The following is a 142480-nucleotide window of genomic DNA, read 5'->3' as shown; positions in this document are numbered from 1 at the left end:
ATTGCAGAAAGTCTTAGGTGAAACACCCTGTATACACGCACACACCTGAGCAGGTTGCCCACAGCCCGATGGGCTGGTGCGCAGCCTGCCACAAAACAGGCTTCAGACATACAGACGCGCAGACAGACAAACAGAAAAACACACAACGATTAAGTGCACACAGTGACCACTAAAAGTGCTAGCGCACTAAAAACAAAACCCACACTTAATGAGCTCAGGAGCACTAAAACACCCCGACAAGCCACCCTAATCTGAACGCCGAGGGTGTGTCGGTAATGAGAAAACCCATGTCCATTCCTTAAAGGTACAAATTTGTTAAAATAATTCTGTCGCACACCGTTGGAGTGTGAGGATGTTTTCAGGCTTTCTGAACAAGCAGCAATAATGAATTGACGAAATCGAAACTATAGGACACCGTAGTTACGGGCGTTTCAGTCTCCCCTACACCTAATTTGGTACGCGCATAGGTGCGAGTTACACACACACGAAAACGCCATTTTATGCGCGAATTCCTTGAAGCGCGCATTGAATAAGTCGGCCACGTAACACGCAGTCCGCAGGAACAGAAAAACGGGCGTTCACCGTACGGCACCGTGCTCCACGTCCGACCCAGAGACATAACACTCTCGCCACGCGGCCGTGGGAAGTGACGAGGTGTGAAATGGCTGGGCCCGTGTTGTTGTCGTCGCCGGCGCCATGCATCGCGTGCAGCACGACGCTCGCGGAGCGCGTGCATTATTTCTCTCGAGCGTCGCCGCGCGGCCCGGCCGTCAGTTTCGCCATACAGCCGAGGAAGCCACGGTCGTGACGGAAGGTGACCGGACCGATCGGAATGACCCCCGTGACACTGAAGAGGAGCCGGTCAGGCTGTGTTAAAAAGAAAAAAAAAACGGAAAGGGAAAAACGAGCGGCGTCGACCGGCTCGCAGTCCCGAAGTGCGCTGCCTTGCATGCAGCCCGACACCCCGTGTAACGGGGCTCCGTTGAGTGCTGTAACGCGCCAAGGACGGCGCTTGCCCGCTTGGCCCGCCTCCGCGTCAAAAGAAACACGCTGCTTCCCTTTCGTGTTCCGCGCGCGTGAAAAGCGAGCGCTGTGAAGGGGCCAGCGAGCGTGGCTTGTTGCGCTGCTTTCGCCATAGGAGCATGCGGAACGCGCCAGTGACTGCACGGCGTCGCGGCGAAGCCCACGAGGTCGTGGGTTCAGTGCCCGAGCATGCAAACCGGATATGTGCGATGACAAGATGGTACACCTTGACTTCTGATGACGCGCACAGGCCGAATACATATGAAATATGAAAAAGCCCTATTGCAACCACGTACTTCGGGACCTCAAGCTGCCCCTTACCTTCTCTGTCGAATCAAATTTTAATGAATGAATGAATGAATGAATGAATGAATGAATGAATGAATGAATGAATGAATGAATGAATGAATGAATGAATGAATGCTAACGTGTTCTCAATGATTATTCTTGAAGTATGAGTGAGAAGAATGCCTTCTTAATTCTTCGCTTTACTTTTCGTTTTAAGCACATAAACCGAATAATTCCTCCGCAAGTTCGACGTACAAATATGAAACACAGTTCCTGAAGGCTAACAACGCGTTTCCTTCAATACTGTGCATACCTCTGCGTCGACTCGAGTCGGCTTTTCAGACAAGCGGATGGTTTCAGAGCCATCAGCCAGGCAGTGTCGTGCCAAGGAGTGCTGCTAATGCTGTGAGTCTTTTAAAACTCTGGAAGAGTGTAACGAAAGATAACAGTGGCAGCGTGTGCGACCAGATAGACTGTAAAAGTAATTGGTGAACTCCACAATAGGGAATTTCCAAAAACACATTGCAGAAACATCGCTCCCATTCGAAACTGTTCACCATTTCCGTCTCGCACTGCTTCTCTTTACCCGCCAATGGAAATGTCATTCACTAAAGTCTCTGGCGCTTTGAGGCAGTGGTTGCACCTGCAATTTTTATCCACTGCGTATTTTTGAATAAATTTTATAGAGAAAACAGCTACAGAGATAAAGCGGGAAATCTTTACTGTGAAGAAATGTGGAGGGTCAGAGTATCAGAGTAATACATATCTAGCCTGTAACTGCACACTAGTGGAGAGGACGAAGAGACAAGGCAGCGATAGCGAGAGAGTTGAAATGAGAGGTGCATAATGTCAGCATACAGTGAGCGGTACACGCGATGCCGAAAGCCGTATACACAGAGCCTTCATGTTTTCAGGATGGGCGTCCCTTCAGTGACGACTGTCCAGGCCGGTCTTGCACAAAAGCTGCAGCAGCGCTCTCGCTACCCGCCGGACTTGTCCAGTTTCCTCACACGAGAGTCAAAAAACCCGTGGTAACGGATGTTTCATGAGAGCTGCATTTTTTAAAGTTGATGTTACCAAAAAAATTGCTGCCTAAACTAGGCTACGGCTTAGTGACATGAGGCGAGAGCCGTCAGCGTCCTCCATTTCCTCTTCCTTCTCTTTCATAGCTTTTCTTCTCTCTTTTCCTTTACTCTTCTTAGCCTTGTTTCGTCTCTTCTCCTTTTCTTTTCTCTTGGCTTGGCTCGACTGGATTACGGATTTTATATAACGCCTCGAGTTGGGTTCGCATTAATGGCTCTCACCTTAAAAAGAAAAGTGCAGTTTTCCTTTGCAGCAGGTATAGCTTCCTGTTTTGAAATCTACTCTGCCTTTAACTGCTCCATCGAATTCACATACAGCAAAAAAAAATTTAAAAAAAATATGGCACGTGCGCGCGCGCATGTATGGGTGTGTGTGTGTGGGGGGGGGGGGGGGGGGGTTGCGTGCTTGTGTGCACGCATGCGCCACTGTCCTGCAGTGGTAGGTGCTGCCACTGGTGGGGCTTGTGCGAAGTAGGTTGCTCTTGCGGAGCGGCCAATCATTTACTCCCACCTGCCACGGTGGACAGTTTGCTCACAATCCTTTGGGCAGGTTCTGATGACGCCACTAGGTCACGTGACCTAGTGGCGTCATCACTAGGTCACGTGACCGAGGTGGCCGACCTAGGTTTCTTCGGGGATATTTCGCTCACAACGCCGACAACGAAAATATTTCTGCAGAAAGGAAGCCTTAAGGCTCTCGCGTTAAAATTACTAGTGTTAATTAAAGAAGTTGGGACATTGAACGCACATGAAAATGACGCAGCCTATCACATAGGCCCGACTCCGCCAAGAAACGCATCAGTGACTGGCAGGCTTTCAAAGCCGACAGTCGCTGCCAGCCACCAACCGACAACTTTCATTTTCGTCAGCGGGCGTCAATACAGGGCGTGGCTACCTCGCGGTATTATACGCAAGGCGTGCAAAGGCTAGTGACACTGGCAAGGCAACGTGACTCTTGTCAAGGCTACGGACTCTGAGGAGGAGACACTTTCCCCGGGTCCCCAAAGAGATGGGTGATTAGCAAAACCGTGAAATAGAGACCAGTTTTCAGTATGCGCAGTTTTCAGTATGAATTCCTACCAACTAGCCCAGTTTACCGTTCTTATTAAATAGAGACCGGCGCTGATCGCTCTTTGCACAGGCGCAAGCGCTATACAACGTTTGAGTGACGCCTGTATAGGATTTCACTCCGAGTTGTGAGACATACAGGAACGTACAGGTGCACCAAAAGTAAAACGGAGCACGCGAGCGGTGGCCGAACTGCGAAAAACAGCAGATGCGCAGCAAAGAGCGAGGGTGCGTCGGAACGTCCGGCTGATCCATCTCGATGATCTGATGCTCTTCTTATCGCCGGCATCAGCGAAGCCACGCTGCTATCATCACTGCTCGCCAGAAGCGCTTGCAGTGCTTCAAGCAAGGGTTTACCCGCATCATGCAGGAAAGCTTGCCTTCGGCGGCGTGCGCTTTCTGCTTCGTCAGGAATGCTACCATTTTCAGTCTGCGTGACCGCCGGCGTTCGCGCTTCACTCGGTGGCGAGTTGGTTGCGCTATAAAGTATAAACGCTTCTGCATCGATTTCGCAAGTGCGGTACTAAAGACTAGCACGCATATGTTGGCTCCATTGTCTTCATGATATGAATGCTCAACAGCACAGCAAGTGAGGTAATTGAAGACCATTTGCTTCAGCACAGATTGGCTTTCTTACACTTTAGAAAACGAGGTTAAACAAATCCCCTTAGAAAATAAGGTTGTCTCTCCTTGAGTCGTCCTCGATCGATTATATTTTGACCATGTATTTATATCACGTATACAACGCAGCCATACATTCTTTTTTTCTTGCGTTCCCTGGAGCCAAGCGAAATTTCAATCGCACTTGCCAAACAAACTCGCCGCGAAGTGAAGCACAAACCACGGCGGTCATGCAGACTGCAAACGTTGGCATCGCTGACGAAGCAGAAAGCGCACGCCGCCGAAGACAGTAAACCCTTGCTTGAAGCATTGCAAGCGCTTCTGGCGAGCAGTGATGATAGCAGCATGGCTTCGTTGATGCCGGTGATAAAGAGAGCATCAGATCATCGCGATGGGTCAGCCGGATGTGCCGACGCACCCTCGCTCTTTGCTGCGCATCTCATGATAGAGCGCGCTGGAATGCAGTTTTTCCTAGTTCGGCCACCGTTCGTGTGCTCCGTTGTACCAAAGTCCTATATGGTTGTACTTTTGGTGCACCTGTACAGAGATCAAAACGCTTGCCTAGAACACGTTCTGGGCGTGTTTCAGGCTGAACACGCGATATCTAGCGATAATATTTGGTTAAAAATTGTCTGTGTGTAAGCCTGTGCAGTTAAACTCATAAGATTTCGTCATATTTTGCCTTCCTGCTCGCAGCGCCTTTGGGAACTGCGGAACATGCAGTTAGATCGTTCTAGACACGCGTTTTGCCCTCTATACATACACCGGCAGGCCCAGCCCAACCAAGAGATCATCTCTCAGGCTTTCGGACAGATCATTCAGAAACGATTGAGTTCAGGGTACCGGCGCGTTTATCCCACCCGTCCCCGGCGGTTAGAACGCATCAGGCGAGACCAGTTGCAATCGCGAGCCAAGGGAGTGGCCGCGGTGCAGCCTTGACCAGATGCCAGCGCCGGGCCGGGCAGCTGCAGCGTCCCTTCCCCCATTCACGACAGATCAGTGCTCATTGCCGGCCGGACACTGATTCAGAGGCGGACTTCGTGATCGGCGTGCTTCGGCTGAGGTCGCTTACTCAAGGGAACGGCCGATCGGTGCGAAGAAATGAGCTCGCTCGTCGAACGTGCCGGCGAGGGCGGGGCCAAACGCGCGTCTGCGAGTTATGCGCTGCAGCCGGAAGTCGACCACAGTGCGAGTTATAGATTTTCCGTCCTAGCCTAGCCTGCTGAAACACAGGCAGCACGCAGAAAGTCGCCGAGTGTCTGAGAACAGGAAACTGTGCATTTGCACTGGGAAACGAACAAATGAGGCCGGCATATGGGCCGAAATTGAAGCAACTGGCGCTCTTTCCTTTTCGTTTTGCGCGTTTCCTATGTTGTCCAGGACATTTTGTTTTGCTACAATGAGCGCCAGCGCAAATTATTGGTTGATAAGTGTGTCGCTACATGCCTCTTTGCGTGTTATTAAATTTTGCGACAGAATTAGTGGCTGCTGTTCCGAAGTGTTCTATTTTATAATGCCGTTTCGCCTTCGAAATGGTCACGCTTTAGAAGGGCTGCGACCACAATGCTAGAAGTGTGCCTCGACACCCTGAGGAAAAACGAGTGCTGAACGGTTACTGCCGCTTAAAACTCCCTTTTTGTGTTGTCAACACCATCCCACGCGTGGAAATGCTTCGAGCGTATCCCACCACCTTACCTTAACTTGGGAGAGAGAGAGGAACGTCTCCTGATCTGATACGGCCGCGGGTAAATGACTGCACAACTGATGGGGAACGACACTTGCTTGCTTGCTTTTTCGCTGTCTCGCTTGCTTTGGCAAAATAATTCCATCGGTCGGACAACACTGTGCAGTTTCATTACTTTTCCCACGTACTGACTGGCGAGCTGCCGTGCGTTTAGTCAATCAAATTTGTCGTTGTTGTCTGAATGTCGATGTTTAACTGATTCCTGAAAAAGAGGCAGCTTTAATTAAAAGCACACGCTAAAAAATACGGTAATCTCAGTTGGGAGTGAACTACGTCTTTCAATGCGAGAGCTTAATAATAATGACAATACGTTTCATGTCACCACCCGCAATGTACATGGTGGCAGGGTGTCCATAGTAAAAGCTGCCTCTTGAACAGCTTGACTCGGCCGCTAACTTTGGCAGCAAAACAGTGAGTGACACAAAGAAATTAAAATGCATACGTGGTATACAATATTACACAGGATCGCGACAGGTACGTCCTGTAATAAAAATAAAGTGGCATACATGATGCAACCAAAACGCAATGCAGTGTCAGTCAGTAAAATTCCAACAAGTTCTTATACAAACTGGTTTCTAAGGCAATATTATTGAAAAAAGGGCATTTAGCAGACGCGAGGGCGTGTTTTCAAGTGTTGGGCCGCTATATGCTGTCCTGTATCTTTTAATATGCCACTGACCGACGTTTCTGCTGTTGCATACTTTATAGCTTGGCTCAGTGTTAGCGAGTTCTCGGATGAAAGGACGTATTATGATTAATATCACGTTTTAAAGCGTGGCATAAACGAAAATTGTACAGTTTGGTGATCGGAACTATGCTATATTAAGAAAAAATGCTTGCTTGCGAAATGTTCTACAAACAATTTCAATTGCTCTTAACAAGGTTTTCTGCAAGATGCGCAACTTTTTGTTTTACTCTGATGTTTTCGCCTGTACTAAATTACTCTAGTTGAGGCGAGAACTAAACAACGAAAGATATGTCAATATTGTTTTTGGCTTCAACAGCTGACGATATGCACAAATTAAACCAACTTTTGCGAGTTTGGTGAAAATAAATATTCAGGGGCATAGAGGCGTAGAGGCGAAAGCCTTTCCCGCACCACTTTGTCTGCCTCTGTTGCTGATTGCATACTGTTTGTGAATGAAAGACGAAGCGACTCTAACTCAGTGACGTCATGAATGACACTTTGTGACGTCACCACTGGGCTATACCACACCTAATTAATGACTAATCAGTGACTAATGACTAATTAATGATTAATTGTTAATACTGACTAATTGCTGATTAATAACTAATTATTAGACATCAGTAATCGATTACTAATGACTACGCATTGTACTTAATGGCAAAGGCATGAGTATTGATGGCTACGACATACTAGACCACCGATGACGTCATCAGTTACATTGACAGCTATAGTGTGACAGAATTTCGGCCGGCAGTATGAGTCATTAAAGGCTTCCGCCTTAAAATAGATATGATCGTCCTAGGTCATTTTTTCATTGTATACAACACCCAGTGCATTAAATGTAAGTATTATATTGAATGACCACTACTGAAGCAATTGTCCTTTGTTCATGTAACTCTTATTTTTTTGCTCTTAAATGAGCGATTTTGTTTTCGCGACATTAACCTGTAAGCAATTCTTTGTAACTATTCATATAAATTAAACAGTGCATAATTCATTGTATCCGCTAAATTATTTACGTCAGGTCCGGAGTTGATGTGCATCGTTTATCTAAAAAATTCAGAAATGAGCTTCATACGTACATTAATTGAGCATCCGACAGCTTGAAGAGGAACTGTTCAACTACAGGCGTGCTGATATTCCAAACAAAGTTCGTCACTGGTCTAATTTGTTATTCGTCTTAGCAAAGACCCAGCACCAAAGAAAAGGCGAACATTGAGCTATGGGGAGGACACCGGGAAGGCCCAGAACCGCTGCGGCCTGCATGCATATTTTTTGACTAAAATTCACGTAATCCTCCGGCGCAAGAGATCACCGCGAGGTTCCCGCAGATGACAATCGCACCCAGCGAGCGCAGGAAGGGCGCACGTCCGAGCGGCAGCGGCGAGAGGAGGAGATTCACACCAGGGCAGCACCCGCTTTCTCCCACCCCTCTCTCTTTCCTCCTTTCCCCTCGGACAGAGTTGCAAGCGGTGTCGGCGAGGCGGTGCGCCGGAACTGGGTCACTGGACGCGGCCCGCGCACCCGGCTTCGGCTACGAGAGTGAAAGCGCGGTGTGATGGGAGTGGGAAGGGCTGCGCCGTATATAAGCGGCGATTAGAGGGAAAGCTCGCCGATTACGCTCTGTCCGCACTCCGTCTGTCCACCTCGACGACAACAGCGCACTCCGGGGTGTGAGACCAGCGCAGCGTCACCGCTCCGAGTCGATACTGTGCTTTGCCGCATAGCGCCTCGTCGCGCCGGTAGACGGGATTACACACGTGCTGTGGTGCTTGGTGGTGCGAACTTCGAGGGCCCCGTCTTCTTTCTTCCGCTCTCTCTCGCTCGTCCGGGAGGGCCCGTGAAAACTGCGATAGCCATGCGGATAGTGGTACGTAGTACGTGCTGCGGCCGATCGCAGCGTTTTTCTCTCCAATGCACTTTGCTTGTATTTCCTCGAATGGCTTGTTCCCGCGCCTGGAAAAAGATAACACGAGGAAACATGATGTTCCGCGTGGGTTCGTCTGCGCCACTAAGATCTATCGAAGCCGATTAACGACGTTACTCACAGTTAAGACAATGGGTTGCCCATGCCAGGAACGGGCCCTGCGAGCACATTTGTCGGTGACGGCAGCGAAGGGTTCAAATGCTTTAGAAGAACAATTTAGCTCCAAGAGGACAAAGCGAGCTTTATGCGGCATGCCTACCGTTTATGTACTTGTCCATATACCTATACAATTTGTTCTCGCTAGAAGCTTAAGTATTGCAGGTTCTGTGTGGAAGGCATTACAGTTCCATAGTTAGGAAAACCAGTAGTGATTTGCTCTGGAAAGCTCAGCACAGGAATTTCAATCACTGCAGGAGGAGGACAATAATTTATTTCTTCGGCCTCTGGAGCCGGTTTAGGTGGTGTTGAGCCGGTGCTAGATGGCTGGAAGCCCTTAGTCCTCGGTGACCTTGAAAGCCCGCTAAAAAAGTCTTTTTCGTCCGCATAAAACTGTTTACAAATCATCTTCCCAGCTGTGGTAACCCTCACTTCATTGTAGCGAATATGAGTTCGAGTTCGTAATCAACCGGTCGTGACGACAGAGAAGTTTCGCTGCTGATCACAATATCGCATGTCAGGAAGCTCTCAGAATCAAAGATCGAGTTTACGTTAAAACGAAATGCACAAGGCTGCCTGGAGGCGGATTAACTCTAACAGCGGCGAACGTTTAACTCGAACTCCGACGTTCACGTCGTAGCATCTCCGCGGCAATAGAGCTTCTTTTCTACCTTTTTGACCCACTTAGTTCATACCTCACTATTGCGCCCAATTACTTAGCGTGTGGACATTTTGTTTTTTTAGTACTACTAGTTCGTTGCCAACTAAAGTAACTGACTTCTCTCCGATTTTTTTTTTAAGTGTAAAAAAAAAAGAAAACGACTCTCATTGAGCAAAAGAAACTATATATCTATTGCAGCATCGACGCTGCTAGCACGAATGAATGCAGCATGAAGAATAGCCGAATGGATTTCTTTTTTAAAAATATATGGGAGTAGAAAGCTGCGGGAGCTAGGCAACGCTAAAATCATCGCTCTTACGTAAAATCATCGCTAAAATCATCGCTCTTGCAGTTTCATCAGTGAAGATCTTCAGCCAAATGCTCTCTGCATCAACAGAATGATCGTGGCAGTGAGAGTATTATGCCCATACGCTTTGTGCATTAATGCCTTGTCTCCTTAGTAGTGCTTAAACGAAAAAAGAAAAAGTGTGTGTGTGTGTGGGGGGGGGGGGGGGGAGACAAGAAGCTCTGGATTCCCGTTTAGTCGTTCGGTATCGAATGCCTCCATTTAGCGACATGCCAGAAGCATATGCGTGGCTCTTCGTTACATTCTGTGCTAGCACCGACTGATGTGGTCGCATCTCTCAAATGCATGAAAAAAAAAAAAACACTTTACGTCAATTGTTGCTGTGCCTCAAGAACTGGCCGTCCACTTCCCCCCCCAAACTCCCTTGCCATCATCAGATTTTTTTTTTCCTCTTAAAAATAATTTCCGTGCTTTAGGGCTAATGCTGCCTCGTCCTCGTATTGTAAGTTAGGATTCTGTATACAAAGAGGCAAAGCGCGGAATAGAGTTAAGGATCTCCTCGCGACTATATATATTCATGACTATGTTCATGCTGCATATCACAGCCTAATTCGATGAGGAATCGCCGCATGTGGAGCAGCTTTCATACAAGGGCGTCGTTTACGGAATGAAATTTACGTGATCAGGGTTATGCAGCCACAACTCGAAGCGATGTGCTTTCCCCCAATGTTTCGGTAGTCGAAGAAAAATCTGTCTAGTTTTGAACGAAAAATTAGCATAGCGCTGCGTCAGGCAGCGAAGCATAAATCGACACAGACTGCAGATGTGGCGTTGGCTATAGGCGTCACTTTTGCTGTCTTTGGAATAATTAGAGCCAGACTTCAGACGACTTCCGCCCACATTTTCCTATATAACCGTCTGCAGGCTGGACGGCGCCGAGTAATATGCAGAAGGAAAGTATTTGAGTGGTCAGCTTATATTTGCTTTTATATTTGCGCTCATAGCAAATATAAAAAGACCATGCACACACAGGCATAGGACTACAACAAAGAAACAAGCCACTCGCTTGTCCATGACTGCGCACAAAAAGCCAGCTGTCTTTGAAAGCAAGTAAATCATCCGAAAACAGTAGTATTTTTTAAAATTATGTAAAATATTGTTGTTGTTTTTACTTGCTTAAGCTGAATGCCGCTTTCACCTGCCGCGGTGGCTCAATGGCTTTGGCGTCCGGCTGCTGTTCCCGTGGTCGCGCGTTTGATCCCGGCCGCGGCGGCGGCATTTCGATAAAGGCGAAATACAAGCGCCCTTGTGATGTGCGATGACAGCACAAATTAAAGAGCCCCAGCTGGTCTAAATTAATCTGGAGCCTTCCACTAGAGCACCCCTCATAGCCCATGCGTATCTTTAGTACGTCAAAGCTCACAATTCACAATTTGAAAGCACCTTTCCATCCATATCCTCCGTTTGCCATTGTACTTGACCACGCAGGCCAAAAAAGTATGCAAACTTCAGGGAACCAACCAGAAACAAAATCTCAAGCGAATTGCGAGAACGGAAATTCATTCATTCATTCAGTTAAAGGTATTTATTTCCGCAACCCAGCACCAACAGCTGACAAAGGCGCCTTTAGCCGCTAGGTCTCGTTGAATGTTTGAACAAAATGTCGTTTAGCCACCCACTCACTTCCCCATTTAAGTTAGTGTATCATATCACGGTCTCCAGGACAATTTTGTTTCAGCCGGTCCTCATTCGTTTGACCTCCGGCAAACTCCTGCGTTTCCTTTGACGGACAGCGACTCTTCGTCCTGCCTTGGCGGGCCCCCCGAAGTTGAACGCGGCAATCGGCGAACTGCGGAACCGCAGAGAAGTGTCTCTGCGCAGCCGCTCATGCGTGAAGCAAATTGGCCGCACGTGCTTACACACGCGGCGACCAAAAGGCGAACTGCCCACGGTTGGCCGGTGCTCCGTACGGAGCCGGCTTGGCCGTCCGTCCAGGAGGCCTTGCGCAAACCGCGCTACAACAGGAGCAGCCTTCGGCACTGCAGCGATGTCTCGGAGAGCGAGCTTGTTTGCTCCTTTCTGCGCCGTTCTCACTTCGGTCGAGCGGCGCTGCGTTTAACGACGCTCACGGGGGCTCTGGGTGGGAGGGTGGCGAGTCCGAGAAATGCGGGAAAGGGAGCGACTCAACGCGGACCGAAATGCGTGACTGATCCCCTGCCCGATATCCCGGTTGCGAGACTGGACACCGCCGCGGCCCACGAGGCGACGCACGCGGGGAAAAACGCCGGTTCCTGTCCGCTGGCTTCTGTGCAATCGCGTCGCTCACAGCGCTCTGGTACGGCCGTGGCTCGGAACGCCGCGTCCGTGGACCGCGCGACTTCGCCGTGGGCGGTTTTGGAGGGAGAGGTATACCAAGCGGAGGGCTTCAACGGTTGTCTGCTCTTAAGCAAGACTCCGGGCTGGGTCAGTCGGTGTAATGACAGCCCTCAAACAGAGCGAAGAACTGCGCTGTTAAAGGGCCACGAAAGCTGCGCTTTCGCGTGTTTAGGTCGTGTCCCGCCCCACGTGTACTTAGCCTTGTTTCTCGTTGTGACTAACGTAGTTCATCGTTGTTTTCCACTGGTGGTCGCCGAGAGTAACCGCTCCATATTCGCCAGCCCCCGACCGCGGCGTTTCGCGTCCAAAATGAAATTAACAAAAGAAAGTGCAGTGTGTCTAAAAAGGCGCGTAAACGCGGCAGTACGTAAAACTGTGGAGGGACAGCAAGAAATACAGCATGACTGGAACCTCCGAGGTCCACTACGTGAAGAACATACAGAGTCTGTTTCGGAGATTCTCCACGTACGTCGACACGCTTCTTGGAGGAATTGTCGTACGGCCGTGTGATGCAGCTTTGAGTCCTCTCAATCTGAAGGCTCTTGGCAGCATATGACACCCTCTTTCTTAAGCCACAGCTGTGCAGAACCAGCTTTAACCATATACACGCGTTAAAGCTAGGAACCTTACACAAACAGTGGACACGGACAAAAATGATGCGCACTTATAAAATTGAAGCACCACTGGATTCATTTACAAGCTATGTAAACAGGAAGAAATGCATAGAAAAAGCCTACAGGTGAACAAGCAACAAGAACAACAAGTGCGTCAAGTCGTTACAGTGTTCGCCGTCATCTATGTTTTTTGAGACCGTCTCTGCGACTGGATTCGCTGCAATCTTAAGCAAACTTATTTCTCAGGATAAATCCACCGACCATTTCACGAACCTCCGAGTAAAATTCGGAGACGCAGGTTTTTACAATTTTCAACGCTGAATTCCTCAAGATAATTAAGAGAAATCCTTGCTCTATGCATACTTTTACCTTGAGTGTTACCTTTTAATTCCTCCTACATCCGGCCCACTGCTTTCATCTATCCCCCCATACAGCTGTTCTTATTAACATAACAGATTAGCATCCCTAGACCACTCGGACTGCCCCTGTTTTCACCCTGTTCCTTTCTGCAAAAAAAAAAGGGGGGGAAGGGGGGGGGGGGGGGGCAGGAAAATCATATAACTTCGCAATTATTCTGACATCCTCATGACGACAGCGTCAAATCTTGAGGTTAATAACAACAAATAATTAACAAATCTGTTTGTATTTTCTCTTTACTGAGCGCAAAAATACTCTTGAGATGCTCTATTTTTAAGTTAAGAAAATTGCTTCTAGCTGTAGCGGCTGCAATCCTTTCAATGAAGAATTAACAACATGTTAGTTATCCCTGCAGGAACAGGATGCGTCTGAACGAGCTTGCTCATGATGTGGAAAACGAAACAGCGCAGGATGAACAAGACCATAGAATAAAGAGCGGCACAGAAAAAAAAAAAAACATGGACACCTAATTACATTATGTGTTGGCACTGCGACAGCATCCGAAGCTGTTCACGCCAGAGAAGGAGCTCCAGCAAGCCTCTGTTATGCATAGATTCCTCTTCTGGAGGTTCTCTATTTTGCACGTAGGCCTGTTGTTGTTTGAGCATATTTTCTTGGTCATTAGTCTACATCACCTCACTACCTGCCACGGTTGACAGGTGGGGGCTTCACGCAGACAACCCGTGCAGACCGCCGTTCTGGCGACATAACGTCCCTCCAGCCAATAGGATTTTTTCAGCCTGACGACGTCATAGGTAACATCACTTCTAGCCAGCCAGTCAGCGAATTTTATCACGACGACGCCGGATGCCGCCGGGTTTTTTACTCCAATTAGGCTTTTAATGCTATTGCTTTAAAACTTCTGGCACTCCTTAACACAGGGGGTAATACACGTGTTGCACTCGTATACGTCTGTGTGTGAGGCGCTGCAATGTGTGGCCTCCCTTTCATGTCCTATAGTTTTGCGCCGTATTCTTATTTCTTCTCTGAGAGGAACATGATCACGAACATCACTTTTCTGTCTTGTTCCCGGTGTACAGTGGGCGGCAAAAATTACGCGACGAGAGTGACAGGAAGAAAACAATATATTTTGGCGACGACATGCAAGCCATTTTTTTAAAATGCTCGAAAATATGAGGGGACTTGCATGCTACATCCATTGGCATGAATCCGACCGCACGCATCCTGCAAGACTTTTGTCTACTATCCGTAAATATTATCTTGACCATGGTCTGCTTTTCATTTAAAAAGACTCCGCCAGCTTTTCTTAAATTTTTGCGCCACATTCGTGTTGCTGATTCGATTCACATATCTCAATATATACACTGAAAATTGCCCGTTGCAGCTGTTAAATAAAAGAGTAAATAAATAAAATAGAAAATACGCTGCTGTCCTTGCGTGACTAGGTGTTCGGTGTACCACCAAGAACATGCGCCCCGTGCTTTATTATTTCATGTATTTGACGCCAACAAGTCCTCGAGAAGTTTTTTTTTTTTTTTTTCTACGCATGTTTCTCCTGTTTGCTCACTGTGTTATGCTCTCCGGCAGGAAAACGTTGTTACTTTGAGATGCTGAGTTCCTTCTTCAGCAAGCAGCACGAACGAAGACCGTGCTTTCGCATGCGTCAATGAAAAGGTATACCGGCCTTTGGGAGTCCTAAACCCATCATATGTCCGAAGTACTAGAACTGCCTTGCCGTCCGCAATTTTGGGTGGCGAAGAGACATATTCTCTAACACAAAGGGCCATTATCTCAGAGAGCAGAACGAGCATGACCAGGGCGTCCGCAGAGACAAGTCAGAACCTCAGAGCGTCCTTCACTAAGACTTCAATAAGAGTCGGCGGCTAAACCAACTGGTGGTGGACCACTGCTCCGTCAAGAATGTGCAGGACTAATAGAATGAACTGACAACATGCGACCGTCGGGCCTACACTAATTGCCAAAGTTCGTTGACTCTAGTTGGGTGCTACCATTTCGACCGCAAGGCGGTTAATACGTAAGGTAACTTATCCCATTGATCAACAAGCAGTGTTTCGAACCCATCACAAAAGGACCACAGAAATAAAGAAACAGGGCGAACTCTCCGCATTTGATCTTTGTTGCAAGTATGTTTCAAGGTTGCACTGCAGAATGCACCCGAATGCAAGAGAAACATAAGATTAGTGTCAGCAGTCCAGCGTTCAAGATGACGACGTTAAGAGGGTTTCGGCAAATCGTCTTACACATGACGTCATATAGACTAACTCATTTCTTCTTCTGCTTGCGGTGCAGTTCGTGTTGGCGCTGATGGTCGGCGCCGCGCTCGCTGGCGACGACAAGGACAGCTTCTCGATTGGTCTGGGCGTCCTTTCCCCGTCGTACAGTCAGAAGATCGGACCCGACGGCAACACCAAGGTCGACTTCAACCAGGAGAAGGACGGCTTCTCCTTCTCGGTCAGCAGCGGCGAGCCGAACGCTAAGACTGCGTCGGGCGGTGTCAAACCTTACTCGCACATAACCTTCAGCCAGCAGTTCCAGGATCCCGCGGCCGCCAAGAAGCAGGCTGCAGCTGGCGGCGCCGAACTGCAGCAGGTCGCCCAGCACCAACCTGCTCAGTACGCAGGCCAACAGGGTGCCTATGGTACGTAGTCACTTCTTTCCTTTTCCTCTGCTTACTGGGACGAGTTTTGTCTGTACCACGTCGTAGAGACGAAGACGAGCCGGTGAGAGGGTCTGGACATTATACCTTACAGATTAGGGAAAGGTACGAAATACGGACATTGTCTAACAAGCCATTCATACTAAGTACACAGCGGCCAAAAATTGTCTGTGCGAGTTAGAGGGTTCACAGAAGGGTGAGAAGCGCTTCCGAAGCACTCAATTTCACAGGATCCAGGATGACCATAGGGGCTTTGTTTCGCACTGCATGCGCTGTCTTAAAGCTTATGTCCGCCGTCTGCACGCTTGGGAGATGACACGTTCGGCTCAACAGCCCCTAAGGGAAAGTCATAGGGCCTGTTGTGGGCTCAGGTGCAGGTCCTGCAGGAGGACAGGCTGGCGGTTCTGCTTTCAGCCCACCCTACAATCCCGGACAACAGGATGCCAGGCTACAGCAGTTCGTGCCTTCCGCCTTCCCTGCAGGAGCGCCACAGGCTGGAGGCGCGTCTCAGTACGCCGGAGGAGCACCGCAGTACGCCGGAGGAGCCGCTCAGTACGCCGGAGGAGCCCCTCAGTACGGCGGAGGAGCAGCTCAGTACGGCGGAGGAGCAGCTCAGTACGCCGGAGGAGCAGCTCAGTACGCCGGAGGAGCAGCTCAGTACGCCGGTGGCGCACCTCAGTACGCCGGTGGCGCACCTCAGTACGCCGGTGGAGCTCCCCAGTATGCCGGAGACGGCGGCCTGGCACAGTACGGAGGCGGACCCGCCCAGGGAGTGCAGTACGCACCTGCGCCGCAAGCCGCCGTCGCTGGTGGGTACGGCGGCGGCAACTCTCTGGCAGCTTTCGGCGGCGCCGGGTACGGCGCTGGCGCCCAACAGGCCGGCTACGGTGGTGGCCTGAACAACGACCAGAATGCCGCCTTGGCCGCCGTGCAGCAAGTGCTCAACGCCCAGCGGCAGCAGGCACAACCGCTTCCCCAGGCCCAGGCATATACGGCCCCTCAGGCCCAGGCATATACGGCCCCTCAGGCCCAGGCATACGCAGCTCCCCAGGCCCAGACATACGCAGCCCCCCAGGCCCAGGCCTACGGTGCTCCGCAGCAGCAAGCTTTCTCTCTTCCCCAGCACCTATTCGCTGCTCCGCAGCAGGCCTACGGTGCAGCGCAGCAGCCGTACGAAGCTCAGCAGCAGCCCGCATTCAGCGCCGGAACTCACGGTAGTGGACAGGCCCTGGCTCTTGCCTACGGGGCCGGAGGCGCGGGAGGTGCCCAGGGTGCAGGTTACGCTGGAGGTTTCCAGCCGTCCGCTGGATACGGCGCACCCGCGGCCGCCGACACAGGCATTGCTCCCAGGTACGGGGCGAATATCTACGGTCCCGCCCAGGCCTTCGTTCCAGCGCCCGGGGCTGGCCAGGGCTACGGTGCCGGAGCCAGCGCGGCCGCCCATCAAGGAGGTTACGGAGGCGCAGCAGCAGGAGGTTACGGAGGTGCAGCTGGAGGAGGCTACGCAGGCGCAGCAGGCGGTGGCCAGGGCGTCGCCCTCCAGACGGGCCACGGAGGAGCCGTCATCGGCGCTGCGCTCCAAGGCTACGGGACCTCCGCTGGAGCAGCAGCGGCTGGTGTGCAGAACTACGGCGGAGGTCCCCTCGCCGGAGTAGCCTTCCAGGGCTACGGCCAGGGAGCTGGCGCGGCCCTTCAGGGCTACGCCGGAGGAGCTTCTGGAGCGCAGGGCGTGTCGTACAGTCCCGCCGCCGCCTACGGAGGTACCCAGCTTGCGGGGCAGGGAGCCCCGGGTGTCCACTATGCCTCGGGCTCGACGCTCAGGCTACAGGCGGCCCCATATGCGGCTGCCCTGACTGCTGGCGGCCAGGGAGCTGGCGGACCTGGTGGACATGGCGGACCTGGCGGATACGGCGCAGCTTCCTCCGCACAGCTCCACGCGTACAGGCCTCGGGCCCAGGCTGGCTACAAGGACAAAAAGTGAATGGGGTAGACCAGTATGACAAGGTTTTTCTTAACGGAAGCTATTGGAGGACTGCAGCGGTACGATTTGAACTGCCGCTCTTTAAACCCGCCGTCGGGGCCAAAGCAGATTCTGTATTTATTCTATCCGTCACGTGCTGCTTGTCGGCGGCTATTTAATTGCGGCAGTTTGACTCGTTCTTACTCGCAAGCGATGCAGACCGCTTATGAGTCTTAGTCAGCGCTTTACGATGCATAAAAGGGTTTTCGTGACGTTTAGTTTTAGCTTGAGAAGAAAAAAAAATGTATAGAAAACCGTCCTGTTAAGTACTACTCCAAAACTACGCGATGCATTTTACAAGACCTTGCCAACCCCTTGTCTTGTTTTATTCTGAAACATTCTTCAGAAATGTCTACAAAAATTTTACGAATAAGGAATTCACTACCCATGACAGCGCTGCAAACTATGGTTCCCTCAAGAAAATATTTCGCGCTATCGTACAATTCATTCACCATATTCCCTTGTCTTTGAATGTGACTGATGAGCATTTGACGTTTGCTCACATTAACGAGCGGAACAGGATTTCCGCTTTGCCAACGTTAAGGAATGCCATTTCTCCCCAAGACATATATGCGCATGCATACGCTCTGAAATGCAGTCCTTCAACACATCGATCGATAAGTCGTACGTAATGCGAGTCTGTAACTTTTGGAGCACTCCCTGTTTATCCGGGACATTGCCTTCGGGCGGTGCTAATTCGCTCCAAGGCAAATCAACAGCGCTTCCCCAAGCTACACGTGTGCCATCGCGTTCACGCCCTCTGGTCTCAGCCAATCAGCGCACGCTGAAGGGAGGACCAGTTCCGAAAGGGACAGACTCGCAGCATGGCCCCCTGTATTAATGTCTCTGTCCAGCTCCGCTGCTACGCGCAGTAGCTTTTGTCATTTACAGTTCACCCTGTTAGCTGCCACACTATACTGCGTGACTTGTAAATACGAAACCATCCCGGTGTGTGAAGAGGTGCGAGCGCCTGAGGGTGAGGGAGCGAAATGGAAAGTTAGGCCAGGCTGGTGCGTCATGGTTCTGTAGGGAACCAACGCACGGAGCACAGGACTGATCAGAATATGACGGAAGCGTCGACCGGGCCGTACTAAACACGAGCTGCTCTCATAACGTCTGGACGTCTGTGCGCAGTCAGTCCAAAATATGTGTTGGAAGAAAACAGAAAAACAAATCTAATCTTAAATAGGAGAACAGAAGAGTTTCTCGAACAAACTGTATAAAGCGTGGAACTCAAAATTATCAATGATCACTGGTATTTGCCTATGTTGCAAGTAGAGATGTAAAATTTCAAGAAATTTTGAATGGCATGAAAAAAACCATTCTTTTCAGGGTTTTTTTCATGAAAAATTGGAAATTTTGCAAAACGTGTCAAAAACAGATTTATTTGCAACAGCACAACGATCAATAATAATGCTCCGAAGTAAAGTCGAATATGCAGTTATAGATGACATATTGTGAAACGAACTTGTTCTATTGCACCGAGAAGATAAATAATGATTTGCACTTCAGGCGAATATGGAGATCTAAATATCATATTTGTGGAACGAACTTCTTGTTCTATTGCACCGAGAAAGAAAACATGAAAACTGATCTATAAGTCACTCCATATCGGACTCATAGTCACTGTCGCTGGATGCGGCACTACGCGCAGCAGCATGGATTGAAGTTGTGTCCACAGCTAGGTTCGACTGCACATACACGAGCTTTCGTACGCGTTCCCCTGAAAGCCTGTTGCGAGTCCTTGTTCGCACGTTTCCGAAACGTGACCAGTTTCGTTCGCAGCTGGCGGTTGATGGTGGCATCTGCAGCAGTCGGCAAGCCAGACGAGTTAGCGGCTGGTTGGTGCAAAGGCCTTGCCACCAGGTAGATGGGGCCACGTGCTTCGCTGAGTCCCAGACCCCTGTCCTGGATCAAATTCCTGCGGATGTCCTGTACTCTGCTACGTTGGAAATCAAGAAGCTAGGCTTGTATTTGGCTAAAACCGCTTACGTGCACAGCAGCCTATGTTATTTATGCTGTGTGTGTCGCGCTGTAAAATTTGCAGCCATTTTGTTCTACTTCAGCCGTGAGTTCAAGTATTAGTGTGTTTTTAAATTAAGCCTGGATTTTACATGTGACCTGGCCTTCAACCCGCGTACTCGCAGCACGAACATTTTAAAAGCACTACCTGGCACCGGCGATGACCACTGCTCTCCAATCGTTCAACGATGCACACTGTAATGGTTATCAAAGGAAAAACAAAAACCTAAACTGAAAGCAAGCAATCATAAGACCTTGAAATTGCATTGTGAAATTTTCGATGTTTCTTTCCATTTTTGCTCGTCTGAAAAAAACGAAAAAAACCGTTTTTTTTCCAAAATTGCACTGTTTTTTTCAGGCCTTCACATCTCTAGTTGCAAGGTGACAAAGGACACTAGCCTTTTGGAACAGCGGTAGAGAAGTAATCACGTGAGTCAGGCGGAGAAATAGCCGACAGGCCACTGTAAGGCTAATTCCGCTTGTACACTTACGCCACCGCCACCACCACCACCATAAGCGCCATAAACGTAAATTGACATCTTTTAGAATGAGTACTGCTTCAGTTATTAGATCACGTTATCCTACATTTGTTCCACTAAATGGTAAGTATCAGTACAATATGTTTTGGCGACTAATGATTCGACCAAATGCCAAATCATTTCACTGATTTAACGTGAGTATCAGTAAAGGAACCTCTCGCCCCGAATGTGCAACGTAGCATGATGTCTCATGCGGAGGCTCTGGAATCATTGTGCAGACCGTTCCACTCGGTCTACTGAAGCATCGTTTCGTGCGAAACACCTCGGCTGACATTAACTTCATAAAATTCTCACTGAAATTCTGGTAGACGTTCTACTGCAACTTGCCAATCCCTTCCATACGTAGAAACTGAACTGTTCCGTTTCTGGCCCAGCTGTGCCTTTGACGCTCCCTCACCTGGCGATTCTGCATGCTGCGCCTTTTTATATGTGAGTGACTGACAGATGCGCCCACCCTTCCCGTGTCCCTCCAGTTTCTTTCGTCTTTCTATTGTTTTCTATCTTGTTTTTGTTACCTTTACTGTTTTGTTTGTTGCATTTTATAGGTTTACTATATAGCTTTCAACTGTAGCTCAATCCGCGCGATTGTGGTGTTCAGTGCGTTTGAATAAAAGGCACGATCGTGCCGTTGTCATGTTTTGCTTTCTTTTTCTCGCATCGATGCCTCCTTGCTCATCCCTCGTAACTGAAGCATGGAGCTGACACCCTGCCTAGATGTGCCAAAAAGTGGCGCTTTCAAAAGGACAACCTACAGAACAGACATACAGCCTTTGTCAAAAGTTTGGAGCCCAGGGGGTTTGCTTCTGAGCCACACTGTGTGGTTCGTAATGCATCTCTAGCGTTCCAAATTTCTTGAAGGTAAAAAGATTTCTGGTCCTGTCTTCTCCAATGGGTAGGGCTGCCACGAATGCTTCAGGAGTCCCCCTACAAAGCTTGGAAGCAAACCCCCTGGGCTCTAAACTTTCGACAAAGACTATACTTATGTCGTCATATCGTCATAGCTATTTCTCATAAGCGTAGTTCATTTTGGTTATCATAGATTTCCTTCTTTGTTTTTGTCCTTCCCTACGAGCGCTTTAAAGATTTCCGAGGCGTCCTCGACGCTTTATGCAACGCCCCTCTATGACCTGTTTCATTTCAGGTAACCCAGAGAATGCAGGCCGCAGTCCCCATACTAATGGGGTCTAGTCCTCTCTCGGTATGCGCCCCGTATCTCGCCAACACGTCGGGTAGATTTTGCGAAGCAGGCGGCGGCCCCGAGAGGAATCTGAGTCGCTCGTTCGTTGCGGAAATCCGTCGGCCCACGCGCTCCAACTCCTCCAGCGCGCTGCGCAGTCGGAGGCAATTTCAAGATTATCGCCCGAGCGTCTACCGAACTAGACCACGACGGCTCGGCGCAGTCCAGCGATCCTATAGCCTCTGCGGCCCCCCGTTTCCGAACAATGACAGCGAAGAAGGAAAAACAAGAGAGCAAGAAACGTGGCCAGTTACTCAGCTGCCGGAAGCACTGTGTATGTAGCTGAGGTCAGCGGAGGGGATATGCAAGCCTGTTCGAAGTCACCGTCACAACTATTCACTGATCTCTTCCGTTATCCTATTCTAAGAAGGAAGTAATAGTAAGAGAACGCACAGGCTTCGTGTTTGTAGTCGGCCCGATGCTTCAGCGATAACCTTCGAATAGCTGCTGGCGGCACGCGTCCGAAACGGGCGGCAAGGGGAAAGCTAGTGGCGACACCAGCGGGACACTTGGAGAACTCGGCGCGTGCAGTGGTTACGCCCCAGCGCCGCAAAACGGCTCGGAGTTTTTTGGGGAGATGGCAGCCGGCGATAAAGGCTTCGCGCGCACTGGGACGGAGTAACTTTCTTTTCTACTTTTGCAATTTTAGCGCGGTACGTATTATAGGAGGAACCGTTATATCCGGAAGGGGCTTTCTGGACGCTTCTCGTTGAGCGTGCGTCGTGAGCACGTGTCCCCGGGCGCTCTTCGCCCCGGTTACGCCCGCCTTCCTTCCGCGGGAGGAGGTCCGGCAGCGAGCCACTTCGCAGTGCCGGCGCCGCACTTTACGGGCGCACGCGGCAGCGTATGTGCGTACCATACTTTACGGGATGTAGTCCGCGCGCTATGCGTCATGGGAGACCAAAATTTCTCGTTGCTGTTTTAAATAGCTCTAAGGGCTCTTCCCTGAGTCTTCTTGTCAACAGCTTTCGAGCGGAAGCTTTGCCAAAAGTGCTTGCATTTTGAGCCCCCACACTAGGTGAAAGAAATGCACCTAGGGAAGGTAATAATTGATAACTTCGTATAAATGCAATCCTATCGATTTCTAAAGTGATAAAATATAAGTTGCTAATTACACTTAGATTTCCTGTACGGGCTAATTAACACAAGAGGCAAGGACGAAATGCATCTTTCAAGGTCATTTCCAAAATTAGTCATCTCTAATTATTTGATGACTATTCACATCAGTATCACCATCAACGACAAGGATCACCATAGCTAGCGGCTTGCCTGAACGAAATGCATTCCGCAACAGACAGGATCAGCAAGCTCGAATGGGACCGCTGGCCGAACAGCGCCCTAAAATAGGGATAGCATAGACGCTACGCTGACTTGTAACTGAGGACTGCGTGCCAGTGGTAGAGGTCCTCCGTTCTGAGTCCAGACTTTCTTTGTGACCTCTTAGTACGCTTTCCATTCTTCACCGAATAACGCAGCAACAAACCCAATAATTCAGGCTCCCCCTGGAAAATTTCTGCGGCTGCACACTAAAGAAACACGGTGGCATATACTGATGTTTATTGCAGCGATTGCCAAAAACGCGCTTTTCTCAACAGTGTGGGCATCAGAAGAAAAGCATCCGTACTTTTCGCCCGCTCATCATTGGTACGAGGTGACAGTAGCAGCTTTGCGGCTCATTGTACCATTGGGTTACGAGGGCCCTCAAGCTTATTGCAGCTCTTACCCTAAGCCTCATCCGTTTCTTGTGGCGGAGCGCCGGCACCACAACACGACATGACACGACAAAACACACACACGCACGCACGCACACACACACACATAATACAATATGGACCCTGGAAGGTGCGGGCAGCAGTCCAGAAAATACAGTATCTTGTACTCTCTCCCTTGACGAAGCCCGGGCGCAACAGTTGCAAAGCGCAGCGTCACAGGGGCCCGTGACTCGCGTGCTTCCTCCTGCGGCGGCGACGACGCCCATGTGGGCACAGACAATCAGCCACGCTCCGCCGATTTCCACGCTCTCTCGGCAGCGCCACACGTCCCGGTGGCTTGTTTCCGCGACCGTCTCTTCCGTACACAGAGCACACAGCAAGCACGAGCGCCAGATGGTCACGTTCTGCCCGGAATTCCCGCTGTGCGTGTGTGTATGTCTCAGTTAAGCTGTCTCTTCCCATGGATATCTCGCTCACTCTGTGCTCCTGGTTCGGCCACAGCGGGGCGTGGCGGTTCTTTGGTGCAGGGCACCGGTCCGTGTCCGAGCTATGCGTGCGTTATGCGCATGGTCGCCCTGCGAGGAAGGGTATATACGCGCCGCTTCTGTGTTTGACCGTGACAAACAATGGACACAGGATGTACTCTGTGGGGTCGTTGAATGGAAATCACGGACTCTACACAGCGCACAGGCTATAGCACGCTGATGCGGCACACTTGTGGCATGCGTACACGTGTCCGGTCGCACTGTGCGAGACAGGGTAAGCATATATACCGGTTCCGTGTATGGCCATGACAAAAGTTAGACATTGAATGGAATGTCTCGCGTCTCTGGATTGGAACGATGGACTGTACGGAGGACACAGCTAGATAGAAAGAAGGAATTAGCTTTTGCTAATTCTGCAGTTCTCTGCAACTATACACACTGAGTCTATCGAGCAGAGGCTGCGTAAGCCTTCCGTTATATGTACGAAATTAAACAATTGTTTTACCTAGCGAGCAGACGGAAGAGTACAAGTTGGTCGCGTCGTCGCTGATCTTGCACTTACCTGTAGCAACAAAAATAGATGCACCAGCGAAATGATACAGCGTGATTTGTTGAGCACTGCGCACCTGCACTTGAAAGCATGCTCAAGGGGGACAGAACAAATATTCAAGTTAATTGATCAATATAAAGAAACATAAAGCATTCCTTCCAGAAGTAGTAGGTTCTTATCTTGTATTCACTGCATAAATTCTAATGAACAGCAACTATTTATCCATGGTCATTGCACCCGCAAGTAATTTTGGCGCCTCTGTTAAGCAAAGACGTTCTATTTCACGGAATGCATTGGATCAAGGATCGAATCATTTTTAACGGACAGTGCAATATCTTGCGCCACGAAGGTTAATTGCAGCCACTGAAACCGTTCGTGAGACACTGGTCACTGGACCAGATCTCGTGCACCGTGCCTGTATGAAAACTTTGCATGTATAGAACGTGAGAAGAAATGCAAGTTCTTTGTTAATAGCGAAGAAATCGGCGTTCTTGTAATCATAATAAGTTGTACAGACTTGAATAACACATCAAGGGCTAGTTGGTTCATTACAAGGCAGAACAGCGCAAGCTACACACGGACAAGAAAGTAGACGAGACACACACAGACTTATTAGGATGAAGGGAAACGTTTAAACTGAACAACACATTGATCACTTAACCCCTGAATATAAGCTGATGGTAAAACAAGATCCGGAGAAGTAGTCAGTATCGGGTTTAATAGATTAGCGGTATTTTCTGAACACCGGGTAGGCCGATCGAGGAAGTCGTGCGAGATTTTAAATTCATACAAGGCTGGAAGAACAAGGAACACTCAGATGAACTTCCAACCCCACCAGGGTGGTCCGCCTACCAGTTGATTGCAGAGAAATTGCATTCGCCTATAGAGAACAAGAGAGGTGAATGTAATTATACTATTCATAGCATCACGCTGATCAAAGTAAAAACTATTACATGATGACAGTGACCTATCACAAACACAGAAAATAAAGCTTTGGTGACCAACTTTTACACATGTTCAAATGAATTTCAGGGAAGTGTCCAACGTCGCTACGCCAGGTGCAAATGAATATTTACGCAGTACAAAGAGGATATCGCCGCTCCGCGCATGCCAGGGTCATATCGACGAAGTGTGAAAACGTTTTCTCACTTCAGAAATTTCATGATCAGAATATTTATATCGGGAAGGATTAATGTTTCAGCGGAGCAAGTATCGATAATAGAAGATAACGCGTTGAGCTTGCTGCAAACACTGCGCTCATTAGTGTAAACGACAGACAGGCTTTTGCGAGATTGCGTGTATGATTTCTGCGGAGAAAAAGGTGGCGAATCACTTCTCTTGGAGTCGCATACGATGATGCTGTTAGCCGTCTCACTGGTCTGCATGTTTTCGGCCTCGCACACGAGGTTGGTAACAAAGCAAATTGAGTAATATTTTAGTGCGGAAGCACTATTCCGAAGGGTCAACGCCGAGCAAGATGTTGGGATGTTTGTATGCTTGCAATATTTGTGGGTTTTTGCCAAGTGAAAGCAATAAATAAAAAGAAATAAAATAAATATCCACGACTGGCAGTGGAACCGCGGCGGCGCGAACAGATAAGCTTCGCAGGCCGCTGTGCGAGAGCGCTAGGCTACCGCCGCTTTTTTTCATTCATGGTATTTATTCTACATGGTTATGTACAGAAAGTGTGTGTGTGTGTGAGAGAGAGAGAGAGAGAGAGTGTGTGCGTGTGTGAGAGAGAGAGTGTGTGTGAGAGAGAGAGAGAGCGTCTGTGTGTGTGAGAGAAAGAGATAGAGAGAGAGTGTGTGTGCGTGTGTGTGTGCGTGTGTGTGAGAGAGAGAGAGAGAGTGTGTGTGTGTGAGAGAGAGAGTGTGTCTGTGTGTGTGAGAGAGAGAAGGAGAGAGAGAGAGTGTGTGTGTGTGTGTGTGTGTGAGAGAGAGTGTGTGTCTCTGTGCGTGTGTGTGAGAGAGAGAGTGTGTGTGTGTGTGTGAGAGAGAGAGTGTGTGTGTGTGAGAGAGAGAGAGTGTGTGTGTGTGAGTGTGAGAGAGAGTGTCTGTGTGTGTGAGAGAAAGAGATAGAGAGAGAGTGTGTGTGCATGTGTGTGTGAGAGAGAGAGTGTGTGTGTGTGTTAGTGTGTGTGTGTGTGTGAGAGAGAGAGAGTGTCTGTGTGTGTGAGAGAGAGAAAGAGAGAGAGAGTTTGTTTGTGTGTGTGTGTGTGAGAGAGAGAGAGAGATAGAGTGTGTGTCTGTGTGCGTGTGTGAGAAGAGAGTGTGTGTGTGTGTGAGAGAGATAGAGTGTGTGTGTGTGTGTGTGAGAGAGAGAGAGTGTGTGTGTGTGTGTGAGAGAGAGAGAGTGTCTGTGTGTGTGAGAGAGAGAAAGAGATAGAGAGAGAGTGTGTGTGTGAGAGTGTGAGAGAGAGAGTGTCTGTGTGTGTGAGAGAGAAAGAGATAGAGAGAGTGTGTGTGTGCGTGTGCGTGTGTGTGTGAGAGAGAGAGTGTGTGTGTGTGTGAGAGAGAGAGAGTGTGTGTTAGTGTGTGTGTGAGAGAGAGAGAGAGAGTGTGTGTCTGTGTGAGAGAGAAAGAGAGAGAGAGTGTGTGCGTGAGAGAGATAGAGTGTGTGCGTGTGTGTGTGTGAGAGAGAGAGAGTGTGTCTGTGTGTGTGTGAGAGAGAAAGAGAGAGAGAGAGAGAGAGTGAGTGATAGAGTGTGTGTGTGCGTGAGAGAGAGAGAGTGTGTGTGTGTGTGTGTGTGCGCGTGCGTGTGTGCGCTCGCGCGCGCGCACAAAAACAAAAACTATTTACAGAGCACCTAGGTAGGCGCTTCATTTTGTCGACCACGCCTCAGTTAAACTGCCGCACTCTCGCGCTGTGCATTGTACATCGTCTTCTTCATCCAATAATATTACTATCAAACCAATATTCGCGCTTTGGGCTATGTGGCGTTAGTGAGTGACAGAGAGATGTGCGTGGCATGCGTTGGCGTGGACAACGTTGTGGCAGAAAGACAGCACTAGAACAATACGCGCTTTCGTTGACAACATTGCTGCAGAAACGCGGCACTGCTGAGCGTAGGCCGCCGGCGTACTGACATTCTTTGTTTACCGAAAACTTCCACTGAAAAAAGCTGATCTCAGAGCCTTTTATCACTAACGCTGGCTCCGCCTTTTTTTTATGTAGAAGGCTTCCAAAAGTTCACTCGCACTCTTTTGTGGCTCCCGCCAAGAGTCTCAATCTCGCTGCCCTTTATTGGCTCCCACGTGTTGGTTCTGCAATGCGCAGGCAAATGTGCACCACTACACCTCTTCAGCGAAGTATAACATGCATGTCGCACAAGTTGTACTAGTTTTATTTTCTTTTTTTCTTTTTCTTCTTGTCGTGAGGGTGTGAAGGACTGTGTACGGGAGGCCTAGGCATGGCCCAAAAGAACTCTCTCCATCGACCAACACCAGAGACACTGTGTCTGGCTCAAAATTATCGCCCTGTCCCGTCAGCGGAGGCGGTTGTGTAGAATGCAGCGGGCGCGACGCAGAGACGTGCGAAATAGCCAGAGGGCAAAAGAGGAGAGGCCGCGCGGGGCGCCCAGCGCGACCACACGCATCCCTGCGGCCCGTTTTGCAGCGCGTCCCCCCCCCCCCCCCCCCCCCCTTTGGCACAGAGACAGGCACGTTTGTGCGTTTGTGTGTGCGCGCATGCACGCCTGCAGACGGCCTTGTTGCGAGGGACGGTCTGTGGACTCGGAGAAGGCTAGGAGTTGGGTCTTTATTAAGGGAAGTTAACCAAAAAGAAAAGAGGGCCCCAGTTCCTTGGAAAGTACAGACTGGCTCCCCGAGCAGCTGCTCTCTTCCGCTGCTAGAGGAGGAATCTCTTTGTCCGTTGACGGCCAAGTTTTCGAATGCCGTGGTCGCGTGTCCAAGCCGCGGTTCTTGGAAGAGACCACCCCGGGTTCCGATGCGAGAAGAGAGAGGACAGCCGTGACCCTCATAAATATGTCAACTTCGAGAGGAGTGCGTCTTCGGCTGAACATGAGACCCGCGTTCGCGAAGAGGCCGGCACCCTGCGGCGCAGAGGGTAGGCCGGGACGCTCGCGGCAAAGAGAGTTTCCCGGAGTTCGCGGGCCCACAGGCCAGCAGTGTCTTGAAACGCAACGGCCTTACTAATGGCTCGAGGTGGCGAGGGAGGCCGGCAAGTTAGCACCAAGAGGGCTCCCAGCAGAGGAGGCGAGGAGGACACCGAAGAAAAAAGAAAGAGAGTCCTCAGAGAGACGCGTTGGGGACAGAAGGGACAGAGGACAGAAGGAGAGGACGGGCAGAGACGGGCGAGGTGGACGGAAGCAGATCGCGCTGGTCTGGAGTCGGTGAGGCCGGACCCGAGGGCATCCGCTGCAAACTGACCGCCAGCCGAGACGCCCAAGAAGCCGGACGCCACAACCCGTCAGAGTACCGCCAGCCGAGACGCCCAAGAAGCCTGACGCCACAACCCGTCACAGTCACCGAAACGTGGGACCGCCACCAGGCTGAGCGCCACCCCCGCCAGAGCAGCCGAGAGCGAGGCAGCGGTGACAGCGATGAGCGGAAGACAGCGGTGAGCGGAACTCCCAGTTTCACCTTCAGGCAGAGTGAGAATAAATTAGGTTGATTCGGAGGCGTTGTGTGTGGCTCATTTCTCCTCGCTTCAGCAGAACCCGTAGATAGCAACAAACAACTGTGTTGCATTGTGACTGACCCCCGACAGGCGGGAACGTCACAAGTGGTGGCAGCGGTGGGATTTTGCTGAAGTTTTGGTGCGAGACATTCACCCTCGTACCGAGGAGAAGGGAGCCAACATGTCGCTACAGGAATCACCGAGTCTTCACGAAGGGTTGATAGGTGCAAATCAGATGCTGTTGGGAGCTGTGATTCCCTTATTCACGGGGGGTGAGAACGGTCCCAAAATAAGGGACTTTCTGGAAATTTTAGAGCAGGTCGGTAATCTGGGCGGATGGCAGGAGAAACAGTTAGTCGGGATGGCGAGATGTAAGATGGTCGGGGCTGCTCTGGACTTTGCGTGGTTGGATGAAGAGGTGGCAGGCGTGACTTCGCATAAATCGTTTAAAGCGCTCGCGCTGAAACGATATGATACTGAGCCGGCGTGCAGGAAGTTTGAGAAGTTTCTAAGCGCGAAGCAGAACACTGATGAGAATGTACGCTCGTTTGCGAGCCGCTTGCGTAGGCTCGGAACGGAGGCTTTTGAGGACGTCGATGGCGATGACACGTCGAAGAGAGAAGCGAGGCGCGAAATCCTTAGGGAGCAGCTGACCTCTATTTTTCTGAATGGGCTCCGCGATCCGGTAAGGAGATTTGCTCTGTCACACGATCCCAAGACATTCGAAGAGGCAGTAGAGGTAGCGTCTAAAGAAGAGCAAATAGAGGAAGTGACGCGCACGAGCACCGCGACTGTCCGACGTGTAGAAAGCAGAGAGGAGAATGGTGATTTTAGTGAACGTCTGGATCGGCTGGAGAAGCTGCTCGAAGAGGTCCTTCGGATACGTGAGGGCCCTCCATCTGGGCAGGCGCGAGAATTGAATCGACGCGTCAAATCAATCGCCTGCTTCTCGTGCGGCAGGTTAGGGCACATCTCACGTTTTTGTCGTCTGCGTCGGGTATCGCACGGGCACATTTCAGGGCGCTTGGACCGCACCGAGCAGCGTAAGAAGGAAGGCGAGGGGAGCCCTGAAGGTATCAAGGAGCTAGATAAAACATCTACTGAGAGCCGTGCAGAGCGAGGGTGTTCAGAAGCGGCAGTGAGCCTATGCACGGACAAAGCAGAAGGAGTTCGCGAGCCAAGGGAGACCAATCACCATTCAGACGCGCTCAGCAGCGCGGCGGACGCAAGGCTAACCGAGGTTCCCCCTGTGATTGAGCAAACCCGCCTGTACGAGGAGCAAAGGAAAGATTTGTCTGTGCTAAAATTGATAAACGAGTGCGAAAGCTCAGAACGAAAAGAGTCAAGATTGTATCATTTGGATTCTTGTGGTTTGCTGCGTTTCAGAGACAAAGCGCACAGTGCCTCAAGCCGAGTAGTTGTCCCTTTGCTAATGAGGAGTGAAGTTGTCAGGTTATGCCACGATATGGAAGGCGGAGGACATTTAGGATTTCAAAAGACCCGCCGGGCGGTTAGCAAAGGCTATTTCTGGCATGGACTGAGACAAGATGTTGCAGAACACTGCAGAACTTGCCGGTGGAGAAAGAAACCGAGGGTGAGCGAATTGCATGGACCACCTCCTGATCTTAGTGTGACTTAGGGGAAGTCTGGGAGTTGCCACGACCATTGAACGGTGCTCATGAGTTCTGCGGTTTCGTGTTTTACATATAGAGGGCGCAGTTGTCTGCCATGTGAAATTTACTCCTCTGCCTGGGGGGACTGAGGGTCCGCCCACATTGTGCCGTGTTGTGAAAGCAGTGCTTGTGCGCGACGACGATGTTTGGCAGTTTTGTCGTACTCGAAATATGAATGCTGCCATAAGATTGAGTTGCGAACTTTGCGACGTACTGTTGGTTGTGAAAGTGCGGTGATCACAAAATTTTCATAGAAAATTTCTTTATAAGAAGAGGGGGTTGTGAAGGACTGTGTACGGGAGGCCTAGGCATGGCCCAAAAGAACTCTCTCCATCGACCAACACCAGAGACACTGTGTCTGGCTCAAAATTATCGCCCTGTCCCGTCAGCGGAGGCGGTTGTGTAGAATGCAGCGGGCGCGACGCAGAGACGTGCGAAATAGCCAGAGGGCAAAAGAGGAGAGGCCGCGCGGGGCGCCCAGCGCGACCACACGCATCCCTGCGGCCCGTTTTGCAGCGCGTCCCCAACTCCCCCCCCCCCCCCCCCCCCTTTGGCACAGAGACAGGCACGTTTGTGCGTTTGTGTGTGCGCGCATGCACGCCTGCAGACGGCCTTGTTGCGAGGGACGGTCTGTGGACTCGGAGAAGGCTAGGAGTTGGGTCTTTATTAAGGGAAGTTAACCAAAAAGAAAAGAGGGCCCCAGTTCCTTGGAAAGTACAGACTGGCTCCCCGAGCAGCTGCTCTCTTCCGCTGCTAGAGGAGGAATCTCTTTGTCCGTTGACGGCCAAGTTTTCGAATGCCGTGGTCGCGTGTCCAAGCCGCGGTTCTTGGAAGAGACCACCCCGGGTTCCGATGCGAGAAGAGAGAGGACAGCCGTGACCCTCATAAATATGTCAACTTCGAGAGGAGTGCGTCTTCGGCTGAACATGAGACCCGCGTTCGCGAAGAGGCCGGCACCCTGCGGCGCAGAGGGTAGGCCGGGACGCTCGCGGCAAAGAGAGTTTCCCGGAGTTCGCGGGCCCACAGGCCAGCAGTGTCTTGAAACGCAACGGCCTTACTAATGGCTCGAGGTGGCGAGGGAGGCCGGCAAGTTAGCACCAAGAGGGCTCCCAGCAGAGGAGGCGAGGAGGACACCGAAGAAAAAAGAAAGAGAGTCCTCAGAGAGACGCGTTGGGGACAGAAGGGACAGAGGACAGAAGGAGAGGACGGGCAGAGACGGGCGAGGTGGACGGAAGCAGATCGCGCTGGTCTGGAGTCGGTGAGGCCGGACCCGAGGGCATCCGCTGCAAACTGACCGCCAGCCGAGACGCCCAAGAAGCCGGACGCCACAACCCGTCAGAGTACCGCCAGCCGAGACGCCCAAGAAGCCTGACGCCACAACCCGTCACAGTCACCGAAACGTGGGACCGCCACCAGGCTGAGCGCCACCCCCGCCAGAGCAGCCGAGAGCGAGGCAGCGGTGACAGCGATGAGCGGAAGACAGCGGTGAGCGGAACTCCCAGTTTCACCTTCAGGCAGAGTGAGAATAAATTAGGTTGATTCGGAGGCGTTGTGTGTGGCTCATTTCTCCTCGCTTCAGCAGAACCCGTAGATAGCAACAAACAACTGTGTTGCATTGTGACTGACCCCCGACAGGCGGGAACGTCACAAGGGTGTGCGCGGCCGGCATGCAGAGACCGCGCAGTGTCGCTTGTCTTCCGCCCCGACTACAGGAGCAACGTTCCGGAATCCCGAGAGGAAACCGGAGAAACCGAGCCCAGTTTTCCGCTCCGCACCAGCCGCGGATCTGTGGAGCCGAGCTGTGCTACGCCCCGACGAGGAAACGCCCGAAGCAGGTGGGGCGCTGAGCCGCCGGGTTCGATGGCGTGCCAGCCGCGCGGAAGTATCCCGCTTCTCTCATCTGGAAGTGACGAGCTGCGCTGACAGATGCGGGCGCGGCACTACGCCTGTCCCTCGCGGTGTTGTGAAATAAATTTTTAAAAAATCTCTGCCTCTCCCGTAACCGAGAGTAGAGTAAGCATGAAATGTTTACGGGCCTAATGTCATCTCGGTGGACACCCGAACCGCACCGTACAGGAAGGGAGGAACGCCACCACCCGTTCAGCGCGATGCCTTGCCATTTGAACGCAAGTTTTTTTTAGGAAAGGAAATGGCGCAGTAATTCTCTGCCATCTCGGTGGACACCCGAACCGCACCGTAAAGGAAGGGAGGAACGCCATCACCCGTTCGGCGCGATGCCTTGCCCTTTGAACGCAGCGCTTCTCCCCCGGGCCCCTGTGCGCCTGCGCGGCTTTGCTTCGATGCGCGAAGCCCCTAAGAGATCACGTATGACAACGAAGTGTATCGTGGAATTTATGGCTTTTTGCACGCGTTATTAGAAATCGGAAATTATAATTCCGTGCATTATCAAACGCACAGCGACTGATATCTTGATAAACATTGAGAAGGCACTGGCAGCAGTTATTTTTTGTGACTCCTTTGGAGACCAACCGGGGCTTGCATGCCGGTCGCGTAGGAGGGCTTAGAGAATCTCGTTAAGTCTCGGTAAGTCTCGTACGATGCCCGGATGTTCTCGTTTCTGTGCCCGGATGATGGCTCTCTGTCTCGGCGTGACGTCACCACACTGCCGACAACGGGGGCTAAAAGCATTTCATGCTTAAAAAGCTGCGTATTTTCACGACTGGAAGAAGTAACCGCTAAATGGCAATGAATGGGACTGCACCATCGACTGAGCCTATGACTGCATGCTCAACACCACAATGGCAGTCTTCGCCACTGCAAGCTCCAAGCAATAGGTTGTCCTTCAAGCTGGTCCAGAAGACCTCTAGAGAGAAAGCATTTAATTTAAGAAAGGATGGCCCAGCGTCGTTTTGCGGAAATAGGGGATATTCAAAATTCCGCAAGTGCGCTTTCTCGCATAACAATGTTGCCCGAAACAAGATGGCTGACCATGCGCTTCCAGCTGAAACAAAGCAACAAAGACTGGTTTTTTGTTTGATTCTTCCAAAATACGTTTCTTACACTCTATCCACACATTTAGCGACTGCCCTGTAGCCCCCGTAGTTCCTTTATAGCGAAGTCGGCCATGTTGCTTGTGGCAACATAGTTATGTGGAAAAGCGCACTTGCGGAATTTTGAATGTCTACTATTGAGGTGTTTATTATTATTTATTTATTTTTTTTGGGGGGGGGGGAGGGTTATAATATCCCAGGATATCAGTTCCTGCGAAGAGTAGAGGACCGTAGGTTCCTGGAAAAGGTCTAGTCGTGCTATAGGTGCTGACTGCGTCGTCTTGTACGCCTTCAGAGATCCGCCTGGGTAGGTGTTTGGTGTCGATGGTGTTAATATCACGTTTTGGATATCTTATGTTTGTTCCTTCCGCTCCTTACTGGTGAGGTTGAGGGTTGAGTGGAAGGCCCTGCGCTATTAGTTCCTCCCGCCGCAGCACGATCTGCGGTTGTTCTCGACTGCCAGGCTGACAAAAACAACTGGCAAGCGGGTCATATGACTGGGCGCTCCGTATTTGGAACGATGGAAAACCGTGTTCGTTTTTAAGCGGGAAGTATGAGACACAGCTTCGCTGTAGTGGCATGAAGGTAATACACTTGGTGTTCCAGAAAAAGGGTACGGATACTGTAGTTCTGAATGGAGCATGAATGGAAGAAATATACTTGGCTGCAAACTTTCTGAGCGCGAGGAGAGTGACGCAAAAAGAGAGCAGAAGAAAAAAGGAAGTCACCGTCGTAGCTCGACAACCGTCTGTTGCTCTACGGATGTCCTCTGCCCGATATATGGTTCCTTGTTTCGTTACTTCCGTTCATTTCTCTTATACCGTTCTATTTCTCGCGAACCCATATCTCGTTTCTCCTTTTTCGATTATTGTTTTCCTCTTCCTGATATTACTCGTTATAGTTGCCCCTTCAGGGCGCAAGAGGGGACTTGCAAAGCGCCGTTTACGGGAATGTGGAGTTTGGTCTTAACGGCCGGGAACGATGTTCGGTGCTTTTTTTTTTTTTTTTACCGCACAGTCCTCTTCTATGCTTTTCGTTGTACTGTTGTGAGCAATATTTTGCAAATAAAAATCTTCGTGAAACCATTTTTTTTTTTAGTCAGCAAGCTCTTGAAGCAGGCATTTTTCTATGAATGCGCATCACAGTTGAAATCTGACATTTCATCTTCCAAGAAATACAAACTAAATCTGTGTTCGTAAACCGTACTAAGCCTTTCTTCTATAGCCGGATATGAGCAAGGCAACGCCCCTTCGAGAACAGCAAAAAGAAAAACCTGTCTACATCTATATTAAAAACTTTGTACGATACAACATGCTCTTTTTCTGAATTTTTGTTTCAAAACGAACAGTACGCATAGACACGTTCACGCACGCACACACACATGCAAACACAAAACTTAAGGGCCAACCGATGAAATTATTCGGTCCGTGGTCAAACACATTCGGCAGCAAACTAAATATCAATTAACGTCATTACGCACGTAGACAAAATGTACAGAGTGAGGAAAAAATGTTGATTCATTAAAACACGTCCTTTATTAAAAGCCTTCACGTGCACATTGCTCTAGGCACCTGTGCGGACATGTGGTCCCACAGCTGTCGCGGCGGGTGCTGATTCGGTCGTCGCCGATTTGCTCGCTTGGTTCTTGGGCCTTCTGCCGCAAATTCCCCGAGCGTCGCCCAAATCAGAGCAATGCCCGTTTTGTCATTCACTACTCGAAGAACAGGAAACTGGGCGAGTTGGGGTAGACTCATATTTTAGCAGCTCGAAAACATAAAGACAGGAGCAAAAAAGAAAGTCATAAAGAGCTCCTGTGTTGTTTTACGACCTTGCTTTTCTTTCTTTCTTTTTTTGCGCGCTGCTGATTTATGAATCTAATGGAAGAACGCAGTCGCTGTACGCGGCCGGGCGGATAGAAATAGGAAGTTCTTCTTTCTGCGAAGCTCCCAATATTCATGGTATTTCCAGACGACGTGGGTAGAGGTCGCCGGGCTCCGGCAGCGACGGCGCATCGGAGTTTGCTCAGTGTTGGTTGTGAAGTGGCGGAGTGTAGAGTTTGCGTGCTCCTCATTTGTTCCTTCGGCATAGGCAGGAAAGACTTTTATTGCTCTAGAAAGGTGCTAGTAGCAGACGAGAAAGAAGAGATCCATCTTCCTTCTTCTCACAGGGTCGGTGCCCCTATTCCAGGGCTCCGCTGAGCTGGTTCGAATCCCGCGCGAGGCCATACGCATGGCGTTTTTTTTTTTCGTTCGCATAAGTGCTCTAATTTTACGCATAAAAAGAATTGTGTGATATGGCTACGCGAAGTTAGTGTTTTTTTATTATTATTAAAGCCAGTGGCGCAGTAACTCTCACTTCTCAGTGGAGACCTCAACCGCGCCTCGAGGGAATAGAAGAAAGTGGGAGTGAAAGAGGAAAGAGAGAAAGAGGCGCCGTAGTGGAGGGCTTCGGAATAATTTCTACCGCCCGGGTACGCGAATGTCACGCTTTTGTAAGCCTCCCGGAAAGCGTGCTTCGCCATAGCGCTCTTATGCGGTGAAGGCAACCTCTTCGCGAAGTGTGGTTACTTGGCGCCATCGTGCTCATGGGCGCGTATAGTGGGACGAAAATGTGACACCGCAATTGCATTTCTTACATTCAAAGTTTGCTTTTGTGGCGACAATCGTATGAGACCCGCATGAGGCCGGGCAGTGGGCGCTCCAGAGAAAGTGGTATCGGTGCAGGCGAACGTCGGAGTGGGTGTATTCGTGGGGCAACTCGGTGAAGTGCGGCTACTCTATCGCGGTTATCTCTTCTCTGCGATGGAGGGCAACCGTGTGGGAGGTATTACTCTCCTCTTTCTTGGTAATGCCTATTTGTTCGGAACAAAGAACCACTCCTAATCGTGGATCTTGTGTCGTGGTTTTCATCAGCACAGGTTGGCTCACTGGCACAGCACCTGCCTTCAATTTGATTTTGTATCCACAAATAACATCTGTTTGATGCCGTCACTAGGCCCCAAGTATTTTCAGAATGAATGCGCTAAAGATTTTATGACCTTGATGCGTAAATGGCAGCCGCGACATTCAGCCCCTTTTTTCACGCTGTCATATCTATTTAAACAGGAAATAAAGGCGAATAGTTTCGCCACCGGCCGGCACAGCGCTCATGGACTTGCTTCTCGTTGTCCGCTTTTCTCAAACTGCTGATATCACGACAAACCATTTTATTTAGGTGGTTGTTGAGGCATACGGCCTTCCATATGGACAGAATCAGGCTCGTGTAACCTTCTTGAAACAATTTTATTGACAATCGTGGACAATGACAAGTAAGATTCGCCCGGCATAGAGTCAATGCAGGCATATCTGTTACAAGCTGCGTAGATGTAGCTCGCTTTGTTGAAGGAGACCAGCATGAAACCAGAAGCAAAGCTCTCCAGGAGGTTTCCTAGAGAGCCTGCGCTTTTTTCATTGCGAAGCAAACTAACCTATATCTAACTTAAAAGGTCGACATTGAAGTTTTTTTAAAATAAGGTAACTTTGAGTCACTTAAAATAACAAGTGCCGGTCATCTGTGTAATGAAACAGACCAGATTACAGTCGGTACCAGGGAAATGCAGGTGCAGAAGGCGGTGGAGATGAGGGGATGACGTTCTGTGGTAAGGGAACAGTTTCGGGGCGGGCTGCTCAGTAGTGTCCGTAGCCTCCGCCGTGGCCTCCGCCGTACGACTTGCCGACGTGGTGCCTGGCGCCCCACTTGAAATTACCGTCGTAGTCGGTCCTCACGTAGGTGTGCACAGGGCCCACCACGCCGTAGCCGCCCCTCCTGACTCGCCGATGAGACTCGGCCACCACGGGCGCTAGCACGGGCCCTAAAACGAACGAAGAACCACGCTGAAACCCACAGAAAGGCAATTCGGTGGGCCGAAATGAGGTAAAGGGGCAGTGGCTCCTCTGGGTAATTAGCGACGACCGAGTCGAAATTAATTCATTTTATTTTTAACCTATTTATACGTCTCAAGCAACGGCTGCGAGGCACGCCGTAGTGGAAGGTTCCGGGTAACTTTTACCACACAGTTTGAAGTGTACTGAAATCCTTACACCCTGAGGTTTTTGTATTTCATATTTATCGAAATTCTGGCGCAGAAGGCCGGGTTCGAACCCTTCACCTCGTGCTCAGCAACACAGCTCCATATAGGCACTGAGCCATTACAAAGAATCTTACTGCCTTTACGTGGGCGGGTATCTGCTGTGAGACTTTCGATCAATTGTGCGTTCGTAGCTTTCAGAGCCTGATGCCGATTCGAACCAATCATCATACCTTTCATCTCCGCATTAGGCACTGATTTCCGCCACCTCATCTAAGCGCTAACGAAACATGCACTGAACCGAAATAGCTTTCTTTGCCAACATAACTACCTCCACCGAAGGGACCCCTTGTCATTTCTTAGCACTCTTGAGTTTCTCAATTCTGATATGTTTACGGGCGCGCAACTGACCCGCGGGGCCATTTATTCGCGTTAGTTCAGAAAACGTTTCCTTTCCTGTGCATAAGTACAAGACTGTGGCTGCACGTTGAGCATACTTTCTGCCTTTCATGTAACCTCATTTAACCATGCACGGAGTCATACGCAGACGCATGGCGGGTGCTTAACTCAACAGAGGAATCTGGCGCACACACGCTGCGCTCCCTGACTATAATAGGCAGGCCTAAGCCCTTCCGAAACTTCAGACTTGCACGAATAAAGAGGTTCTATGAACGCGCGTACATCAGTTCTCGCTCTCCTCATGGTGAATAATATATTGCATAGAGTCAGGGATCTACATCTCGTTCATCGTCTGGCCGCCAAGGCTACTTCAATAACCTCGTCGTCCACGTGTGGTCGTGCCATCATCAGTCGGTGTTCGACTATGATCTGCGCAGTTACTTTGTTCGAGCATCCTACATGCACATTATTAAAGCAATTAAAGAGCACAGTTTCCGCGACACTAAAACCGTCCCAGGTATACGTACTGATCGTTCTTACAGCGTTACACACCGGAGGCGGCGGAGCGCCTCCTCCTGTTCAGCACCACGGCGGGGCCCGTGATGGACTCGGGCGCCGCCGCGTACACGGGCTGCACGGCCGTGCCGTCGAAGCCGCCGTCGAAGCCTCCGTCACCGCCGCCGCCACCCACGAAGCTACCGCCGTCGTCACCGCCACCAAACCCTCCGCCGAAGCCTCCGCCGTCGCCACCGTCGAAGCCGCCGAAGCTTCCGCCGTCGAAGTCACCGCCGTCTTGGGCCCACACCACCACCAACGCGACGTGCATCAGCACTGCGACCTGTACGCGAGAGCACGTCACAGGAGTTCGGCTTACGCGTCCGCGATGGCCGGTGGAAGCAGGACTCAGCATCGTAAACAAATGACTGCCAGTATGCACGACAGTAGTGATAGAGAGACTACTGTTACGAGCAAGTAACCGCTTTGCGCCAAATACGTCGCGATGGGTTCTACCAAAGTTTTGGTTTGAGCTTTGGTACGACCTGTAGTTGACAGTTCGTAATGAATATACAGAGAAGCAGCGTGAGGGGCGAAGCGCAGAACTTTTCTGAGTATTCATCATAACTGGCTTTCACTGCGACAGCAGTGAGGTCGTGCCTTCCCGCGTGGCCCTTGCGCATGCGTTGCTTGTAAGCTCCGCACAAAGCTTATGCTTATCTGCCGTATAAGAGGGTAACCTGATGCACCGCAATTTCTACACGCGCACACACAAAGTGAGGAAAGAGATAAATGCGCTCAACTGATGAATGGCTGAAGTGCTTCAGTTATGAGGAGGTGGCGTTGGAGGAACTGACCAGACAGCCTGTTGTCGCCTACTCCGTAGTGTTATGAACATTTTTCGGGAATAAATCACTACCTGAGCACACACCTCGGCGCTTCATTTTGAACACCCTTCTCTGATTACGATCACCTTTGGTAGGCAGGCTTTTAACTGCACTGTGTTGCACATCTGTACTGTAGAACTATGCAGCTGTACGAGAGGTGTCCTTACCTTCCAAAGCAATGCCATGGCGAACTGTACGAATGCCCCAGCTGGGTCTTCTGCTCACTGCATGCCTACTCTGGGACACCTCTCGTATATATAGTCGCCCCGGCGTACCAGGAGTGGGAGGCGGGCACTCTTTACAGACCCCATTTTTTTCCTCGCTCCTCTTATTCTCCTTTCCTGCTTAAGCCGCGGACCCGGCGGGTCCTGGGCACCGGGCTCATTAAGGATTTGTCACTTTTCGAGCTCTTGTTTCCTGCTTGCAGCCATGTGCCCACGAAAGGCCGGAGAAAGGAAAACAAAGGCTCCATTTTCAACGCTTCGAGAACGAGCCGTCTCCTCGTTCTTTTCTTTTTTTTCTCTCGCTTTTACTCTCCGGTGTGCTGCCCCGAGCAGAGCAGCAGCAATAGGCCAGCTGTAGAGAGGTTACGCTTCACTGCAAAGAAGAGCGACCCCTTCGTTTCTTGGATACTGGCGACACGCGGTGCCTCTGAACTGCCCTCATGCGCGAGTCGATCCGATCACGTCGCAAACGAATGCCGAGTTCTGCATATGCCACGGGAAAGCTTGGCCACTTTCTCCGCTTGCAAAGCTGGAAAGCTTTTGTTTCCGTATCAAAGGCCGCACGCCACAGACTGCAGGAGTTACGCATTTTATTTGGCACTGTAAGGACCATTGCAACTGGTTATGTGATTAGAAAAGAGTTATTGCATCTAATGATTTAAAGAAAACTTGATCGAAGGTAGTCGGGAGTCAGATGGAATGACGATGCTTCGGAAATTTGATAGAACGATATCACCGGGGTCGCCGCAAAGCAGGAGAAACTCGGGGGGGGGGGGGGTTAAGGATAAAGGCTCGTGTCGTGCAGTAGGTTCAACTCTGCATAAATGGCGGTTATGGTGATGATGAAAACACTAGAAAGGCCAAAGAAAAGCCGGAATGGGAAAGGAAACTAAGTTTGGACAGAAACTAACGAAACCCACTGCATGGTTTTCTGGAGCGGGTAATCATGAAAATGAAAGGAGGACAGAAAATAAGGCGAGCGAGAAAATAGTGGTCTTTGTTTACTTTCATAAATAAATTACCAAATATAAAAAGCATTTCGTAGTTGAAAGAAATAGCCGACCTTCATAATGTGCAGGTGCTGAAAAGAAACACGGAGAAGCTGACCCGAGAGATCTTAGAAGCCTGGGACACCCGCGATTCTTGTGAGCAATGTGCAGCACGATATCTGTAGCCCTATAGAAGAAGGAAGCGAATTTCTTGTGCGACGACGAAGGCAGATAAAAACAAACAAATTAATTGAAAAAAGTACGGGATTCTAGGGTATAGATATGAGGGTGTTTCAAATAAACTTCGCTAGACAGTGCAGCATCGTCCTTGTCTGTGTGTTCCTTCGTTGGCGTTTTTTCTTCTCTGCTGCAGTTCAATAATGTACTAAATAGTTCGGCAATTCTATTGTTGACGTTTAGAAGAAAGCGTTCCGAGAGAGATCGAGAAAACAAAGCCAAACTAAAATATGCGCCAGTTGGCTCTCCGTTTCGGTTTACATCGCGGTACTGCACACCAATACAAACGATGAGACAAAGAAACAGAGTACATACGAGGCGCGAACTCACAACTGTTTATTACATATGTAACACCTGGTTGTTTGGCCGTAATGATAAGCTGTTAACCCTCCCCCCCCCCCCCATTTCCTTAATGTTTTTCATTAATGTTTTTCTATATTTCTGTTAAAGCAATCGAAGGGTCATTGACACACTTTTCAGGATATGCTTCGAAGATTGTTTATGCCTCCCTAGTCTCTCTTTCTATCCTTAAATTTGCATATCCTATTACGTCTTACCAAACAATTAACGTATTTCAAACTTCTGTTTCTGTACTTGTCTGCCGCTTTGTCTCATCTTTTGCAGTGCCCTGTAATAGCGCGCAGTGAATCAAGATCGAGGGAAAGCAAATGCGATCCAAACATGAGTCATCTGGCCACAGCATATTGCATAGAGTGAGCACTCAAAAAAGGAATAAAAGTAATATTGCCGAGCAAGAAAGAAGAACAGAGCTACAGAATACTAACAGAATTATTACAGGAAAGGATTGTGCATCACGGTGGCCGCTCGATTGAGCCCGCTTTTGAGCCCGCGATTTTTTTTTTTTTTTGCGGGGGGAGGGTGGGGGGCGATGACTGAGCACTCGCTGTTATCAGTAAGCGCACACAAAGAGTGTATATGTGATGGGTACGACATGGCTGCTCGGTAGCGACGGAAACAAGAAAAGTCGAACACCACGGATGGGGCCCACTCGCATATCCCAGCGCACTGTCTTCGCGGCAGTGGTGCAGTATACGCACTTCGGGTCGTCATGCCTTTGAGAGCATGTAGTACGACCTTTGAAACGCCGCTCTCAAGTATGAACAGCCGTGTCGCAGCTATGGGAGTGTCGAGTGTTGATTGTCACTGGCGCGTCCTTCCAGTGACGTGGGCGTGGAACCGGCATGGCTGAAGCACTGCCGCTCACGTTTTTCCTGTTGCTTTTGCAGACACATGACGTCTCAGCTTTGAAGGAATGTTGCGGTTGTGCCGTTTCGTGTTCATCGCCTTCGAGTTCTCCCTTTTCGTCTGGGATATGCGCCGACGGATCAAGGAACGCAACTTCGTCTGCTGCTGCCAGGGACGATTCGACGTGCGTCGCCGCTGATTTCGACAGATGTGCCGTACCGGTCTATGAACACTGGTGCAGTGATTCCCTTATCGACAGCCTACAAATACCGAGATCTGGCAGTCAACCAGGGGGGCGTGGAACCGGCATGGCTGAAGCACTGCCGCTCACGTTTTTCCTGTTGCTTTTGCAGACACATGACGTCTCAGCTTTGAAGGAATGTTGCGGTTGTGCCGTTTCGTGTTCATCGCCTTCGAGTTCTCCCTTTTCGTCTGGGATATGCGCCGACGGATCAAGGAACGCAACTTCGTCTGCTGCTGCCAGGGACGATTCGACGTGCGTCGCCGCTGATTTCGACAGATGTGCCGTACCGGTCTATGAACACTGGTGCAGTGATTCCCTTATCGACAGCCTACAAATACCGAGATCTGGCAGTCAACCAGGGGGGCGTGGAACCGGCATGGCTGAAGCACTGCCGCTCACGTTTTTCCTTTTGCTTTTGCAGGTTAGTAACACAAACTTGCACTGTTTTCGCGCGCATTTCGTTTTGCCGGTTCCACCCCATGTGTTATTTGCTTGCCTCAGAACTCACTCGCAACCGAAAGGTTACTCGCGTCGTCGTTTTCGGATATTGCGTCGTATTTCCTTTTATCTGTTGCTGCTACTTCTATGTGGTGATGTTGAGCCTAACCCAGGTCAGTCTACCGCAGAAACTCTGCAGATGCTCCTAGATGGCCAAGATACGATTAAGGCCAAGTTGAGTGCAATAGAACTGACCCAAGTTGAAAGTAAGAGAGCCATGCATGATCTCGGCAGCCGTATCGCATCGATAGAGTCAAGAATAGCGAGCCTTGATGAAATGAACTGTGCAGTTGATGAATGGAAAAAACGATTTGAAGATCAGCAGCGGATGTTGAGTTCAGTAATGGCAAAGGTTGAGCATCTGGAGAACCAGAGGAGGCGTTGCAATTTGCTTTTCTTTGGTGTCGAGGATACAAAACCAAACGAGTCAAATGAGGACTCAGTAGAATGCGTAATTGACGTGTGTAATTCGAAATTAGGAGTTCAATCCGTAAAACTAGAAATTGCTCACAGGTTAGGCAGATTCAAGTCTGGTAGCAACCGTCCTCTAAAAGCGATTTTCGCCTCATACGCTGACAAGCAGAAGGTTTTAAAGAGGGCTTATAAATTGAAAGGAAGTGATGTCAGTATTTCAGAGGACTTTTCTGAGGAAGTACGTAGAAAGAGAAAGTTTCTATGGCAGTTCGCAAAATCACGTGAACAAAGTGGCGACAAGATCAGCCTCAGGTATGACACTCTTATTATAAACGGCGAGAAGTACTTGTTTGATGATAACACAAATGAGGTCGTACCGATAGTGGGTGATAAGGCCAGTGCTACAAAGGAGGTAGGACCGGTTGAGTGACGGTGTCGGCGTAATGCAACGCTTATTTCCTTTCTCGTAATTAACTGCCGTAGCATTAAAAACAAGGTTGATGAATTTGCAGCTCTAATTGATATGGTGAAGCCGTCCGTTATTCTCGGCACTGAATCATGGTTAGCAAATGAAATTGCAGATGGTGAAGTATTCCCAGATCGTTTTAAATGTTATAGAAAGGACAGACACTTGCATGGAGGAGGTGTATTTATTCTTGTGGATGCTTCAATTTCTTCTTACCAAATAAATGTTGCCGATGAATGTGAAGCTGTATGGTGTAAACTGATGCTTAATAACAACAAAGTTATAACTGTGTGTTCGTTCTACCGCCCGCCTGATTCATCAGTTGATGTGTTTGCGCAGCTGGCGGGGACAGTTGACACAATTCAAACAGATTTTATGGTGATCGGAGGTGATTTCAATCTACCTAGCATTAACTGGACTCATCAACCTCACTTCCAGCCCTTTACGAGTCGCTCCTGCCAAGAACTGATCAACTTGGTTGAACTTTATGCATTGCGTCAAACGGTTCTGGAACCGACACGTGGGGATCACATCCTAGATTTGTTGTTCACAAATCAACCTGAATTCGTCAATTCCACTCAGGTGCTACCTGGAATAAGCGATCACAGTGCTGTGCTTTGTGAAATGAAAGTTGAACATGTAAGGAGCGCTGGTACAGCACATAGGCGAGTATATAACTATGAAAAAGCAAACGTAAGGGAGATAAACGAAGAGTTGAATAAGTACCGAACGATCTTTGAAACGCATGCCGATAACTCTGGAGTGGTTGAACTATGGTCTAGATTTAAGGATAAGATGTTTGAACTGAGGCAGTGCTTTGTTCCGGCATGGATATTAACGAAGAGGAGGAGTAAAAGCAAACCATGGTTTACTCGGGAGCTACGCAGTATTACGCGCAAAAGGCAACGTGTTTACGTTAAATTTAAAGGAAATCCGACGCGTGAGAATTGGTTCAAGCTTCAGGAAATTGCCGGAAGAATGAAAGTTGCTGTGGCAGCTGCAAAGAATTCGTTTGGCATTTCAATGGAGACGAAATTAAAAGAAAATCCAAAGGAATTTTGGAAACATGTAAAGAGAAATGGAAAAGACTCTGTAACTATACCACCTCTTGTTTCTGGTGACACCTTTGTTGACGATGATGCACAAAAAGCTGAGTTCTTTAATAAATATTTCGGCTCTGTTTTCAGCTCTGAAATCGAACATGCCGATATGAATACCCCGAGTTTCCAGCCAGTGGCGAGTGTTATGGATGATGTTGTGATCAGCATCAACGGTATACAGTCTCTGTTGCAGAATCTGAAGATTGCTAAGGCTGGTTGTCCTGATGACTTGCCAAACAAATTCTACAAACTGTGTGCTGAGTCGGTTGCACCCTACTTAAAGATAATTTTTGAAAAATCGCTTGAAGAATCCTGCCTTCCAGATGACTGGAAAATTGCAAGTGTTGTGCCAATCTACAAATCTGGCCCTCGCAACACTGTATCAAATTATAGACCGGTATCTCTAACTTCAGTTGCGTGCAAGATACTCGAACATATTTTGTTCACCAGTATAGCAGCACATATGGACGCACATTCATTGTTTAATCCTCGTCAGCATGGTTTTCGAAGGGGCCTATCGTGTACTACGCAGCTGACTGAATTTGCGCACGATTTGGCTGAGGCACTGGACAGGCGACTTAGCGTGGACTGCGTGTTTTTGGACTTTAAAAAGGCCTTTGATACCGTGACGCATTCTTTACTAATTCAAAAAATGTCTTTTTACAATATTAGCCCTCAAGTGATATCATGGGTAAACGATTACCTATGTTTACGGCAGCAGTTCGTGGTTATGAATGGCGCCGAGTCTCAAAGAGTGCAGGTTGTGTCTGGTGTTCCCCAGGGCTCCGTGTTAGGACCACTATTGTTCCTGCTCTACGTGAATGACATTGGTGACGGAATAGTATCTCAAATGCGGTTATTTGCGGATGACTGCGTTCTTTATAGTGTTGTCACTAGTGATCGAGATGCGGAAATGTTCCAAGAAGATTTGAACAGAATCTCAGAGTGGTGCGTTAAATGGAATATGAATTTGAATTTGTCCAAGACTGTCCATATGAAGTTTACAAGAAAGAAAAACCCTGATGTGTATTCATATGTTATTAGGAACACAATGTTAGAACAGGTATTCGAATTTAAATATCTAGGCGTTTATTTTACTCCTGATTTGAGCTGGCGCCGTCACGTCGATTATATCTCTGCTAAAGCATGCAGAAACTTGGGATTTCTTCGCCGAAATGCAAGCACTTTTCCACTGTCATGTCGTGACATTTTATTCAAGACTTATGTCAGGTCGGTTCTGGACTACGCGTGCACTGTCTGGGACCCGCCTACTGCTAGAGATAAAGATAAGTTGGAGAGGGTGCAGAACATTACCTCTCGTTTCGTGTCTGGCACACGCGGGGCTCGTTACAGTGCATCGCGTACGAAGGATGCACTCAACTGGGAATTGCTTGACACGCGCCGACAGAAGTTGCGTCTGAAGCTGTTTCATGCTGTTTATTATTCAACTGTTCGGGTTGAACGCGAAAGGTATGTGCAGGAGCCTTTTTATAGATCCAACCGTGTTGACCATGTTTTTAAAGTCCGCGAATTCGCGGCAAAAACTGAATTGTTTAAAATGTCTTTCTTTCCGAAAACCATTAGAGAATGGAACAGACTACCGAGCGATGTTGTGAGTGTGACATCAAATGATGCGTTCTTTCGTTCTTTAATGATGTGATGCGATTGTGATGTTTTCTTTTGAAGTGAGATGTACATGGTGAAAGTTTTATGCTTGTAACTCTGCCTGCGAGCGGAGGTGTCATGTGTGCTTCTTTGTTGTACATTGCACCCCCCCCCCCCCCCCCCCCCCCCCCCCCACTGTAATGCCACGGCGCTGTGGGTTCCTTACTAAATAAATAAATAAATACCAAGCACAGGATTACGAGTTCGACACCAGCAGGCATGCGGCAGCTGTTTGGTCCCGGTGGCATGCTAGCAGCCCGAGGGCAGAGTACGAAGCCACGCTCACGCAATAAGTCTCCGGAGAAAGGCAGAAAACGCCATGAATGCACCTTATTTTTTGCGCACGGTGTTGGGTACGTACGTGTTCCTGAAGCAACAACGTTCTTCGGTCGGCTGGGTTCATCAGTCATGACTTATCCAAGTTTACATAGGCTTCCCCTGTTATCCAAAACAATGAAAAACTTGGACGACGTTTAACCTAACCTTAAGGGTACAATACGATGGCATTTGAGATTCCTCGCGCGCAACTGTCCCTTCGCTTTCGTAGATTCATAGACCGCGGGGAGTCCTCGTACCACTCTTGGTGATGTGGTGCAGCGGTTAAGCTATGCGCCGCTGCTCCGGAAGGTGGCTGTTTCTAACACTGCTACAGGTGGGGCTTGTGATACCCAGGCTGCTGTTCCCAAGCTCCCTTAAGGCTCAGTTGTGCTCAGACAGTTCATCAGGAGGCTGTCTATCTCTCGACTAACGAGTGGCAACTGGAATGCGCCTCTGCACGTAAAGCGTGATTGAATCTGTGAAAGGCGAACGGGAAGGGAAAGACACACAGATAACCGGCAAAAAGGATAAAAGCTGTCCTGGCTTCCACGCTTTAGGTGAAAACCCCGAAGAGCCACTTTAACTTTCACAGGCATGCATCGTCTTCAAAGGTATCTATTTTTAAGCACCACTTTAGAGCGGCCACCTGAGCGTTCGGGCGTCCCTCCGGAGACAGCCGGTGAAAACACTTCTGCGAGTCCCAGGCGCCACAAGTACGGAGGTCCGAGCCTTTCGAGTTTCTTAGATGTGTAGAGAGATAGACGCTGTACAGGGCGCTTTGTTTGTCCCTTCGCCGTTCGCTGTATTCAGAAGCGGGTACGCAGCCATAGAACCGACAACCATTGTGACTGTGCAGTTCGTTGAGTGCTCCTCCGGCGTCGGTGACCTCGCCACAGCGGCGAGTGCGCACAAACGATGACGACCGTTTCTTCCATCGCGGTGCACGGAGCTTACAAGGGCAGCCGACATGGTCACGTGTTTTCGAGCACGAACATCTCAGCGCAGTGGAAAACACTTTGGCTGGAATCCCTGTTGCGATCGCCTCCGACCGGATGACGAACAAGGTGCCGCACAAGCCAGATTTTTTTTTTTTTTTGTGTGTGTGTGTGTGTGTGGGGGGGGGTGGGGGGGGGGGGGGGCAGGCGTAGGCCTGCAGAGGCCTTACAATATCCTCCCGAGATGTCCACGGAGACTCTCATCGAAAACGTTGCAGCTTGTTATCCTTTTGGAAAGTGCAGGCAGTATGTCTTTCTTTGTGACGCGTTCTCTGTTGAGCTCGTATCTTCCCTCGCACGTGCTCTTTACCCCGCTCGCACGTGCGCTTAGTGTCCGCATTTCTTCTCTTTTTGTGTCATAGCTTTTGTGTGTTTGGTTGGTTCGTCGCATACATAAAATGCGTGTAAATATGCCTGTGCCAACGATAGACACCGTTCCTGGCATCTGTCGGACCGATCTCACTTGGAACGCGTGACAGAAAATCCGGCGGCGTCGGAGCCGGCGTCTTGAGCGGAAAATCTACGCATCGCTTAACCGCTGCACCAGTGCACCAGGAATGGTATGAGGACTTCCAGGGATATATGAAGGTCGAGAATGACGATTCACGCATATATGGGCATTAAACCATTAACGCTGTCGCATCATGCCCATGAGGTGGTGCTTCAGTGTCCCATCTACTTTTTTTTTAATTAAATGAAATCGAAAATAAATACTCGCACCGAGATGCCGATAACAGGCGAGGAATCTAGGTACACATTTCCTACACGCTACGTCCCCGCTGCTGCCTGTGGATGCTTACAAGTGACGTAACCAGAAGAGTGCAAAAAGGTTTCTTCAGTGACAACCTTCCTTGTATTGTTATACGAGATCTAAACATTAAACAGCATGCATGCATTCCTGCAGTGGGGTAATCTAAGCGTACCATGGATTTGACTAAGTTTTTTGCTACAGTTCTGGGGATAACAAAGCTTTTATTTGAATCCTGCACACACGCTCTGCGATCGATTACGTGGCACGGAGATGTCGTCGTCACAGGCCTTGGTACGCACTTTGCTGCTGTTTCTGTATTATTTCAGCATAAATAGGTAAGCGTGGAGTCCGAAGTTTTCTTATTAATCGTGTGTTTAGAAACAACACCTATAGACAAAACAAAAGTGCAATACACGTGGACTACAAAACTACCATATCGAAGTGCAGTCCGATTTTACCAGCTTATTAAAAGTATGTGTGGCTATGAACGCATACGATAAGAAATAAAAAGTCATTAAAAAAGAACAGCCAAGGTTCCTGCGACATTTCACGCGTGTCTGCATTTGCAAATCAAGTTTAAAAAAAAAGAGTATTTCATCCCATATTATGGGGATAAAAAAAAACAGCCAGCAGACTATGGATATGTGTAATGAACTTTATTCTTGCAGCTTCTGATGTAGCCGCGTTGGCACCAAGAAAGAGGAACTTCACCAACCATTACGAGGAACATTGGAACGGTCCGCCCTTGAGCAAATGTACCGCGCACAATGTGAACTTGTACTGAGATTGCAGAGCCAAATGCGTAGAGTGGAGATCTAAAATGCGTGGCAAAGACAGACGCATCTGCTCTGATGAACTCTTGCACCAGAAGAAAGAAGTACAATGAGAATATCACGTCTTCAGTACGTACAGTCATTCTTCCAACTCAAGTCCTTTGTCCACTTCAGTGTCAGGTAAAAAAAAAAAACGGACGGGTTAGGCTAACACCAATAGCATCCGTGTCTGACTGCGCTCTTAACCAAACAATAAGACACGGCTGCTGCTATTTTTCACGACAGTGAGTCTCCGCTGACGTCGTTAAGAAGGCGTGCGAAGCTCGTTGTCAGAGAGGTCCATGATTGGTGGGTATCCGAAACACAATCTCGCCCCAGAGAGGCCGGATGGCCAAAGTCGCCGGGAAAATGGCACTGCGCTTCGTGGCGGTAGCTTTCCTCGACGAAAGCGAAGCCAGGAAGCGGTATCTGAGCCAGGAGCGAGCGCGTGCGCCTTCTGGAATGCGTCGGCGCATCCGCTACAGCTCTTTCCGGCACGGTTCTAGGGAAACTTCGTCTGTGGCGAGAAACGATTGCACTCGCAGGAGGCCTGTGGACATAATACATTGTCTTCGCGCCCCTAGAACGGGAATGGCACGACCGGCGACAGGAAAGGCGCGTGGTACGGCCACTTGAGCTGGCCGAAGGGGAAGCCCGGGAAGGCGGCCGGAGGCAGCGAGTGGCCCAGGTGCGCCGAGTGGAAGAAGGGCGACGCCAGAGCGGGGTTCGCGTAGAAGGCCGGGTGGAACAGAGGCTGGCGGGGCGCGTACGAAAACTGCGGCACTCGGGGAAAGTACGACGACCCAAACGAGGCGGCCGGTTGCGAGAACGCTGGGTGAGGGAAGGGTCTCGCGGCAGAAGACACTCTGAACGGGAAGCCACCGTGGAAGGCCACTTGGAATCCTCCCGGTCTCCTGTGGTAAGAAGGCACCGAGATCGGGTGGAAGCCAGTAGGTCCGATGATGTGGACGTCCGCTCCGCTTACGTAGAACGGGTATCTGGGCAGGTGGACGGAGGTGTGCTTGGGAGGCGCGACACTACCGGCACCGGGCACCTTTGCAGCAGGAGGGGCAGACTCCCCACTGCCGTTGGCATCGTCCGCCGGAGGTGCTGAGCTCGCTGGCAAGGGTCCAGGTGTGCTCACGGGTGGGAAGACGGAAGGCCTGGGCTTGGGACGGCGAGGCGGAGGCTTCTTGGTGACATCCTCGCCGGCGGAGAGAATTTCTGGCGGTGCAACGTCGCCTCCCGTTTGGGCGACGGGAATGGTTTCCTCGGCCTCGTGACTGGCAGGCTTCCCCTCTGTCTCGGTAGGCGCAGCGCTCGTCGACGGAGGCGCTACTGTCGAAACACTGGGTGTCGCCCTCGACGTAGAGACAGGAACCTCAGGAACTTCTGGAGTCCCGCTTACTTCGACAACTGGAGAAGTGGGTTCCGTCGCGGGAGCGGCGGTCTGGTCGTCACAGTCGCAAGGCTCCTCCTCAGTGGCACCAGACTGGTCACCCGTGTGGTCTACGGTGAAGGCTACTGATGGCACAGGGCCGACGGGGGGCGAACGGCTTATGGTGGCGCCGGCAGGGTCCTTCATGGGTTGGACTCCTGGCTCGTTTGTTCGCACGTCGGCACGAAATCCTTGCGCGTCAGCCACATAGTTGACAACACGCACTCGGCCATCGATGTCTCGCAGTCCGTAAGATCCCACCTTGACCCCGTTGGTGCTCTGTTCCTTGTGAAAACTGCTGCCCGATGAATGGACAACGTCGTAGCCAAACCTGTAGTTTCCGTTGCTCTGTAACGAATAATACGGGAAGAAAATGCTACACACCACAAGAAATTAATAAAAAAAATGACTACTATATCTCATGTATAACTAGGGGTAAGAGTACGATAGTTTTTGTTTTTGTTATAAGCCAGCGTCGTGCACGGTTTTCACGGTGCAAAAACACGGATTTAGCTGTTAACGAAAAACGTGCTCTAAATGCACGCGCTCAGTGAACATCGTCATGCTTTAGGGGACATTTTTAATGAAAGCCCAGGATCTTGCTGACGCTGTGAACACACTATCAGCAATGGTCAGCAAGAGTAATCACACTTCGCCATTGTCTTTTGCAAGTTACACTAGTGAAAAGAAGGCAATCAAGCTATAGCAATTTGGACAAACTGCTTTGCTTAGAGCAAGAGCATGGGCAAGACCGGTGAAGAACGCACTCACGTCCTGTGTCTTGAAGTGCGTGCTCGTGCCGGTGCGGGTCGCAACCCTCTGCTGGTTGACTGCACCGCCACTCGCAAATGCGAGCACAGACGCCAGCACTAGGACACGCTGCAAGCAAGGAAGTCAGGTATTAGGTCTTGCACAACAAATATTGCTTGTGCTATGAGCACCGATGACGCCAATCCGGAAGTAGTCCTTTTAAGACTACAGCAGTTACTTGAGCAGCAGTGTAGTGATAATAAAGGGTAGGTCGGTAATTATATGCATGCGGAAATAACTTTCCATGGGTGTGTTCAGGAAGCTACAAGCGCGAGGCAACGGTAACTCATACATACACCAGCAAAACACACGTCTGGAAGCCGTCGCCTCGTGCTCGCGGTTCATGCTGAGTAGACAAAAAATTCCACGAGTCTAGAGACAATACACCCTCGTTTTGAAACGCCAAATGGGAAAATTCGACGACGTTATAAATTTCCTACGAGTACGTCAATTCCCAGATAATTTATTTTTAGGCTTGCGCAACCACACGCTTTGCTGCTTGCAAAGCGAAAAACAGCAACATGCGTTCCTCACCTGCATGGCTCTCAGCTCCGGGACCACCGCGACGCGCGCGCACCGTCCTTTTCCTGGTTGTGAGAAGTCGAAGAATCCGCCACGGTCTCTCGCATTAAGCCCCCGAGCGAGAAATGGACATCCGGAGGGGGAACGACTTCCCTTTATAAAAGCAACGCCCCGGTGTCTAACACAAGCAGCAACCGGCGGGTCACGTGACTGCCCCGCTCCCGTGTAAACGGCCCGGACAGCGTCATCACCTCGCCTTCCCGAGGGAAGGAAGCGCCGTTTCAAGTTCATCCTCCCTGCCTCCTCGCCGCTTTCGCTGCTGCCCCGGCAGGTACGAAAACAAACGGCGGCCGAAGGGGGGGAGGCTCCGCTGCCGTCACAACCGGACAGGCCCCGCCAGAGGACGTGAACCCGCGCCAGCAGCGGTCACTGCGACCGGCAGACGCGGCGAGGGCGCTCCATTAGGCAGCGCGCCCGCCCATTACCCGTCACGAATGTCCGATGCCTGCAGAGCGGGGACGGCCCGCAGCTCGAAGCCCTTCCAGGCCCGCGGCCGTCCAGTGTGCAGTGGAGCGGCCCTTCCTCGTGCGGCGTCTGGGATGACTACCCCTTCGCGGATGTCGTCGCACGGGCGCGCCGATAAGGCCGATGGCTCATTGCCCCGCTCGGAGACAGGAAGAAAACAAACAAGGGCGCGGAGGCAGTTTTGCGATGATCCCTGCCTGATGACAAATAGGCTGCCCCGCAGTGTTCGTCTTATTCCGAGAAGGAAAGGAGGCAGCAGTGATGTATAGAGGCGGGATAATAGAATCAAACGCAAGAAGGATTGCCGGGGCTTTAACTCAAAGCTCAGAGGCTCAGCCGGAGTGATGAGGTCTGGCGGAAAGCTTGTTGGGATGGGGTTGCCGCGCCCGGCGCTTACAGGGGAACCAGTGATGACTGGGAGCGGCTTTGCATCTAGAATGAACGCAAACTGGCTCTAGCTGATGATGATAGTTAATTAGCAAGTTACCGTGCTGAGCCACACATACTCGACGAATTAGCCTCAAGGTGTGCACTAATACGGAAGAAGATTTCCAGGATGCATTAGCCGAGAGAGGGGCGAGTAGTATTTGCAATACCTTCTGGCGCAAGTGTGGTTTCATGATTAGAAAAGGCGACAACCACATTCTACTTCAAGCCCCACGTAGCGCGTTCGCGAGACACCAGTTATTAGAACAGTAATATGCGCCTCAACATCACCTTGTGCGTATTGCACATTTTTGTCTGCGATGGGACAGCTATGGACTCATCTGCGCGATGACAACGCGGTGCTGATGCGCGTTCCTTACTTTCGCCACCGTCAAACCCTGTTTTTCAAAAGAAAGACTGCACAAATAAACAATAAAAGTTGATCCTATTTAGAATTCGCTGAGTCCCTGTGTTTTGCATACTGCTGCTTACTTTCGTGGGCGCTTTATTTCGCTTCTCCACGCAAAAAAAAAAAAAAAAAAATCATCTGCAGTCTGCCCGCGCAATGAATGTAGCATGTAAACGCAGCGTTTTCTTTACGGACGACACTCCTCTAGGCCGGTCAAGACTAAAATAAGTGGCTCCCAGCCATAACTAAACGAAAGCAAAGTTCGGAAACGAAGCAAAAGTGGCTGGGGCCAGCACGTGGTCAGCTAATGCGAGCTGACGTCGTCGCCCGCGTAAACGCTGCGATCGGCTCCCAGCAGCAAAAGCCAGCGGCCTCTCCATCTTCGAGGTGACGGAAGGGAGCAATCGGCGTCGGCGCAACGAGCCGAGCAGCGCACGCGCTCGGAAGCCAGTCTCTCCCTGCTCCCCGTAGCCGCGGCGCGCTCAGCAGGACGGAGTATCGCTTCCCCTCAAAGCTGTACGCCGGCCTTGAATCAATAGGCTCTGCATGCGGTGCCCAGTTGGGCGCGCGCGATGCCAACGAACTGTCTTTCGGAGAAGGTTGGGTGGCCCCCGCTCGGGGGTACGTTGCGGCCGCCGTGATTATGGTAATGCGTGGAGGCCAACGCGGCTAAACACGGGCAGGCATCGCCCATTCCTGTGCAGCGGGAGCCGCGCCTGACATCTCGGGGAGCGTAGAAGAAGGCGCCAGCCAGCGGTGCCCATCCTTCCTCGGGCCTGTCCCTCGCGTATGCGAGCCTCCGCTTGAAGCGCCTCGAAGCGGCTGTCCGGTCACCAACCTCACGAAGACGCGCGGAGCGCACGTGATTGTCCCACGCGTGTGTTGTCCCCTCGGCAAAGGCATCGGTCCTCCGAAGACACGGGAGAGTGACACTCGAAGGGCAGGGTGGTGTGCTCCGTTGTGGACGTACGTACTGTTTATGTATATTTGCAATGCAGAAATGCATCATTCTAGAGCGGCTTGCAGGCAAGATTTTGAGGCCCCACTTTAACCTCCGTAGACCCAACATCGTATCCAAACTGCAAAATTGCCCGCACAACAATACAGGTACAAGCTCAGCTTCAAAACAATAAAAAACGCCCTGCCCTGAAGAGCTCATATTGTACACACGGCCGCGTAGGTAGTAACATATCGGTTACCCTTGTCATCAAGGTGATCTCAGAAAAAGATGAACACAGAGAAGAGGAAGTAGGAAGTAGTGTAAACGGTACCGTAAATTTAAGTATACAACCGGTAAGCTATACATGATTAAAAGTTAAAATTTTGGGTTTTGTGGAATATGGACTATACAACATTGGCTTTTTTTTATATATATATCATCCATTACAGCATGAAATACCCAGTGGGATTATATGCACGAAGTGCGCCAGAAGTGAGCCAGAAAGTCAGGGCTAAGCCCTGCTCGGTGTATACGCCAAGTATAGACTGTACTCCAGAAATTGCGGGTGAACACGAAGAATACAGCATGGACTTCTGTGCGCAATCGAAGGGAATGTATTCAAGCAGCTGTTGCACCCCGTGCTTCAGGTGTTTGACACCGTTTTTTTCTTTCTCTACTAAACATCACAATTTATTGTAACACCTTCCTTCGGTTCAATGACGATCGCGACAACAATGACGACGGAATCGCGACTGCCTCTGTAAGCAGTCTATATGACGCAACGGCTTCCTCGTGTCCACTAGCCGAAGAGTAAAAACATGAACAGAGCGAAGGACGGGGCGGAAAAAAGATGGAGAACACCAGCGCTGACGAGAAGCGTTGCGTACAAGTTGGATTGTGAATAGCACGAGAAACAAACGATGCGAAAGAAAGCTGTCCGCGTTTTTTCAAGAATTAACTTAAGCCAACAAGCCAACCAAACGAACAGCGATAAACTCGCCAGATTCACCACCCTTCTGCCGCATTTAGTTTTGTTTTTTCGTTGTCTCGCAAGAACCATGAAACTGGTTTTCTTTTTCGAGGTTTGGGCGCTTCAGGGCAATGTGAACTGCCCAGGTGAACTGTCGATTCTTGTTGTCCAGCCGCGCCCGTAGCTTGTCCAGAGAGTCACGTGATCTGCGTTTATGGCGCAATTAAAAGCCAGTCACAGCATGGTATTGCCGCTGAAGGTCAGACTGGCTTCACTCCTGTGCCACTGAGAGCTGTGGGATTTGAAGGGTCACAGATCACGGAGGACAGTAACCCTTCGCTGGCACGGTGAATGAAGCAAAAGAAGAGATAGAGGGGAAGGGGGGGGGGGGGGGGGGGGGGTGCTATTTAATATTTCGGGTATGTTATAGACCCTAAACTTTCCCACTGCCTGATGAACCAAAATGTGTGACCGCATAGAAAGTGCTGGGAGCATGTGTGCAAGGGAGATGCCGAAACAGTGTCCACCTCTGAAGGACGTAAAGTTCGGCGAATTTGTTCGTACCTGACACGATTACAATAGCCCGAAAGACGATGACAGGGCAAGACCATAGAGTTTCTTACTATTACCTAGAGGGAAAGCTGGCAAGCCGTCTATGGGAGTTTGCATGGAGACCCCACGTGACCACCTCAGCCACCATGGGCGCTCAAAGCATCATGGGGCGGTGAGCTACTTGTTGCGGAACTGCAACTTTTGGCCAATAAATAATAGAAAAATTAAGCTGTTTGATAACTACAAACGTCCTAACATTCAATATCTTGTCTAATGATTGCAACAAACGAGCAGAAAAGTATTTAAGTGCAAAGTTTGCCTAAAATAAGAGATGTCTATAGCTTTCCTATTGGCCAAGTGATGAACACTAAAAAAACTAATATTTCGTAGTTAACAGGCGCACTTTTAAAAGTAAATATGTTTTCAAAAAAGATGTTGTTGTTCAGATACTTTAAGAGGTTTTTTAATGGCATTTCGGAAGAGTAAAACCTTTTATTGGCGTCGTGTGTCGTCGAGTTTTCACTACTATGGCTTTTGCACACTGCGCTCGCGCGAAAGTCGTCTGCGCACACACAAACAGCGTTTTCGGAATGAAACATCTCAGTAAAGCCACTCCGTGTTCCCAAAAAAATACAACTGTTCTGCAACAAGTAGCTCACCGCCCCATGATGCTTTGGGCGTCCATGGCGGCTGAAGTGCAGCGCCGCCAGCTTTCCCTCTAGGTAATAGTAAGAAACTCTATGGGCAAGACAGAGCTCTTTCTTCTCTGTCCGTCGTCTTTTCCGCTCTTATAGCCACTGTCCACCTGTTCATCAAGCGTGCATATAATACGTATGTCATGAACTGATTTGAGCTTTCTGTTAAAGGAGCAAGGACACTAAATTTTGGTTGTGCGTTCTTTCTTTGGCATGGCGCGCAAGACAAATAAGTATAACCACGTGGAAATCTCTTAAGCACCCCAAAAGATCTATAATTGCGTTTTTTTTTTCTTTCGTGGTGCATCGATTTCAACAGCCGAACTGTGACTATGACGTCACAGATTAGTTGAGACAATGGTGAAATCACGTGAGGCATACAAATCCAATGATGCGATAGCTGCCTGTTCACTTATTGTCCTGCCAGCTCTTGGGGCAGGCTGATGAGTTGGAGTAAATTGAAAGGACTAATCAGCGGTTACTTCGCAGTTTTTGAATGCCTCAGGTGACACTAACGTTGTTTCAACTTAACTCTGACGTCATAGCCATCATTCAGCTATTTCAACCGAAACAACTTCAGGATAAAAATGTAGTTATAAACTATTTAACGGAAATGGGCGAATTCAACGTGATGATCTATTATGCTAGTGTCTTGCGCACCATTCCGAATTTTAAAAAAAAGACACTCAATGAGAAATTTAGTGTTTCACATCCTTTAAAGTATACTTGCAGCTTGATTTGTACCGCTGCGGTTACGATTTGCGCCCATAAAAATTAGTAAATTCCCCCGGCCCAACACGTAGAAGGAGAGGGGTCTTGGATGAAATGGTACATAAACGTGAAGAAGGCAAGTGTGTTTGGAAAGTATACATGGCGCATTGCTGTCCTAGCTTGCGGTTGAGTTCCATGACCTCATAAGTTTCATTTGTCAGGTGATGCTCCATTCGGGTTTCTTCCCTTTTTCACGGAATTTTAGCAATAACATAAGGTAAAAAGGAAACTTCCATGATTTTTCGGCGAATTATAAGGGCCGAATTTATTTTTTTTATATATATATAGCTGGCTTTTACAAACTGCAGCAGTGAAGGGCCAGAAACAGGAATTTTGGCGTTTAATTAAAGTTATTCTGGTTCATGCATGCGTCGACTAACATTACAATCCGCTATCACCCACGTAGAGGTCGTTAGTCTCTTTTGGAAAACTTCTTGTTGATTGAGTTTATTTCTCGATAAAGCGAGGGGAGACTGGAACTATAGGCCCACCACTCATTCTGTAAAAGCTAGCGCTGTTCACCCCCCCCCCCCCCCCCCTCCCCCCCCTTTCCCCCGCCAAGACGCCATACAGCAATTTAGCCCATACTACCTCCCCTCTAGAAGACGCTCCTCTCCCGAAAGCGGAGTAGCTGACGAAAGCAAAACAACTCCGGAAGCAACGACAAAGAAAAAAAAGGACGAAACGACCCAAGGCACTTCTCAAGAGAAGGAAAGTAGCGACCCCGCTGCCCTGGAGCAGCGGAGGAGGACACGGCTTTGTGCTCCGGAGTGAAGAAACACTAGCTAATGGTCCTTTTTCCAGTAGCGAAGTAGGCTCCCTCCCATTTTTCTGCGAAAATTCATTTCCAACGGTGAGGTGGGTTTATTTTTCGCCTAGCCGGAGCAGATAGGCGTGAGTTATCCGTGAACTAACGCTCCGCGCCCTTCGCGCTGCATTGACCCCTTTGATCCGTGACTGAAGGACGCTGGCGAAACTGGCCGCGCCTTTTTCGCTTGAGGCCGGCGCGTGCGAGGACCACGCGTGCTTCTGCGAGGACCCAGAAGATGCTAGCACTGCAATTACTGTCCCGCAGTTGATCGAGGAAACGTTTTTCGCGGAAGAACACATGCAGTATCTCCTCTTCATTTTCACCTAACATAGTCGGTAAAAAAGGCGGAGGAAGAGGTTTGGCGTATGCGCAAAACGTTTCTGCATAAAGGTCCATTGGCCGAGATCGTCCACCGCAACAGTCACGCATTCAAACATGCTATTGGCTGCTAACGATTAAAATAATCATTAGTATTTGGTGTATGTGCTTTCGCACCCATGATAGGATATCATATTAAAGAAAAAAGTATCAAGTCGGCAAAAACCCACGGCATGATGGGCGCTGTGTTACTCAGTTGACCAATCGTAGCTCTGAACGAAATCAACATTTTAACGCTCCACGCTAACAAGCATGTCGGAGGCGTGAAAGTTATTTCAGTTAGAATTTTGTCTTGTGATTAACCTTTTGCTAAAGCAGTAATAAAAGCTTTAAAACGAATCATTTTGCTTCACTGCCGGCGTAAGGGATAATTAGCGTAGTTCTTAATTTTATAATAGCGTAAAATAAACACGAAGGCACTTAGTTCCACCTGCGAAATTCCGAAACACGTGTACTGCTTTTCGAGGGGACCCTCGTTATAGCACGTGTGGCTTGAGCAAATAAAGCGACATATATAGTGTTACCCGAAATCAACACTACGCTCTTTCACGAGACACTCATGAGACAAGTGCCAACTCGTACCTTCTACCTGTCAAGAATGCCCTAAATAGTGCGTTGCTCGTTACAGTGGCTTATCAGCAACGCCAGACGCGTAACGAAGAGGATTCAGGTTACATGCATACGTTATAAATCAAAATCTGACGAACGAGCGAGACTGTTACGCAGTAATTTTGTATTAACTGAATATGTATTTTAACGAAACGCAAATCCCAAAAAATTGCACTCACATATTTTTGCTTCATTTCAACAAAAACGAGATCTTCACCGTAACAACTTTCATAATATCAAGTGCCCGCTACAATTTTCCAACCGAAAATCCTTGTTCACAAACGGCAAACTCGCATTCTTGCTCTAAATGGGAGTGTGGAGATGTCCCTTTATCCGTGTGAGAGGGAAGTTGTTGAAAGAACACAATAGACAACGAAAGCGAGGAGCGGGTCGAGACAGGTACTCGCCTAGGAAATGTACCTTTCCACAACTTCCCTTTACACTCTATCTCGAAATCTGGTGGTGACCGTCGGGGCTTCAGGTTCACGCCGCTTTATGGAAGGTTCTTGTAAATGATGGTGTTGGCAAGTTTCGCAGCGCAGCATTTGGGGTCCGCCCGCTGCGGTGGCTTAGTGGTTAGAACGGTCGGCTATTGTGCTGGGGTACCCGGGCTCGAACCTGACTGCGGCAGAAATTGGTTTTAATTGTCTCATCTCGGTGGACACCCAAACCGCGCCGTAAGGGAAGGGAGGTGGTGTGAAAGAAGAATGCGTCGCCGTAGTGGAGAGCTCCGGAATAATTTCGAACATCTGGGGATCTTTAACGCGCACTGACATATTGCAGCACACGGGCGCCTTTAGCGTTTCGTCTTAAAAGGCGCCCGTGAGCTTTCATCTTTTCCGTCGACGGGATAGTGTGAACGGCGGGAGTGAAAGCCGCCGGTTTCTGTTGAGGAAAGGAACGGCGCAGAAACTGTCGCTTCACGATGGACACGTCAACCTAAAAAGCTTACTCCTAACGCGTTACGGCTACCGTTGTAACCCCGAAATGAAATATGTAAAGCTAATACAGCTTTCGGTGTAGAGAAACGTGCCGTGACATGCATGCTTGCCAACCAACAACTACAACAAGCGTCTTAAACAGCGACTTTGCGTTCAATGCGGCTTGAACCTAGAAATACGCGCTCGCCCGAGATATCTGCTACCGGACAAACGCAGAAAGGCTCGACAACGTAGAACCCGGGGAGAGGCTAAACACAAACAACGACGTCTGCGGATATTACAGGCTTAGCAGGAAAATATTCCCAGCACCACAAAAACAACTAAACAACGGAGAGACGATAAGCCTGCGAAGGCTGCAGGCTGGAAACTACCCCAACCCCGTATGAATACATCACCTAAAAACAGATGTCAGATTACATGATAAATGTAAAGGTTGTGGACAGCGAGTCACAATAGACCACATCATATGGCAATGCCCCTTCTCAACTGGGGCTATGGCCAACATCCTAGACTTAAAGCTTGGGAATACCTCCTTCAAAGCGCAAACCCTGAAGAACAAAAAGAAGCCATCCGCCTGGCGGCTGAGGCCGTAAGAATCAATGTATTCTCGCGCGCTTTTAGTTGCAGAGACCCGGACCCCTGCTCGGGCCTGCGTCTCTGAGTAGGGGAGCCTCCTATATTGGTAGAAATTAAGTTTTCAATCAATCAATTGAGCGGTGGGCTTTCAAATGCTCGGGGCTTTCCGCTATAGGTCCCGCTACATGCGCAAGACATTGCTAAAACGAGGTTAGAAAATGTTGTTTCCCATTTAATCTGTGTGTCCGTTCACGATATATCCAAAGTTAAACTACGCATAACTATAATGTCACTTATAGTTGACACTGCGAAGGCGGGTACATGGAAAACAACTAATGCCGACTGCAACACTGGGAACGTCAGTCGGAGTTATCCATGAAGTTTTCAAAAGACACCAACAGTGCCATGATGGAAAAGATCCAGAACGGACAGAAAGAAGGAAGAGAGAAATAGTTTTCCTTCCTCCGTGGGTATTCTCGTACCAGTATAGTGGAGGCCTCCGCACACAAGCCGAGGCACCTTCATTCCCGCCTTCCTGCTTCCAACCAGCAGCCAAGCCGCGGTAAGCTTAGCTCAACTAATTTTCTTGTTGTACGGGCCCGTGTGCGTTTTGAGTTTGTTGTGCTCAGCGATTACATCATCGTGTATGCTCCACCGCTGTGTGTCGCTGCAGGGAGTGAGCGACGTCTTCTCATTGTGGGCGCCAAATTTCAACTGTACATGTAAGTGACCTTTTCGTTTCTTCAGGCATGTTTTCCGCCTTCTATCAAACTACTGTGTATTCAGTAGCTATGGTTTATCATGAATTGTGTGCCCGAGCCGCTACCTGTTGCTATTATTAATTCTTGTTCTTAGTCGGTTGCGTAGCGCAATTTTTTCCCGAGAAGCCAGCGTGCTTGTGGTTATCTGGCACACGGGTGATTAAGTAGCTGTTATTCGGGACATGTTTTGCTTTTGCACCTTCGTCGCCTCGACGCGGTCCTGCAGGCTAGAAAGTCCTCTGGCCTTACACTTTAAAGCCGAAAAATGTCATTTTGCTTACGAGGAGCTGAAGTTCTTAGGCCACATAGTCAACCGAGACGGCGTCCTTTCCGGATCCAGAGAAAACCATTGCCATTGCGAATTTCCCGGCGCCGCGCGGCCTGAAAGAAGTTCGCCGCTTCCTCGGCTTATGTGCTTATGACCGCCAGTTCGTCAAAAACTCCTCGAAAATTTCCGCACCGCTTACCTGCTAGACCAAGGCTGTAGTGCCGTTCACGTGAGGCATCCCACAGGAGCAGGCTTTTCAGGAACTCCAACGACGCATTCAGACACAACCCGTACTGGCGCATTTTGACGAAAATGCCGACCCAGAGGTGCACACCGATGCGAGCAGTGTTGTTTTGGGCGCTATTCTGGTTCAGCTGCAGAAGGGACAACAACGTGTGATCGCCTACAAGTTGGGCTTTGTCCAAGACTGAGGCCAACTACTCTGCACCGAAAAAGAGTGCCTCGCCATCGTATGGGCTATTTCGAAGTTTCGTCCGTACCTCTACGGGAGACCTTTCAAAGTCGTCACAGACCATCACGCGCTTTGTTGGAGCCAGCCTCCGGGATCCCTCAGCGCGCCTCGCAAGATGGAGCCTACGTTTTCAGGTATTGATATTACTGTGACATACATGTCCGGCCGTAAACATTTAGACGCGGCTACCTTTCCCATGCTCCGGAAGACCATATTGCCGACGACGCCTTTGTGTAAGCCCTCAGTCCCACCGACTTCGCCGACCAACAGCGCACTGACCCGGATATCCTAGCCGTACTTGATTTCCTTCAAGGTAAACGCGCCACGCTCCCTAAGGCCTTCAACTGTGCTTTTTCTCCCTGCCTCCGCGACGGCGTTCTTGTCAAGAATTTTGCCCCGAACAGTCGCCAGTACTTGTCGTTCCAGCAAGCCTACACGACGAAATTTTGCACGCCTCTCACGACGAACCCTTGCCAGAATTCAGGAAAGGTACTTTTGGCCTGGTCTATCCGCCGCTGTGACGCATTATGTACGAACTTGCCGGGACTGCCAGCGACGCAGCGTACCACCTCTCAAGTCTGCTGGTTTTCTCAAGCCCATTCCACTCCTGTCCAGTTCATTCCGATAAATTGGTATGGACTTGCTTGGACCCTTCCCTGCATTCACCTCTGGAAGCAGAGTAATCATAGTAGCTACTGACTACCTGACGCGCTACACGGAAACGGCAGCTCTCCCCAGTGGCACTGCCATTGAGATCACCAAATTCTTCGTTCATCAAATTGTGTTGCGGCACGGCGCACCAAAGGTTTTGATTACAGACCGAGGCCCTGCCTTCTCGGCTTAATGCAGCACATTCTAGTTCCGAGTTGCACTCAGCACTGCCGAACGACCGCCTACCACCCCCAGAGAAATGGACTAACGGAACGTCTCTACAAGACACTTGCTGACATGTACGTGGACGTAGGGCATAGAAAATGGGACGACGTCTTAAGTCACGTTCGCGTACAATACCGCCGTCCAGGAAACTACCAACATAACACCATTAGTTTACGGACGCACGGTAGCGACAACGCTCGACGCCATGCTTCCCCATTTAGACGACCCCATAAGTGACGACATCACTACTTTTCTCTAACGCGCCGAAGATGCTCGCCAGCTTGCCCGGATGCATATTCTAGGGCAGCATGACCGGGATGCACGCCGCTACAACCTGCGCTGTTATTTCGGTCCCTATAGAGTCCTCTGTCGTGTCGGCGAGCTGAACTACGAGGTTGTCCCTCACGAGACGCCCGAACACCAACGACGCAAGTGCTCCGAGGTGGTCCACGTGGTCCGCCTCAAACCTTACCACGCTAGGACGCACTGACCTTGTGTCATGTCGAGTGTGGAAAGCATCGGGTCGATGCTTCCCGAACAGTGGCGCTAATGTCCTCAGCGCTAAAGAGGACTTTTTGAGGAAGAGGAGGATTTCGGAGGAAGAAGTGTACGGCTCGTGCTCTCTCCTCGGCCGTTCTTGCTGTCCGCTGCGGTGCTCAAGTCTTCGTCATTGATCCTCCAGCAAGGCTACTTACCTGTGACAATATATTGCCACGCGCCTAACGCGCCGCGCGGCCTCCGCGCTGAGTCGAAGACGACGACGAAGCGGCGGTGGGCTCTCGTGGCGCGCGGCTCTGTTCTGTGTTGTGGAAGCTGGCTCCATAATTAAAAGAAGGCTCCCGGTCTTGGGTTCTTCCCGACGTCTACCTTCACGGCTCCTCTCGTCGTGACAATATTTTCAGTGATTCTGGTTCTCATTAAGTCAGAAGCCTGCACTTACGGCATTGTTTCCATGCGTCTTCCTATCCCTGCCTTTTGTGCAGTTTACATTTTTATACATGGACTATCCCTGCCTTTTGTGCAGTTTACATTTTTATACATGGACTAGCCCATGACCATGTTGTACCGAGCTTTGTGTTTAGAAAATTAATTCCGTGTTTTCTTGTCTGTGCAGGTTAAATACATGGTGCATCTCTGCCCCAAACTGTATGGAGAAGATTGCACGGGCCATTGCTATAATATGGCATAGCATACAGCGCAATACCACGGTATGTTTCGTTCTATTTGATGAATCCTTTATGCGCACTCTGCAGTAGAACCTGCGCCTGAAAACATTGATACAGCCCATCTCACATGAAACATTTGTCACAAAATTTCAAAATTGCCTCCCCTTCCAGAAAGACGTCTTGCACCATATAGGTAAACTTGAGTCCCGCCCTCAGAGGGCAGGTTTCCACTACAGAAGGGCAATAGTACTCTTGTGTGGACAGCATATGTATACCACTGGACAGTACATAGATACCCTTTACTACCTTGTACCAGTAGGAGGGTAACATTATCCATCTTCTGAGGATATAAGCTTGCACTACAGGGGCGCAGACTTCGCTTTATGACAGTACAAGTTTAGTCTTTGACAAAGTAACTTTGCAGTTCTTGATATAGCTTAAATTTAACCGCTCAAGGTGCAAACGTGCACCGTTCATGCTAGGATATGTTTATGCCACGCTGAGACTAAAACTTGCCTCTTAGAACTTTGTCTCTAAGAAAACAGTGCAACCTTACCCCAAAAAGATGTCAGCTCAGTGACAAGTGAGTTACTACCCAAAAAGACTAAGATCGCATCTTTCCTTTTTTTCTTTACCGTGAGGAGAGGGTTCTTAGCTCGCGCTAAGCTCCAAACTGCCAGGACCTACCATTACAGAACCCATGTGGGTTTAACTCCATAAGCACGAACTTCCCGGTGGAAGACTTCTGAAGTCCCTTTTGCAGAGAAAAGTGCAGAGCAAGCAGCATTAGCATCAGAATGCGACATATGTTCGATGCGACTTCAAAGACATGCAGCGGCAACCACAGTGCCTATGAACTAGATATGTCTGATGAATCATTCGACAAAAAAAAAAAATTGCACAGGCTTCTTTTCTGGCCATTCGAACTATTTTTATAGGCAGTTGGGACCTGTACTATTGAATATGCTTGGACTATGAAGTTTCCACACTAAAGTCCCGAATTTGTAAAATAAGTGTGTTTTGCCGCGCATTTGGATGTAAATTTCGTACTGATGTTTTTGAATTAAAGATAGATTGTCCCTTTGATAGTCAACTGTCGTGGTAGGCACCTCATTAAGGGAATACCAATTAGGACCTCACCACTACATTAAAAAAAAAGCCCAGAAAATAATGTGAACCAAACTGCAAAATTATGAAAAATGTAGCTGTTGAATGAGGCACACAGACATTTACTGACAACCCACATTATAAAAATGTCGATTCGCATTTCTTAGCACAAGGTCTAAGCAGTTCCTCTTATAGTGCTCGCAAAATTCAGTCAGCACTTGCGTTGTCCTCAGCGCACCAATGGCAAAAGTAGCCGTATCTCTTCCTAGTCGTTTTTGGATGCTTTGCCTCCTTGTGCCAATGAAGGGCGGGAAAGCCACCAATCTGCCGCCGCTAAGTGTCGCCACAATTTAGCTCATATGTAAATATATCACTAGAGTTCTCAGATGTCACACACTTTTGCACATAAAACACTGTGAAGCCGCCACTACCTTTTGTATGTTGCATACCCTCAGGAACAACCTACTTGTTTGCGAGCATTTTTCTTTTTTGAGCTTGTGTGTGTGCGCATGCTTCATCCCCTTGCAGCTAGGCACTGCAGAGAAGTCATAATGGCAGGTGACTGCCGTTGCGTTCTATATTTTCATGTCATGTGTCTCCAGGTTTGGCCCACTCGTACTTTTGCACATGTGGAGTAAGTCGGAAAACATAATAGTAAATGACAAGAGTGTGTCGAAATTTGCAACGCAGCAGCCAGGAAGCAGAATGTATTAACCAGAAGAAAAATATCTCTTGCTAGTCGTTTTTGGATGCTCTGCCTCCTCGAGCCAATGTAGGCTGGAAAGCCGCTATGGCCATTGACTGTCACCAGGCAAGCACATCACTAAGATAGTGCTGACTAACATGCACAGCCCATGCACTGCAGCAGTTCTAATGTGCCAGCGCCTTATATTCTTTCAATGCCAGCTGCATGGCTCACTTCAAACGAGACCCTTTTGATCGCATCAGTTCAGTTGCTCCGATACAGCACTAGCCAGGTGTAGTGACTCTAGAATCGGCGGATTGTACAGGTCTCTGATGCTGCATGCAACTGCTTGCGGCTGCTTCAGTTCATCCACATTCCGCTGCAGAGCACCACTATTACAGTACTTTCCCCCGCAGCCACTGAGCAGGAAAGAAAGCTAGACCGATGGAGGAGAGGACCTTGATCAGTCGGGTCAGTTGTACCTGGCTGGCATTGAAAAAATAGTTACTGAACGTGCAAAGGCTCTCGGCAATGGCTGCTTGGGTTGTGGCAATAACAGGACAGCATTCCAGACAAGTGGCGTATGCAATTCACCTATCCCAGTTCGATGTGCTGTGCAATACCCATCACGAAGGTGCATAAAACAGGGTTTGTGGGGGTTTACCTATATGCCATTTTTAAAAACTCTAAATTTTAGAAGTTCTGACCATTTCATGACCAGTCTCTCTCCTTAATATCTACCGTATTTACACGATTGTAGGTCGACCTGTTTTTAGTTATTTGCAAATCCGAAGTAAGGGGGTCGACTTACAATCGAACCAAAGCATGCCACCATAAATAGAGGAGAGACAAACGAGATGTCAGGCATGCTACAGCGTGGTTGCATTTCTGCTGTGGGGCTCTGCTGCATCCTTCTTGGTGCTGGCCCTGAGCAGTTGCTCTGTTAACGCACAGAACCAGCACCTTGTCCCTGCGCGCGGCGCCCGATGGCGGGTGTCGATAAGCGGCAAACTTGCACCCCCCGCCCACCCCGCACATGGCTGCGGATTGCGGAAATTGATCATCGCTCTGTAGACTGCAAGACGCAACAAACACATGCAAAACCACACAAGCCGATCAAACATAAGATCATCTCGGTACCGGGGCACACAGGGGTGGCAGGAAACCAAGAGGCAGACAGGATAGCTCGAGGATGTACTAACTACCGAGCATCCAACGTCAACGACCTTGAGGAATCCCTGCCAGTACCTCAGGAATACTCGGCCATACTAAGCAACTACAAAGGCAGCAGGATGCGGTACCCACCACCGCACAAATCCTTAAACAAAGAAGAGGCTGTCACATGGAGACAACTTCAAACGGGGTCATATCCAAATCTAAACACACTAAGTAAAATTCGCCCCACACTTTACGCACACAATTGTCCGTGGTGCCATGAAAAACCTACACTGTATCACATCACATGGGCATGTCAAAAAGTCGACATCGTCCCAGTTATACAAAACCCAAGTGTGGAGCAATGGGAGGGTCTGCTCTCCAGCGACTGCCGCGATGACCAGATCGGTTTGATACGGCGAGCTCAGCTGACGGCAGCATCCAGCGGAGCCCTGGAATAGGGGCAACCGACCGTTGCGGATGGACTCATCTGACCACATAAAAAAACCTTGTGCTAGAGCCGAATAAAGTTATCCTATCCTATCGGCGGCACAATAACGCCATTGCGTTCTACTCTTAAAAGACAATGCCACAACGCTCAAGTGTCCTCCAAGATATTTTTTTTTGTTTTACTTTCAACTGCGCACTCTGCACTCAAGGGAGTGTCAATAGTTGGTGAAAGGGTCGCTGTTCCAATCGCGGCGCCACCACCCCCACTGCACCGCCACTTGGAACGGCATCAGTGTCGGTCACTGACGGAAGAGCCGACACCGCTCACGTGGTTTCTCTTGGGTTTTGACACATTTGAAGACTTCCCGCCACATTTCACCCGTTTTAAATGTAGTGCTTTGTCAGTCGTTATTTGTGCTCCGGGTCCGGTAAGCGTTCGGCGCTCGTTCATGACAACATTCAAGATGGCTGTCATTCTTTACGCTGAAGAAACGAACTGTGCACCGGGCCGCAAGTTCGACGTCTCGGAGCGGGCGATAAAGGTGTGGCGGCTGCGGCGAGGCAAAATTTTCAGCTGTTCCATGTGATTTCGTGATGTGGCTGTTTGCAATTTTACTAGACGACGTTAGAACGATGCGCTGTGGGACCGCAGCAGCGATCACGGCGACAGCACTAGAGAGGACGATGGCGTAGGTGTGGACGAGTAGTCCAGGGACCAATACATTTTAGTTTAGGAATGTGCCCACGGGCATGCCCATGCACGGCAGCTGGTAGCGCCAGAAGATAAGCGGCGGTGGCCAGATAATGCTATCGCATTCTGCTATTAAGGGGAGACACTGGTCTCAGACCTATTTTCCTTATTTTTAGTCCAATCCTAATGAAACTGCACTACCTTGCTCAGTTTTTTTATACTGATTTCAAAAATGAAATTACCTTTCTCAAAAATTAGTCTTTTCTCAAAATAAGTAATTATAATTTGTCATTCATTAGTACCCCGGTGCAGAAAAAAGTGCTCAGTATAAAATAATTTTTAATCCATGGCTACATAGTATGGTGAGTAAAGAGTGCAATAATCAAAACCATTTTTTCATTTTATCCTTATTAGTAATTTTACAGCACTTGGAATATCAGTATTCAAGGTGTGAATGTAATGCATCTATAAACTTTGCGAGATTATAAATTTTTGAAGTGCAATTGAACAAATCTGCTTCGATTATTGCACACATTATGCTTTCGGCTTCTCTTAGCAAACAATATGACATCTCTGTCTGTGCTAGATGTTGATATATCGACATACTAAGAGAGCCAGATGTGCAAAATTTCTATGCCATTAAATTGTCTGCTCCTGCATAAATTCAGCCCACATGTTGATCTGAATTTAATATTACAGTCAAAATGCTGATTTCTTGAAGGAAAAAGTTGGTACAGTTAGAAAATAATTGCTGTAAATTCCACAAATGTCATTTTTTCAAAATTGGTTTTTGGTCATTTTTTTGGTCTGAAAGACCAGTGTCCCCCCTTAAAAGGGGGATCTTAAAGGACTTCCAAGTTTTTTTTTCCCTGATACATGAGATATGGGGGGTCGACTTCAAGTAGACTTACAATCGTGTAAATACCTCCTTTCAATTAGAACAAATTTTTGGTCTCGGATTAGGAGTAGACTGTATACCTGCTTGAAAAAAAATACTACACAGCTCCAATTTTTTGGCGATATTATGGTCAAGAGAGTTGTGAAAGACTACAGTGGTGAAACAGATGAGATTATGAGTGTGTGCACAGTGTGTATGCCAGCAGCGGCATCACCTACTCGGCTATGCTGCTCCCGTGACAAGGCCCCCTGCTCACCTGCTCATGCTGCAGTGTCTTATTATGTCAAGGTTCATCAGGCCACACAAGCCAACATAGAAACTGCCACAGAATGCATGTGCATACATTTCTTTTCGAACTGACCCACACGCTCATCACTGAGCACTAAACATTTGTTTCACCAGCCACATACTCTACACACCACAGTAAACGTTTACACCAAATAATAAATAACTTTTATAAGGAATCAAAGCAAGGATGCTTCAGGCAGTCATCGTTTTTGTATTCACTCTACTCATCAACACTGTTAGCAACATCACTGGGCAAAAAGGTTCCAGTGTAATTTGGAACGCCTCTCCAGGTGCCAGGTCCCAAGTCTGAACAAGAACCTCAAGCTATGTTCAGACTGCCTGCTTCAAGAGCCCAGTGTATGTCTTGACCTTGGTCGCAATGGACATATCAACAAACTTGTCACCTATGCTGACAAGCATGCCACCCATGATGCTGGGATCCACCTGCAAAAGAGCATGTCGCAGACATCAGCTACCAAATGCACCACTGCTTCAACGAGTACAGCTGCTTATAAAAAAATCAAGTTGTCTAAACACTGAACTGCATGGGCACAACACAATGGCCCGAAAGACGCAAAACTTAAGTACCGTAAAAGCCAGAATATAGGTCAACCCCCCAACTAACCAATTCTAAAAATGAAAAAAATCTTTTTCAACGGCAAAAGTACCGAAAGACATTCTTACCTTGAAACAAATGCGACTCAACCGGCTGCACAATGGTGACAGTATTTATTTTTATTTAGATGCTGCTCGTATGTACACCCGGCCAATTCATTAACGCTATCGCACAACCATCGACCCGCGTGCTTATCAACGCCATATTAACGGCGCTGAGCGGCGAAACAAGCGAGATATGAACATGTGTACACATGCGCTTACTCTCGCCTCATTCGCCGCTCCGTGACTAGGTGCTGACAAACACACGAGGTAATGGTCGCGCGATACTGTTAAAAGAATTGGCAAGGTGTACAGTACAGAGAAGGGCACGAAGTGCGCAAGCGTTACTCCGAGTCACCAGAGTCGTCCGAACTCGAGTCGGATGAGAATTGATTCTCGCTGCCCACCTCCCATAGAGCATCATCCTCTCTGCCGCCTAGCGCATTGCTTATGCTGCATTTTCTAAAAGACATGCGCACCATCTCTGAGGGGTCAGATTTCCACGCCGACAACACCCAGCCACAAACCAAAATAACTTTGTGACAATGGAAACGCAAATTGGCATTGCCACAACATCGCCATACCGTGCTGCTGCTGCTGATGGCGATGGAGACTGTTGACTTCAGCCGCCCATTGTTGCAAGACTTCCGTAGTTTTTCCACCAATGACTGGTATATGAGACGGGGGTCGACTTTTTGCCATAGTTTTTTTTTAAAAAGTTCAACCTATATTCCGTTTTTTACGGTAACCTAAGGGTCAAATGAACTCCTGAAATCATGGCCTGCCTCTCCACCATCCTGCATCAGCATTTACTTGTTAATTACAATTAAATACCAGGTGTAGCACAACCTACAACACACAATATATGAATGGCAGATCATTTCAGAATGTTAATGGTTTATGAGGGTTTTACGTCCCAAAAGCGACTCAGGCTATGAGGGACGCCGTAGTGAAGGGCTCCGGAAATTTCGACCAGCTGGGGTTCTTTAACGTGCACTGACATCACACAGTACACGGGCCTCTAACATTTTGCTTCCATGAAAATTCGACTGCTGCAGCCGGGACTGAACCCATCTTTAGGGTCAGCAGCCAAGCACCAAAACCACTTAGCCACCGCGGTGGCTACAAATCATAAGAGCAGGCATGAACTTCAAAGCCTCTTAAGATTTAGCTACAGAGGCTGCAATCAAAGCAAAACTATAGATTTACAAAGTGCCACCGCACTAGATGTGAAATGTCTATGGGGTGAAATGGACACTGGCGAGTGAGCAGCCAGCAGCCTTGGAAACCACAGACGCTGGAAGCATTCAATTTCGCACACTATTCTGAATTCCAAACTCCTCAGTGATGGTGAATGGAATCGGTTTATGTAGTGTGCCCAACCAGCTCTCTCTATATTCCTTCACACATGTTACTAGGGTGGCATGTACTGCAAGATACACGAGAACTCAAGTCTACAGTTGAGAATATCCCTGCATTCAAATCACCAAGCTTTATGATATGCTTCCTTGAGTAGGATCCCGCAGTAGAATGCACGCCGTAAGGTGCCCCTTCACTGCTTTCCTATTTCACTTGAGGTGCGATACCAATCCCTTGAATGATGTCGCATGGGCATTGCAGTGAGTAAGCAGACTGCCATGCACATGGCAAAGGATGCAGGGTTACCTTCTTGGTGAGCAGGAGCACTTCTCCCTTCTTGAGGAATGCCTTCAGTGCTGTTTCAAGCTCCTTCTCCATGGCAGCATCCAGGGGCTGAAACAACAAAACCACACAACCATCCAAATTCAGAGGTCACTCGGTGTACGCACAAGCACTGGCATTCAGGCAAGTAAGTCGAGATAACCAGTTGTTTTAACATTTAGCCTGCAGCATTATTCCATGTGATTGCTGCCCGCAATGGTGGGCATGGCAGATGCCAGAGGACGTTAATCGGAAATTTTAAGCACATCTAACAAAAGGTGTTTCAAGAACACAGAACACTGCAACAGGACTGCTTATATTGTTTGAATGATTTGTTTCCATAATGTGGTTCAGTGGCGAGCCGCCAGGAGCGTTTGACCATTTTGAAAATGATCTTGGCCCAACAGCTAACCTCTGGGCGCAACATTAAAAGATGAATTCATTAGACTACGTGCACTTCCACGCTCTGTATGAGCTACACTGCGCTAGCGCTCGACCTAGCACTGGCGCACTGCAGCTCATACTGAGCGCGATAGCACCTCCTTTACCTAAATTTTATTTGATTTGATGGGGTTTAACATATCTAAGTGACTCAGGCTAAGAGGGGTGTCGTAGAGGAGGGCTGCGCACAATTTCGACCACCTGTGGTTCTTTCAATTGCACTGACATCACACAGCAAACGAGCCTTTAGAATTTGGCCTCCATCAAAATGCGACCACCGCAGCCAGGATCGAATCTGCATCTTTGAGGTCAGCAGCCGAGCACCATCCACTAAGCCACCACGGCGGGTCCTTGACCTAAATTGGTCATCTTTCTGACAAGTTGCATTATGAACACCACCATCATGTAACCGCTTCAACTTCACTGCACCAAAATCTATGCCTTGCCTCTCTCTCTTACAAAGTCACTAACTTACTTCGCTTTCATTTGCCTAAAGTCAGCATGTCCATATATGGTGTATAATAAGACTAATCATTCAGAAATGCTAGTAGAAGCACAGAATGGGAATATACACTCATTCCTACTGCTGTAACAACTCTGTTATACAACTGAATGACAGTCCAATGTGGCTACACGGCACTTGGCATAGAACTTTGTTCAACCTCTGGATCATGTGATCACACCATGTGCGGCTCAATGGTAAATAAAAATGTTTTGCATTTGTTCTTTTTCACAAATTCTTTTCATACATTATTACCCCACTGTGCTATAATTTCTGCACAAGCTTTGTGCCCCGTATATGCCATGGCAGAGCTGCCCCACGCTTTTTGCGATGCTACCACTTCAAGTGATTGTGTGTTTAGTGCCGACTCTGCCAATATAACAGCTTCGTCGACTGCCATCTTGTCAGCTGGAACCTCGGTCTCTGTTGAATGGTAGTTCATGCTATCCTGTAACACCCCTTAACTTCCAATCAGTTGGACTGCTTATCATCTGAACAGCCATCAAAAATACCTATGTAATGGAAGAATTACCATACTAGGCTCTATGAGGTCCTGGAGTAATATTCCCACCTTTTTTGCCTTGCAGCACGATTTAAAAGCAGCAACAGGCTTGCCAGAGTAGCAAGCTGAGCACTGTCTGCGAGGTGAAATGGACACTGGCCAGACTGAGCAGCCAGCGGCCTTGGAAACCGCAGATGCCAGGGGCATTTCATTTTGCACACCATTCTGAATTCCAAACTCCGCATTGGTGGTGAATGGAATCGGTTTATGTAGTGTGCCCAGTCGGCTCTCTCTCAAGATTCCTTCCAACTACAGTCAAGCCCACTTATAACAATATTCAAGTGCCATGGAAATACCATTGTTATAACCAATAATTGTTATAACAGGGTTGTGCCGAAAAAAAAGAAAGGATGACAAACTTCAGAGCATTTATTGTCAGTAAATACCCAGAGGGGTTTGATTGTTCTAATGCCTGTAAAAGCTCGTTAAATCGAACTTCAGGGAACCGGAACAATGTTCACCAATTACCAAAGCACCGCCATCACTGCGCCACCGGGAGCTTCGCGCACCTCCACGTCACAGGAATCAAGCCGGCTTTTTGGAAGCTATTCTTATGGGAAATTCAAGAAGCATGCAGAACCAAGGGTGCGGTGACAGCTGACAAGAGAAAAACCGCGCTGGCTGCATGCACGCGCGCTGCACTGACTGATTAGGGGTACGCATGGCGCGCATAGCCAATACAGCAATGCAGCAGCTCTCCTGACGCGATGACACCTGCCTCTTTTGCTTTCGTGGCGTTGCTGCGCCAGCTTAGTCCATTGGTCGGCCCCACACATGCACGCTTTTGTGTTGTAAGCATGGTTTTGCTGGCGTGGTTGTAGCATTTCTTTTCTTTTTCTGTAATGGTTGACACTCAATTACCAGATTTAATTGTTATAACCAATAATGTGCCTTGACAGCATTGCTATAAGCAGTTTGTTTTACCATAGAACACATGGCAAAGCTGATGGTGCCATGACTGACCATTGTTATATCCGATATATTGTTATAACCAGTATTGTTATAAGTGGACTTGACTGTAGTTACTCCTTGGGTGACATACACCCCCCCCCACACACACACACACGAAAAAAATTTTATCAGCACCTTTTCTCTTTCGTTTTTGCTCATTCACTTGTCAAACAGTTCTCATTTTCCCACACTTGGTTTACTATCACTGCTTTGGACATGCCTTGCGTGACCCTGAACCACAGCATTGACACAAACAAACAGAACAGAACATATCCCTAACAGACGGTGCTTCGGGTGTTCCACAGTGGTTTGCTCACCTTGGCAGTGACCACCTCACAGGCCACCTCTCCTCGCACGGCACCCATGATGCGTGAAAAGGCACCAATCACCGGCAACACATAGCGGGACCGGCCATTCTCAGCAAGAGCTCCTGCATTGCAAGCCAGCAGCACGGCACGAATTAGGCGCAGCATGTGGTGTTCCAACACAAAAGAAGCTGCATTGGGACTACAAAGGGCAACGTAGTGAAAGGCTCTCGATTAATTCTCATCACCTGGGATTCTTTAAACACGCCCCGACATTACACTACACAAGGCATTTTTGCAGTGCACTCCCATCAAAATGTAACTTTCACAGCCAGGATTCAGAACCACAACCATGCATCCAGCAGCCAAATGACACAGCCACTGAGCTACAACAGCAGGTAAGTTGATCCGCAACCTTGAATAACTTTTGAAGAGGAAATGCTGCTCTTAAAATAAAAAATTTTTATTATTAGAGACATTGTAATCACATTTCGTGGGTACATGTATTTCTTCCTACTGTTTTCAAAAGTATACCGTATTTACTTGCGTAATTTGTGCAGCCTGGATTTCGATAAACAAAAAATTTTTGCTCGCATAATATGCGCGGCTTGCTGCGCAAGCACAACATCTACAAGCGGATGCACGCAGGGCAGGCTGTGGAAGGTCGGCACGAACGCAAAAGGTGAGGTGACTGTGAAAGGTGTCAAAAAGTCAGTAATATATTTGTAAATCAGTTCCGGCAAAGAAAAGTCAATTAATTGCGCGCCTCTACTAAGCTGAGCCACATTTGAGGACGCCATTTTATTGCTTTGTATCTCCATTTGCCCCTGACTGATGGCTTTGAGACTTTGTATCAATCTGCGTTTATTGCTTTGAGCTGAGCATACAGCTCATGTGTCCATTTATATTTAGGATCTTATGGGGTTTAACGTCCCAACACAATCACCTATGAGCGATGCTTTAGTGGAGGGCTCTGCGAATTTAAGCACCTGGGGTTCTTTACCATACCCTGACATCGCATAGTACACGAGTCTCGAGCATCGTGCCTCCATCAAAATGTGACCACCACGGCCGGGATCGAACACGTCTTCTGGGTCCGCAGCCAAGAATCATCACCACTGAGCCATTTAGAGTAAACTTTCTTTTACCCAGAGAGGGGCCAGAGTTATGGGGTCGACTTATATGCAGCAATATATCGTAAACATTGCAAGTTGCTACCTTCTTAGTTTTTTAGGATATGTTCGAACTTTTAGGGGGAAAAAAAAGTGTGCAAGTTGCACGACTTAAATACATTAGATAATTTCAGCATATCTCAATTAGTTCTCATATTATCGAAAAATAACTGAAGCCAGATTAGGTAATTTCTTACGGGTCGTTAAAACACTTTCCTCCAATATGTTTTGGTTCCGATTGAAATGGTGCCGTAGCTGACGACCTCACATGCGGAGCTATGCTATTTATATTGTTTACATTTATATCTATAGTGTCAAATATAGCGGAGTCCGCAAAAAACCCAAGCATCGAACGCCAGTTAGTTTAGTTTCCCAGCACAGCACCGACAACATGAAACAGTGGCAGGTTAAGTTCTAGCTGGGATGGCTTCGCCACATTACAGCCCTATCGCATGGAAACTGGTACATCAAAGCAAATGCTATCATGGTTTTCACCACATCCATGACAGCCAACATGATTGCAGGATGGTTATTACGAGGCTACAACAGTCCACACCGCTGCTTCCAGGGCGCTGTCGACGGGTGTGAGAAGCTCAAACACATGCTGACCCCTTGGCTATCAACCCTCCACGCCACTCTCTTCTGTGGCGCTGTTGGTAAGTACAAGGTGAAAGTGCAAACCTCAGCACAAATGCATGCCGCACCATCACTAACCACTTGTGTCATGCAGTGAAGCCTACCTCCTGCAAACCTAGTGGAAACCATTGGCGGCAGGGGATAAGACACATCCACTTTATGGCGAACTGAATTCAATATATAAGGTAAAATTGCATGCATTTGCAAAAAAAATAGAAGCAGTTTGATATAGCCAATAAATCGTTACATCCGTGCTCGTTATACCAAGGTTCAAATTTGCTGTCTTGTCAAAGGCACAAGCACCTGCATGCAGGGATTATGGCAATACAGTTTTACTGTGCAGACGATGCTCTAGAAACACACTGATCAAGAAAGAAAAACAAAATGTTTGTGGGCTGAAATGGTCACCAAGCACATTCACGCAGGCAACCTTGGATATCCCACTGCAAGCACGCTTGTTATATAGCACACACATCTGAACTCAGCCCATGAACAGCACAGCAGGCTGAATTGGTTTCCGTGTGCAGCCAGTCATTTTCGAATATTCCCGAGATGACCTCTGGCATTTAAAAGGAAGCTGAAACTCTTTCTTGGGAGTTTGACGATATGCAAGGATTTGAATGTATGCAGCCTGTAGGTTAAGCATACCAAGTTGTTTTACACTAGCATTATAAACGATGACATAATCGCTGATTAAAGTTCTGACGATTTGCAGCTTCTCCTCACAGCATTGGAGGAGCGCAGAGAAACTAGACGTGTCAGATTTCTGCTGTCTAAAGTAATGGTTCAGAAGGAGGCATGCTCTCCGTACCAATCAGGTTTACGGTCAGACTGCTGAACTGCAACTTCTTCAGGGCCTCCTGGAGGGCATCTGGGAAAAAATAATAAAGAAATAAATAACAAAAATAGCAACATCTATTTTTAACCAGCAACCCACCAGCTTAACTTTAACCTCAACTGCACCAATCCAAGCGCAAGATTAGTTTGTCAGGCACTTGGTCACGATACAAGGAGATAAGTACAGCACAGGTATAACACCAACACTTGAAACTCGTAATAAAACCGTACAAAATCAGTTCTGAGCTATGTAAACACAAGCCCAACAGTCCTAGCAAGCAAAATAGAATATGGTACATGGTACATTGTACACCAAAACTTCCCTTTTTTGAAACTGATTAAAATTTACAACCTTAGTTCTCTTGTAGGCACAAAACAAACAGGAATAGTGCAGTCAGCAGCAAAAGTTTACAGGATGCACGTCCCCCTGATGCCTGCACGAATTTAAGGTGATTGGTTTGTGCAAATGCCTCCCTCCAATAAAATTTTTTTCAGCACACTTGCATCCCACTTTTTTGCAGCTGACTGCATATATATATATTTTTTTTGCAGTTTCATGAGACATGACGCGTGACCTAATGAATATTTAATGTTACATCGACCCAAGTTCGACACTTTCCCAGACTCGGGGAATTTCAGCAGCAAATCATAATAAGGTGCCACACAACTGCTATACGAATCACGCTTTGCAGACTGTCACAATCTTTTCAGTACCTCACCGTCATCATCAGCCTAACTACGCCCACTGCAGGACGAAGGCATCTTCCTTATCTCTCCAATTAACGGAAATAATCCAATTTTCATATCTAGTGCAGTCTATTGCCTTGGTACCTGGCAACTTCAACCGATATTCAGAAATCTGAAATTGCTTTTGAAACGCACCTCTCTTGACGAGCTTGTTGACCAGAGGGTTTTGAACGAACTGGGAAAGCTTGGCGTCTTGCTCCATCATGCCCTACAAAGAAAAACAAAGCAACCATTCAGCTGCCTCTAATGTTTTCTTCTCCAGGCACAAATGATACAACTGGCCTCTTTAATTTATAAACTCTGATGCTCTCACTATGTCTGCGCACACACTATTGCACCAACACAAATTTTCTACCCTCAACAAAAAATTATGATCACTGTGGCGTCCGGGAAAGTATCCGGCACTTTATACAAGCAGAACAAGCAGCAATGCTCATCACAATGCCATCCTAGAATAACATACTGTAATTTGTGCCAATGTGCGTCCGCAAGTCAAACTGGATCACATGTGTCTGGCAGGCACATAAACTTGGAACAGAGGGTCACACCGGAACAAAACTCATGATATGCTTTGTGCTATGACTGCAAAAGCCTTATTTAGCATGACATTTGGAAAAACAAAGATGAGGAGGCATAAAACATTACTGCAAAGTAAGAGACAGACAGACTTTTATCAAAGTTGATGAATGGACACTAAGTGCATGGTGAAGCAGACAAAATGGCTAGCCAAGATGGGCTATGCTCATTTCATGGATGAACGATTAAGAAGAAATAAGTGCCCTGCCCCCTTGAAAGAAGTGATAGCAAACAACAAGACTATCTTTGTGAGCCAATATTCACTCGGTACTGCGCGTGTGCACTTGACCCTATGCAGCCTGGCATCTGATTTTACACGCAACTTTTGATCTTTTTTTTTCGTAGAGTCTAGAGGTGTTTTCACAAGGCCAGTGAAGCTGGCCACATTTTATACCCCTGCTGGACAGAATGGTAGGCCTAGAGTAAAGGATAGATTTTCAAAAACGCGAAATAGAGATGGTCGCCCCAAAGTTTTACAGTGTAAGTGCTATCTGGTGCTGCAATTTTTTTGTCTCTTATGCAGTGAAATGTTTTACTAAAGGAACCTGCAGCAGAGTTTTGCAGAGTTTTCATTGCAAAAGCAGCTTCACATGATGGAGAAAATAATTCATTGCCACAAATGTCTTTTAGTGCTGCAGTTCCATCAGTGTCGAAGTTTTTTTGAACCATCCATGTTATTTTTGTGAAATAGGGGGCTCCAAATACAATAATTTTCTGATTTTTCTCTATATGAGAACATAATATGCGTCTGAAAGGGTCACAGACATTACTAGCGTATGCTAGCATAAGACAACATCTAATGAAAAATAAACGTGGCAAGATATAAGAGACTCTTATCATGTCACAGCCAATTCCACTTGCTGTCCACATACCAGTTTGAGTATGTACTACGGCCTCAAAACAGGGGGCAAATTGCATCCTGGTGCACTCCAGCAGAAGATGCACGTGCATACAGCGAGGGTGATGGCAGCAGATATGGCTGAACACCGCTATATTTTTGATGTTCACCTTATCGGCACCTCAGATGAAGCAGTGCTGCTTGTGTCTGGGGCATGAGAAAAATCCCTGCTAAGTGTTGTGAGAACTGTGCCACGTATTTAAAGCACCAGTCTGAAAGTAACTGCATTCTTGTCAAGGCAGGCTTCCTGTGCAACAGCATGTGGACGTAGCAGACAAATTATCGGAAAGATGAATGCCAATAATAAATCTGCACACAAAACATCAAAAGTGTCCCTGACGCCCACCGCTGAAAGCAGCATTGCTTCACACACACTGCAGATAAGGTTAACAATGAAAGTACAACATTCGCCTGCCAGATGTACCACCTGCACCCTTGCTGTATCTGTACACTTGTGGACTGGCTTGTCTGTGTATTGCGTACAGTACAGGATGTCAGTGTTCTCTACCCTGCGTGTATGTTGCGTGATCCTCCTGAATATACAGACCCCTCAGTTATTGTTAACAGGCTTGGTTTCTGTTTTTTATGTAGGCCACAGAGCCTCACCAGCTCAAACCTGCCTCGGGTCAATACTACACAAAGTAACATCAGGCATATGAGAAAAAGATGTTTCCACACTCATAACCACGTTTAGTCTGAGGGCAATAAGCATGCACACACTGTATGACCGCTGCTAACCACTGTAACAGCACTTACCTTAAACCTGAGAAGCTCCTTCTCGACTGCATCCAGCTTCTTCTCCTTGGAGGCAGCAGAGTAGAGTGCCGTCGCATATCGGCCCTCAATGCCAAATATTGCTAAAGGGGGCTGCGAAAATGCAAACAAGCACTTTACTCCAAAAAACATCCGTAGGAATATTTTCAAAACAAACTAGCCTCGAGTAGCGAATTATCCTGACGGATAAAGCTGTTTTTTCCTTGATAGACGAGACTACACATTTAGTTTCAACAGCACGAATGGCCTATCATGAAATGTGCTGAGCGCATTGGCCTCTATACACACAAGAGAACCGCAAGTATGCACTTATGTAAAGCCGTCTTTCTCCCGCTACACGTTGCAATCACAATGGTCTCCAGAATTTCCTAAACACGGATGGCCACATTTATGAGGAACACCGAAGATGCCGAGCGCTATGCACAGCCCTGAACAGGCCCCACATGCGCCACTCACCTTGACCAGACCGGCGTTGACCGCACCGGTCGTGGAGAACTGGCGAGTCTGCAAAGATGCCCCATCGACGCAAGAACAGACAAAAGTTAGATTACTTAGTCAAGAATGGAATTTTATCTGCACTTATTACCATTTTACCTCGAACGTGTACGATTAAAATTATTTTCAGAAAGCACGAGAAAACACGGGTAGAGGCATAACCGATTCAAATATTACTATCATATTCGACAAAACAACCAAGACTTTTGATGCTCTAAGCAATAATTTGCATTGCACACTTGATATTTAGCTCTCCGGTTGCTTCATACCAGAACGCAGCAACTCGAGGAAACAAAAATGTGGAGCTCACCAAAGTCAGCACACGACCGCAACCCGCCATGTTGTGAAGGTCAAAGCGATGTGGAAGCTAGCAGCCCTGGCGGTGGTAATTGTGGTAACGTGGTTACCGGACTTTTTTTTGTAATAAACTGTAAAACGAAATCAATTAAGTAATTAACTAATACATATTTTTGTTTTTTAAATATAACCACGATCACGGGAATTTATTAATTTTTGTAAACGCAGATCTGAGAGATGTCTCGTTTCTGCGTTATCCCCCACATGTACTCGCAAGGTCTTGCTCGCTTCCCGCATGCCGCAGCACCAACAGAGCGCCTGATTTTGCGGCGTGTGCCTTGCACGCCTGAGTAACTGCCAGCATGCCAGCGTACGAAATGACTATGATTTTACGTACTCTGACGAAAGTAAGTCCGTCAAATCTATGCGATGAGAGAAACAAGGCCATACGCGCATAGTGTTGTGGTTAACATTCGTGGGCTAATGAACATTTCCTTTCCGTTTCTGCTTTCAGCCGGAGCTTGCAAGTGCTCTCAAACGCACGGGCGAATACTTACTGAAAAATGGAGCAATCCTCCGTTACATCCAAAATCTGGGCACGAAGGAGCTTCCGCTTAAGATGAGCAAACATGGTCATAGGAACTGGCACGGCAGGTTTGTCACTAATCTCGTCTCGTCGCTAATCTCGTCTCGTCCCTTCATAACTGTTAAACTGATAATGTATCATGCTCTCAGTTAAGCTGCATTTTAACTGGACCATTAGGCAGTTGCATGCTATGCATGTGCTGATCGTCATTCCCAGCAATCTATTTACACTGATTGGTAAGCAATTTTTTCAGCTTAGGTTTGATATCTAGGGCATGTAATGTGTAAACGGACTGTTAGGACAGATATTGGTCGAACACACTGTAGGTTCTTTTCGTTAGGTCAAACTACCCAACGGTTAAGATCTGTGCTGTCTATCATTTGAGAACCTTGCACCCATTTGAATGTATGGAGTCGTCTTGTGGCCTGTGTGTTTTATGTCACACTGTAATTAGCTCACTGCATTCAGGATGCTTCACGAAAATCTTTAATGGCATAATGGACTTATTTTTCTGCTGCCAGATTTGTTTTCAGTAGCAGGTTGCACATGACATCATGAGTATCGTGATGGGGGCATTCCACATTGCTCTCGAAGTGCAAGTCCGAGCAGCCGGTGATAAGCAGATTATGCAAATGTGCAGACTTTCTCCATTCTTGTCTCCAGCACGGCAGTCACTGTGACATTAGTGCAAGCCATTTGTTTGCAGTTCCCAATGCTGCTCTGTTTTCATAAATTACTTTGCACACCTACATTTCCTTCTGAGCTGAACCCTACCAAGACTGCTAATTTTGTCATGTGAGTTAAGCACTAAAAACTAACTCAAAAGGTGTGTTGAGGATTTGCGGGGTCGCAGCGGAGCACCAGCAAGAGACGACCAGCGTGGCAGGCTTCTAGTTCCGGACTGCGCGTGCCGGGCGTGCGCTCCGAGCACGCGCTGTCGTTCTTTAATTTCTTCTGTCGCGGGAACGCCGATCGCAGCGCCTGCGCTTTATAGCGTCGCCGGGCGCTACAGGTGTAAACCATGTGAGTGTATTATCTATTATTTTCATGGCACACCCTTTCTCACATTTCAGTAATCTTGCCATGAAGTAAGATAGGAGCACTGATTGCCGTATATTACGGATTGCCCTAACGTGAAAAGCATCAACTCTTCGCACGCACGCACACACGCTCTTTTAGCTGCATTCCCGGGTGCACAAACGTCGTGTTTTGTGATCACCACATCTCATCACATTGAGCATTGGGGTTTAACGCCTCCGTCTAGCCCCGTCGAAACCGCAGTCGTGTCATCGTGGTAGAGGAACCGCCTCGGCTTCGGGAGGTTGTGGGTTCGACTCCCACTGCCGCCGCTTACCCACCGGTTTCCTGGAGTGGGTACAAGCCATTCCCTGGCATGGTGCTCGGCTTCCTAGGGGGCATGACTTGGAAAAGGAGCCCGCGCCTACTGACTTGAGCACTTGAATCAGGCCAATGATGCCATGTTGATGTGAGATCTCACTCACTCAGCATTTCTTTGTGCTTTCTCTGAGCATTCCCCTTCGCACATCAATGTGCTTTTGTACACACCATCTGCCCTTCACAGCACTGCTCGTAATCCTGATTAAGTTGACCCACTGCGAAACACATCAATGTGCCTTTGTACACACACCATCTGCCCTTCACAGCACTGCTCGTAATCCTGATTAAGTTGACCCACTGCGAAACAAGCACCATCATGCACCATCACCGATCATTAGCAGTTGTGCAGGCGTTACATGAGTAGAGTATAGGAGGTGCATATGTAGAGGTGCTGGAAAATATATATGTAAGGAGGCAGCACGGTAGATTTGGACCTCCAGAGGAAAGTGAAAAAAATCCAAATCAGGAAGGATGTCAGGCAGGGAGACACAATCGTGCCACTACTAGTGACTGTGTGCTTACAGCAAATGGTATTCGGGGGATTGGATTGGGAAAAGCTGGAGATAAAAGTTAATGGAGATTACATTAATTCCCAGTCTGTTGATGTGATTGCCATGTTAATTAACTGAGGGTACAAATTACACAGCATGATTGGGGCCTTAAACAGACAAACCAGAACGGAGGATCTAAGAATTCACTCAATGAGAATGAAGAAAGTATTCTGGAAAATGTAGTTTTTGTGTACATTGATAATTATAGCTCCACTTCTGTAACATAAATGTGGCTTTCTTCACCGCAGACTTTTTTGTAACTGCTACTTATGTGCATTATTTGTGTCATGTTTCAATCGTGTAGCTTTATTTATACCATTGCTACTGAATATTTTATTACTCCCTCTAAAGTAACCCTACCTTAACTCTCATTATTATGGGAAAAATGAGTTCTTGATAGGTCTTGGACATAATTTTTTCCTGCAAAGTATGTGAGATGTAAAAAAATTCAACATGCATGTGCTTTCTGTAGGCATTTATTTGAACACAAATACTTGTTGTGAATATTGAGAAAGAAATCGACATACGCACAAGAAAAACCTATATTGACAAGACAATATTTTTTGGAGACAAATATTAAAACATTCTGGAATGTAAAAAAATGTTTCTAATTTGTTTTTCAACTAGCCATTAAAAGTTTGAAATTATAACTGAAAATCTTTTTGAGCTAGAAACTTTTTCTGGTGCGTGAAAAAAAGCCGTTTTCAGAATGTCCTTGATATAAATTTTTCACTCCGAGAAAAAAATTTTCCGAGTAAAATGTAATGTTTCAGAACAGCTTGATGAATGCATTTTTTGACGTTATTTGTTTAAGCTAACAGCGTTTTTGAAGAAGCCAAAAAATTGCGGAAGCACAAAGTTTATCCACCGTATAATTATTGCTTATGCACTCACATGAAAATAAAAAAGGTAATACAGTGAAACCTCGTTATAGTCAATAGGTAAAAAATTGCAAAATAGTTTGATACAGCCGAAGTTTGTAATATAAATTTTTGTCAAAAACTCTTGCATGAGAAGCAAAATTTAATCAGAGAAGGAATAGCAATTGGGAGAAACCTTTTCCATATTTTTAGCACAGTTTCGAAGCCACTCACGGCAATTGCAGAGGTCGCAAAAAACCAAGCAGCAAACACCAGTTAGGCTGACTTCCCAGCAAAGCACCGCAGTACTTGACGGTGGCAGGTAAAACACCAGCTAAGGTGGCTTTCTCACATTACAGCGGTGTCATGTAAAAACTCACACTAGGAGGAAATCTGTCGCCGTTTTCACCACCTTCGCTCCATGACAGTCAATGTCAGCAGAGCACGGCTGCTGGAAAGCTGCAACTACTATCCATGTCGCTGGTTCCGAGGCACCATCTACGGGTGCAAGAGGCACAAACGGTGCCCGACCTCATGGCTACCAGCCGTTCTCACCGTTGTATTTTCTGTTGGCAAATGCAACATATAGAGTGAACCGTGGTGCTAACGCTTGCTACACCACCACTAGTCATCCGTGTAGCGAGACAAAGCTTGCCGCCTGCCATCCGAGTGGGCACAGCTTGGCGCTCGACAGTTCGATATATCCGTATTTGGGCAAACCACGTTCGACATATAAAGCAAGAAATGCATTTGTGTGTTGAAAATATTTAGGAACGGTTTGATGCAGCCAATTATTCTTAGTATTCACATTCTTTATTACGAGGTTTGACAGCAGATTGCTTGAAAATGCTTTAAATGCGTTAGTTTCATAAGAAACTATTTCGGAAGACATTTCAAACGATTTAGTAACAGTCGGAAGACATTCACTGCTTTGGGCTTTTACTGAGTGTCAATCCATGGTCAGTGCCCTGTTCTACTGGGCCTGAAGTCTATTCGTTTTTTGGGCAGATAGAAGTAAACCTTGCTCGCGTGATGTCTAGACACTACAGAAACCAGAAATACCATTCTTGATATCAGTGCGGTGCGTAAACCGGCTGCAGGAACGAAAAAACAGACCAGAAGCGGAAAATGAAACTATGGGCAAACAGCTTCCCAGTTTTGTGCTGTTGCACAGTTTATTTTTCAGAATCAAAATCCAATGATGCAGTATCATTGTAAAGACTCACTGTTGTTTGGTGCATTGAAAAAATCTTCTGTAGATACCGCAGAACAGCACTAAGTGGGGTTTTCCTCGTCAATGTTTATGTGCATCTCTGTTGTTGTGTACGCGGTCAGGGTTACACTGTTGTTGTCCTTTTTGGTTCTTTGTTTTGATGGGGATATTAAGCTCACCTTAAGCCTGATGTTTGCGAAACACACTGCTGTCGTATTCATGGGGCACTGGGTGCTATTTCAAGTTGCATTATGCAGCTTTTTGATCAGTGTTCCCTTTTTCCACTGTAATGTGTGTGGAGAAAATTAACTTTCAATTTCAATCACTTGCAAATTTTGTGTTCATAAGGAAAAAAGCATGGTACAGTTGTCTTATTCATCTTCACTACCATCTTCAGTCTAGCAGTTCGTTGTTGCTTATGACTCTTGCGACTGCTTTATGCTTATCAACCCAATACTAGTCAAGTAGCAATCAATGCAGTACAGGGTTCCTTTTTTTTTTCCCCTTTCAGCTACTTTCTCTACCGGTTCGACGGCCCACCAGATCTTGCAATATCAGTGCGAGGAGAGATCAAGCGAGATGTGGATGTCATTCGTGCCACCACCATCATGCTGTCTCCTCCAAAGACTATCGAGTGCACCCTTGAGGAAGAGCTGCAGCCCCCTGCCTACCGACCGAGTGTGCAGGCGCTCATGGCACAGAGCAAGGTGAAGCAGAAGCAGACTTTCGAGAAGCACACAGATGGTCCCGTCTGAAGAGGCAGTGGCTGTGTGCGCGGTGTGTTTCTCTTTGTAGAATAGTACTTATTTTGTACAGTTCCAGTCTTGCCAGCAATTGCTTGGCTCAATTAACTTGTGCCCCGTGATTAATAAAGTCACGCAGGAATCAAAACTTTGGCTAGCTGTAATTGGTTCCAGATTGTACAGCAACACCCTGTACTGTTCACAGCAAGGAAGAGGCAGCTGTAAGGTACATTTTGCTCGGTAAGTATTTTCACACGACAGCGTTAAGGCTCCCGTTCTGCAGAAAATCTAGCGGCGGCGACGTTGTGCCTGAATAATTTCCGGAGAAGCAACCTAGGTGAACCACATATGTCGCATGACTTTGTGGCATCATCACAACCTGTCCACTGGATTGTGAGCAAACTCACCACAGTGGCAGGTGGCAGTTAAAATAATGATTGGTCGCGAGAAGATGCTTGGGAAAAGCAACCTGGGTCGGACAAGCCGCACCACTGGCAGCACCTGCCATCGGAGAGCTGTGGCCCATTGCTTAGCCGCTGCACCACTGTGCAGTTTCAACCTCAGTTTCTTGGATTTTGGAGGAACCGTCACCACGAGAACTCTAAGCAATTTGACTTGCCCAAAAGCTCAACTGTTTGCAGCAACGCGAACCCGGATGCTGTACATGTGCATACAAGGACCGCACACAGAGATCTCGCACCTGGGGTCATTACAGGACATGATGAGTGTTCATATTTTAAGGCGAACGCCTTTGATGGCTCATTCTCCTGTCCGTCCGTCCGTCCGGCGTTACATCTAGGAGACTCGTCGATGAGCGCAGCTGCCAAAAGGTGGCGTCATCTTCGTCGACCAATGGAGCTGTCGGCGTGGTGGCGTCAAGCGCTGCTCCATCGTCAGTCTGTGTGTGGTTGCTAGTGGAGGAGGATGGCTCCCAAGCGGTGCAGCTGTAACAGTCATTGGCAGTCGAAGTAGGGCGACAAAGGCTTTTGCCTAGCGCACTTTAAGCTGCCAAAGTGCCCCCATAGTTTTTGTACAATTTGTGTGCCCATCAGAAGTATTGCCTTGGTGAAATGTCTTTGGGCCACATGGTTTCCTGTTCAGCTGTATGGTAGGGAGCCTATGGCACTCCTGTCGCTCTGCTCATCAGCAGGGCGACAAGAACCCTCGTATGCTCCTTTTACACCTCCCTTCAACAAGGGATGCTGTAAGCGCTACGCTATAGGGCTCTAAAACGAAACTTCGCCTGACAACATTTTGCCAAGACTGGAGATTGGGGAGTGGAAAAACAGCAAAAATTCCCGCTTTAAGACTTTTTTCCTAGCTTTTGCAGGCTTGAGCCACGCTCACCCTTTTCTCTGCTTCCATTATCATCCACAATCAGCAGAACACGCTTCATGGTCACTATACAGGCCACAGAGGTTTCCAGAAATCACAGTAGTCTGTCTCTTGTTGCATGCAGATGCATTTCAGGTGGCATGCCAATAGATTGAGCTCTATGGGAAGCAAATTGGTGGCCACAAAATGGCACATTATAAGCAATCCTGCTGTGTAAGCAGTTGCATTATAAATGGTCTGAGCAGTATTTTAAGATTGTAATTTGGAGAAAACTAGAGAGACTGTGCGAACATGGTAGTTATCATGGCTAACTGTTGCTTCTCGCTGCAAAATCCGACTTATAAAATGTTTCCCGCACTTACGCCAACTATTTGCGATGGACATAGAAAATGTAACGAACATTCAGAATTTCTGCAATGATTTTTAGTCTTCAGTGCCACACAGTCATAGTGGCAGCTGTGCACACTAGAAACATTTGTCCAAATTTCCTGGGCTTGTTTACCCTTACTGCACTTCTTAATGTCAAAAGAAACCATTGGCATGCATTTTAGCAAGTTCTTTGCAGAATCATTTCTTAATACATCCATCGACAAACATGTTACATAATGTATTACAGAAATGCATAATAACTTCTTTTGCATAAAACTAAATGACATACATGTATGGAATGTATTTGGAATACAAATGTACATGTTCCTTGAAAATTTCATAATTGTGACTTCATTAATTAAAAAATTTTAAAGGCCTTCTTCCAGTTAAGTGCAAGAACACTAGGTTGGTTGCACATTTGCTACTTGTGCACAGTCTCCTTGTTTATATCACTTTGACTTTTGACAAAAGGAAAGGCAGGTTATCGGAAGCTTGCACCATCTGTGGAGTACCTACAGGTTGTGAAGAGCTAGGCATTCAAACCACTTAAACCCACTCATTGCAGTAAAATCCAGGCACAAAACCACTCTACCTCAGGGTCAAACTGGCCAATTTCACCCATTCACCTTCTCTGCACACACCAGGAAGCTCTAGTTAGCATTAGAGCTGTCCTGGGTTCTTAAAGGGACACTGAGGACTACTCCATCTGGTTTTGTTAGTGAAAACGGATTCTATGCTTCTTTCTTGGTATAGTTGTGTTTGTAGAGCAGCAAAAGATGTATTTACTACTGAGAAAACTTCATTCAAAAATTTTTGAGCAGCACAATCAGGACTGAAGCGTAGAAGAATTCACTGTTTCCATCCTTCTTCATGCTGCTTTTTTCAAACTATGAATCTGTACCAACATGCCCAACTCATGGTCCTGATTCAAACTCGTGCCATACACATCATAGAAGACTCTCCGATTGCCATTTTGAAATGCATGGCAGTGTAACCTAGTTTCTGAAATCTGCGTCCAAAAAACTGCGTTGATGCACTGCAGTTTAAATGTGAAATCTGCCAGTGATGGTGATACTTTTTTTTGTTTTTCCTCAGTGTTCCTTTAATGCACGACCTCGTGTTTCAAAAGGTGTTCCATCTCAGTCTCTGCCTCCACAGACTTCTAAGGTGGCTTAGTAGTGTCTAACCACCATCAGGCCCAAAGGCAAGAAGCTCCCAAGATTACCTCATATACTAGTGCTGCTGCACAAGCACTTTCAATCCCATTTAAATTTTTGTGCACACCAGACATGCTACGCTGCTACACATTCACGTTTGATTTCTAATTGACTCACCTGGTGGCCAACAAATTTCTAAGCAATTAAAAGGAAACAAAACCACTCCACTAAGAAAACAATTCTGTGGCTATGGTGCACTTTTCAGCTGGTTCCATCACCAGCACATACAAAACAGTGTACTCCTGGCCCAAGCACATGGGGCCTGCATTTTTCCTCTTGCACATTTATTCACTGCCACTGCTGTTGCCAACGCAGGTGTGTGGCATTCAGTGTGTTAGCACAGATTTGAAAACCTAGCTGCACTGAATAAAATAGCAAGTTATCAAAATTTTACACCTTTTATAGCACATGTTTTAGTATGTTTAATTATTCATTTGCACTTGAATATTCCCCATGCACGAGGACCGCTGTCCTCGTCCTCATTAAAGGTTGAACATGCTGATAGCACCTCCAGAATCGGCTTTGGGTCGACCAGCATCAGGCTCAATCGCAAACTGGCTGTGCAGCAACGCTGGATCTGCACTGAGCCGATAGACTTCAACAGGAACGGAAGTGCCCTCGCGGTAGCAGCATTATAATACTTACATGAATGAACTGTGACTTTCAAATTCCTCGAGTATCAATAAAAAACCTGACAGAGCAAGTGTTGGAGCACCAGCTAGGCTAGTGCTGCTTGATCCATAACACCGATCTCTTAGTTGGCGAAAATGAAATGAAGATAAGAGATTAAAACTGTAGTACTTTATTCAGTACGAAAATAACAGTTTAAAATGCGAATATCCTTACGCAGGTAACAGGCTGCTGCGTTCACGCCAAAAGCCTATGAAAACAATGCATACACGCCAGGCTGTAAAGCATCAAAATTTGGCTTCAGAACAGTGGGCAACCTTTAAAGACGTAGGTATGGACATGTGGCACTTTGTGTAAGCAAATGAGGAAGAGTGGTTTCAATACTTGCATAACAGTTGCACTAACCCCGCTGTCACGGTTCTATGCATAAACAACTCTGCATTGTTGCCCATTTCCGTAGTAACATGAGGATGACTAATTTCAGCATTCACGATGCACATCTGCAAGAAAGCTCCATAAATTTGGTCTGGAACACGGTCTATCTTGGCAAGGAATGCCTGGAGCCTCATCTAAGATGCGTGCAAATGATCGCTCTTGGAATGTACAGCAGGGTACTCCCGATCAACAAAGTACTTAAACTTACAGTATGTTACCCTCTCCCCCTGCTGACAGTAGCGAATGGTTTTGTTCTCCACCTGTTCGTTGCTTGAACAGTACAGCAGTGTTTGTTCGCACCAGTTGTGTCCCTACATGTGGCGTGTGTTGCCAAAGTTGATTCCACTTTGAGTGGCACCCTTGTTGGATCCGTACTGGAGGCTGATCACATTCTGGCCGGCCTTGAGCTGTTCCTCGCTGAAGTTGCGGACGTTAGCTTCAGCTTCCTTTGGTCCCATGCCCTTGACACCAAACTTCGGGGCCTGCAAGCATTAATCAGCAGTTGAGGATATGTACTTTAAATTGTGGAGAAAGATTTCTGACAGAGGGAGCACGATATATCAATGTTACAGAAGATGATTTTAGGGTCCGATGACAAACCATTCCAAAAGCAACTAAAGCAAACGTAAAGGCAGAAGCCATTGCAGCTGGGAAAAGTTTGTTTGTTTGTTTGTTTGTTTGTTTGTTTGTTTGTTTGTTTATTGTTGTTTAACGTCCCAAAGCGACTGAGGCTATGAGAGATGCCGTAGTGAAGGGCTCCGGAAATTTCGACCACCTGGAGGAGGAGGAGGATATAGAAGAGGAAAGGCAGGGAGGTTAACCGAAAGAATAATCGGTTTGCTACCCTACACGGGGGAAAGTGGTAAGGGGATAAAAAAAAATGAAAGAGAAAGGAGAGTAACAGAAAATTGAAGTCACTCTAAAACGTCACTGTTCCTTAAAGTCACAGCCTATCGTGCAGGCCAGAAGTTCTCAAGAAGCGGAGCAGTGCCTTGCAGGCCTTCTCCGCTGACGACCGCCGCGGCCAGTGGCCGAGAATCATCATTTCCGTGAAAGGGCGTGTATCTAGGCGCTCCAGCGACCACCTGGGGTTCTTTAACGTGCACTGACATCGCACAGCACACGGGCCTCTAGAATTTCGCCTTCAAAAAATTCAGCCGCCGCGGCCAGTATCGAACCCGCGTCTTTCAGGTCAGCAGCCGAGCACCGTAACCACTGAGCCACCGCGGCGGGGCGCAGCTAGGAAAAGTGGACAAGATCCACAAAGCACAAGTGCAACTGCCAGTAAGAGTGAAAATATAATGAGGTATCAAGTTGAAATAAGAAACTTATGTGCAAGTGAGATTAAGCAAGCCGTGGTAAACAATGCATTCAAATAAGGATGCCAAAGCAGAACACATCAAGGCCACAAATGCCTGAATAGGTTTTAAGAAAGCATAAGGTGTTCAGACTTCTTATTCATTTTTGTGACAAGGAACTAAGGGAGAATGACAACTTGGTTTGAACAGCATCTAGAGGTGGTGCCCTAAAGCGACTTGTTCATATTAGCAGTATCCAATTCCAGGCAAGTGGCTAGCCCTGAGCACAAAGAGAAGAAGTGCACTGAAATGAAATATTTTCCATTGCTTTTAGATGTCCCTCACTCTGCTGTGGCTTAAATGGGGCATAAGCCTAATCGGGACTCTCAAGAACAGCTTGTCTTTCATGTAATTCAGCGACATTTGATTAAACCGACCTCAAACTTTTTAATTAGCATCCAATTTAAAAACGGCAATAAACCACAGGTTCTACTGGCACAAGTGCCTCTTCGTTGCGCAGCGAAACATAAACGTACACTTGGCATCGAAAGTTCATGGGGCATGCAAGTTGCAAAAAAATTTTAATTTTGTGGAAGCGACTGGAGCTCTGACATGAAAACCTGTAGCCTGTGCCTTAGGGAGACAGCTCTGCACAGCCTCTGTCATTATCTGGCTATATGCGCAGGCTACGATAAAATAGTGCTTTTCGCCGGCACTCATGGGCCAAAAACATTAGACGCCAGGTGTACACAGAGCTCCCACACCAGACTACAGCAGTAGCAGTTGTAGGGCAAAGCTTTTGTGCGACCTACCTTCCTGGCCAGGGACTGCAAACAGATGGAGACTGAGAGCAGATTCTGCTTCTCCCAAAGATCGACTGTCTGGAAGGTCTCCTGGGCAGGGACACCCATCTGTCGTGCATGCTCCAGGAACAGGTTGATGTTCTCCATGCACTTGAAGGCCATCTTGGAGTTGTTAATCTTCTTGTCGGGGATGCTGCCTGGCTTGATTGAGTTCACCAGGCTGTGCAAGAATAAGGCACAAGCGGTTTTCAGCCTCCACTTGCTCAAAATGGCTTGGATCAGTGAATACAGTACCTTAAAGGATCACCGAGGACAATTCTGTCCAATTTTTATTCTCAGCAAAAATCAATTGCATGGCTCTTTCTCACTAGATTGACGTTCCTTCTGTAATTGCTGAGAAAACTGGATTTAATAACTGAACATATTTTTTTTCCCGCTACTTGATCCAAACTCGTGATGTCAAGACCAAAAAAGGACTCCATGATAACTGTCTGATATGGAATGACTACGTAGCCTAGCTTCAGAGATTCTTGATGTCACTAGAGTTCGCTTGTGAAAAGGGGCTGTGGCAGCTGTGTTGTTTTTTTCCGATTTTTAGCTTACAAAACCTCTCTTTTCAATGTTTTTAGAATGCAGTAATCTATCAATACAGGCCAACTTTAGTTTGTTCTTAGTGTCTCAGTAAAGTGCACAAGTCATTCACAAGATTGCTAAAGAAATACCACCCCTGCCATCGAGCTCCCTACTCTGCCTGCCTACTGCTCAATTTGTACGTCCTCAATTACTGGTTAAACAAGCAGTATACAAAGAGGTGATAGAACCACAGTTGCATGCACCAATGTACTGTAAGAAAAATCCAACTTTGTCAGCACTTCATGCCATTCATTTGAAAGCGTACGTTAATAACTATCGGCATGCTTTTCTTGCAAAAATTAGGAAGCTTTGTTGGACATGTGAAACACTGTCAGCAGAGCTGTTTAACCTGCCGAAACTGCCACACTCAGCAATGCAGCTGGCCAATAACGCATGGATCAAAATCCATAAGGGCGAGTTTTCGCTCGAGGAGCCAATGCTAACTTCTTTAAACTAATGCTTATACCTTTAGCATTAATGGGCACATATTCAGAGCTAGGGCAGCTAGCAAATTTGGGATAAAAATGGCACAGAGGAGCTTTTTACAACTGTACATTTTTAACTGCTATTGGGAAGAAAGGTAAAAGTATTGAACAAGCCACTGATTGCTCCATTGAATATTAGCTAGTTGACTGTTACTTATAAAATGCATGGAGTGAGTCACAGCCCCAAACAGAACACTACCTCCAACCCAAAAATAGAAATATTCTACTGTCAAATGTTCATGTGAAACCAACCTCTCGGTGTCCTTGCAAAAATTAGATTTCATGCATGGTTTACCCTGTATATTTCACATATCTACTGCAAGCCCAGCAAAGGATGAAACCGATCCACCACTGACTATGGAATTTCTTTGAATTAGTCTAGTAGGTGTTTATGCACATGAAACCATGCATTTCACTGTGGCAACTGCAACTTCAATGAGAACAATCACAGCACAAGAATGCAGACAACAGCTTTGCTGAATTTTGCAGAAAACATATCTGCCATGTTTCGACAACTGGCCTTTGGGCATTGAGACGTGCAACATTAATAGCTAGACGCAAATTAGAGCTTCCCTCCCTCCCTCCCCCTCACCAACAACACAGAGAGAGACAGAAGAAAGAGTCGGGAAGTTTAGTCAGGAGACGCCCAGATAACTTTACATTTGGGAAGGCAGATAAAAGGAGAGAAAAAGAAGAGAGAAGCGGCTGTTGAGTTCAGTTCACAACTTGTAAATGTTGTTCTTAGGTCTGTAAAAATGATGATGATTTTTTTATGGTGCAAAGGCAACTGTGGCCAAACAGCGCCCTGGCACAAGGTTTTTTTCTTCTGCTCAAGGTGGGATCCAAGACCCATTTCTCGAGCATTTCACCCTAAATAAGCCGAGCACCAGACAGGGGAAAGCTTGTACCCATTGTGTAAATGAAGGACGCCTATGTCAGGCTTGAAGCTTGAAGGAGAGCCTATCGGAGGAACAAGCTGGAAAATTTTGCGAGTTTATTCGCTGCGAACGGTTATGTTTCGATATTAAGTCTTGCCTGTTTTCCGCAAGTATGTATGCAAACCGACAGTTGCGAGCCCTGAACTTACTGCTATTCCAGGTGGTGTGTTGCAAGTATTTTGCCCTCACTGTGCAGCTTCACCAAAACACGCTATAGGGGAGAACACACACATCCTGCCTAGTGTACTATGTGCAGATGTGCCACAAAGGGACGTTACTCACTGGCAGAGGAGGACACCATCCTTGAGCGTCTCGTAGAAGTTGTCCATGTCACCCGAGGTGTTGATGTCCTTGCCCGTGACCTCCTTGACCCAGGCGAGCAGCGCACCAGCCAGCTCCGGGTCATACTTGGACTGGATCTGCATCATCATATGCAAAAGGCACGGTGAATTTTGCAGCCCAGACAACTCAGCAAAGATTCATTATGACAAAAGAGGATTAATGTGAAGAAGTAATGCAAGTTGAGAAGCACCGATATTCTTGGAACACTGCGTGACCCTACAGTCATTCTAGACTAAACCTTTAACCTGTTAGCTTCGTTATGAAACAGCATAAGCACGCTCTCAAAGGTGACTAGTGAAATCGGTACATTAATGTATTAATGTTATTAATTCACAACCAATGTTATACAGTATACAAAAAACATTAGTTAAACATTGAAAATAGACATTGTAATGCTGACTTTTAAATGCTATTATAGTGTTAAAAATTAACAAATGTTATCATCATCATCAACAACTGAGTCAAATATAAAACAACATTACAAATATATTCCGAGCACTGTGTCCCAGAACATTTCCCACTATTATTGTTGTAAACATCTTCAATTAGCAGTACTTTGCACCTAAATCTCTTAGATTTTGCCTGCCAGAGAGTTCTGCACAGCTGCATTATTTTGTTAGAAAGCTTTGTTTATCAGTACCCATTCGCCACTATCACTCATGGGCACCCGTCATGATGGCTATGTAAGCTTGATGCCATGGCACAGAGAGGAGTGTATGAGTTGCATGTTGTGCTGTACAGTGGACATGTCAGTCAAAATTAATCCGCAGCCTTCCATTACAACGTCCCTCATAGCCCACGTGCAGCTCCAGGACACCACATACAAAAAAAAAAATCACAGGTAAATGTTCTTTTTTCTATTCTTTTATTAATCTGCCTCACAAACAAGTCATCCTCCTCGCTTGTGCCAACAGACATGCGAACCGATCGAACCACTGGATACTGCGCGTTTCACACGGCGTTGCATATATGTGTCGGTTTTCAGGTACAATCTTTCCTGCCTTCTGTTAGGAAAAAGTGGTCATCATTTGCGGCGCATGTGCGCGCTTCTTTCCCATTTCAGAGACGAAACTTAAAACGAACATTCCCATCCGTTTCCGACCCTTCCACGCACAAGAATGACACGTTTTACGCCGTTGTCGCTTGGAGTAATTTTGTATGAGTGTAAATCGTGTTCCTTTTATTACGCTTAACATTTCGACCCCCCGACACACCCCTGCCAACTCTTGACAGTTTAATTATGCCGGTCATTGCTTCTATCGCCGGACAACGAGATCGACACCTTATGAAGAAAACAACGAAAACGGCCGACCTGAGCAAGCCGACTACGCGCGGGATATCCGTGGACGACGGGGCGCCTTACAACGCCCAGTAGCTCTACGGACGGACGAAGGCGGCGCGTTCAGCGAAAGGGGGAAACAGAAAAGCGACTCTTTGTGCGGCAGGTCAACAAGGAAAAAGAAATTCAGCTAGCGCAGTCATCTGCAGAGGAGCAGATCTGCACACATTCGCGACCACGTGGTTCGCACGCGCGCGCCAAGCAACAACGCCCACCGCGCGTCGGTTGCCCGTCTTTGCACGTATTTTTCCCGCCTCTACTCAGCAGCCTGGACCGCAAAGGGAAAATAAAAACGCGCAGCTGGCGCAGGCGAGTCTATTGGCGTCGCAGCATTCTTGGCTGGATTGCGTGTCCGACGGCGCGACGGGCATCAGGGGGAGAGGGAGAAAAAGGGGGAGCATCTTCTTCCCCGCCTGTTGCCATATAAGGAAACGTCGCCGCGCCGTACCGGCAGCAGTCGATGGCGGCGGCAATGCATCAGGCGCAGCAGCCTGGCTGTGCCGTTCGCGCTTGTTACGACATGCGTTCCGACCACGGCTGACCGCGCCCGCGCGTCGCGTAACTTCGTGCTTGACGCACTTCGTCGCCAAGGGAAGATGGCAGCTAGCTTGTTCCGCATCATCCCTGGCCTCCTACTCGACTTTCCGAAGGAGCTGGGCCAACCGCTTACAACGAAGTCTCTGAGTAAAGCGCCCCGTTACACCAAAATCGCTTCAGCCCGTCGTTGCCAGTGCGGCGCGGCCTGATACGTCGTAGACGCGCGTTTGCACTGCATCCACACCCAAGTGGCACATTTCAGGACCTGTACTAGATAACACTGACTTCACAGTAAGGACGGCCTATAATAATATCGCTCGTAGGGAAAGCCTGTCGATCCCGACAGCAGCCTGATTGTCTCGCGTTCGGATCGTTTACTGCGCGTGCCGCGGCGGAGAGTGAGAGAGCTGTCCATCGTTACGAATGGGGCCTGCGGGTCAAGGCGGACCGTGTCCGAGCGCAAATGGCTCATGGCTATGCTGTGGTAGCTAGGCCAACGACGCAGCCAGCTGCGGCTGCCGCGCGCCGGAATGCGGAGCGGACCCCGCGCGGCAGCTATGCAGTCCGCGAGGCCGGAGAGCGCACCTTTAGAAGCCACAAACGAGGCGCTATACAGGGTGTATCAAGTAGTTTGATCTTGATCTTAATGGGATGCTTCTCGAAGGAATAAAACTGACACGGTATTCGCGACAGGTTAAAAGTACAATGTTGCAGAACGTTTAAAACGGGCGTCACTACAGAGTCACGGAATAGACAAAAATTCGGAGTGTGTCTGGCGTGAAAAGGGGACAGCTCGAAAAATCGACTCTCATACAAATGAAGACCGTCACCATACATCAGCACGACAAAACCGAGCGTTCACTCCATCAGGCAAAACACCCGCGCTTTGCGAAAAGTCCCTTTCATCCGAATCGTATGAACTCCGTCAAGTTTTGCCACAGGTAGTAGTCGGCGGCTTTCTCAGACGTGCCCAACGGTCAAACTCCCACAGCAACCAGCCGCAAGGAAGTCTTGCAGCCAATTCAGGGCCCGCCGCGTGTAGAGGGCGCAGTTACTCCGTACACTGACAGGCTACCTCTATTTGGGTTCCGGGCAGCGAACAGGCTCATTCTTGCATTTTACCTCCATGGAGACGCGGTAGCCCGAGCAGCCAAGAGCCGAACTTAAACTTATATTCGGATTAGGGCTCATTAAGTTTAACTTTAGAGAGATTAAAACAAACAACGTCCTGTCGATCAGCGTCACTGGAAGCTTTTCCTGCAGGGGATTCAATGACGACGACGTCCGCTCCATCGAAGTAGCAACCGGACGCCATATAAATGGCAGCCAGGACTGACGTTTTTTTTTTTTTTTCGTAGAAAGGGAAAAGCTGCAGTTGTAGCGCCCCCACGCCCACAGAACGAGGCCCAGCTGCGGTATTTTAATGCTCCCAAGCCACACGTCTCTCTCCGTCCGGGATCTTTAGTCTACCGTCTCGGCGTACAGCCTGTCAGCTGACCGCCAGAGGAACGCCCCAAGCCGCCGAGACGGGTCGCTGCGACGTGACTTGATCGCTTCCCGCCAAAAACCCCACAGGAAAGGGGCCGTGCTTCTGTCGTGCCGTGCAAAAGGGCTCGATCGCGTAACTTATCTCGGCAAGCGGCGCAAATAAAGAAAGAGCTGGCCCCCAGGGGAAGGCGACAGTTTGCGCCTCCTTGTCCCTCTCTCCCAACCGGCGATGCAGCAAAACAAGCCCAAGGGTAAAGAGAGGGGACGCGGAGGAGGGCTTGTCTCAGCTCCGGCTTCTGGACCATCTCTCCTCTAGTCGCGTCTTCCGGCCGGGATGTCAGCCGCTCCGCTCGGAACCACGTCCTGCGGCGGCTAGCGATAGGACGCCTGCGGACGTGAAAGACGTCTGTACAGACTGTCGATAAAGACATGCGCGCTTCCATTCGTTTCAAAACCGAAGGCACCGGGATAAAAAATAATTAAGGAGGAGCTCGAAAAATCCTGCAGCCTCTCTCGCACAGTTCTATCTGAAATAGGCGGGTTCGATCCCGGCCGCGGCGGCCGAATTTCGATGGAGGCGAAATTCTAGAGGAACGTGTACTGTGCGTGTCAGTGCACGTTAAAGAACCCCAGGTGGTCGAAATTTCTGGAGCCCTTCACTACGGCGTCCCTCCAGCCTGAGTAGCTTTGGGACGTTAAACTAATAATCCAAACCAAGATTTATTACCAACTTGTTCAGCGTACGTCGTGCTTTCTTCAAAGTCAAATGGATGGAAAACTGTATTATGCAAGCGAGTTTGGACCGTGCAAGGTCTCAGGGCCAGCGCACAGCCCTCACATTACGCGCATGTGTCCAGGCCACGTAGGGCCATGGCACTGGCACCCCGGTTCACACAGCGAAGTTGCGTGTCCGAGCCTAGCGACGCAAGGAGGGCCTCCCATTCCTCCCATGTACCGATGGCGGGCTGCCCCTGCAGGGGAGGATCGGCAGGGCAGCCGAAGAGGATGTGGTCCAGGGTGGCGTGCGATTCTCCGCAGAGAGTGCACTCTGGGGAAACAGCCAAAGTCTCGCGACATGAACTCTCGACACATCGGCAGAACTGTGCTTTGTCGGCCACTGGTAACGTTACCACTGTCATGATTTGAAACGTATGAAAGAAATTTTGAACACTGAATTTCTATTTTTGTCTCTAGCTAAAACCTGGAACAGTGAACACCAAAGGTGCTGGCACAGATGGTGTCGGCACAGGTTAGATGAAAGGCTTACCTACCACCCAACGAGTACAGTTTTCTGGTTGTCCAGGCAGTTGTACATCATCGCTAGAAACGGTGCACAGCTTTAGCACTTTTTTAATGCGACTGCATTTACGCGGTCGTCATGCGGTATCCTGGTCCTACGTAACAAAATTCCGTGATTGGTCAATTCCGTGATGACGACGTCAGGGTCAAGTGACTCCAGTTTACCAATCAGAGCACCGCGAAATGTGAAATTACACGATTAGTCGAGAGGGGTCACGCGGCCTTGTGGCATCATCACAGCCTGTCCACCGTTGCCAAATTCAGAGGTGCCACCCGCCCGCAATGCAGCTCGGGAAGTGCAACCTATCAGTTGGGTCTACAAGCACCACCAGTGACTTTGTATGAAACAACCACCTGCCAGTGCAGTGGCGCATCGCTTAACCGCTGCACCACTGCGCCAGTAGAGGCATGAGGACTCCCCGCGATCTATGAATGCGATTGAGAGCGTCCTCCCCCCCCCCCCCCCCCCCAAAAAAAAAAAAATGGGAGTTGTCCCACCTCAGAGATGAATTAATTTTAAGGCGGATTAGTAGATCAGACTAGCTTAATTCCATATTATAATCCAATGGAAAGTACTCGAACATTCTACAAGGGCTCATGCATACTATATAAAAGCAATGGAATTGGTTTCAACAGGAGTTCTGGCGGGAAAATCGCAAGAAGGACATTAGGCACTGATTACTAAATTACTACACTAAATTAGCTGTCGCATTTTCTTTAACGCGTTCCAACGGGGGCCCCTTCGGGGTCGCCATTGACAGATACGTCCCCTGAACGACCCCATCTCGATGGCCTCTGCGTGAGAAAGAACGGCTCTGTCGTCTTCCATCGCACGCTAGAAGCGCGCCATATTTATTTTCGTCGCCACACGCTACAGGCATCTCTTAACACCCTTTGAAAGATGCCTCCCTCCCTGTCTGGCCCGACTGTGCCAGGGAGAGAGAGCGAGCAGACCCAACGGCAGACCTCCACGGAGCAAACGGACGCAGAGAGAGGAAGTGCGACGTCCTTGAGCCAGCGCCTCATTCGCGCATCCAGTTTCCGCCGACGTTCGCTAGTGAAAGGGCTTCTCCTTACCAGGCGCGCTGCACCCGAGGTGGTGGTGGCGGCGAAGCACGTCTGTCGAGCGTCTCCACTCGTACTTGGGCACGCAATGAGTCATACCCCCCCCGCCCCCCCCCCCCCCCCCCCCCCCCCCCCCGAGCTCTCTCTACCCACCTCCTCGATAGCGTGTCATCACCAAGTCCGCACTATCTATACGGCTGGCTGCCTGGAAGGTGTCTACGTTGTTGCAAGCACAGGAAACACATATTTGCAAAACGGATTCAACACGCATTGCTCGTTCTCGTACCGGACGTGCTACACCCTGCGGGTGTCGCAATGTGTGCGGCCGCAGAAAAGTCGGAGGAAAAAAATTCCAGTGACTTCAGGCTGAGGCACGCGGCTTAGCGCGCACGACCTGTTCACCACCCAAATGGGAACAACTCTACCGCGAACGAGAACGCGCAAGACGAAAGCGTAAAGGAAAGAGACGGAGGTCGAAGGGGGCTTTGGCGGCAACGTTCGAGGCCAGCGGCACAATTTTAAACGGCCTCCCCAAAAGGTTTGCATAAAAGGCACTCTTGAGTCACTCGAGCCGAGTGGCGGTTGCTACGTTAAGTGGAGGCGGTCCATCGAGGCGGACAACAAAACAGCTTGCAAGAAGCTTACAAGAACTTCTTGCAGCAAGAGGAGCGCAAGCTTTTAAGACACCTTTCAAAAGCTGCGGGCTACGTTATTTATTGTAGTCGACGGCAGACGTCAATCTCCAGGCGCTACACGTGATACAGATTGGTCCTGCATTTACGTAAACCTAGGTTTTCATTATTTTTTAAGCTTCTTTCCTTTCCCGATGGTGAGAGAGAGAGGGGGAGGGGGGAGAAGCTGCTTCACCGTGACTTTAAGATAATTTTTCTGGCCACAAGACCTTGCTGTGAATGCGCGGGAAACCATGCAGCTAATACAGCAGAATTCCGTAACCGGACCAAAACGGGCGCGATGCGCGCACCAGAAGTCGACACAGCTCGGGAAAGAAGCGGGAACAGCCACCACAGAGAGCACAGCGAGCGGTAAAGTGCCACGCATGATACCAGCTGAGCGGAGATTCGTTGTTGTACAGATAGAGAAAGCAAAACACGTTTAACAATGCGAAGTCCATTGTCTGGCGTGCGATATACCGCTGTTACGGCCATTCGCGATAGCTATACTCCACCACCCAGTGTGCTGCACAGGGATTTAAGTGGCGACGGAAAGGTGCCACGGCTTCTCCACAGATGTTTACTGCGACGGAGACGGCCGAAGCCACGGTGAGTTCCGCTGTAGTACTACGTAGTGTGGTGGTTGCGTGACCATGCACGGCAGTGGATAGTGCTGGGTCGGCGGTGCTGTGCCGTAAAGGGAGGGGGAGGTAGGAGAGCTCGGCGTTGGTACAAGGAGATAAAGGAGTATGCAGCATGAGCTGCCCGTGACGGGATGTTCATGGGACAGCTTGTTTACTTGCCTTTGTTTTTTCCTCAATGCCTGAATTGGGGTGATGCAGCAGATGAGGCGAGGAAGGATCACGCGCGAAAGGGGACCAACGAGCTGGAGAAAATGTTGGGTGTCGCGTGCGCATGCGCGTGCTGCGCGAATCCAGCACTATCAGGACAATGTCGTGTTTTCTTTGTGTGCTATGGCGGATAGACAGTTGAACAACACAGCATAGTACGTCCTGCGAAGCCAACGCCACCTAGATAATAGTCTAAGGGATGTTGGCGAAGTACAGGCAATGACAGCGGTCATCGAACAGTCGTACGTCAATGCGCATTTTTGAAGGCGTATACGGTTGTGAACGCGCGGATCCGCTCGTAAAGGCAAGCTCGACAATGGTGGCAGCTTTGGTTTGGTTTATGGGGTTTTAACGTCCCAAAGCGACTAAGGCTACGAGAGACGCCGTAGTGGAGGGCTCCGGAAATTTCGACCACCTGGGGTTCTTTAACGTGCACTGACATCGCACAGTACACGGGCCTCTGGAATTTCTCCTCCAAAGAAATTCTAGCCGCCGCGGCCGGGATCGAACCCGCGTCTTTTGGGTCAGCAGCCGAGCACCATAACCGCTGAGCCACCGCGGCGGCATGGTGGCAGCTTTGTAGGATGACGTAAGGTGACCTATTCAGACGCAACACAAACCAGGAATGATCCAAGAGCGTCCGAGACATGGGAGCGCGGATACCAAGATGAGCGTATAACAATCTAACGTCTTCGCTGCTCCGATGACCCGCACAACGATCTGCACAATGAAGTACGCAAGACGTCATGCACGGCAGCAAGGCTGGCGGTGCCTACGCGGTCGCTCGCGATCCTAAAAAGCTTTGAGAAGTGACGAGCAAAAAAGAGATGACGAAATCGGAGAAGGGGTGGAGGGAGGTAATTGCGGCAGCAGCAACCTGCGAAAGCCTTTCTTCGCTCGGTCGTTTGGCGGCCGTGCATTCGTGGAAAAGCGTGCCGCAACTCGGCGGCAAGCGGAGTTTCGCCGCAGCTGTGGCCGGTTCCGCAGCTGCGAACCGTGCACGGCGGCGACGACCACCGCCGGTTCCGCAGTTATGAAGCAACGCGCGTGTGCCGCCAATACGGCCTCGCAGGTGGTGTGCCTGGTCTGAGATTCCAGGCACCTCAGGAGACGAGGCTTACCGCTCACAACACCCACCCCTCCATACAGGTCAACAGAAAACTATAGTGGAGCCCGAAAGCTACGGCCGCTGATTGCCAGACGTTCTGTCCGAGGCGAGACACGCACGTCACATCGCACAAGGGCAGGCGTCAACGAGATCTTCAGCAGAGTAGTACGGCCACTACAGTAGCCGCTGTTAGATCCGCACACTACCTCGAGGCGGCGCGTCCGTTTATTCTATTGTTCTATACATTTTTTTTGTACCTTTTGGTCGGACTCTGATAACAGACGTTCTCCCGTTGTAAAGGGTGTGACCACGAGATCATCATCATCATCGCAGTAGGCGCCCGGCAGTATACGTCTCCTGCAGCCACGATAAGAATACCCGCTGGTCTGACAAGCGTGCAACGCGATGATGCCGCAGGCGGTGCTGCAATCAGTTGCCGCGCGTGCGCCTTATGGTCCGCAAACACGCGGAACCTGGTCCCTTTCCCGTCAGTCTTCAGGCCGCGAGCACTCGCTATCATTTGCACCTCTACGACCATCCACACCTTGGCGCCGCCATACTGCTGGATTTTTACACCTGACTCCCACGGAGCGCTTGGTAGAGAAAAGTGAAAAATGTAATCCAGCGAGCAGTATCGCGGCGCTAAGGTTGGAAAGGTTCACCCGTGGATGAGTCGCCGACGCTACAGAGGGACGGTGCGCGCCGGCCGGCTGCGTGCTTCATGCGAGGCTTACTACAGCTTCACTTTAGCGGCGAGGCCGGAGTGTACTTTTTGGAAGTCCGCACCGCTCCTTCCCGCGTGACAAGAACAGTTGAAGGGTCGCGCGCTGCATGGGGCCCCTGCCTGCTGTCCCCACATATTTCCGCGCCAACTGCGAGGACCGCACGGTCCATGGTGGCAGGTGCAAGGGGACTAACCACGGATCAAACGGATTAAACGTCAACGTCATGACAATCTGTCGACGCCACTGTTGAAAGGACTCCTCTGAGGAACGCTTGCCGCTTCGTTCCAACTGTTCAGAGCAGTGATGGAGCGCAAAGTGGCGCGGGAACTTCTGAGAACTGAATGCATCAGACAAACGAGACAGCGACGCGCAGGAGACGAACCGCACGAGCAGCCCGGTACACTCGGCCAATATGATCCATATAGGTAGTTTCTATGTGGTATTGGCTCGATACACTGGTGCACGCTTCCAGGAAAGGCAGACTCTACTCTGCTTCCTTCGTTCATGCTCTTTGTGCCAGTGGCTTTGTACGCATTCATAAAGATCGCAATTGTATTTGGGCTAGAAGAGAAAAATCGCTGGATGGCGAGGAAGTAGACAAACGGCAGTGCGTCGATTCATCTGCTGTGAAGACTCGCACGTGCTGCACAGTGGTGCGAACCTGCGTAGAATACATTATCTGCCGTCATAGCGGACGCAAGCGCTCGGACGCGCAACGTCAGCACGGCCATCAGCCAATAGAAGGCCATGAATCTGCATGTTTTGCAACACCTACGCAAATGATGCCCCAGCATTGCCCAACGTATACCGCATAGAGCGATATACATACAGGGCTGCAGGGAGACAATGGAGCACGAAATTCAGTGCGGAGCGCGCCCAGCAGCTCGACTTTTCGCGCGTGCAGGGCAGCTTGCGCAATCGGGCGCTCTTCTAACAATATGCACGTGGCGCGTCAGGGGATTTCGCGGAAGTCACAGCGTGAGTTCAGTGAGCGCGCAAGAGGCAGCGCCCCACGTATACTCTCCCCTCCTTAATTGTCGGAGCTCGCTTGAGGCATTCTCCACACGCTGAGCAGCTTGAGTGTCAGCCGCAAATTTGGTAGAAGGCAGCACGTCATTACTGTACTCAGCAGTGCTTCAAATCATATTTCAACATCACAACGATACATATGTAATGCTGCGGGTGCAGGCAAAAAAAAAAAAAAAAACCTTCTTGTGGAGTTTGCTTCAACTTATTTGTCGTTCCAGCCTCCAGCAGAATCATTTCGACGCTCGTGTCGATCTCCGGTGCACACTGTTAAAAAACCTGACTAATCTTGAGAGAGAGAGAGAGAGAGAGACTCTTTAATGAAATGCAGAGAATTTAGCCGGCGTTTAAAAATCGCTGGCATGCTACTCTGCGTAGGAAGGGGAATTTGGGAGAAAAAGACAGTAGGAGAGCAGCGTGGAAGAGGTAAAAGAAAAAAAAACGAAGATAAAATGCGACCATGAAATGGGTACTAAGGATGCAATGGCGAGTATTGATGTAACCTATGGAATGATGGAGCGCATAGTCCGACAAATGGGCTGACGAAGTTCACTGCATGAAGAATGCATGAAGGTAACGTGCAAGTGAATTTAGAGCTTATCTAGATGTCCAATGTCTTTTAAATACGAAAAAAGAAAGTTCATTGCAAGTCTCTGTTGCCTGAAGCAGGCTAAGGGACCTAAAACTTTGTCCATTGTTAGGGGCACTGGGCAGAGCTTCTGCATGCAATGTTCATAGTACGCACGCTCGTTAGCATACGCAGGGCACACAAGTAGGATATGTTCCACAGTTTCTACCGCGGCACAATTGTCACAATGCTGACTGTTCGTTTGTCCAAAACGGTATCGCAAGCGGTTTGTATATGCAGAATTCAGACGAAGTTACTCGGGCTTGCCGAAAACGACCACTAACAGTACTGACGAAGTTTCACCCCTTCACCATGAAGCAGTATTTTTATCGAACCCTTCGTTCGAGTTGGCTGGGACGACCCGCCGCACTCTGCACCACACGCGGGGGTGACGGCTGCTCCCACTGTTTCCAGCACAACTCTGCTGAACAGGCGACATGCGCGCAACCTGCACGAGACTGCGTTCAAGCGGAGCGCGCTGCACCCCGGAAATGCGTTCTCCGAGCGGGTGCCCAGAGATGGTCACGCCAACCCGAGGAGGAGAACATACCCTCCCGCCTCTAGCGCGCGCTCAGGCATATCCGATCGCGTAGCGGGAGTGCGCGACACCTCGACATGGGGGTTATTACTCGGAGCCCGCACTCGCGACGCACTCCACTGGCAAGGGAGGCCGGGGGAGGGGCAGGGCTCTGACCGAGCTACGAGGTACAGCGGGCCGCGTGAAAGAGTGGATTGGGGAATGCACGCACTGCTGACGGCAGATGGCAAGTGATCGCGACGAGCGGTTTGTACGTGACGCTGATCACGCGTCAAAGCAAGTAAACGTGCTATTCTTCGCTCCGTGTTCCCGGCCTTTCCAACAAGGCGGCCACTAGAGCGCCGGTGCAAGCTTATCAATATAGCACACGCCGATAAACCAGTCGCAGCACTGATAGCTCACGCACTAACTCGTAACCATCGTTATCGTCTTCGACAGCCAGAATACGCCCACTGCAGAACGAACACCTCTCCTTAAATGCTTCGAATTATCTTTGCCCTTGGCCTGACTCGGCCACTGTCTCAGAACATTTCTTAACCACATCCCCCCTTCTGACTCCCGAGTACGTTCGTCAAACCAACTCTGTTAGGGCCCGTCGGTCGCCTGTTCACCTTACCACATGTCCCGCCGAAGTAAATTCGACCCTTCAATAACTCGAGTTTGAGGTCCTGTCTGTGGCTCAATGTTACCTCCATTATTTCCCGCTACAAGACCCGCCTCGCTGTCCTCAGACTAATTTGAAGACTCCGTTATTCCAGGCACCACAGAATGCGGTGACATATGCCGCAAGCAAACTCGTTTCGCGAGGCAAACATATGAGTCAGGCAGGGCTCCTTTTGTCAGGACACAAGGCAACAGCCAAGCAGCAGCTGTTCCAAGAAGCAACGAGAATGCAAATGACTCCAATCATCTACTTCGAACTTGGCTTCACAGCTGTCATCAAAGTCTTCAAGGGCCCCTACAGGTACCCACTCGTCCGACAATAAGGGAGCTTTCAGAACGCCCATTTCTTTACGAATTACAGGACGACGTCAACGGAAGGAAGACCATCACGTGTAGAGGGAGATGGGGCTGCTCGCTGCGTCTCCCGCGCGCGCCTCCTTTGATGAAGATAAGCAAGAGTACACCCCATTGTCGCCATGCAGCGACGGCCGGTAGATGAAAGCGGCGAACGCGCCGCGAGAAGCGGTCCGCAGCTCAAGAGTGTCGTAGCCTCTTCGCAAAGAGAACGCGTCAGCGGGATGAAGAAACGCAAACGTGGTTGTAAAGATATCCGGCAACTCCAACGGTCCTTTTCCCCCAAGAAAGCCATCTGCAATGGGCACGAAGTACCGCTGACGAGCGAATACTTCTGACGCTGCGACTCTGCGCCGGCTCTGTGAACGGTGACAGTGCGCACGCCGTATAAGCGGGACAATCCATGGCCACCTTGTGAACACGTGCATGCGTTCCACTGAGCGAAGAGGTAGCGAAATTGTAGAAGATGGTGCATTTCTACGTGTCTTAAGAGCTCTGATTAATAAACACGGAGGCTATACAAAATAGCCGAAGGACCATGGAGCTCTGTGTAGTATACTATTCGCAGGTTAGGCTATCACGAAGAAAAGAACGACGCGATTGCCGTCACTCTGGACAGAAACCTAAAAAAAGCTGCGAGGAGAAGAATGCGAAGTGCTGAATGGACTACGCAAAGCGGCTGGGCTGAAGCGAAGTTATACATGTGTTACAGCCTAGCTCACATTTCTTTCTTCCGGTTCTTGCCTTCTCTCAAAGACAGACGTGCTACTCAAACGACTCAGGCCTGAGCACGCGGAGGTATAGGCGTCGCGCACGCCCTAGCGTCGAGCTCAAAATCAAACCGCGCCGCTACAAAGTACAAGACAGGCTTCCAGAAGGAGGTCACAGTGGAATTAATCAGGTCGGCCAGTGAGCTTTTTTTTTGTTCATTAAGTTTTCGCTCTTGCGGGCTTCTCGCGTCTTTTTTGTGTGTGTGTGTGTGTGTGTGTGTGTGTGTGTGTGTGCACTTGCGTCTGTGTGCGTCGAGCAGCTGAACGTGTCCATCGACACGAAAATAAAGCCCGCAACAAGAAATAAAACGACAGCGGCCGGTACGGGTCCAACAACCCTGCGGGGTACCGGTACTACCCGTCCAGACCGCGGAGAAGGAGCGCGTGACGACTTTGACCCGCAGGGGACCGCAAGGCGGAAGCGACCTCCCTCCCTCCTTCTCCCAGGCGACGCCGTCCGACCTGCGCCTCTTGGGGGAAAAAAAAAGGAAAAAAAACGGCACCACGTGCAGTTAGCGCAGCCGCGCGGCGGGCAACGGGCCCAGAAAACCCGTTCGATGAGCGCGGCCGCACCCGCCTCTCGCGCGCGCCCACGTCGGGGAGGCGGACGCAGTGGAGCGGCCAGTTTAGTTTGCTCTTTTTGGTTTTCTTTCTTCTCTGCGGGAAGCACAATTCCATACCGCACCCACCGTGAAAGATACAGCGGCCACACACAACACAGGATGTGCAGGTGAACCGCACCTCCTCCTCTCCCCTCAGGCAAAAACCAGTATCTGTTGCGAAATCTCCGATGCTTGGACGGAGGCGCTGCAATGGGTCTCGAGACGGGACGCTCGTTGGATGAAACCTCTCCGCAAGGGCCGCGTATCGACATCGCAACGGGATGCATCGTCGTCACATCGAGCCCTGGCATATCTTCGGAGATAGAGCGCGCATAAAGGAATTGGCAGAAGAGAAATAGGTTGATGTGCGCTTGGCAGGCGCAACCAAGGCACGGAAGGCTCAAAATGGGGAAAACCCCTTGCATGGGAGAGCGCACAACTGTTGAACATCCTGTCAGATCACGCCTATGAGGCCGAAACATGGAGGCTGAAGAAAAGAGACTGAACGAGGGAAAAGACGACGCAGCGAGCGATGGAAAGGAAGAAGTTAGGCATAAGGCAGTACAGTCTTCTTCTTTCTTCTTATGGTGAAGAAGAAGACTAACACTTAGTTTTTTTGTTTTTTTTCCCGCGCATATACCTCCTTGGTATTCACCACCGTACCTTGGCCAATCTTCCCGCGTGGGTATGTGCCATTTTCATGTGGAGAAGAAGAAGACTGGGAGACAGAACTGAGTACAGCGTAGGTTAAAGGGAAAAAAAAAATCAGTTTGCGCTATTCTCGGTGAAATCAAGATGAAATGAATTGAGCGGGCTTGTGAAAAGCATTGCGTAATAATCGGGGTATTACATAACAGAGACAGCACAGAGTGACGGCAATTTTCTGCTTTAATTTCCGTCAGTGTGCTGATCTCTCAACTGCGATTTTCGGATAGCAGGCTCTGGGTCGGTTATCACCGTGATCAGAATTAACCGAAGTAATTCCAGAGAAAGAAGTCTCGCCCACGATCTGCAAACGCCACGACCCGCCTTACACCGGATACGGTTACCTCATGCAAGCGATTTTCCCGAAAGCTCGTCCCCCCACGCTTTTGTTGGCATCAGCTTTCGCTCGTTCGGTGAAATGACCGCGAGCGCTGCCGAAAGAGATGAAAAACGGGCGAGGCTTCATGTCGTCGACGCACGGGAGTTAAAAAAAAAAGAAAGTTAACCAGTTCGCGCGCGCCACCTTCAATCGCCGGCTAAAACAGCCAACACACGCGCCGACAAGTGACAGGCGTGCCGTCAGCTTGCAACCTTCATTTCACCGTCATCCACAGGGGAGCCAAGCATCGCTCAATAAACAAGGCCGGCAGACAACGCGTACGCAAATCACTATATAAGCTCGATAAGCGTTTATTCCCTGCTTAAGAGGCTCTCGACGCCCTACATGCACGACTGCTGCACACTACATGTAGGATCAAAAGGAGGACGCGACGTAAGGGCTAATTAACTGCCGATAAGATAAGAACGCGCAGAAATGCGGATTTCCGCCGGTCAGCAACGCCTCCCTCGCAATCTGTGCCCGTGACCCAGATATCGACCGAGAGGGTGTGTGCACTCCGCTTTTTTTTTTTTTTTTAACTGAGCCCGCACAAATAACCGAGAGTGTGAGGTATATATAAATGCCCGCTAACGCCGGCAGTACAACGGTAGGCGTGTCCGCGACGACACCCCCCCCCGATCGCTCTGAAATGTCGCCGGCGTAACCGTCGCGCATATGACAGAGGGAACAGTACAGGGAGCAAACGCCGCAGCCAAGGACACCTAAGAACAATGCATAACACGACTGTAATCACCCGTTTGGATGGCGAGAACATGTATATCTGCGACACTTGTGATCGCACAGCATTGCCACGTGCTGCCTACACCGGTCCGCGCATGCACAAAGACCAACCGCGGATAACAACGGCACGCAATTACATCATTTGCGCGGAGTTTGGCAAGCAGTCTGGCTCGGCGGTGCCGAGATACAGGCATGAGCGATTCTGGGCGGCGGAAGAAATATAGTACACATAATCAGAGGCGCACCGCGAGCCAGCAGTGAGCGCGCGCGATTGCAGTTCGCGCCAGTTCTATGCCTCGATGTCGTTCGCCTTCGACGGGGGGCTGGGTATACTGCGCCTTGAGAACCTGTCACTGCGAATGACCGCACAGTAGCTATATTTACGGGGGCTTAGAGCTATTTTTTGAAGCCCCGAGGAAGTGTACGAAGCGACCAGCCACCAACCACCAACCCTCACAGCGCGACAGGTTTTCAACGCGGAAAGCACATCGCTTCAGCCTCGCAGAGATATTTTCCGTCCTTTTCAAACAAAAAGTGGCTTTCGTACGTGGGGTGCCTCCTTCGACTGTTGATCACTAAACTGACCCCGAATATGTTTGATAACAATGAGCACGACAGCTGTAACACGGTCGACCGAGCGGTTGTGGTTATATAAGCATTGTAACAACCTGAATGCATCTTAACACAGTGATGCTCACGCTATGGAAATACGAGAGTGAAAACAGAACTTCGAACATTTTGTCTTTACTAACCGCTACAGTGCCGGTAGATTCATTGGGGGAAAATAATTAGAATTATCATTTAGACCAATTTATGAACGCCTAAAAACTGCACACAAAATAAATTCACCAAAATTCAAATTCATCCCATCTGCCCGATGAAAATTGAGGTTTCGCCAGCAGCGCCATTAGTTTTCGATGAGATTGATCTCGCATCATGACTTTTGCGCCTTCGGCAGCTCGCAGCCTGACCTTTCACTAAGCGGAATGCCGTTTGTGCAATTGTGCGATGATTTTGATATACCTTGCCTGCGAGGATAGATGAAAACGCAACATTTGCAATCTGTAACGAGGGGTGAATTTCTCAGGTCTACTTATGGCCAGAGGAGGGTTATTTACTTCGGATCCTGAACTAAATGCGCCTCCTAACACCTCTGGCGTTGTGGGCCCACGGCCTGCGAGACCACAGGCCTCAAACGGATGCTCGCGCTGTTGTAACGCCCCAGCCAAGCCGTCTCTTCAGACGGCAGTGCAAACCCGTTGCCATGCGCGAACCGGAACTGTCCCGGAAGCGCGGCGGTTCTTTCGTCACGGCCTTGCAATGGCACCGCCGAAGCCGCACAGATACGGAGCTGCCCAGCTTCCGCCAGCAGACATCCGCTACTCAGCGTGTGCCGAGCTGACTGGTAGAAGCGCCCGCAAGCAGCCCCTTCCGTCTTCCTCCTCATCCTCTTGCTCGGCGTTTTGAGTGCGAGAAGACCAGCACGGCAGGACGCATTTCAGGTCTTCCAGCCAAAAAAAAAAAAAAAAAGAAAATGTGCGCGAACGGCTGCAAGCGCGGGAGTGTCCAAGATGTCCGCGCTTTTCAGAGAATACGTCCTTGCGACCATAAAGCCAAGAAGTCAATAATACACATGCGGTTGCCAGCTCTCTATCAATTACATAAAATCAATTCATTCGGCACAGCGGCCTTCTCTGTTCAATAACGAATACATTTCTTTTCTCTTTTTTTTTTTTCAATCAACCGAATAACAGTAAAGAAACACAGTGAAACTACAGCAGAAGGAATGACGTAGAATAACCGCTGGTCCTTAAGGTTAACGGAGTGGATTCCAAGACAAAGCAAGCGTAGCAAGGGGAGGTAGAAAGTTAGGTGGGCGGATGAGATAAAGAAATCTGCGGGGATACGGGGGCCGTATAGCTGGCAAAGGACAGGATTAACTGGAGAGACATGGGAGAGGCTTCTGCCCTGCAGAGGGCGTAGTCAGGCTGGTGATGACATATAAATAACCCAATGCTTGCTCTGTGAATGCGCCGTGAAAGAACATCGCCCGCAGAAAAGCGCGTGCACATAGAAATCAGGCTGTCAGGCGTCCTCGGAGTGCGCTCCCGTCGCTGTGATAAAAGTGCCACGGTCCGCGCGTAAACACAGCAGGTGCAGTTGTGGCTTACGCGCGGCTAGCGTGATGCAACAGTTCTGCTCTACACTGCTCTTCCAGCTAGGGTCCAAAATTTCTAGCCGGTGCCAGACGCTACCTATAAAACAGGCAGAATGTTTCAAATTTCCACCCTATACTTCTGCTACAGGGTGTCATATTCCACTTCATCTGAGACCTCAGATGAAATTCCCACTTATCTCAGCTAGGTGTCGAAATTCCCACCCTTTCCTGCTAGGGTGTTTTCTAAACACCCTGGCTGGGAATTTAATCACCCTTTCCCAGACAGGGTGCCTGAATTTCCTCCCGTTTCCGCGGATGGAAGCAGGATAGAAGCGTCCCCTTTGAAACGCTGTGTTGGCAGTTGACACCATGATTGGTTTTTCGTCTTTATATATTTTTTAAGCAGTCCGTCAAACTTAATTGTGTTATCTATCATTTCTCCATTTTCTTTAAATACGATTTTTAATCCTGCATTTATAACTTAACTCACCTCCCTGCTTTTGAGCCACCAATCTCCCAATCGCTTTTTGCCTATTTCTACCGCAGATTCACCCACATGGCCATTTTTAACCATTTTTAACAAAACAGAAGTTTTGTTAAATTACATGACCATTGTTATCTCTAAACGCTATAGGGCCTCAGGGAGAGCGATTGTGCCTGCATGACATCCGGATGGATACCGCCGCATTCTAGTGCAATATGTTAAATTGTCTCTACAGGTTTACCGCACAATGCACATATGTCATCTTCTTGGTTAAGAGACACCCTGATCTGTCTTTAATGAGGAGGGCATTTCTTGAGGTATCATAGAACGATTCCTTCCTGATCTGCCTTTTCCATTTTCTATATAGTTCTACAGTCTGCTTCTTTTCCCACTGAGTGAGTGAGTGGTGAGCAAACGTTTATTGATTTAAGCCGGTGTTTACCTTCTGCGCTTTTTACCTGCTGCTTAAAGCTCTCTTTCTCCGTCGCTGCTTCGTGCATACTTACCGGTTAGTTTCCTAGTCCTTTTCCATTACTGTGAGTCAACCCCCTTTCTGCATAAGTATTTAAACACCCCAGCTACCCACATTTTATCGTCCAATTTCCTCAGGCGTTCATGATATAAATTTACTCAACTTCAGGTGCTCCGAATGATGCCCAGCCTATATACCCCTTGTACTGCTTCGTTAGTGGTTTTGCCGTGGACATCCAGGGCTAATCTTCCAACAGCTCTCTGATTTATTTCTGGTTCCGACAGAACTTCAGCCCTTAGGCAAAATACCGCATTCCCAAAGGTAAGCCGTGGCGCCATTATTCCTTTCCAAATACCTCTTGCTGTATCCCCATAATGCCGTGTTTCATTATCGTGGCATCTCTTCGCACTTTCGCACCAACAGGTTTAGGTTAGGTTTATTAGGGTTTAACGTCCCAAAGAGACTCAGGCTATGAGGGACGCCGTAGTGAAGGGCTCCGGAAATTTCGACCACCTGGGGTTCTTTAACGTGCACTGACATCGCACAGCACACGGGCTTCTAGAATTTCGCCTTCATCGAAATTCAGCCGCGGCGGCCGGGATCGAACCCGAGTCTTTCGGGCCAGCAGCTGAGCGCCATAACGTTACACTGAGCCACCGCGGCGGGGTCTTTCGCCCCAACAGTCTGTTCGCGCTTTTCCATGTATATCTGTCCTTCGTTGACTCATACCCCAAGGTATTATATCACTCCGGGTATTTCATGCCCTTGTATTGCAGGCACTTGATCAGTAGAATCGCTGAAAATCATCAGACATGACTTAAGTGCGCTACAAGCGAAGCCTTGTATAGAGCGTCTCCTTCGTGCCCGCAAGGATTAAAATCAGCAAATCTTCCCGGCTATCAGCTTAAAGCCAGGCGCTTCTCACTCGCGAATGCCTCACGTCGGCGGGAGGGGGAAGGCGTCGGTAGCCACGAAGCGCGGTGCGAGAAAAAAAAAACAAAGATATGAAACACTATCGCGCGCTGCCACGGGGCCTCCTCCTACGGAGGGAGGCGACAGCGGGAATGCCAGACAAGAAGAATTTATGTCTGAGCGAACTCGTGCTCTCTCCTCTAAACAGGCCTGCAGAAGGAGAAGCACGGACGGCGTTGTTTCGGCCTCGAGTAAAATGAGTTGGCGCGACCACAGGCGCTGCCGCTGTGCAAGGAGGAGGCTCACTACAAACACGTTGCTGCTGCGGCGGCGGCTCGTCCGCGAAGCAAGTTGAGTGCGCGCACGCGGAGGCAAGCTTGTCTGTTTTTCTTTCATCACCTTTCGTTCTTTCTCGGCGCCGAAGGCCGAGCGAGCGCTAAGGGAAGGGCTTTATTTTTTTTTCGCGCAGATGTTAAGCGCTCGGGAATTCAGGTTTCGCTTTTGTCCGGCGCCCCTGTCTGGCGACTGGCCTCCCTGCGAGCCCGCTTATTGGCATTCCCGAGCGCACATCCATTTACCCGTTTGTTTTTCGTTTGTTTGTGTCTTCCGATTAGGACAAATGAGGGAGGCAACAACATCGGCGTCGACACTGTTCTCAGGGCAAGCAGGCAGGAAGCGGTCGAACAAGACAGTCGAGATTAGACGTCAGTACAAAGGAAACGCGCGTGCAGACCGGCGGTCATTACTTGCCAGTGGGATAGAGTCGCGAATAGAAGTAATCGGAACATACTCCGCCCTTCTAAACACTAAGCTTTGCCTATATAGGGAAAATAGGGAAGATTGACATGCCCATGCGAGTGGGCATCGTTGGTGCGGTCGCACATGGGCAGACAGTGTTTCTTCATTTGTAACGGTTGGTGTGAATGCAGTAGCAAAAGAGAAGCGTCCCGCTTCTTTTCAGCTCAGCGAACCATGCACGCGCTTCGGCGTCCCGTCTCGTGCACGACCTCTCTGTTTCGGCTCGTTAGAGAAGAGCGCCATCGATCATCGGCTGATAGTATGGAACGACATTCGTGAGATTCGTGAGAGGTTTGGAGCGTCTTTACTGATTGCTCCTCTGAGCTCGCTATCTTCTATGAACCAACAACCGTCGACCGCACGCTCTAACAGTGCACAGTGTCTAAAGACTTGCAACAAAAAGATTTCTACGTCTCAAAACTCCGCCTAAGCTGCAGCTCAGGGCTCCGAAGTAACAGAATAATTTCGGTCGTCAGCTGCGGATGGAAGGGAGGTGACTGCAGGAAGAGAGGCCTTTTGTCCCGTGCTGGACTCGACTAGACTGATGGTGATAGTGACGGTGAAGACAGGGATTTACGACGACGACCCAGCTGTCGCTGACAAAGAATAGGTTGGGGCAACCGAAAAGGAAATAAAAATAATATGCCCCTGACAGTCGAACCCGCGACCTCATACTGACCAGCAGAACGCCGCAGCCACTGACCCAGAATGTGGGCGCGTAACATGGCGACAACGGGCGCCACTCGTGTGATCCGAACCATCGGCCGGGATCGACACGGGCGCCTTCTTTCACCGCCAGAACGATTGGGTAGAAGCGGGTTGTGGCCGCTGAGCTACGAGTGAATCAGCATGTGCTACCCCCCTCCCCTCTGTACGTAACTAGAGCACGGTGAAAGGGTAGTCCATTCTTCCACCGTGGCTTGGGGTGCCTGGCTGGCGTCCGAACAACCGGACGACCAGCGCGCCCCGGTGCTCCGTGCCCAAGATCCTCTGGGCGGCCCAGGATCTTCGGCGATTTCTCTCTCGCTCTCTGGCGGCTTGCACAACGACTCCAGACAATCATTTCTGAGAGTTAGTATGGAGAAGAGGGAAGGACTGGATCTGGCTGGCAGCTCCGAAAAACCGTATCCCTCCCTCTTATGCCATGCTACCGAGTCCCTCGCTTTGAAAGTACTCGGTTTTCCGTTCAGAACTGGCAGAATTCGTGGGCAGCTTTGAAGTGCTCAGCAGTCAGCCTCCCCGCACCCAATGCTGCCGCGCCTCATTATCCTCTTTGTACAAGTACAGTGGAATAATAATAATAATAATAATAAAAAAGCGCCGCAGTCAATGTCAACGCACTGACCCTCGTGAGTGCGCATATTTTGTTTCATATGTCGACAGCGTGCCAGCATTCGTGGTGGTCAAATTCTGTACGTGCCAATGCATATCGAAGCCCAGACGCGGTTTCGGATTTCGCTCGGCGAACGGATCGCACCTGTCGACCGGCGCGAAGCCCGCGCCGATGACGTGTGCTGGCGGGGAATTTCCCAGAGCCTTTCGACAGCTATCGTGAGAAGCGCAACGGGCGCGGAAAGAAGGCATTCGTCAGCTCTCCACGCAGCACGTGTAGTGGCGTGCGTCTATCTCTCTCTGTCCGCGTGGCAAGGTTGGAGCACTGCAGGCAAACGAGGTCATCATTTTGATATAGCCGGAAATAGCTGTCCGGACGAGGCACGTCGGCGGCAGTGAGGCACGCTGACGACCCAGGACAACGAACTAATAAATGCAGCGGAATGTGCGCTCCAAAGTAGTAACGGTGACTGCTCTGCGATGAAAATTCCGTCAGCTCGGCGCTTTGCACTTTGGCGGGCGCTATAAGTACGCGTTAATGCCCGTATATGTAAATCCGCTTGCTTGGCAAAGCGCAATTAGCTACTCTGTGCAACGATGCCAACGTTACGTGGCTCAAATGTGAGTATAAATACATTCACAGGGCAGGGGTCTGCGAAACAGCTGTATCGCTTTGTCACTTCACTAACCCTAAGAAAGGACAAAGAAAAAAGGATACGGTGGTCGGGCCACCGTATCTTGCCGCGGAATCGAGCGACTTCGCCGCTAAGCCGTCTGACACGTCACGCAAGAAGCCGTAGGCCTGCCGCTAAAACCCCACGCGCCGCTACAGCGAACACAAAGTATAGGTGCTCAACCTGCGAGTCACACCGACACGCGCCGAATCCCGTGTAACGGTGAAAGCGCGAGAAAACTGTGACGCGTCAAGCGTAATTTGCTCAGCCGCAGACGCCCGACCGCCTCTTTGATCGCCGCAAGCGACCTGCGCGCTGGCAGCTACCGCTATACGGTACCGTTCTGCTCACGCAGGTAATAATCGTCAATTGGTGCGCGGAGCGTTTCGAGTGCAACGAGACAAGTCGGACTTGGTTCGTTTTGAGTGTCTTTTACGACTTGTTTTCCCTGGAAACGCTGGCCGAAGGTGTTTGGCACGAGAACAGTGCCCGGATAATTAAGAACCGACCAGGCGAGACTTCCAGGAGACAACTGCATGAAAAACGCCGCATTTTCGGTCTGACTTTAGAGAGGGATACAAAACGCGGCAGAAACATCGCTATCGTGCTGTGAATCTTAACACGACCCCTAACCTGAACAGGGAAAAGGCCAAGGTGAACAACGAGCATTCTATCGTGCATCTCAATACATAAAAGCGGGGAGGTAGGCGGTGCAGGGTCAAACCACGGCTAAGAACTCTAGTGGAAGCGTTCGTATACTCTAAAGAAACGTATCTTTAGCAAGAAAGCCGAATACAATAATGTAGGCTCTTTCCCGCAACGTATGCACACGTTCCTCAAGAGTGCGCGGCCACAAACTAAAATGAGGTCTCACGATCACATCATAATGAGTCCGTGTGCGAGCGCGGAGCCGTCACGCCCCTCTGGAAACAGCTGGCTGACTGCACATGAGTTGACGTAGCAGGTACGATTCAGTTATCGCTCTGTAATAATGCCCCGATTATCGCGCAGGATATACTTTACAAGCGTCAAAATATTTTGTCTGCTCGCCACAGAAAATCAAACCCTGACGGTACCTTAGCGAGAATTCCAATAGCAGGACTAGCTGCCTACTTACTTATGGAGAACTAGTAGGCAGTTGGACTAAAGAAAAATGTAGCGAATAGAAAATCTGACAAGCTATTACATGTTCTGACGCTGCGAAGTAGCATTTGCAAGGCCGTCACCATGACGGAGGACTCCATTTGAAGCACGCCTCAATATCATAAGGAGACTGAGCTTTAGAACCTCTAAGCTTACAATAAAGAAATAGGCAGCGATCACTGGGCTTTTATAGCCCTCTCAATCAGCGCAGCAATATGCACTGGTGGCGAGTTGTTCATCATCGAAGCTATCTAAAAAAAATAAAAATAAATATTACTAGCTATTCGTTATGTGTCGAGTAAAACAGCAGCTGGTTTAACCGTGACGTTCTGTTGACTGAAGACCGCAATAATTGCCAACTTCAAAGAACTTAGTGCTATTCTTTGTTTCAAAATTGCACATGTGTCTTTTTCCGACTAATCAAACCCCATCAGACTAATATAGCGGACCTATACAGCAAATACAAGAATGTATAAGACTGACACATACTCAGCTGTCAGATACCAGATGTGAAGTCAAAGGGCATGCTATTAGATCACTCTGTAAAACCCATACCTACCTCCCAGCGAAACAAGCTGAATTTTCGACGGGCGTACTGCTTAACTCTTTCGCTACCGCGCCATAGGCGATCGTTCGCATATGATCGATTCAAATCGCCCGCGCAAAAAAGCTAATTTTGGAGCCTTGTGGACGTGCTCCGCCATCTAGTTAGCGAGCTCAACAACTGCTCTTTCGATTGAAGCCTTGGTTTCAGTGTTTTGACATAAGGGGGCGCCGTGAAAAATAAAACTTTGAACGGCCGCAGCACCGTCAGCCGGAGAAAATGGCGTCCGCGTCGCCGAGCGCTCCTCGGAAGCGAAAGCTGACACCGAGCACGTCGGCCGGTTTCGGTTTCTTTTTTTGCGACGAAAGCAGCGGTTATTAGTCGGGCAACAATGTACAAACGTTGGATTTCGGTTTCGGCAGCGAGACTTCGCCTCGGGAGCCTGGAACGTCAGCGCGTACTTGCATGTAAGCTCTGTTTTCGTTCGCTGTGTGTTTTCTGCGGTGCATACGGTTTGTAATTGATGACAGTGGTTTATTTTTGTGCTTCAGGGTCTTGACAACGTATGGCGAAGACAGTTCGCCAAATGCTCAAGGTCGCGTCGCGTTTTTCAACCAAGACGACAGCTAGGTGTCCATATCGGCACATCGCTGCGGAGCGGCGCTCGGAGATTCGCTCGACTTCTCGACTTTTTTTTGATCCTCTTCATGGCGGAAATGATGAAGATCGTGTGCGGAAACACTAATAAGTATGCATGGATGAAGATTTTCAGCAAATTCAGCGTGACGGCTCATGGGAAGCCGTGAATCGGTTGGAGATTCTGATGTTCATTGGAATCATCATATACATTGGAATTTTTGACCTGCCACGACTGTATCTCTACTGAAATACCAGAATAATCTATTCTGGCCCTCTGCCATAAAAAATAATTTCTCAAAATTGGTTTTTCGCTTTTTTTGTTTTTTTGCACGTAACGAACCCGGATGATTCGGTGGCGGCAGCCTCTATTGGCAATACTTGAAAAGTGTCCTGGCTTTTGAACCACATCGATAAAACTTAATTATTCAATCCTGATGTTTTAGAGCTTGCCTAAAATGCCAAATTTTATCAGCTGGCTTTCAGGGAGCAGCTCATTCAAGAAATCTTCAGGTATGATGAGGGAAAAGAAGTCCACACCCCCAATCCTCTCATAGAATCCATTCAACACCAACCGAAAATAAAGAAAAAAAGAAAAAACTACAAGCTCGGCTATCAGAGAACAAGGGAGGAACAAAGATAAAACCTTATGTGAAGCACCTGTCAGTCTACCTCTGCTTCACATCTTCACCTCTGATTGCTCTTCACAGTGGCACCACAGTCATGACCCCTGATTTGACAAGCCATGGAAAGTGCAGTAAATTTTTCTCATAGCTGAAACTGTGAATAATGACAGCTATAAACATGTGCAACAGTTTGTATATTCCAGTTTTCCTCTAATCAAGTTCGGGCTTAGTGCAGCCGGTAATTTCTGTTTTTGCTATATACATTTTTTGTGTTTTTAGCAAATTTCACAAATAAATGTTCATTTACTTTTGCACACACAACTCTGGCATTTATTTCATTCAGAAGTGTAACTAATAAGCTACAATTTCATGCATTGCAATATGTGCTGGGTGTATTAGTTCTTGAGAAAAAAAATTTTCTTTCAGTACGCTCCAAATCGTGCCTTTTTCCGCGGTAGCGAAAGAGTTAATCAGCGGGTGATGGTATGAATATGAATTTTTCTATTGCTTTCTTGTATGTGACCGAGTATATGCGTGCACAGTTTCACCGCTTTGAGGTATTCAGAACATAGTTTAATAGTTTAACTTCACCGTACTTCAATTATGAATAGATCTATTTTATGCGTTGTTACATCGTCAATCAGTGACTGAGTGACTGAAGCGACCTGCGCACAAGGCCGCCTCGTGATCTAGAGTGACACTGACCCAGTGGACAGCACCTCACCAACGTCACCTCTCGGCGGGCGCAATTGGTGCCGCTGGTTCTGCGTCCAATGTGGTTCAGCTAGCCGTGCCGTCAAATGCGCGCGAAGCCAGCTCGCACTTCCGTTATATCGGTCACACTGCCTCCGTATGTGCGATTTGGCGAATAAACGCGCGTCATACAAAGGTGTGACAGACTTCGCAATAGAAGCAGGCGAAACGCGCAAGATCAGGCTTCAGGCGCCGCAATCATGCATATTTCATTCGAGCCGGCGAGTCTGCGCTAAAAAAAAAAAAAAAAAACATGCACGCGGCCACCTGTGCAATTACGCTGCGGCTTACTGCTGTGAGCACGCCGCATTCTCAGACTCTGCTGAAGCATAGGTGGAGACCAAGAAAAATACAGGCACAAGAGTTTCCTAAAAGCTTGTGCATCCATCAGAACTCGTCGAGCTTACCTTGCTGTGAGCTTCGGCAGCCAGCCCGGATTTGGTTGCACGGTTTTCAGCCATCTCTTGCGTAGAGCCACTTATTCCGGAGGCGACCAAATGCTATCCGCGTCGAGGTCCTGGGGCAAAAGATAAGACCGCAAGGAGTCAGGGACGTACGCACTCCCGTCGCAGAGCGGCAAACGATGAAACCACAGCTACGTACAAGCGCTCCGCCTACACCGCGTCTAGCCGACGTTTGATCGGTTTGATCGCGGCGGTCGTCGCAGCCGCCGCCAGCGCGCCGCTAGTAGCGCCGCTGCCGCTCCTTCCGTTGAGCAAAGGTCACGTGCTCTTTGCTGCCATAGCAACTACGGCCGGTGGGCGTCGTCTGCTCTGCTCGTCTTGCTGTGCTGCGGCGTCTGCTGCTGCTACCCGCTATCTTGCACACCGAGATTCTGGTACGTCAGTAGTTTCGCGTTTGTGCCCAACATATCAATTCCCTTTCCTCTCAAAAGCAGGGCTGTCGCCTCGCAAATTAATATGCTCACCTCGAAAGCTATGCGAAACTGCGTGCCGTGGTGTTTACGGCACAAAGGTGAGCGATTGAGCGAATTGTGTGTGCGCTGTCTCCGGCAAGGCTTGAAGCTTGTTTTAATGACCGGAAGGTACAGTGATCTAAATATGGCGTGCGAGTTCACCAGTTAGTGTGCTTTTAAAACTTTTAACTTCACTAGCACAGTACGTTAGTAGGAGTCTTACCTGCTATTGGTTAACGTTGGTTGAGAGGTGGTATTAAAAGTTGCCGAATTTAAATGAGCTTAGAATCTCGTCTCTCTCAGGAACGCATCATTTTTTTGCATGTAAGCGGCGCTCGCTGCGGTGCAGACATTTCTGTGATTTATGCGCATGCCGTCGCAGACAATCAGTGCGGCTGCTGACACCTAACCTAACCTAACCTAAACTAACCTAACCTAAATTAACGGTACAGTGCACCTCGGAGCTTGTACCTCGCGCCATAGCACTTAGTTTTTGTCCCAAGGTAAATGAGCACTTGAAGATTGATGCTTTTCGTATGCGACAAATTTAGGACGTTGCTTCAAATGCAATGCAGCATTGAACGACTAGAATATTGCATAGGTACCGGACGTATTTTGCCGCTGCTAAGCCAGTAACGCAAAGTGATTTCGTCTTTAAAACGAGGGAGCTCTAAACTTTCATTCAAATGTAAAAGCATGTGGCTCCATTGCCTAGTACAAATTTCAAGCCCAAGAGGCGAACAACCTTCGTATTGTATGCATGCAGAGGTTTACGAAACAGAAAAAAAAAATAAACAAACATATGATCTGCACACATTCTAGCTCACATGAAGGAAAAATGCTCGTTGGAGAGATAAGAGTACATTAAATAACGCTAGGTTACTCATTAAATAACGCGCCTGAAAGTAAATACAAACTCCAAAGAAAAGCGAAATCGAAACTGACATAACCGAAACTGACAGCGGCATGCAGAGCGTTTGCTATTTATTCCAAGAGCAGTAATTCTGCACGAGACGAAACAAGCTTTTTTAATTACCTGATTATTTTATTACCTCTATAATGGTGCAGCTGTCGGCTCACCCTGCACGCGTGTGCAAACTCTGTGGTTGAATCAATAGCGCCGCATAGCAGTGAACGTGGGCGAACGAAAACGAAAGTATGCTGTAGCCGTATGGTACGCACGATGATACGCCCCCAGTTGGCCGCCTTGGCATCCCATACACAGTCGCCGTCTAAACATGTATCCAGCCAAGTTTTTGCGCGCTGTGTGAACGCCAGTCGTAAGGCAACATTTCGGCGCGGTCTTCGTCAAGGTAAGAACTGCGAGCTTCGGAAGTGAGCGCGCTACACTGTACCTCTCGAATGTGAGCACATTTGTGCGCCCGTTGAAAATTGTTGAGGAAAAGAAATGGCGCAGTATCTGTCACACATATCTCGGTGGACACCTGAACCGCGCTGTAAGGGAAGGGAAAGAGGTGGGAGTGAAAGAAGAAAGAGGTGCCGTAGTGGAGGTTTCCGGAATAATTTCGACCACTGACATCGCATATAGCACCCGGGCGCGTTTTGCGTTTCGCCTCCATCGAAACCCGGCCGCCGCGGTCGGGTTCCAACCCGCTCTGACCAGTAATGAGGCACATACCTCTGTATTCGGTCGCGAAAGTTGGCGGAACGCAGAAAGGCTAATTTGAAGTCCACGCACGCGCAGTAGTCTGCATTTCTCTGTGCGACCAGTGTACTTCCCGATTTCAGGCAGCGAAAGGTCTGGAATGTTTTGTTTTCGCAGCTTTCGTGTTCCGTGATCCTTTGCAGCCGGCTTTACGCACAAAAGTGTACATTTACGATTGTTATAAAGCGCTATACAAATAAACTTGTCTGACCAGGATCAGAAACCACGGCGTCAAATTTAAGTGGAAGTCCACGCACGCGCAGTAGTCTGCATTTCTCTGTGCGACCAGTGTACTTCCCGATTTCAGGCAGCGAAAGGTCTGGAATGTTTTGTTTTCGCAGCTTTCGTGTTCCGTGATCCTTTGCAGCCGGCTTTACGCACAAAAGTGTACATTTACGATTGTTATAAAGCGCTATACGAATAAACTTGTCTGACCAGGATCAGAAACCACGGCGTCAAATTTAAGTGGCGTATTTGGTCGATGTTTGAGTACTTGAGTGCTTTTATGCACGTGCTGACATATTACACCTCCGAATCCCGAATACTCCTAATGATCGCTGGATCGATCACTACGACGTTGGAAGCACGAACAAACCGGTATGTACAGTCATGGACGAAAGCTTGTTTAATGCGGATTCACGAAAAAAAAAAAAAATATTTCTGTGTTGCCTCGCGGGTCTGTCAGCTGGCATTTATTCAGAAGCTGGAGCTCAGTTGTTCCCTTGTTCTTCAATTATTTTAATGCGTAAGCATCGTATGGCTATGTTTGCGGAGCTTGTCCGCTCGATTACGTCAGAACGAATGGGTTTATACGAAAAAGAATGATACCATCGGATAGAGTATCAAAAAAGCTCGTGCGGGAAATCGGAGGGTTGAGGTGGGTTAATTAGTTCATTAGAGCCAAAAATGTCCTAAAATTGGGCGGGGCCGGACCAAAAGTGGCGCCAAATTTCAAATGAAGCGGGGCGCGAAGTTTGAAAACTCATGCTTACGCATTTCTCCAATGCGGGTGCCGCATTGATCTCTAACGTTTTTTTGTCGACCTGCTTTGTTCGATCACATAGAAATATTTTTTTTTCTGCAAACCCACATCCCATGAACTTTTTCCATGACTGTATGTGTGCCACTGTTGCTGCAAATATTCTCTCTTCAGGGTGATGTAATAGTGCTTTATTTTGCATTGTGCAGGGATGCTGAGATGGCTGCAGAGAGGTGCCTGGTGGAGTTCTTTGCTCTTGAGATGAAACGGGCTGGTGGCGCCCTCAGGGTGTCTCACTATGACACAATCAGAAGGTACGAAAAGAGCATGCCAACGATGCTGGCCGAGTTCATGAATACCAAGTTCAATGGGTCACTCACACGGTTCTTCAGATGTCACAAAGACTCCTTTGTCTTCTGCGAGAACAGGGTTGGTCTGCTGCCTCACTTTGAAGCTAGGAGCATCCTGGCACAGCCAGAGAACATGAGTGTTGTGCAATTCTTTCTGGACCTCCTTCAGAAGATTGGGGCAACACTAGAGCAGCCATGTTCAGTACACATTCTGTCCAAGTACGTTCCATACATGGACCATGATGCAAGACTGTTCCTTCACAAGATGTATGCAAACAGCCTGAATGTGTTTTTCACCCTCAACAACCTCCACTTTCACATGACATCGCCTGACCGAGGTTTTGTGTCCCTTAGGCAGCCTCCTGCTGCACCAAATTGCATTGCTGCACAACTTAGGAAATGTCTGCATAAAAAAAATGCTTTTAATTCTTCAAGTGGACTGAACACCGAGGAACTGCTGCATGAAGCAACAGCAACGTGGCTTCCTGAACTAAAGTTATACTTTGGTAATGAAAATCGAACAAGCAAGTTGTACAATGTGTTGAACTCTTATCCAAATGTCTTTAAGTGGAAACCCCGTGAAAAAGTTTGGCTTCGCAGGAATTACGAGAAATGGGACAGGAAGTGGAGTGGTGCCGAAGAGCTCCTAGCTGCTATTCACTTTATCGAACTGCTGAAGGACATAGGTGCCACGTCATCAAATCCAATTTGCTTTAACTACATCCTGTGCTGTGCAGAATCTGTACCTAAAGAATGCTCAGCTTACATCAACCATGTCTTCCCTGGCATTGATCTAATTGATCTGTTCCATTTGCACCCTGACAAGTTTGATCTGTCTACAGTCAACTGCGTTTCACTGAAGTGTGGAGATCAGGAGATCGAAACAAAAAAGAGCCCAGATGCCCTTTCAGCTTACTATGCTGCTCAACTCTTGAAATATGCACCTAACTTGATGCCCGATACACTGAAGATCTGCATAGAAAAGGCCCCAAAGGCAGTGAAAAGCTACTGTGGGACTACTGTCCGACATAGACTTCACATAGTTCTTGATTCTGGAAGGGAGCTGCTCACAAGTGGTGTCGTGGACAACGTGATGGCTGTCGACCTGCTCAGGTCTATCTGCAGCACCCCTGAGCCAGGAGGGAACCAGAGGAAAAAAAAATCCAAGGACCCTGCTGCATCAACAGCTACCAATACTTCTGTTGCTATGCCAAAAAAAGCCACTACGAAACTTTCTAAGAAATCAAAAACTTCTGCCATGGCAGGGCCAGTGCAGGGTGCATCTCATCTTGAAACAGCTACATCAATTGTTCAAACTGCAGGGAATTTGACACTGTTTGAAAAAGCGAAGCTGCAGAACACTCTGGCTAAAGCATTAAGCTTGACTGAACTGAAGCTGGATGGTGCAGCACTGGATGCTTCGAAAAGGTCCCAGTCATTGGTTGACACAACTATGTTGATCATTCAGACTCCTACTGCAAGGAGCTTGACAGAGTCGGAAGAATTGAAGCCACGGAATGCTCTGCCTAAAGCATTAAGCTTGACTGAACTGAAGCAGGATTCTGCAGTGTTGGACACCTTAAAGAGGTCCCATTCACACTTCGACATAACTACGTTCATCATTCCACCTGCCACTGCAAGGAGCTTGACAGACTCTGAAGAACTGAAGCCACGGAGTGCTCTGCATAAATCATTAAGCTTGGCTGAATTGAAGCAGGATACTGCAGCATTGGATACTTCAAAGAGATTCCAGTCACAGCTTGACACTACGTTGATCATTCCAACTCCTCGTGCAAGAAGCTTGACAGAGTCCGAAGAATTGAAGCCACAGAAAAGTCTGGCTAAAGCGGCAAGCCTGAGTGACCTGGTGTTGGATGTTGCAGTGTCTGATACTCTAGAGAAATCGCAGTCACATGTTAACACTACTATGTTGATCACTCCAACTCCTACTGCAAAAAGCTTTACAGATTTGGAAGAATTGAAGCCACGAAACACCGTGGCTAAAGCACTAAGCTTGACTGAACTGGAGCAAAATGTTGCAGCATCTGATACTTTAGACAGGCCCCACTTGCTTCCCTTTGCGCCATACGGCATGTCACTGCCATCCCAGCATTTACCAGCTGTACCAGGTGATAATGGCAGGCTAAAAAATGAGGACAGAAAGACCAAAATGCTGATTAAAGCGAAGTCCAATCCATGCCTAACGGTGAACAAGTTAAGAGAATTAGCACCAGTGACAGAGAAGAGCTTCTCTTGTGTGGAGCTGCGTGGTGATGAGTCAAAACTTGTGGCGAGAATAGTTTTACACGGAAGCACTTATGCCTTAAATCTAGCAGAGCAAAGGCAAGAGCCCAGACAACATGCAGAAGACAATGTGGGTGAGAAGGCTAAGACAACTGAAACAAGTCAAGTGAATATGTGCGGTGCAGCATCTTCTTATTATACGTACAGTAAGATGGAGCGTGCTCTATCGGAATTTATTAAGAAGCGGCTCGAAGCAAGTCCCACTCATTCAGAAGAGTTGAACAGTCTATCTGATGCTGTGAATAAGAGTTTTGGTGTTCTCCCCAAGCACGAAATCCACTTGGCTGTGCTTTATAGTCAGGGGACACTGAGTTTTGATGGCAAGCATGTTTTGTACAATGCTAATTAAGTTAGAAATTGTGGTTTTTTATATATTTGATAGGTATTACTATTTTACACTTATATATATATGTCTGCCAGCAGGTTCTGCATTGGTGTCAATATTTAGCGAGGAGCGGTCTGTACTGTGCTTGCGCTGTGATGTTTTGCAGAAAAGTTTATACTTCTTCCTGATCTGCGTACCGATCTTTACTGTGAAACACTGGTGGATTTCATCAGCATGGTTTTCACCTTAGATGTACTATATGTGATTGGTGCAAGCAAGGTTTTAAGCCACAGTGTCTTGTATACAGCTTGAATCGAAGAATAAACTTTGTTTTACAGCAGCGGTAGTGTTTTTTACAGGGATAAATTACACCACTTCACATGAACATGCATGCAATCTAAACATTTTTAAAACCTTTGTTGGGCTAGTGCAAGCTAAAATGAAAAGGCTAAATGAAGAGCAAATTTGTTTAAATTTGATTAAGCCTTTTCGGAAGCTGTACGGTATTGCATTTCAAGCTACAGTGTCAGAAGGCAAATGAGCTAAGCATCAGGAATCACAAATGGTTCATAACTGGTAAACTAGTCTAGAGTGAGATTTGCTGCATAAATGCAGCAGAAGCTATGTCTTGTTTTCCATGAACAGCTTCATTACACTTGTCTTTAACCTGGCACTTCATACTTTTTAGCTGATAAAAGTGTGAATGGACTCAAGGAAAGAAAATTAGCCATGTAAAAAGCTTGCCTCTGTGTCGTATCGCATTTGTCAGACTGACTTTCAAAGTGTTCCTGCTGCAGCTACGCAATGCTTGAAGTCATTTCTTGCCTTTATGCTTAGTTACACACATAAATAACAAAATTGGATAAGCATTGCTGCTTGAATAGGAAAAGTGTCCAGATGACCCTTCATAACTGGAACAGTATATAGCCTCGGAAGTTTCTCCCAAAGTTTCTTCTTGTACGAAGGCAAGATGGAAATGGAAGACGTGAAATAATGCCATTGGCTAATTTCAACAGTGTCTATGATTTGATCGTGGGCACATAACTTGCATGCAAATCCTGGATATGAAGAATGTTCACATTGGCAATCCATCTCTTCATCCTAATAATCAATTATGTCATTCTCTTGACCCGCCGCAGTGGCTCAGTGGTTAAGGCACTCTTCTAATGAGTCGGAGTACCCGGCCTCGAACTCTACAGCGGCTGCCATGTTTCGATGGAAGCAAAATGCAAAAAGCTGCCCGTGTGCTGTGCAATATAAGTGCACGTGAAAGGAGTATGGATACCTAACCTTTGGGTGCATGATTTCTTGTTTGTAATGATGCGTAAGGCATTGTTATACACTGATTGCAACCTGGCATTCTCCTATGACCGCTTAATAAATTATTTATTTATTTATTTTATTTATTTACACAGTACTGCTAGCCTCTAGGTGAGGCTGTAAGCAGGAGCGGGAGAAGAAAAAAAAACATAAGTGACATGCGCAAAACAAATCAAGGCACAACAAGCTGCTATCACAACAAATGAGATGCACTCACGAGCAAAAATAGATAATGCAAAGTTGCGTGCAGAAACACAAAGCAATCACAAGAACACTCCGTAATCATCAGTTACAATTTGACAGCATTCATAAATGCTGCAGTAGTAGGGCATTCTACAATGCTGGCCGGAAGCCGGTTCCACTCACGGACAGTTTTCGGAAAGAAAGAGTTAACGAAGGTTTGAGTGTGACAGGAATAATCTTTAAGTTTTTTGCTATGATGCGATCGGGTGGTTATCGGGGTATAATCGAATTTCTTTCTCATGCTGCTTCGGTTTCGGTTTCAACAGCCGAACGAGGACTGTGACGTCAAAATGTGGTTATAGGTTGTGTGAGGCATGAAAAAGCTGCAATATAATCCGTGCTTCTACATTCTTTGTCGTTCCAGTTCTTGAGGAAGGCTGGCTACAACACTGTAGATAATTAAAGCAATGAAGCAGCGATTATATTGACGTTTTCCATGCCTCACATGATATAAAACCTCACTTTGACATCAGTCTTCATTCGACTGTTGAAACCGAAACAGCGTGACAGAAAAATTCGGTTATAAATTATTTAGCAGTAGTAGGTGAGTATCACATGGTGGTTCACGCATAGTAGGTCTTCCGCATCATTCTAGAGAAGAAAACATGCTACCGAAATTAGGTGTCTATACTCTTTTAAAGATCCCCAGGTGGTCAAAATTAACACGGAGCCCTCCACTACGGCACATCTTTCTCTCTCTCTCTTCTTTCACTCCCTCCCTCCATCCCTCAAAAACCAATTTTCCAATTTCAAATTTTCCTTTCTTTTGAAAGAGCATGTGCAGTTAGAACTGCACATATTGCTATCATATCAAGGGATCAAAAGTGGTAGATCATGCATCATTTAGTTGCATACAAGAAACTACTCTTTTCATGTAAACTATGCATCCTTTCTGGGCATCCCATGCAAAGAGCAGACAGTCAGCATGATCTTTCAGATTGACTTGTGCAATGCCAAAAGAAGTTGAACATAACAGGGGATGTTACTGAATGGGGTGAAATGACGAGGTTAGGAAATCCACCACAGTCGGCCTAATTGTCGGAGGGTGTGCAACAGGGAAATTTGAGGTCACTGCAGCCTTTTAAAATAGACTAATCTCAGCTGATGATTAAAATGCTGTCAAAGGTTCTCTGGCCCTGCTCATATGAATCATTTAATTCATGAGAACAGCTACAGCCATGCAGTCTAAACTTTGTATTCTCAGCTCAATGAAGAAGCCAGTTCTATGTCAGGAGGCACAATTGCTTTTCATCCATAGCTTGCCGCTAGCCACACAATTCTACATTATAAGGGCTCACTTTAAATAACTATCCTGCATGAAGAGATCGTCGCATAAAAAAGAAATCGGGTCATGCAGAAAGTTGAATACAAACCTAGCTATAGGCTGCAATACTGTGTCCAGCATTGAGCTAGATGAAATTGCTGTAGGAAGTAGCTTTTATCGTCTCAAAAGTACAATGCAGTGCTGAAATGCTACACTGCATCTCTGTTATTAGCTGATTTAGCAACATACTCTGAAACAGCTAGTTTGCAGTCGATGCATGGAATTGGGCACCTGCATATAAGCTGCAAAACTAATGGTGTGCCTCTGCTTAAAAAAAATATACTCTCTGCACTGACAAAAGTGCGTAGAGTTTGCAGAAAATACAAAGCTATGTTGTGATGCAAATTGTATAGAAATAGGCCAATTCACATTAGCCAGTCAGTCAGAGTTGACAAAAATGCTGTCAAGGCTGAGACCCTTCAAGCTGTCCTAGAAGATTTTTGCTTGGTCTTCGTGCAGCATTTTTCTTGTTGCCAAATAAATGTCAGTTCAGTATCATATGTACTGGCCTAATATGTTACAAACAGCGGTTGGACTTTTCTGTTTTTGTTTACGGAAAATTAGGCTGTCTTTTTTCAGTGCTTAATACTGAGCGCAGCTTTAGTTCTTCTTTTTTTGTAAATATTCTTTTCTACAGTTGAATTACTGTTTTTTTTTTATGTAACATAGTATGTTATTGCTTTGCGATCAGAAGTCAATAAGAGTTTATCTTGACCTTTTCATCTGCATAAGAAGATTTTCCAGTAATTAACACACAGATGGTCATACTTGGAGCTATGCTTGGAAAAGGAAGTGATGATAATGCCATTTGAAAAAATAACAATCTAAATACGCTGTCAAACAAAATTAGATGGACACTTACGCTCCGCCTTACGGGTATGATGGAACAACGTTAATGGGTATTTGCTACTTTCTTAATAAGTACCTCTTTTAATTACACACACAGTTAGCATACATCAACAGGCTTGGTAGACCATGTGATATACCACAATACACACAAGTTCTGCTTTTAACCAAGTCAAATGAACGTGCCTCAATGGCCTAGGGGTAACGTGTACGACTAGCAACCCAAAGGTCATGGGTTTGATTCTCAACTAATTACCTCAACTTTATTTTCAGCAAAATTCATCTACTTACTTCCTTGCATGTCATAATGACATTTCAGTCATGCTATATGACCTGATAGCCAAGTCACGATTTAACTCGAGCTTTAAAGGACCAGACACCTAGATTTAGTTGCATGTTTTCTTCTTTCAAGTGATGCATTAGACATTAGAATACATGGTTCACCTTGCTGTATGCGCCTACAACCACTAAATAATTAATAACTGAATTTCTTCTCTCATATGCTCCCACTTCCCAGGCTTCGATACTTTTTTGATACACTCCTTTTACTGAGTGTACCTCACGCTCAGTATCCACATAGCTGTGGCACGCATGTCAAGGATGGCCTTCTTTGCTTAAACTGAATTTCTAAAATTGAATTCGGCATATTTTATCGTTTATTTTCTCTTTAAACCGAAAAGTGCAACTTCAAGTTTACAATGCACTGGTTCCAGCAGCGTTCTCGAATTGAGCCTGATTGCACAATACAACTCTTCAAAGGCGCCCTTTCCTGCCAGCTTGATTAATTTCTGTATAGTGCTATAGAATAGTATCTGCGTACATCATCGAGCGAGTGTCAAGACATAGCTAGGTGACGCCCGCGTTTGGCTCAACGGGAGCACCTGCAGACAGGTGACTTATCCAAGCGGGCGGGCAATTATACACACTGATACCTGGAGACTGACAAGAAGAAGAACGGGATCACCTGCAGATAGGTGACGTATTCAAGCCGGCGAGCGCAGTTACTGACATCGAGAGATATAACTTTCCTGCAGCCGACACGCCGACACCGCGCACAGATATGAGCGATACGGAAGCACGTTAAAACGCGCGCGCTTGGGCCGTGTTCCAGCTTTCCGGCCACATGAGCAAACAGCTGTGTCTGCAACTCAAGCTGCGGTCGGACGGACGTGCTCACCGTCTTCCAACGCATCGAAAGCTACAGCGGAGGTAATCAGGTAAACCTTTGTCTGACAATGCAACTGTGCTGGCATGCTCAAATTCATCAGTAGCTTTCCGAGTTGTATCGTCTGCATACATGCACACGGCAGACCCTTTGCACAATAACACGCTTGCAAATTCGCACCGAAACGGCTCGTTCTCTCAGCGATGGCATGCAAAAGCAACCCGGGCTCGAGCATGCGAGAACGGATGTTGGGCCGACGTTTCCTTCATCCGCGCACTTGATGGTTGTAGAATACAAAAACGCAGCACGCAGTAAAACCTTAAAACTGTACTCATATTACGAGGTCTCTTCCATTCCGAAACTACCGAGCTCGACGCACATCTTTCAGGTCTATCCTCGTTGGCTCGTAGCTTGTATATTGCTTGGTAGTGAAAAAGGGCCCACTGATCATGCCACTGATGATCACCTTCCCAACTTGCACGTATCACGGCGTTATGTGGCCATAACATACGCCCCTTTAGAAAATAGGCCCTTTAGCCAATAGAATTCTTCTAAATCACGTGAATTACTTTGCTGCGAAGAGTTGCAGCAGATTGTCCTGCCACCTGCGAGAATAAAATGAAGATGCATGCGGGAGCTAACCTTAGCTAGCACTAGATGTGCCTCCGCGCCCGCCCGCATGTCAAAAAACGATGCCTAGTTTCTGAACCGAAGGAGGTTCGGTACATGTTTGATTAATATATGGAGTAATTACGTCGACCGTGGTGAAAAAGAGTGCTCTCACTCTAGTGGCAATTGCGACCGTCTGTGTAATACTCGTATCGATAACTCGCAAGAAGGCTCGCAAGTTTTGCAGATGTGGCGCCATCTGGCCTGCAAGTTATGTACTACACGGATGATGCATTTTTTCAAACCTTTCAAAACATGTGGCCGGCATTTAGGGGCTGTGGACACGCTGTGGAGAATTGCTCAGCTCAACTCATAGAGCTTAACGCTTGTCTAGCTAACCCATCAAGGCGAAGCATTGATTATTCATTTATTTATTAATTATGTTACGTTTTGTTTCGGTCAAACGTCGTTAACTGAATGTTCTTAATGTCCTTTCTTTCTACCTTTCTTTAATAATTACAAATAAGCGCTAGAATAACATTCAAACAACATGAATGCAGCATTATCAAAAATGGTAAAGCAACCTGTACGAGCATGCAGGCCTATGTCGCAGGCCTGCCAGTTCTGAAAACGACAGTTGAGCTCCCCGTCACAGCACAACAAGCAATTCATGCACTCAACCGGATACTGTGCAATCAATTTACGTAGCCATTACTGAGGGGTGTCCCATGCGTGGCAGTGGCGAACTGGTAATAAGATAATGAATAAATAAAGCTCTGTAACAAAATATATGGCTGTGCATGCAGTCTGTGGCAGGCACAATATAAGGGGTGCATACAAAGGTTAATGACACAGACATAGTTTGTAAACTAAGGCAGTGGGAAGTCATAATATCAGAGGCAGCCAGGCGCCAAAATACATGCGCTTTGGAGAAGCTTCCCGGCAAAACAACCGCTTCAGTGGTCGAAATAGCCAAAATTTATTGGGCCATAGCGCCGACAGTAAGCGTGTTTTCGAAGTTCTAAAGACTCGTATGGATATTACTTACGGTGGGCTGCAAGCCTTTCAGCAATTAAGGAGCTTAAAAGTAATAGTTAAAAAGATAACTATTCAGTATTCGTTAACCAGCCCCTCTCAGCTCTATACTGATGTTCTACACCGCTGACAATGCTATGCCAATTCCCAGGTGAAAATCTTTCCCCTCAACTGGTTTATGGAACAATTCCCAGATGGTTCCAGTTGGAACCACCTGGAACCCAGTTGGTTCCAACTGGAACCAACTGGAAATTGTTCCATAAACCATTTGGGCTGGGAAAGATTTTCGCCAGGGAAAGAAACGCTCTTCTAACTAAAAAAAAAGTATTTTTAAAAATTGTGTAAAGTCTTGGGTGGAACGCCCTGTATATCGGAAGCTAGCCGATAAGAAACTCTTAATGTGGCTCTCTCAAATTAAGTTCAAGGCTGATGATTTTGCACTATTCGTCAACACCACAGACTTCTTGCAGACGCAGGCATTCAGCGTTGCTGCTACTTAAGTAACGCAAATAAAGTACTTACAAAAACAAACTCAAGATCTCTGATGGCTCAGATACTCTGGCCGCGACGCGAACTATACCTTTACGACCATATGGCCAGCGGGCACCTAGGCACCCTAATGCGGCCGTTTATGCAACTGTATTCATGCTTGTTACCATTAGACCTACCGCGGTATCTTAGTGGCTAGGGGTGAGCGGATATCCGAAATTTTTGGAATAGAGAACCCCTTCTATTCGATTCGCGAAACAAATCAAATAGCGCATGTTAAAGATATCTGAAATGAATTGAATATTCTCAAGTTTTCGAATACTTTCCGAATAATCGCATGGAGTCGAATAGGGCACGTCGTAGTTTTCTAATTTCCTGCTACTTGCAGATAAGAAGTAGTGTTAGTATTTTCGCTAGGGTGCGCCTCTAATCTGCTGAGATGTGGCGCTAGATTATTTGCTGTCCTCGTCAGTAGCAAGGAACACTACTCGTATACTCATAATAACGTGACGGTCGTAGATTCAATATAGAGATTTAGCAGAGCAGAGAGACGTAATAGCGTAGACGTACACCGGATCACCATACGCCGGCTACGCACGCGCAATATGGCCTCACCTGCCCCGCCCCCGTCACTGCGCGTACGCAGCCGGCATCCGGTAATCCGGTATACGTCTACGCTATTACATACGTCTCCACTCGGCTAAATCTACCGATTTAGTGTTGCGTGCTCCGCAGTGAAGGTCAGGGTCGTGTCTTTTGTCGCATACATGATTAAACTCCACAAGTTCAAACGTCGTACCGCAGCGCCGCTGCGCTGCTTCGCACGATTATTCGTTTTCCACGAATATTCGCACAAATAGCGAGTATTATTTCTAAAAATATTCCATCTGTATTCGATTCGAATTTCAGCAACGTTATTCGTATTCGATGGATTCTGCAGTTAAACTTTTCGAAAAAGTGCTATTCGCGCGCCTTATTAGCGGCTATATATGGCGTTCGGCTGCTGAGCTTAAGGTCACGGGATCGAACCGCGGTCCCCTCCGCCTCATTTCGATAGAGGCGAAACGAAAAACTCCCGACTGTTGTGCGATGTCAGTGCACGGTGAAGAACCGCAGTTCCATGCGCACAGTAGACATATAAAAATGCATTGCAAATAGAGCACACTGACACATCAAGACGAGCTTGTTGGTAGTCAATCTGCGAGCCAGTTTTGCGGTGGGCACCACAGAGCTTGTGGCGCCTGTTGTTAGTCCCTGTCCGTCAATACAGAGGGGTCCGCGGCGCTGACTCGCACGTCACATCAACCTCTCTCAGACGTTTCTGACATGCCGAACGAGGAGCAGCCAGTCTATCCTTTATCACGACGGGGCAGGGGACAGGGGACTCACGGGCGCTTGGATTGCGTACTCGTTTCTGTATGCTGACAATTTGTTGGGAGGCTCCTCGCACGCGCAGAATTTTGTGCGCCACTGACAATGTGCCTTCGGTCATGTGTGTCCCAGTCATGGCGCAGTCACATCAGATGCGAGACAACTCAAGTTTGAACTTCTTGTGTCCATATAGAGCAAAACACTTGCGCACCACTAAAAGGAGGTAAATTATATAAAAATCTTATCGCGACACGAATATGTGTGTCGGTCGCCATTTGTAGACAGATACTGTGCTTTCCAACGTTTCATGCTTGTATAACTGTACCTTACTTATCACAACGGTATTTGTAACCTTTCAGTTTAACCGTGACTGATGTGCATGCATAGAACGACTGTAATAAACATTAATTGTGTCATGTATCTACTATGTTTCATCCATACCATGCAGACTCACGCAACACAGAATACTCTTGATGTGCCACTTTAATCACATATACCATGCATAACAAAGCATCCACGACAAACAGTGCAAAACCAAGGTAAACAATGAAAAACAATGGCCACACATTACTAGTGCACCTAATTCCGATTTGGACGAACTACGCAAATCGACCGCCATTTTTTGTTTCACCGGTCTTTCAGAGTTAGATCGTTCTGCGCCGTATTCGGGTGATATGGCAACCCTGTTGCAAATTGAAAAGTGCCATTCTGAACACGTGTCTTTTGCTGCTCTTTGCAGAACTGCGGCTAGCCCGGTTTTGGATGACCATGTCGACGGAAAAGATGGACTTGGCGTCGGGAATATGGCTGATGCTGTTCGTACAGAAGAACGTATCCGCCTGGCCCGTGAGCGAGCTTATGGCCGCCCTCAGTGCACTTCTAGACGACAAACAGCTGGCCCCGTTTCTAGCGCCAGGGGCCGAGAAGAAGTTTCGCCGTTTTGTACGTGAAATGCCCGCCCACTTCCACTACGACGCCCAGAAGGACACGGTCGCCTTGGTCAAGGACTCGCCGAGCATAGCCGCGGATCAGTGGCTGGTCAGGTACCTGGCACAGCAGATCCAAGCGTCGGAAGGTGGCCTCGAGATGGGGACAAAAACCTCAGCCAAATGCCAGTCCGCTGTCCCCAAGTGCATGGCGGACCACTTGAGACTTGTGTACGGCGGCAACTTGAACGTCTTCTTCAGGATCCACCCGAGAGACTTCACTGTTGACGAGAGCGGAACACGCGTGCGGCTGACTCCCAGCTTTCACGAGGAGAGCATAGCGACATTCGCCAAGGAAGAAAACTTGGTTTTTTTCTTCATTGATCTGCTGCAAAAAATCGGGGCGACGAAAGAGAAACCGTGTAACGTGCACACTCTGACGAAGTACCTCCCGTTCATGAAGAGCGCTGAGAGAAACCTTCTGCAAGAGGGCTACCGCGTCAACCTAAATGCGTTTTTTCTCCTTAACCCTGCGCATTTTGCTACCACGAAAGCCGAAAAGGGATGTGTATTTCTCAAGAACCACGATCCGGACTACGGGCTAGCCTTATTTCTGAAACAGCAGGTCCATATTCTAAGTGCATGCAGTTCTGAACACTCGGCCAAGGTCTTACTGACGGATCTGGCCTCAAGAGCGAAATACTCTCCATCGCCAATCGCTCGCCCTTTCTTTGGCGTTAAATCGGTCGGGAAAAAACTGAGAGATATAGCCAGGCGACATCCCGCTATGTTCCACATAGATGAGCTAGGAGAGAAGCTGTGGCTTAGAGAAGAGCGCCCGCCTAGGCCAGAAGGTCAGTGGAATGCGGACGCTGAACTCTGGTCAGTAGCCTACTTCATCGAAGTCCTCAAACACACAGATGCTACATCACCATCACGGGCAATATGCTTCAACTACATCGTACGCACGGCTAGCGCAGCTCCACCAAGCTGTAAAGAATACCTGGAAAGCGTATACCCCGCTCTGGAAGTCATTGGCCTGTTCCACCTGTACCCTGGAATCTTCGACCTGTCGTCGGTCAACCGAGTCTGTCTCAAGACTACAGAGAAGGCACCAGGCACAAAGACAGCGCCTGTAGACACCGGAACGGAGTCGAATGATGGCAGCGCTGAGAAGCAAGCTGTCCTGTTCGCAGCAAAGCTGCTCAAGTATGTCCCCGACTTGAACCCCGATCTCTTGGCCTTGTGCGTGGAGAGCGCGTCTCTAGCGGTTCGCAATTACTGCATGGCGACAGTGAAGGGTCGTCCGCAGTCTGTGATCAAAAGCGGCAGGGCAGCGTTGTCGTCTGCGGAGCAGGCCCAGCTTTCGAACCAAACTCTGGCAAGCGTCAGTGCGAAGAAGACCTCCGAAGCATCGACACAAACAGCGGCTGAACCAACGCCCCTGTCAGTTACGAGTGAGCCTGATAAGGAGGGAGGCGCCAGTGAGGAGAAAAAGACCGTACAAGACGTAAGTCAGAAAGCTAACATACCAAAGGTAAGCAAGACCGCCAAGAAGAAAGCTGCTAAGGCATCTGTTGCCAATGAAAATGTGGCTCCCAAAGTATCGGTCGTGAGTTCGTCTCCAGGGAGTAGCAGCTCGAAGGCCATATCTGGAACGAAGAAACCTCAAAAGGGAGAGCAACAAATTGCGCTTTTCGAGCAGGCCCAAGCAGTAGGAGGCCAAAGTAACGAAGGTGAATTGTTGGCAGTTCTGGAGCGGCTAGCAAAATTGTCGCCGGATAATCTCGAGGCCGAAGCCAGTGAAAAGAAATTGCCACAGACCATTCGCACCATTAAACAAGCTGAAATTGGAAGTACCTCGAAGGCAGTAAGCAAAATCACGGTGGAAGTGTCTAAGGTGACCATATATAAAGCGGAAGACCCTTGAAGCGGACGATATGCTCCGGGGTCACGACGATGAAATAGTGTAACTTGACTGTGACTTGCATCTTGCATCATTCCTCTGTACTTCACGTGCATTGCCTTTTAAGCATGAATATCGTCGTACATCGCTGACAGAGGTTATTCTATATGGGTAATTTATTGAATACCATCGTCTTCTTCGAAAATGTGCTACGTGCTGTGTAATTACACTCGTTGATAGTGGTTCACATTAAATGGGTAAGTCAGGACTGCGGTTGCCCACCTCTTTAATTCACTTATTTCGTTCTAGATCTAAAAGTCACTTGATCGAATACCTTCCTCAGAAACCGCATTTTAATGGAGGTGAAATGCAAAGCTTTGTTGCCTGTGTACTTTAACTAACTCCAGGTTAAAGTGACCAGGACTGACATTTCACCAGCACTTTTCCCACTTCGAGTTATTGACCAATTTTCTCTCGCCCTACCATAAGCTTGCCATCCCGATTAGCTTAATTTGTAGAGCGACTCCTCCAGCGAAGCGGTGGTCCCGGGTTCGAACACCGGACCAGGATGAATTTTCCTTTGAATACGAAGTTTCTGAGAAAGCTGTATAGCTTTCCTTTGTAGAGGTATGGCTGCGCTTGCATGGATGCAAATGAGCAATTACTTCCTTAACCAACTCCAGGTGGTCGAAGTTAACCAGAGGCCATCCATTAGGCCATTCCTCATAGCCCGGGTGCAGCTTGGCGACGTTACTCGCCACCCGCCAGCCAATTTAGTTACCTTACAGACTGCCAGCCGTACTTCGCGATAAGGCGCCTGTCACGAGCGAGCCTGCTGGGAAATGATCAATTTTCCAGCTGGTAGCAGTGGCCAAATGCGGTCGGTCAGCCTGCGAATACGAGTTGCGCATGGGCGCGACTGTTCAGAGGAAGTTACATTACATCAACAGTAATGAGTATGGTTTTGCGCTTTTTATATGGCGCGAGAGACGCCATGGCGTTGGTAGACTTTTAACCGAATTACACCTTTAGGTTCCGCCGCCGCGGTGGCTCAGTGGCTATGGTGCTCGGCTGCTGGCCCGAAAGAAGCGGGTTCGATCCCGGCCGCGGCGGTTGAATTTCTTTGGAGGAGAAATTCGAGGCCCGTGTACTGTGCGATGTCAGTGCACGTTAAAGAACCCCAGGTGGTCGAAATTTCCGGAGCCCTCCACTACGGCGTCTCTCATAGCCTTAGTTGCTTTGGGACGTTAAACCCCATAAACCAAACCAAACCTTTAGGTTCCAGCTAACAACAACACGCAGGGAAAAAACTGCTTTCAAGGTTTTAAGTGGACACTGACCTTCTCGGACAATGGTGGGAGAAACTTTTATTTCTTGTTAAGTGACACAGGCGAAACAATTGTCGACAGATTCTATGCAAGGCTTATCTCGCCTGTATGTAAATACCACCACCAATACCAAAAGATTTGTGCGGCCAAAATTAGAGTATGCATCATCCATCTGGCACCCATGGCAATCGTATCTCACCATCGAATTGGAATCAATCCAAAATCGTGCAGCTCGGTTCATCACTTCATGTTACTCAAGAGAAGCCAGTGTCACCGCCCTCAAGCAGTCCCTCCGTCTCTCAACACTAGAATCACGCCGCGTCGTTTCCCGCCTATGCTTACTTCATACATTTTATCATAACACAAGATCACGGCACGCTCTATTAACCGCCCCACTACGAACGTCCTCCCGGCTTAGTCACGATAACCCGATAGCACGCATCAGTGGCCACACGTCTGGTTACAACAACTCATTTTTCCCCAACGCAATATCACTATGGAATTCACTGCCTAACGACATCGCCGCATGCACTGATCACAAAACATTCCGCGAGAAAATAAAAATTCACCTCACATAAATCTTGATCACTTCTGCGCTCTTTGTAGCGAGTATTGCTTCACATATCTTTAATAAATGATGTATCACCTGCTGGGAAACCCTGATATGACTACAACCCCTTTTATGTTTGTTTGTATGTTTGTTCTTTTTATTGCTATGCATGTTCCCATCATCGCCGTTGTAAACCAATATGCCCCCCCTTATGTAATGCCTTCGGGCCTTTAAGGGATCAATAAATGAAATGAAATAAGTAGAACAAAAAACTAGGCTCGGTTACTGTGTGGGAAGGCTGTTCGAATTGTCAGTAGGGCATGTGAAACAAGGCCTGCTTCAGATAATTCTATGTAGATGTAGATGTATGTGTGTGTGTATATATATATATATATATATATATATATATATATATATATATATATATATGTATGTTTGGTTTGGTTTATTGGGGTTTAACGTCCCAAAGCGACTGAGGCTATGAGAGACGCCGTAGTGAAGGGCTCCAGAAATTTGGACCACCTGGGGTTCTTTAACGTGCACTGACATCGCACAGCACACGGGCTTCTAGAATTTCGCCTTCAAGAAATTCAGCCGCCGCGGCCGGGATCGAACCCGCGTCTTTCGGGTCAGCAGCCGAGCGCCGTAACCACTGAGCCACCGCGGCTATATACACACACACACACACACACACACACACACACACACACACACACACACACACACACACACACACACACACACACACACACACACACACACACACACACACACACACACACACACACACACACACACACACACACACACACACACACACACACACACACACACACACACACACACACACACACACACACACACACACACACACACACACACACACACACACACACACACACACACACACACACACACACACACACACACACACACACACACACACACACACACACACACACACACACACACACACACACACACACACACACACACACACACACACACACACACACACACACACACACACACACACACACACACACACACACACACACACACACACACACACACACACACACACACACACACACACACACACACACACACACACACACACACACACACACACACACACACACACACACACACACACACACACACACACACACACACACACACACACACACACACACACACACACACACACACACACACACACACACACACACACACACACACACACACACACACACACACACACACACACACACACACACACACACACACACACACACACACACACACACACACACACACACACACACACACACACACACACACACACACACACACACACACACACACACACACACACACACACACACACACACACACACACACACACACACACACACACACACACACACACACACACACACACACACACACACACACACACACACACACACACACACACACACACACACACACACACACACACACACACACACACACACACACACACACACACACACACACACACACACACACACACACACACACACACACACACACACACACAAACAAACAAACAAACACCAGGTGTCCCAGCTAAATGGAAGAAAACTTAAAAAACACGGGGTGTCCTAGCCGTCTGAAACCAAATGAGGGTTGTTTAGAGTCGCGTGACCTAGTCTGCAGTATTTTTTTCGTTCTTCAGGGTTGACAAATTAGTTAAGCTTAATTAACTAACTTTTGAATTATTGACTTGAGGAACAAAGTGTCAATAGAAACGTTGTAGATCGCTTTGAGAAACAGCTTACCGAGACAGTTGCAGCAAAGTAATATTTACGTAAAGTACTTTTTTTACCGGCCTTCAACGATAACCCGCACAATAAGAAAAAGCTTCCACATGACAACTGTGCCACTTCAACGTCCCAAGACGCGCCTTAAAGAATAAAATCCATTTTGGGTGCACATCGGGG

The 142480-nt window shown here is 48.3% G+C and overlaps 7 protein-coding genes and 1 pseudogene across 9 annotated transcripts; 4 read left to right on the top strand and 4 right to left on the bottom strand.

Moving 5' to 3' along the window:
• Positions 1-8153: 8153 nt before the first annotated feature.
• LOC149359052 (uncharacterized) lies at positions 8154-20812 on the top strand. Of its 2 annotated transcripts, none has more exons than XM_089571231.1 (3): positions 8154-8384; positions 15244-15592; positions 16093-20812. In XM_089571231.1, exons 1-3 carry the CDS (start codon positions 8373-8375, stop codon positions 17589-17591), a joined length of 1860 nt encoding a protein of 619 aa, XP_089427357.1. In that variant the 5' UTR covers positions 8154-8372; the 3' UTR covers positions 17592-20812. The 2 variants fall into 2 exon arrangements, with proteins under 2 accessions (XP_089427357.1, XP_089427356.1); XM_089571230.1 differs by having other exon boundaries at positions 15988-20812.
• Positions 20813-36808: 15996 nt separating this feature from the next.
• LOC149359050 (uncharacterized) lies at positions 36809-55638 on the bottom strand. Its single transcript, XM_089571229.1, has 3 exons — positions 52519-55638; positions 38515-38800; positions 36809-37347 (listed from the first exon to the last, which is right to left on the bottom strand). The coding sequence occupies exons 2-3, from the start codon at positions 38786-38788 to the stop codon at positions 37163-37165; spliced, it is 459 nt and encodes a 152-aa protein (XP_089427355.1). The 5' UTR covers positions 38789-38800; positions 52519-55638; the 3' UTR covers positions 36809-37162.
• LOC149359051 (uncharacterized) lies at positions 49093-52595 on the bottom strand. The gene is made up of 3 exons (XM_089571227.1): positions 52046-52595; positions 51473-51580; positions 49093-51049 (listed from the first exon to the last, which is right to left on the bottom strand). The coding sequence occupies exons 1-3, from the start codon at positions 52322-52324 to the stop codon at positions 49844-49846; spliced, it is 1593 nt and encodes a 530-aa protein (XP_089427353.1). The 5' UTR covers positions 52325-52595; the 3' UTR covers positions 49093-49843.
• A 14006-nt stretch (positions 55639-69644) lies between the features above and the next one.
• Positions 69645-81037, bottom strand: ATPsynO (ATP synthase subunit O, mitochondrial). Its single transcript, XM_089571228.1, has 8 exons — positions 80997-81037; positions 80648-80695; positions 80174-80284; positions 78079-78151; positions 77171-77230; positions 74564-74676; positions 71776-71862; positions 69645-69897 (listed from the first exon to the last, which is right to left on the bottom strand). The coding sequence occupies exons 1-8, from the start codon at positions 81024-81026 to the stop codon at positions 69784-69786; spliced, it is 636 nt and encodes a 211-aa protein (XP_089427354.1). The 5' UTR covers positions 81027-81037; the 3' UTR covers positions 69645-69783.
• Positions 81038-81248: 211 nt separating this feature from the next.
• On the top strand, positions 81249-86482 carry mRpS6 (mitochondrial ribosomal protein S6). The gene is made up of 3 exons (XM_089571226.1): positions 81249-81390; positions 81498-81637; positions 86103-86482. Exons 1-3 carry the CDS (start codon positions 81346-81348, stop codon positions 86344-86346), a joined length of 429 nt encoding a protein of 142 aa, XP_089427352.1. The 5' UTR covers positions 81249-81345; the 3' UTR covers positions 86347-86482.
• Positions 86483-90041: 3559 nt separating this feature from the next.
• On the bottom strand, positions 90042-132579 carry Chd64 (transgelin calponin-3). Of its 2 annotated transcripts, none has more exons than XM_089571225.1 (5): positions 132459-132579; positions 121248-121357; positions 94760-94896; positions 92431-92641; positions 90042-90802 (listed from the first exon to the last, which is right to left on the bottom strand). In XM_089571225.1, exons 2-5 carry the CDS (start codon positions 121299-121301, stop codon positions 90632-90634), a joined length of 573 nt encoding a protein of 190 aa, XP_089427351.1. In that variant the 5' UTR covers positions 121302-121357; positions 132459-132579; the 3' UTR covers positions 90042-90631. The 2 variants fall into 2 exon arrangements, with proteins under 2 accessions (XP_089427351.1, XP_089427350.1); XM_089571224.1 differs by lacking the exon at positions 132459-132579 and adding an exon at positions 121444-121558.
• LOC149359047 (uncharacterized) lies at positions 122935-127462 on the top strand. The gene is made up of 2 exons (XM_089571222.1): positions 122935-123069; positions 124611-127462. The coding sequence occupies exon 2, from the start codon at positions 124621-124623 to the stop codon at positions 127402-127404; it is 2784 nt and encodes a 927-aa protein (XP_089427348.1). The 5' UTR covers positions 122935-123069; positions 124611-124620; the 3' UTR covers positions 127405-127462.
• On the top strand, positions 132237-139645 carry LOC149359045 (uncharacterized; annotated as a pseudogene).
• Positions 139646-142480: the final 2835 nt, after the last annotated feature.

The sequence above is a fragment of the Amblyomma mixtum genome, chromosome 2 (genome assembly GCF_055824585.1).
Source record: "Amblyomma mixtum isolate Tamu chromosome 2, ASM5582458v1, whole genome shotgun sequence".
In the NCBI taxonomy this organism is placed as follows: domain Eukaryota; kingdom Metazoa; phylum Arthropoda; class Arachnida; order Ixodida; family Ixodidae; genus Amblyomma; species Amblyomma mixtum.
This window is presented reverse-complemented; position numbering and strand designations above follow the sequence as displayed.

What these genes read in the sequence shown, in the direction of transcription:
- LOC149359052 (XM_089571230.1), top strand. An exon ending in AGGCCAACAGGGTGCCTATG is followed by an intron (nt 15,593 to 15,987) that starts GTACGTAGTCAC and finishes GCTCAGGTGCAG; the next exon opens with GTCCTGCAGGAGGACAGGCT.
- LOC149359050 (XM_089571229.1), bottom strand. Translation starts at nt 38,788, where the DNA reads ATGCACGTCGCGTTGGTGGTGGTGTGGGCCCAAGACGGCGGTGACTTC. An exon ending in GAGGCGCTCCGCCGCCTCCG is followed by an intron (nt 37,348 to 38,514) that starts GTGTGTAACGCT and finishes CGTTCGTTTTAG; the next exon opens with GGCCCGTGCTAGCGCCCGTG.
- LOC149359051 (XM_089571227.1), bottom strand. Translation starts at nt 52,324, where the DNA reads ATGAACTTGAAACGGCGCTTCCTTCCCTCGGGAAGGCGAGGTGATGAC. An exon ending in CGGAGCTGAGAGCCATGCAG is followed by an intron (nt 51,581 to 52,045) that starts GTGAGGAACGCA and finishes CCTTGCTTGCAG; the next exon opens with CGTGTCCTAGTGCTGGCGTC. An exon ending in CGCACTTCAAGACACAGGAC is followed by an intron (nt 51,050 to 51,472) that starts GTGAGTGCGTTC and finishes TATTCGTTACAG; the next exon opens with AGCAACGGAAACTACAGGTT.
- ATPsynO (XM_089571228.1), bottom strand. Translation starts at nt 81,026, where the DNA reads ATGGCGGGTTGCGGTCGTGTGCTGACTTTG. An exon ending in GTGAGGTGGTCACTGCCAAG is followed by an intron (nt 71,863 to 74,563) that starts GTGAGCAAACCA and finishes TTGTTGTTTCAG; the next exon opens with CCCCTGGATGCTGCCATGGA. An exon ending in TGCTCCTGCTCACCAAGAAG is followed by an intron (nt 69,898 to 71,775) that starts GTAACCCTGCAT and finishes GCTCTTTTGCAG; the next exon opens with GTGGATCCCAGCATCATGGG.
- mRpS6 (XM_089571226.1), top strand. Translation starts at nt 81,346, where the DNA reads ATGCCAGCGTACGAAATGACTATGATTTTACGTACTCTGACGAAA. An exon ending in TTTTACGTACTCTGACGAAA is followed by an intron (nt 81,391 to 81,497) that starts GTAAGTCCGTCA and finishes TTCTGCTTTCAG; the next exon opens with CCGGAGCTTGCAAGTGCTCT. An exon ending in CATAGGAACTGGCACGGCAG is followed by an intron (nt 81,638 to 86,102) that starts GTTTGTCACTAA and finishes TTCCCCTTTCAG; the next exon opens with CTACTTTCTCTACCGGTTCG.
- Chd64 (XM_089571225.1), bottom strand. Translation starts at nt 121,301, where the DNA reads ATGGCTGAAAACCGTGCAACCAAATCCGGGCTGGCTGCCGAAGCTCAC. An exon ending in GATGGTGTCCTCCTCTGCCA is followed by an intron (nt 92,642 to 94,759) that starts GTGAGTAACGTC and finishes ATTCTTGCACAG; the next exon opens with CCTGGTGAACTCAATCAAGC. An exon ending in TGCAGTCCCTGGCCAGGAAG is followed by an intron (nt 90,803 to 92,430) that starts GTAGGTCGCACA and finishes TAATGCTTGCAG; the next exon opens with GCCCCGAAGTTTGGTGTCAA.
- LOC149359047 (XM_089571222.1), top strand. Translation starts at nt 124,621, where the DNA reads ATGGCTGCAGAGAGGTGCCTGGTGGAGTTCTTTGCTCTTGAGATGAAA.